We start from the raw sequence: 144,179 nt of genomic DNA, 5'->3' as shown, positions 1-144,179 counted from the left end.
TTTTTAATGGTTGCTAAGAATTCCTTTTTAAAAATAGATTGGCCCTTTCCAAGACCTCATCCTCCTGCGTCACTAAGGCCTTTGGAGCTTCATCTCAGATTAGACAAACCAACAAACAAGACCATTGCTAGTAGACAGAGTCACCCAGACACTGTGTTTATGCTGCTTCAGTCCACTTGGTGCTCTCCCTATTCTGGTCATTTGTCTCTGGGAATAGCCCTCTGACTCTCCTTCATCCTGCTAGTTTCTTGAAAGTAGAATTATCTTTTTTGGTAGGTTTCAGTCCTTTTTTGTTGATCATTGTTCAGCAGTTAGTTGTGATTTTGGTGTTTTTGTGGGAGGAGGTGAGCTCAGATCCTTCTACCCCACCATCCTCGCCCCAAAGCCATGCTGCTAGTTTCTAAATAAGAATATTCCCTTTGGCATGACTTGCTGTTCCCACTCTATGCTTAGTCTAATAGAATGCATGAACATTGCCGCCATCACACTTAGGCTAAGAAGTCTCAAATTTACATCTCCAGTCCTAACTTTTCACCTAAATTCTAGCCCTATATTTCTAGGTACCTAGAGAATGCCCCCATCCTGAATATCTTACAATTCTTTCTTTTGCTGTCTCTCAAATTATCTGTGTGTGTCTCTCTCTAGTTCCCTCTCAGTGTCTCTCACGGTGTCTCTCTCTGGGATCTGCAGGTGTGAGTCTTGCATGATTACTCTGTTCCTCACACCCTACCTTGAATCCATCAGCAGGTCTTCCATCAAAATGTATCCACCGACAGGTTATCAATATGTCTCAACTCCTCTCCTGCTAGCACCCTAATCTAGACCAAAATCTCTTCCCTGGAGCCCTTCAGTAGCTTCCAAACTGATGTCTCACCTCCACTTTTACTCCTTAATAATACATCCGCCATAGAGCAGCCAGAGCAATCTTTTTTCCCCAGTTTTATTTAGATGTAATTGACATGTAACATCATTAAGTAAATGTGTACAGCATATTGATCTGGTACACTAATGTACTGCAACACAAGTGATTTTAAAAATCAGGTCCTATTACTTTCTTGTTTAATATTCTTCGGTGGTGCCCCATCGCTATCAGAATAAAATCCAACCTTCTCACCATTACTTAAAGCCTCTATATTATCTGACCTCTGCCTCCCTTCCCCAAACCAATGTCTTACCTTGCCTCTCTCATTTCCAGCTTTCAAATATGCAAAACTAGTTCCCACCTCAGGGCCTTTGCACTTGCTGTTCCCTCTGCCAGGAATGCCTTCCCCAAATGCTCCCTTCCCTAGCTCATTTCCACCATTCATGTCTCGGATTTCCCCTGACTTCTCGAAGTAATGTGGTTACCACCCTCCCCTATGAGTCCCATTCACTCTCTCTCCCATTTCCTAGTTTTATTTTCTTCGTGTTATTTATAAATTGTTATTCGGAATTATTTGCTTACATGTTTGCAGTCTGTTGCTCTCCAGTAGAATGTAAGCTCCATGAGGACAGGGTCCTTGTCTTATTCCCCACTGGAGCCTAGAGCTTAGAACAGTGTCTTCAAAGTGAGAGCTCAAAATATATCTGTAGAATGAATGAATGTATTTGAAACTCAACCCCCCACCCATGCCAATAAGTCATCATCCTATTTTTTCCATCCAATTCCAAACGATTTTGTTTCTCAAATTCCATTTTTTTCAATTCCCTAAATCAATATTTTGGAGTCATCTTTATTTTCCTCCCTCTTTGTGTACCCTGTATCCAATACAACCCTCAAAGCAAGTCCTTTTGGTCTTTCCTTCCTGTGATTTTTCAGATTCCTTCTTCCCTTCCCTAGTCATGGCCCACATCATGGATCTATTTTTCCTTCTTTAGTCTTTCTATATTTTCCTAACGTTCTGGAGGGCAATGCCAGACTGATGTTGCTAAACACTTGTTTTCAAATATTATGCCCAAATCGGGTACATTCCTTTCGGGAATTGGAGGCAAGTACAAAAATACTGCTCTGTATAACTGAGGCTAAGTAGAAGCATCAAGAAGTGAATGTGATTGGCTATTGGAGTAAGGTATGTGTGAGGTATTATGTATGTATTTTGCTGTTGATACCGGTATCCTTGAATTTCATCCAGAAACCATCAATTTAAATTTAAAATAGCAGAAGCTTTGTCCTTGGTAATCTGGTGGTATTTAAGTTTGAAATAAGAATTGCATACATCCATACCAAGTCTTTAAAGAAGAAATTTAGAGAATGAAATCTGGTTTCTTGGTCTAGCAGTTTCCAGAGGGCTCATTACTTCGATTCTAATGGCCAGTTCCACTGATTGAGATGAAATATTCTTAGACTTGGAGAATGATAACACACTAGGTATTTTCAGTTTGCTGAAAATGTCCTTTTGACAGTGCAGAATTTCCTTTTTACTGATTCTTTGTGCACCACATGAACTGCCATTTGGTCTCCTGTTGACCCTTCCCACCACGAGGACCTGCTGCCCCTATGTGTATGGTTCCAAGTTTTGATACAGATTTCCCAAGAAAAATGAATTGGCATTATCACTTATAAATCACACTCTCACAAAGTTGGTTTGTGTGAAGTGAACTCCCAAATTAGTTCATACTTTATCACTTGGATACAGTGATGAATTTGAGATGTTGGATGTTCGATCTGTATTTGGTCCAGATACTACCTGAGATGTTCCTTTGGCTGCCCACAATGACCCAGACTCCCCAGTGCTCACATCCTGGTGTAGTTGCCTCCCTCACTGCCTCTGATCTTGGCCATGCGTCTAACGTTGGCCAATGGAACATCAACAAATGAAACACGAGTCGAGGCTTGCTTGGCACTTACAATTTGAAACTTGCCCTCTCGGGACATTGATTTTTAGAATCCAGCTTCTACTCTGTTCAGAAGGCCAAGGAGCTATATGGAGAGGTCCACGTCGCAAAGAACTGAGAACCCTGATGTAACCCCAGCTGAACTCCCAGCCATCAGCTGGCAACAATCTCAGCTCTGTAAGCAAGGCCATTTGGAACTTCCTACCATCCCAGTGTCCTAGACCCAACACAGAATTTTCCCACCTCAAAATACCTGTGGCATTTATACCCTAATTTCAGTTGCATATACTCCTTGACCTACAAATAACAATAGTAGACATCATAGCAAACATTTATGCAGCATTTGTTATGCACCAAGCATACAGATGACTGGTTTACTATTGTGTGGTCTCAATGCTGTGGTATTCTTTCCCCCAATCACTGGTTTAAACCATAATTTGTCAAATCTCCTTTTCCTATCCTGTGACAAATTCTTGGCTAGAGTAGTTCATTCAACAAATGCTTACTGAGTTCCCACTGTATGTTAAACACTGGTGATATAGCAGTGAACAAAACAAGCAAAAGTCCTTGCTCTCATGGAGCCTACCTTTTAGTGGAAAATATAGGTAATAAACAAATTAAGTATCAGATTAGTTAGGTGGTTTACATATAATGCAAACAATTTTAAACAAGGTTATATTGTATGGCCTCTGTATGTTGGCTGCTTCTCTGCTCCATGTCTCCTTCAAGGTCAAGGAGACATCCCTCCCTGGGACATGCTGGTCTGTGGCAGAGGGAAAAGAGAGCTGCCTCTTAAAGCTTCTCCTCAGCAGTACCATGCATCAGTGCCTCTCACGTTTTATCAACACATGAACAATCCTGACGGCAAATAATTGGGAACATAGTCTTCCACAACTAGCAAAATATGTTAGATGTACACAAGGGCTGAGTTGAAAAATAAAGAGTAAAATGGGGAGGAGAGTGCTGGGGACCCGGAAAAGGAAATACATTTTAATAGCATGGTCAAGGGTGAACTTGTTCAGAAGGTGACATTTGAGCAAAGGTTTGAAGGGGGTAAGTGGGTGAGGTTTGGACTATCTGGGTAAAGAGAGTTTTGAGAAAAAGGAAAGCAAGTGCAAAGGCCCTGAGGCAGGAGCATGTGTGGTAACTTGAAGAACAGAAAACAGGCCAGTTGTGTCTTTGTGGGAAAATTACAGGAAATAAGATCAGAGAGAAAATGGGGCTGGGATGGGTACAGATCGTGTATGACTGTATCGGTGAGTGTAAAGACTTCAGTTTTGATTCTGAATGAGAAGGGCAACCACTGGAGGGTTTTGAACAGGAGAGTGTCGTGAACCGAATTGCATTTCAGTAGCATCTTTCTGTCTGCCACATTAGAAATAGGCTGTAGTGGGGCAAGATTGGAAGCCAGGCTACAAGTGCGGAGGCTTTTTGCAATAATCCAGGCAAAAAAGAATGGTAGCTTGTACCAGAATGTGTGGTGTACCGGGGTGGTGGTGAGAAGTGGTTGAATTAAGGACATATTTTAAAGGTAAAACTAACAGCCTCCTTTGATGGTTTGATTGGGGTGTAGAGAGAAAGAAAGGGAATTAAGGGTAACTTTTAAGAGTCCTTAACTTTCAGCTCACTTAGTTATTAAATCAATCCAGCCTGAAGCTTCAATTTCAAATTCAATGTCAATATCACCTCCCTCTCTTCCGCACCCTCACTAGGCTAGTACCGATTTGAAGTGAGACTCGGACTTCTCAGATTGGGGGGTAGGGAAAGTATTTGGAATGATGCTCCAATGTGCAGAGCAAGGATGGAGGAGAGAGAAAGGGATGGAGTTGGAAAGTTGTGCATTCCCCTCTTGGCTGATGGTCACTCCTTTCCTGGCTACACTAACCCACTGATATGCTCATTTCAGTGGGTTCCCACATGCTGCTCTCTCAAGGGTGTACATGGATGAGTCCTTTAGACTGTACTGAGGAGCTCCCTTCGGTGCAGTTACCTGGTGTGTGAAGTACTAGTCCCTGGTGGTGCCGCTCTAGCCGGGCCACCCGGAGACAGCTCCAGCACAACTACATCCCCTGGTGCCTCCGGCAAGTGGACATGATGGCTGCCCCAGCACCTCGTCACCGCTGTTCCAAGCGTCCCCCTCCTTGATATCCCCATAGCCTCTGTCTGAGGAGGTGCCTCATTTTGCCAGCGCCCACCATCTCAGTAGTGTTTCTCTTGGTGCCTCACTCATTTGGTTTCAGGGAGGGGAGACCCCTTCCCATCTACTCCCAAACTTGGTGTGAGGAGAGGCTGCTATTTCACCATGAATGTTCCACTCCCACAGGGATGGACAACCAGAGAGAAACCTCTCTGCTCCTCTTCTTTCCCTTCTCATTTTCTTTTTTTTTAAATTGAGGTATAATTTTTTAAAAATAAATTTATTTATTTTTTTTGGCTGTGTTGGGTCTTCGTTGCTGTGCGCGGGCTTTCTCTAGTCGCGGTGAGTGCGGGCTTCATTGTGGTGCATTGGCTTCTCACAGTGGTGGCTTCTCTTGTTGCGGAGCACGGGCTCTAGGCACACGGGCTTCAGTAGTTGTGGCTCATGGGCTCCAGAGCGCAGGCTCAGTAGTTGTGGTGCACAGGCTTAGTTGCTCTGTGGCATGTAGGATCTTCCCAGACCAGGGCTCGAACCTGTGTCCCCTGCATTGGCAGGAGGATTCTTAACCACTGTGCCACCAGGGAAGTGCCGAGGTATAAATGACATGTGACATTATATTAGTTTCAGGTATACACATAATGATTCGGTATTTGTATATATTGCAAAATGATCACCACAATAAGTCTAGTTAACGTCGGTTACCATACATAGATAACATTTTTTTTCTTGTGATGAGAACTTTCAAGATCTACGAGTGTTAATACTTTCAAATATGCAATATAATATTATTAACTGTAGTCACCATGCTGTAAATACAACCCCAAGACTTATGTATTTTATAACTGGAAGTTTGTACCTTTAAAAAATTTTTTTAAATTGAAGAATAGTTGATTTACAATGTTACATTAATTTCTGCTGTACAGCAAAGTGATTCAGTTATTTATATATATATATATATATATATATATATACACACATTATTTTTTATATATTCTTTCCCATTATGGTTTATCATAGGATATTGAATGTAGTTCCCTGTGCTACACAGTAGGACCTTGTTTATCCATCCAGTAGATAAAAGCTCACATCTGCTAACCCCAAACTCCCACTCCACCCCTCCCCCGACCCCCTCCCCCTTGGCAACCACCAGTCTGTGCTCTATATCCTTGATTCTGTTTCTGTTTTGTAGATAGGTTCATTTGTGTCATATTTTAGATTCCACATATAAGTGATATCATATAGTATTAGGCTTTCCTTTCTGACTGACTTCACTTAGTGTGATAATCTCTAATTGCATCCCTGTTTCTGCAAATGGCATTATTTTGTTCTTTTTTATGGCTGAGTGGTATTCCGTTGTATATGTGTACCACATCTTCTTTATCCGTTCATCGGTCAATGGACATTTAGGTTGTTTCCATATCTTGGCTATTGTGAATAGTGCTGCTGTGAACATAGAGGTGCATGTATCTTTTTGAATTACAGTTTTGTCTAGATATATGCCCAGGAGTGGGACTGCTGGATCATATGGGAATTATATATTTAGTTTTCTGAGGAACCTCCATACTGTTCTCCATAGTGGCTGCACCTATTTACATTCCCACCAACAGTGTAAGAGGGTTCCCTTTTCTCCACATTTATTATTTGTAGACTTTTTAATGGTGGCCATTCTGACTGGTGCGAGGTGGTATCTCATTTTAGTTTTCATTTGCCTTTCTCGAATAATTAGTGATGATGAGTATCTTTGCTTGTGCCTATTGGCCATTTGTATGTCTTCTTTGGAGAAATGTCTATTCATGTGTTCTGCCCATTTTTCGATTGGGTTGTTTGTTTTTTTTGTTGAGTTGTATGAGCTGTTTGTATAGTTTGGAAATTAACCCCTTGTTGGTCACATCGTTTGCAAATATTTTCTTCCATTCTCTACGTTGTCTTTTCGTTTTGGGAAGTTTGTACCTTTTGACCTCCTTCACCTAGTTTGCCCGCCTCCCAACACCTGCCTGTGGCAACCACCAAGCTGTGTGCTGTATCTATGAGCTTGGATTTTTTTTTTAAATTCACATGTAAGTGAGATCATAAGGTATTTGTCTTTCTCTGCTTGATTTATTTCAGCATAATGCCCTCAAGTTCCATCCACATTGTTATAATGGCAAAATTTTATTCTTTTTTATGGCTGAATAATTTTCCATTGTATATGTATACCACATTTTCATTATTCATCAATGGACACTGAGTGGTCTCCATATCTTGGCTATTGTAAATGCTAACATGTGAACATGGGAGTACATATATCTTTTCAGTTAGTGCTTTCATTTTCTTTGGATAAATACCAGAAGGGGAATTCCTGGATCATACAGTAGTTCTATTTTTAATTTTTTGAGGAAACTCCATACCATTTTCCATAGTGGCTGCACCAATTTACATTCCTACCAACAGTAAACAAGGATTGCCTTTTCTCTACGTCCTCACCTACACTTGTTATTGCTTGTCTTTTTGATAATAAGCATTTTAACAGGTGTGAGGTAATGATTAGTGATCTTGAGCAATTTTTCATGTACCTGTTGGCCATCTGTATGTCCTCTTTGTAAAAATGTCTATTCAGATCTTCTGCCCCTTTTTAAAAAAAATCAGATTTTTTTTTGCTGTTGTGTTATATGAGTTCTTTATATTAATATATTTTGGATATTAACTCCTTACCAGATATATGATTTGAAAATGTTTTCTCCTGTTCAGTAGGTTGCTTTTTCATCCTGTTGATGGTTTCCTTATCTGTACAGAAGCTTTTAGTTTGATGTAGTCCCACTTGCTTTTTTTGTTGTTGTTGTTGCCTTTGCTTTTGATGTCAAACCCAAAAAAGTCATCGCCAGAACGGATGTCAAGGAGCTTACTGCCTATGTTTCCTTCTAGGAGTTTTATGGTTTCAGGTTTTATGTGCAAGTCTTTAATCCATGTTTTTTTGTTTTTGTTTTTTTTATTAAAGTTTTTTTTTTAATGAATTAATTTATTTATTTTTGGCTGTGTTGGGTTTTTGCCTCTGCGCGAGGGCCCTCCCCAGTTGCGGCAAGCGGGGGCCACTCTCCATCGCGATGCGCGGGCCTCCCACTATCGCGGCCTCTCTTGTTGCGGAGCACAGGCTCCAGACGCGCAGGCCCAGCAGTTGTGGCCCACGGGCCCAGCCGCTCCACGGCATGTGGGATCCTCCCAGACCAGGGCCCGAACCCGTGTCCCCTGCATTGGCAGGCAGACTCTTAACCACTGTGCCACCAGGGAAGCCCAATCCATGTTTTTAAAATAAATAAATTTATTTTTTGGCTGTGTTGGGTCTTTGTTGCTGTGTGCAGACTTTCTCTAGTTGCAGTGAGTGGGGGCTACTCTTCGTTGCAGTGCGTGGGCTTCTCATTGCAGTGGCTTCTCTTGTTGTGGAGCACGGGTTCTAGGCGCATGGGCTTCAGTAGTTGTGGCACATGGGCTCAGTACTTGTGGCTTGCAGGCTCTAGAGCACAGGCTCAGTAGTTGTGGCGCACGGGCTTAGTCGCTCTGCGGCATGTGGGATCTTCCCGGACCAGGGCTTGAACTGGTGTCCCCTGCATTGACAGGTGGATTCTTAACCACTGTGCCACTGGGGAAGTCTCTTTAATCCATTTTGAGTTAATGTTTGTGTATGGTGTAGCATAGTAGTCCAGTTTCATTCTTTTGCATGTGGCTGTCCAGATTTCCCAACACCATTTATTGAAGGGACTGTTCTTTCCCCGTTATATATTCTTGGCCTCTTTGCCATAATTAGTTGATCATATATATTTGGATTTATATCTGGGCTCTCAATTCTGTTCCATTGATCTATGTGTCTTTTTTTATGCAAATTCCATACTGTTTTGATTATATAGCTTTGTAATATAATTGGAAATCAGGAAGCATGAAGTCTCCAGCTTTGTTTTTTCTCAAGATTGCTTTGGCTATTTGGGGTCTTTTGTGGTTCCATATACATTTGAGGATTGTTTCTTCTATTTCTGTGAAAACTTCCATTGGAATTTTGATAGGAATTGCATGGAGTGTAGAGTGCGTTGCGTAGCATAAAGTGTTTAATGCTATTAATTCTTATAATTTGTGAGCCCAGAACATCTTTCCATTTATTTGTGTCTTGAATTTTTCTTTTTAAAAAAAAATTGTTTATTTATTTATTTTTGGCTGTGTTGGGTCTTCATTGCTGCACAGGGGTTTTCTCTAGTTGTGGTGAGCAGGGGCTACTCTCCGTTGCAGTGCGCGGGCCTCTCACCGCAGTGGCCTCTTGTGTTGTGGAGCACGGACTCTAGGCATGCAGGCTCAGTAGTTGTGGCTTGTCGGCTCTAGAGTGCAGGATTAGTAGTTGTGGTGCATGGGCTTAGCTGCTCCATGGCATATGGGATCTTCCCGGACCAGGGCTTGAACCCATGTCCCCTACATTGGCAGGCGGGTTCTTAACCACTGCACCACCAGGAAGTCCCTTTGAATTTCTTTCATCAGTGTCTTAAAGTTTTCAGTGTACGGGTCTTTCACCTCCTTGGTTAAATTTGTTCCTGGGTATTTTCTTATTTCTGATGTGATTGTAAATGGGAATGTTTTCTTAATTTCTCTTTCTATAGTTTGTTAATAGCATATAGAAATGCAACATATTTTTGTATATTGATTTTTGTATCCTGCAACTGAATTTGTTTATTAGTTCTATCTGGGTTTTGGTGGAGTCTTTGGGCTTTTTCTATATAATATCATCTGCAAACAGTGACAGTTTTACTACTTCCTTTATAATTTGGCTGCCTTTTATTTCTTTTTCTTGCATAATTGCTCTAACTAGAACTTCCAACACTATGTTAAAGGAAAGTGGTGACAGTAGACATCCTTGTCTTGTTACTGATCTTAGAGGAAAAACGTGTAGTTCTCACTTGTTGAGTATGATGTTAGTTGAGGGCTTGTCATATATGGCCTTTATTATGTTGAGATACATTTCCTCTATACCTATTTTGTTGAGATTTTCCATCATAAAAAGATGTTGAATTTTGTCAGATGCTTTTCCTGCATCTAGTGAAATGATCGCACGATTTTTACGCTTCATTTTGCTAATGTTTTATATCATATTGATTTCGAGGATGTTGACCCATTTTTGCATCCCTGGAATAAATCCCACTTGACTATGGTGTGTGATCCCTTTAATTATTATTGAATTCTGTTTGCTACTATTTTGTTGAGCATTTTGGCATCTGTGTTCATCAAAGATACTGGCCTGTCATTTTCTTTTTTTGTGATGTCCTTGTCTGGTTTTGGTATCAGAGTAATGCTGGCTTCTTAAAATGAATTTGGAGTGTTCCCTCCTCTACTGTTTCTTGGAAGAGTGTGAGAAGGATTTATATCAATTCTTCTTTGAATATTTGGTAGAATTCAACAGTGAAGCCATCTGATCTTGGACTTTTGCTTTTGGGGAGATTTTTATTACTGATTTAATCTCCTTACTAGTAATCAATCTGTTCAGATTTTCTGTTTCTTCCAGATTCAGTCTTGTATGTTTCTAGGAATGTATCCATTTCTTCTAAGTTGTGCAATTTGTTGGCATAAAATTGATCATATTAGTCTCTTATGATCTTTTTTATTTCTGTGGTATGAGTTGTAACATCTCCCCTTTCATATCTGATTTTGAGTCGTCTTCTCTTTTTTTACTTGGTGAGTCTAGCTGAAGGTTTGTCATATTTGTGTATTTTTTCAAAGAACCAGATCTTAGTTTCATTGATATATTTTATTGTCTTTTTAGTCTTTATTTCATTTATTTCTACTCTGATCTTTATTTCCTTCCTTCTACTAATTTTTGGCTTTGTTTGTTCTTCTTTTTCTAGTTCCTTGAGGTGTAAAGTTAGGTTGTTTATTTGAGATTTTCCTTCTTTCTTGATATATGCATTTATTGCTATGAACTTCCCTTTTAGAACTGCTTTTGGTGCACCTCATAGGTTTTGGTATGTGGTAATTCTGTTTTCATGATCTCAAAGCATTTTCTAGTTACCCTTTTGATTTTTCTTTGACCCATTCGTTTTTCAGTAGCCTGTTGTTTAATACTCACATATTTGTGAATTTTCTGGTTTTCTTCTTGTAATTGATTTCTAGTTTCATACCATTGTGGTAGGAAACAATGCTTGATACGATTTCAATCTACTTAAATTTATCAACTTGTTTTGTGTCTTAATATATGATCTATCCTGCTTTATGTTTCATGTGCCCTTGAGAAGAATGTTTACTCTGTTGTTTTTGGATGGAATATTAAGTCCATCTGGCATAATGAGTCATGTAAGACCAATGATTCCTTATTGATTTTATGTCTGGATGATCTGTCTCTTGATGTAAGTGGCTTATAAAGTCCCCCACTATTATTGTATTGCTGTTTATTTCTCCCTTTAGGTCTGTTAATATTTGCTGTATATAGTTAGGTGCTCCTAGGTTGGTGCATACATACTTAAAAGTGTTATATCCTCTTGCTGTGTGACCCCTTTATCATTATGGAATGGCCTTCTTTGTCTCATTTAAGAGTCCCTGTTATAGGATAGAAAGCCCAGAGATAAACCCACGCACATATGGTCACCTTATCTTTGATAAGGGAGGCAAGAATATACAGTGGAGAAAAGACAGCCTCTTCAATAAGTGGTGCTGGGAAAACTGGACAGCTACGTGTAAAAGAATGAAATTAGAACACTCCCTAACACCATACACAAAAATAAACTCAAAATGGATTAAAGACCTAAATGTAAGGCCAGACGCTATCAAACTCTTAGAGGAAAACATAGGCAGAACACTCTATGACATAAATCACAGCAAGATCCTTTTTGACCCACCTCCTAGAGAGATGGAAATAAAAACAAAAATAAACAAATGGGACCTAATGAAACTTAAAAGCTTTTGCACAGCAAAGGAAACCATAAACAAGACTAAAAGACAGCCCTCAGAATGGGAGAAAATATTTGCAAACGAAGCAACTGACAAAGGATTAATCTCCAAAATATACAAGTAGCTCATGCAACTCAATATCAGAAAAACAAACAACCCAATCCAAAAATGGGCAGAAGACCTAAATAGACATTTCTCCAAAGAAGATATACAGATTGCCAACAAACACATGAAAGGATGCTCAACATCACTAATCATTAGAGAAATGCAAATCAAAACTACAATGAGGTATCACCGCACACCAGTCAGAATGGCCATCATCAAAAAATCTACAAACAATAAATGCTGGAGAGGGTGTGGAGAAAAGGGAACCCTCTTGCACTGTTGGTGGGAATGTAAATTTCCCACCAACAAAGTCAAAATAGATTGGACTCAAAGTCTTATGAGTCCCTGCTCTGCCACTTACTGTGGTAGGACCTTGAGGTTGAACCTCTGGGTTTTGCTTTCCCATCTGTGCAGTGGGGATAGAACATGACATCTACCAAGTACTGTCTACCTTTTGGGACAGCCCCTCCTGCCTACTGTTTGAAAGTTTCCCCATCTTGGATGGGGCTGTCTGGTTTTGACTCCTAAATACCCCGTCCCAGTTATGACACGTTTACCTTTTAAGAATATTGACCTGGGATGTTTGCATTTGGCCTTCTCCCACCTCCCTTTCTGCCAGCTGTCACCCACTTTCCACAGCCTGCACCTAGACATCTAGGCCCCAGGCCTCTACTCCTCAGTACAAGTATCTACACCCAAGTCCCTGGTGCTTCTGTTCCAGAATTATTATATACCGCCTCTATGGCCAAACCAAAGCTACTATTCCCTCAAGGTTTGGCTCTGTATTAGGAGACAGAGCCCTTTCCACCTAAAGCCGTCTTTCTTAGCCCAGGGCCTGAGGTGTTTACCTAATCTTATAACCGACTCTATTTCAAATTTCATCCATCAAGATTCATTTGGGTTACCCAGTATCCTCATTTATTGGAGTATGGGATCTGCAGATAATGTGTTACTTTAGTCCATATTCATCTCGTATCCTAGTTGTACTAGGTATTACATTTACTGAGGACAAGTGGAGGAAAGTTTTAGAACACCAGCAGTTTAAGAGAAAAATAAGATCATGACATTTCACTTCCTCAAATGAGTGAAGATTGTAATGGATTGCAAATAGGTATTATATTGAATAACAATTCAACATACCACTCTGAAGTCTCAACTGTGTTCCATAAACTGTTACTAGAATTACAGATATGAATAAGATCTGGTTGCTGCCTCTGAAAAGCTGAAAACTTATTGCAGTGATTATTAACATTGTAAGTGGGGTCTCAAGCCCACTTCTGCTGAAAACTGTTGCCCCATCCCACAAAACGTTGAATTGTTTGAAAGCTTGAACATTTTAAATGTAGTTATATTTTTCTATTGCCCATTGATTTGTGTACCGTCTCCTTTATAAAGTTAGTATTTTTGGTTGATCAGGATCCTGACTTATTTGCTGGCAAGTGAGGAAGCTGATAATCAGTAATAACGATTAGAATACCCACCACTGGGAATTCCCTGGCGGTCCAGTGGTTAGGACTCGGCGCTTTCACTGCTGGGGCCCAGGTTGAATCCCTGGTCAGGGAGCTAAGATCCTGTAAGTCGCTGGGCATGGCCGGAAAAAAAAAAAAAAAAAAAAGAATACTCACTATTTATTTACTTTGCACCAGAAAATTTATGCATAATATTTAGTATTCTTACAACCCACTTCTCGGGTGAAGAAAACAATATAGAAACCAAGGAACTGATTCAAGGATTCGTAGTGAGTGGTAGGACGTGTGTCAGGGGTCTACCCTGCCTTCAGAAACATCCATTATGTCATCTTCTGGCTCCAGCTTCTTGCAAGGAAATAATCTGTGTTTCAGTTAGAATTTTGGAATTTTGCCATGGGAAAAAAATGGTACTCACTTTCTAGGATTTGTAAAAGTAAGTAGATAAGAAGTGTGACAGAAAACAAATAAGACCACATAAGAAATGTAGTAAATAAAGAGAAACTTTTTTTTTCCAGAGCAATGTGATTTTGACATGGCGTATTTCCCCTATTAAATTTTAACAAGATTATATGTGTATTTATAGACAAAATGTTTTAATTTAACTCTACATGACAGCTGGAAATTGCTCACATTTGCTTTTTTGCTCAAAATATTTGTTTAGAATTAGTCAATTGATTTAATATGTAACATCAGTTAGTGTGAACAAGAAAAATAGTGCAGTCGACAGGGAAGAAAATATTATTGTATAATGTGACCATTGTGTTGATAGAATGAGTTAGTGTTCTTCAGTAGAGACGTTTCGTGTTAACTCTGATGTGGAATATAGTGAAAAAAATTATACTGTCAATCTTATACTCAGATAAAAAAACCTTTGTAGCATAACAGGTTTTTTTAATTCATGCTTAGAAAATTAAGTCACATACCTTGATATGATAAATACTATGTTACATTACAGTGAGTCATGTAATGTATTTTCTTCTTATAGTTACAAATTCTGGGCTGGTATAGACTTGGTTGTGTGGTGCAAGTGTCTTCCAGGTACATAAAGCAATTCCGTCATCTTCATAAGGAAGCAGTGGGCAGAAAAGAACAAACGTTAATTTGATCATCTAGTATGATCAAAAGCTAGATATAAAGCTAGAAGGCTTTATATTTAAGATCTTATTTAGTATGTACAGTAATGCTTCCTAAGGTCTTGTGAATGAAAATGAGTATCATTTTCATCTCCATTTTACATATAAAATGCATTTAAAATATTTAAGTAAATTGTCCAAATCCATGCTGGGAGCAAATATTCAAAGTAAGACCGGGTTCCTCTTGTGTCTCACTGTACTGAGTGTGCAAAATTATCCCTATTTGCAGGTGTAGGTGACCTTGACTGTTCTCTGGGCTTAGTGCCACTGTGGTTCGCTGGCATTCAGGAGCAGGGTCACCAGAGATGGTTAAGCCTGCCTTGTGTCTCAACCCTGCCATGTTCTGATTGTGTGATTATGGGCAGTAAGTTCGTCTCTAAACCTCAGGAACTGAACCTATACAACCGGGAAACTTATACCATAGGGTTGTTGAAAGGTCACAGCTGATTCAGAGACACTGTAAAAAATGGTTCCTGTAATTATAACTTAAAGACATTGAGAAAATGATACTAGACACATGGTAAGAACTAATGAAAACTTTACCCACAGTGTGACTAATTTTTTCTAATTGCCCTCTTTTTGTTTTTTTCCTGATTATTATCAGTAATCTTTATTCTGGGGACTTAAGCAAGTGAAAATGTTTTCAGTCAACTATTATTGAGTGTACCTCACTTTGCGAGGTAGGTATAATTATTCCCATTTTATAGCAGAGGAATTAGGATTCAAAACATTAAGTGGACTGGAGAGAGTCGATAAATGCTTGATCAATGAATAAATAAGTAAAGTAAGGGACAGAGCCAGGATTTAAAACCAGATTTTATAAGCTTAAGTCCAGTGTTCTTTTTGCCTTATTGTTTGTCTTCCTGGAAAGGATTGGGTGAGCCTAAGCCATCAATGGTATCCTGTGCTATTTATTCAACAATTAATGCTTGATTTTGAAAGAAGAGAATTACGTTGGTTTCATTAGCCTTTATTTAATGATAGATAAAGGATGTGTGTACCTTTTGCTTAGCCTATAATTTATAGGCTATCCTTAAAATTATTCCCCTATCCTTCAAATTATTTTTAGATATAACTGACATAACATTGGATTAGTTTTAGGGATACAAAATAATGATTCCATATATGTGTATATTGCAAAGTGATTACCACAATAAGTTAACATTAATCACCATGCATAGTTATAAATTTTGTTGTTCTTGTGATAAATTTTACCTCTTAGCAACTTTCCAATATTACAATACAGTATTATTAACTATAGTCATCATCCGGTATGTTACCTCATCAGGACTTACTTATCTATTAATGAGAAGTTTGTACCTTTTGACCCCATTCACCCATTTCACCCACTCCCCACCTCTGGCAACCACCAATCTGTTCTCTATATCTATGAGGTTTTTTCCCCTCCAGATTCTGCTTATAAGTAAGATCATACAGTATATGTCTTTCTCGGTGTCACTTATTTCACTTAGCGTAATGTCCTCTAAGTTCATGCATATTATTGCAGATGGCAAGATTTCCTTCTTTTTTATGGCGGAATAATATTCTTTTATGTAATACCACATTTAAACAATTCATTTATCTGTCAGTGGACACTTAGGTTGTTTCCCTGTCTTGGCTTTTGTAAGTAATGGCGCAGTAACATGGGAATGCAGAGACCTTTTTGAGAGAGAGATGAAATTTCCTTCGAATACATACCCAGAAGAATTACTGGATCATAAGGTAGTTCTATTTTTAGTATTTTGTGGAACCTCCATACTGTTTTCCATAGTGGCTGTATCAATTTACATTCCCACCAACAGTGCCCAAGGGTTTCCTTTTGTCCATATCATCTGCAACATTTGCTGTTCGTTGTATTTTGATAATAGCCATTCTAACAGGTGTGAGGTGATACCTCACTGTGGTTTTGATTTACATTTCCCTGATGATTAGTGATGTTGACCACCTTTTCATGTACCTGATGGTATTTGTATGTCTCTTGCAAAAATGTTTATTCAGATCCTCTGCCCATATTTTTTTTTTTTTTTTTTTTTGGGCTGTGTTGGGTCTTCGTTTCTGTGCGAGGGCTTTCTCTAGTTGCGGCAAGTGGGGGCCACTCTTCATCGCGGTGCGCGGGCCTCTCACTGTCGTGGCCTCTCTTGTTGGGGGCACAGGCTCCAGACGCGCAGGCTCAGTAATTGTGGCTCATGGGCCCAGTTGCTCCGCGGCATGTGGGATCCTCCCAGACCAGGGCTCGAACCTGTGTCCCCTGCATGGGCAGGCAGACTCTCAACCACTGCGCCACCAGGGAAACCTCTCTGCCCATGTTTTAATCAGACTTTATTTTAGGTGCATGAGATCTTTATATATATATATAGGTTGAACCCTTATCAGATATACAATTTGCAAATATTTTCTCTCATTGCCTTTTTGTTTTGTTGATGGTTTCCTTTTCTGTACAGAAGCTTTTTAGTTTGATGTAGTCCCACCTTGTTTATTTTAGGTTTTGTTGCCCTTGCTTTTGCTGTCAAATCCAAAATATCATCACCAAGACTGATGTCAAGGAGCTTACCACCTATTTTCTTCTAGGAGTTTTACGGTTTCAGGTCTTACGTACAAGTCTTTAATCCATTTTTTAAAAATATTTATTTATTTATGGCTGTGTTGGGTCTTCGTTTCTGTGCGAAGGCTTTCTCTAGTTGTGGCAAGCGGGGGCCACTCTTCATCGCGGTGCACGGGCCTCTCACTATCGTGGCCTCTCTTGTTGCGGAGCACAGGCTCCAGACGCGCAGGCTCAGTAATTGTGGCTCACAGGCCCAGTTGCTCCGCGGCATGTGGGATCTTCCCAGACCAGGGCTCAAACCCCTGTCCCCTGCATTGGCAGGCAGACTCTCAACCACTGCACCACCAGGGAAGCCCTTTAATCCATTTTTGAGTTAATTTTTGTTTCTGGTGTAAGGTAGTGGTCCAGTTTCATTCTTTTGCATGTGAACTGTCCAGTGTTCCCAGAACCTTTTACTGACAAGACTGTCCTTTCCCCACTGTATATTCTTGGCCTCTTTGTTGTAATTAACTGACCATAGATTGTATAGATTTGTTTCTGAGCTCTCTATTCTGTTCCATTGATCTGAGTATCTGTTTGTAAGCAAATACCATATTGTTTTGATTACTATAGCTTTGTAATATAATCGGAAACCAGGAAGCATGAAGCCTCCAGCTTTGTTAAGATTGCTTTGGCTATTTGGGGTCTTTTATGTTTCCATATACATTTGAGGATTGTTTCTTCTATTTCTGTGAAAACTTCCATTGGAATTTTGTTAGGAATTACATGAAGTGTAGATTGCTTTGTGTAGTATGAAATGTTTAATGCTATTAATTGTTACAATTTGTGAGCCTAGAACATCTTTCCATTAATTTGTGTCTTCAATGTCTGTCATCAATGTCTAAAGTTTTCAGTGTACAAGTCTTTCACCTCCTTGGTTAAATTTGTTCCTGGGTATTTTATTATTTCTGATGTGATTGTAAATGGGATTGTTTTCTTAATTTCTCTTTCTGTAGTTTATTAGTATATAAAAATGCAACAGATTTTTGCATATCGATTTTGTATCCTGCAACTCTACTGAACTTATAAGTTCTATCCATTTTTTGGTGGAGTCTTTAGGGTTTTCTATATATATCATCTGCAAATAGTGACAATTTTACTACTTCCTTTACAGTTTGGATGCCATTTATTTATTTATTGCCTAATTGCTCTGGCTAGGACTTCCATTGCCATGTTGAATCAAAGTGGCAAGAGTGGGTATTCTTGTCTTGTTCCTGATCTTAGAGGAAAAGCTATTAATTTTTTTTTTAACCAATGAGTATGATATTAGCTGTGGGCTTGTCATGTATGGTCTTTATTATATTGAGGCATGTTGTTCCCTCTATACCCAGTCTGTTGAGAGTTTTTTTTTTTTACCATAAATGTATGTTGAATTTTGTCATTTGCTTTTTCTGCCTCTATTGATTTTTGATTATTGTTTCAATCTCCCTGCTAGTAATGAGCCTGTTCAGATTTTCTCTTTCTTCATGATTCAGTCTTGATAGGGTGTATCTTTCTAGGAATTTCCATTTCTTCTAGGTTGTCCAATTTCTTGGCATACAATTGTTCATAGCAACCTCTTATGATTCTTTGTATTTCTCGGTACAGTTGTGTCTCCTTTTTCATTTCTGATTTTTTTTTTTTTAGTCATCAATTTTATACACATCAGTGTATACACGTCAATCCCAATCACCCAATTCATCACCACCACCCCCCCCCCCCCCCGCTGCTTTCCCCCCCTGGTGTCCATACATTTGTTTTCTATATCTGTGTCTCAACTTCTACCCTGCAAACCGGTTCATCTGTACCATTTTTCTAGGTTCCACATATATGCGTTAATATATGATATTTGTTTTTCTCTTTCTGACTTACTTCACTCTGTATGACAGTCTCTAGATCCATCCACGTCTCAACAAATGATCCAATTTCGTTCCTTTTTATGCCTGAGTAATATTCCATTGTATATATGTACCACATCTTCTTTATCCATTCATATGTCGATGGGCATTTAGGTTGTTTCCATGACCTGGCTATTGTAAATAGTGCTGCAATGAACATTGGGGTGCATGTGTCTTTTTGAATTGTGGTTTTCTCTGGGTATATGCCCAGTAGTGGGATTGCTGGATCATATGGTAATTCTATTTTTAGTTTTTTAAGGAACCTCCATACTGTTCTCCATAGTGGCTGTATCAGTTTACATTCCCACCAACAGTGCAAGAGGGTTCCCTTTTCTCCACATCCTCTCCAGCATTTGTTGTTTGTAGGTTTTCTGATGAAGCCCATTCTAACTGGTGTGAGGTGATACTTCATTGTAGTTTTGATTTGCATTTCTCTAATGATTAGTGATGTTGAGCAGCTTTTCATGTGCCTCTTGGCCATCTGTATGTCTTCTTTGGAGAAATGTCTATTTAGGTCTTCTGCCCATTTTTGGATTGGGTTGTTTGTTCTTTTAATATTGAGCTTCATGAGCTGTTTATATATTTTGGAGATTAATCCTTTGTCCATTGATTTCGTTTGCAAATATTTTCTCCCATTCTGAGGGTTCTCTTTTTGTCTTGTTTATGGTTTCCTTTGCTGTGCAAAAGCTTTGAAGTTTCACTAGGTCCCATTTGTTTATTTTTGCTTTTATTTCCATTACTCTAGGAGGTGAATCAAAAAAGATCTTGCTGTGATTTATCTCAAAGAGTGTTCTTCCTATGTTTTCCTCTAAGAGTTTTATAATGTCAGGTCTTACATTTAGGTCTCTAATCCATTTTGAGTTTATTTTTGTGTATGGAGTTAGGGAGTGTTCTAATTTCATTCTTTTACATGTAGCTGTCCAGTTTTCCCAGCACCACTTATTGAAGAGACTGTCTTTTCTCCATTGTATATCCTTGCCTCCTTTGTCATAGATTAGTTGACCATAGGTGCATGGGTTTACCTCTGGGCTTTCTATCTTGTTCCATTGATCTATGTTTCTGTTTTTGTGCCACTACCATATTGTCTTGATTACTGTAGCTTTGTAGTATAGTCTGAAGTCAGGGAGTCTGATTCCTCCAGCTCCATTTTTTTCCCTCAAGACTGCTTTGGCTATTCAGGGTCTTTTGTGTCTCCATACAAATTTTAAGATTTTTTATTCTAGTTCTGTAAAAAATGCCATTGGTAATTTGATAGGGATTGCATTGAATCTGTAGATTCCTTTGGGTAGTATAGTCACTTTCACAATATTGATTCTTCCAATCCAAGAACATGGTATATCTCTCCATCTGTTGGTATCATCTTTAATTTCTTTCATCAGTGTCTTATAGTTTTCTATATACAGGTCTTTTGTCTCCCTAGGTAGGTTTATTCCTAGGTATTTTATTCTTTTAGTTGCAGTGGTAAATGGGAGTGTTTCCTTAATTTCTCTTTCAGATTTTTCATCATTAGTGTATAGGAAAGCAAGAGATTTCTGTGCATTAATTTTGTATCCTGCAACTTTACCAAATTCATTGATTAGCTCTAGTAGTTTTCTGGCAGCATCTTTAGGATTCTCTATGTATAGTATCATGTCATCTGCAAACAGTGACAGTTTTACTTCTTCTTTTCCAATTTGTATTCCTTTTATTTCTTATTCTTCTCTGATTGCTGTGGCTAGGACTTCCAAAACTATGCTGAATAATAGTGGGGAGAGTGGACATCCTTGTCTTGTTCCTGATCTTAGAGGAAATGCTTTCAGTTTTTCACCATTGAGAATGATGTTTGCTGTGGGTTTGTCATATATGGCCTTTATTATGTTGAGGTAGGTTCCCTCTATGCCCACCTTCTGGAGAGTTTTTATCATAAATGGGTGTTGAATTTTGTCAAAAGCTTTTTCTGCATCTATTGAGATGATCATATGATTTTTATTCTTCAATTTGTTAATATGGTGTATCACATTTGTGTATATTGAAGAATCCTTGCATCCCTGGGATAAATCCCACTTGATCATGGTGTATGATTCTTTTAATGTGTTGTTGGATTCTGTTTGCTAGTATTTTGTTGAGGATTTTTGCATCTATATTCATCAGTGATATTGGTCGGTAATTTTCTTTTTTTGTAGTATCTTTGTCTGGTTTTGGTATCAAGGTGATGATGGTGGCCTCATAGAATGAGTTTGGGAGTGTTCCTTCCTCTGCAATTTTTTGGAAGAGTTTGAGAAGGATGGGTGTTAGCTCTTCTCTAAATGTTTGATAGAATTCACCTGTGAAGCCATCTGGTCCTGAACTTTCGTTTGTTGGAAGATTTTAATCACAGTTTCAATTTCATTACTTGTGATTGGTCTGTTCATATTTTCTGTTTCTTCCTGGTTCAGTCTTGGAAGGTTATACCTTTCTACGAATTTGTCCATTTCTTCCAGGTTGTCCATTTTATTGGCATAGAGTTGCTTATAGTAGTCTCTTAGGATGCTTTGTATTTCTGCGGTGTCTGTTGTCTCCTTTTTCATTTCTAATTTTATTGATTTGAGTCCTCTCCCTCTTTTTTCTTGATCAGTCTGGCTAATGGTTTATCAATTTTGTTTATCTTCTCAAAGAACCAGCTTTTAGTTTTATTTATCTTTGCTATTGTTTTCTTTGTTTCTATTTCATTTATTTCCGCTCTGATCTTTATGATGTATTTCCTTCTGCTAACTTTGGGTTTTGTTTGTTCTTCTTTCTCTAGGTCCTGTAGGTGTAAGGTTAGATTATTTATTTGAGATTTTTCTTGTTTCTTGAGGTAGGCTTGTATAGCTATAAACTTCCCTCTTAGAACTGCTTTTGCTGCATCCCATAGGTTTTGGATTGTAGTGTTTTCTTTTGTCTTTTGTCTCTAGGTACTTTTTGATTTCCTCTTTGATTCTTCAGTGATCTCTTGGTTGTTTAATAACATAGTGTTTAGCCTCCACGTGTTTGTGTTTTTTACGTTTTTTCCCCCTGTAATTCATTTCTAATCTCATAGTGTTGTGGTCAGAAAAGGTGCTTGATACTATTTCAATTTTCTTAAATTTACTGAGGCTTGATTTGTGACCCAAGATGTGATCTATCCTGGAGAATGTTCCATGCGCACTTGAGGAGAAAGTGTAATCTACTATTGTTGGATGGAACGTCCTATAAATATCAATTAAATCTATCTGGTCTATTGTGTCATTTAAAGCTTCTGTTTCCTTATTTATTTTCATTTTGGATGATCTGTCCATTGGTGTAAGTGAGGTGTTAGTCTCCCACTATAATTGTGTTACTGTCGATTTCCTCTTTTACAGCTGTTAGCAGTTGCCTTATGTATTGAGATGCTGCTATGTTGGGTGCATATATAATTGTTATATCTTCTTCTTGGATTGATCCCTTGATCATTATGTAGTGTCTTTCCTTGTCTCTTGTAACATTCTTTATTTTAAAGTCTATTTTATCTGAGATGAGGATTGCTACTCCAGCTTTCTTTTTATTTCCGTTTGCATGGAATATCTTTTTCCATTCCCTCATTTTCAGGCTGTATGTGTCCCTAGATCTAAAGTGGGTCTCTTGTAGACAGCATATATATGGGTCTTGTTTTTGTGTGCATTCAGCAAGCCTGTGTCTTTTGGTTGGAGCGTTTAATCCATTCACGTTTAAGGTATTTATTGATATGTATGTTCCTATGATCATTTTCTTAATTGTTTTGGGTTTGTTTTTGTAGGTCCTTTTCTTCTCTTGTGTTTCCCACTTAGAGAAGTTCCTTTAGCATTTGTTGTAGAGCTGGTTTGGTGGTGCTGAATTCTCTTAACTTTTGCTTGTCTGTAAAGCTTTTGATTTCTCCATCGAATCTGTATGAGATCCTTGCCGGGTAGAGTAACCTTGGTTGTAGGTTCTTCCCTTTCATCACTTTAAGTATATCATGCCACTCCCTTCTGGCTTGTAGAGTTTCTGCTGAGAAATCAGCTGTTAACCTTATGGGAGTTCCCTTGTATGTTATTTGTCGTTTCTCCTTTGCTGCTTTCAATAATTTTTCTTTGTCTTTAATTTTTGCTGATTTGATTACTATGTGTCTTGGCATGTTTCTCCTTGGGTTTATCCTGTATGGGACTCGCTGCACTTCCTGGACTTGGGTGGCTATTTCCTTTCCCATGTTAGGGAAGTTTTCAACTGTAATCTCTTCAAATATTTTCTCTGGTCCTTTCTCTCTCTCTTTTCCTTCTGGGACCCCTATAATGCGAATGTTGTTGCATTTAATGTTGTCCCAGAGGTCTCTTAGGCTGTCTTCATTTCTTTTCATTCTTTTTTCTTTATTCTGTTCCGCGGCAGTGAATTCCACCATTCTGTCTTCCAGGGCACTTATCCGTTCTTCTGCCTCAGTTATTCTGCTATTGATTCCTTCTAGTGTAGTTTTCATTTCAGTTATTGTATTGTTCATCTCTGTTTGTTTGTTCTTTAATTCTTCTAGGTCTTTGATAAACATTTCTTGCATCTTCTCAATCTTTGCCTCCATTCTTTTTCCGAGGTCCTGGATCATCTTCACTATCATTATTCTGAATTCTTTTTCTGGAAGGTTGCCTATCTCCACTTCATTTAGTTGTTTTTCTGGGGTTTTATCTTGTTCCTTCATCTGGCACATAGCCCTCTGCCTTTTCATCTTGTCTATCTTTCTGTGAATGTGGTTTTTTGTTCCACAGGCTGCAGGACTGTAGGTCTTCTTGCTTCTGCTCTCATTTCTGATGTTTGAGTTCTCTTTTTCTTGGTGAGTCTAGCCAAATGTTGTCAATTTTGTGTATCCTCAAAAACTAGCTTAGTTTCAATGATCTTTTAATTGTCTTTTTAGTCTACTTTATTTCTGCTTGATCTGTTATTTCCTTCCTTCCACAAACTTGGGATTCATTTGTTTTTTTTGTCTTTGAGGTGTAAAGTCAGGTCGTTTATTTGAGATCTTTCTTGTTTCTTTACATAGGCATTTAGCAGTATGAACTTCCCTCTTAGAACTGCTTCTGGTGTCCCATAAGTTTTTGTGTGTTGTATTTCCATTTTCACTTGTCTTAATTTTTTATTTCTCTTTTGTATTCTTCTTTGACCCATTGGTTGTTCAGTAGCATGCTGTTTAATATCCACATATTTGTGAATTTTCCAGTTTTCTTCTTGTAACTGATTTCTAGTTTCATAGCACTGTGGTCAGAAACAATGTTCGATATGATTTCAGTCTTATTAAATTTGTTAAGACTTGTTTTGGGGCCTAACATCATATATCCTGGAAAATGTTTCATGTTAGCTTGAGAAAAATGTGTATCCTGTTGCTTTTGGATGGAATGTTCTGTATATGTTAAGTCCATCTGGTCTAACATGCAGTTTAAGTCCAATGTTTCCTTTTTGATTTTATGTCTGGATGTTGTATCCATTTATGAAAGTGGATTATTAAAGTCCCCTATTGTTGTTATACTGATGTCTACTTCTCCCTTTAGGGCTGTTAATATTTGCTTTATATATTTAGGTGCTCCTATGCTGTGTGTAATTTACACATTATATCCTCTTGTTGGATTATCATTTTATAATTACCTCTTGTCTCTTATTACAGTCTTTGTCTGGAAGTCAGTTTTACCTGATCAACATTTAGTTACCCCAGGCTTTTTTTTGTTTTCCATTTGTGCAGAATATCATTTTACATCCCTTCACTTTTCAGTGTGTCCTTACAACTGAAGGGAGTCTGTTGCAGGCAGCATGTAGATGGGTCTTGTTTTTTGTTTGTTTTTAAACCTATTCAGCCATGATATGTATTCTGATTGGAGAACTTAGTCCATTTACATTTTAGGTAATTATTGATAGGTATGTACTTACTGCCATTTTGTTAATTGTTTTCTGGCTGTTTTGTAATTCGTTTTTTTTTCTTCTCTTGATCTCTTCATTTGTGTTTTGATGATCTTCTGTAGTGATATGCCTAGATTCCTTTATCTTTTGTGTATCTATCTATTACAGGTTTTTGCTTTGTTGTTACCATGAGGTTTAAATTTATAACAGTCTCTTTTACGGTAGTAACAACTTAAGTTTGAATGTACTCTAACTCCAGTCTTTTTAATATCTGGAGAATTTAAAGAAATGTTTCCCTTTTCTTTTTTGGTGTTAATAATTTATTTCTCATTTTGTTCTTGATCAGTTTTGTTAGGTGTTTTTATCCTTTATTATTAGTGTCCCCCCCCCCCCCCCGCCCAAGAACTAACTTCTGGTGTTACTGACGTTTTTTGTATTACATATCTGCTTTCTGTTTCATGGGTTTCTCGTTTTATCTTTTATTCTTACAATTCAGTGGTTTTTAGTTTATTCTGTTGTGTAACCATCACCACTATCTATTCTAGAACATTCTTATCACCCCAAAAGAAACCCCTATACATTGGCAGTCATTTCCCAATTCTGTTCCTCCACTCTGTCCCCATCCTATGCTCTTGTGACTGCTAACCCCTTTTCTGTCTCTATGGTTTGCCTATTCTGGACATTTCACATAAATGGAATCATAATGTGGTCTTTTGCAACAGGCTTCTTTCTCTTAGCGTGTGTTCCAAGTTCATCCATGTGGTTGTACATATCAGTAATTCTTAATTTTCAAATAATTTTTCATTGTATGTATATACTACATTTATTTATCCACCCATTGGTTAATGGACATTTAGGTCGTTTCCATTTTTGGCTAGGATGAATAACACCACTATAAATATTTAAAGAAAAAATTTTGTGTGTATATATGTTTTGCTTCTCTTGGGTGTATACCTAGGAGTGGAAATGCTGGGTCATATGCTCACCCTTGATTTAACTTTCTGAAGAACTGCACTACTGTTTTTCTAAAGTGACTTCACTATTTTATATCCCCACCAATTTAAGATTTCCATTTCCCCCACATCTTTGCCAACACTCGTTACTATCTAGCTTTCTGATTTTAGACATCCTAGGGTAGGTAAAGTGGTATCTCATAGCTTTTATTTTAATTTCCCTAATGACTAATTTTGTTAAGCATGTTTTTGTGTTTACTGGCCATTTGTATATCATCTTTGGAGATATCTCTCTTCAAATCCTTTGCCCATTTAAAAATATTTTTAATTTATGTGTTGTATAAGATTTCTTTATATATTCTGGATACAAATTCCTTATGAGGTATGGTTTTCAAGTATTTTCTCCCATTCTGTGGGTTGTCATCTCACCTTCTTGACGGTGTCCTTTGATACACAAAGGTTTTAATTTTGATGAAGTTCAATTTATCTTTGCTGCTGCTGTTGTGTTTTTTGTATTCTAAGAAACCATCATCTAACCCATTGTGATGAGGATTGTTTTTTCTTTTATAATTAGATCTCTGATCATTTTAAGTTAACTTTTACACATGGTGTGTAAAGTCCAAATTTGTTGTTTTGCATGTCAGTATCTCTTTTTATCTCATTATTTACTTTACTTTCAGTTTCTTGTTTTTGAGATGAAAGCTTAGCTTTCTAATTTCCAAACTTTCTATTTTTCTACTGTATTTATACATTTCCCTTTGAGCACTGCTTACTTACATTCCACAATTTTTACTATGTACTATTTTCATTATCATTCAGTAAAAAATATGTTCTAATTCCCACTGCAATTCCACTTTGACCCTTGGGTTATTCAGAAGTGTGCTGCTTAATTTCTAGACTCCTGGGGATTTTCCAAGTTTGTTTTATGGTCCAGCATATAGTCTGTTTTGGTAAGTGTCCCACTTGGACGTGAAGAGAAAATGTATCTGCATTGTTTGTTTGATGTCGTGTGTGAGTTAGATCAAGCTAAGGCCCCAGTCATGCCAGTCATGTGAGTTAAGAAACCTACAGTTTCCCAGCTGGGCCTCCAGATTGAGAGGCAGATAAGCCATGCCCACTGTATTCTGTTCAAACTCCTGAGCCACAGGCTTTGTAAAATGATTATGTTGTGGAATTTTGGGATGGTTTGTTATGAAGCAACTCTAAGGAGAAATGACTATATTGTAGGCTCAATGTTTGAGAAGAATCTATGCTTTTTCATAATCCTTATGGAATTTAGGACCAGAGTTAGGGATTAATTCTAGTATAATGTGTTTTACAGCCATTTGGTAATAGGCAAGATGTACCAAAAATACATTTTACAGCTGTAATTGTAGTAGCTAGTATCGCACTCCTGAACACAGTGCTAACAAAAGTTGTTATATATAAAATTTTGTGCTTTTTTCCTATGCTAAAATCTAATCATTGTAATTGTTAATGTCTATAAAAATATAAATTAAAACCCCCAAGAGACTTATAGAGGAAATACATATTCAACTATACTGTTGAAGGTAAAGTTCAGTTCTGAAATTCATAAGAGGATATCTTGTTGGCTTCTCAGGTGAAGGAAAGAAAGTATTTTCTGGCTATTCACATTTCAAATTGCTGGGCAACAAACCTATCAATCAATCAATCAACATATAGTAAATCTCTCTCAGCAATGAACAGGATGGGGCTTCTGCAACTTTGTCCGCTGATGCAGACAGCTGCCCGTCAGGTTCTGGTGCTCCTGGCTGTCTGAGTTACAGAGGTCCTAGGTAAGCACAAGGTTTGGTCTCCCTTTTGAGGGGTCGTGTGCGTCCAGTAGGCGTCTGTTCTATGCTGTGCTCTCAGGGTTACTGGGCAGAATCATTTAAAAGTATTTGTTTATTTTGAGCCATGAATGTGAAAAATCAAGGATATGGTTGAAGGAAAAAAAGTGTTTATTTAGACCATCCACTAGGATCATAATAAATAATGCAATATACTAATGTAATAACAGATGTTCTCATGCATTTATCACATTTAAAATATACAAGAAAGCTGGCTTACAGGGCTGTTGGGACAAATTTGGAAAAGTGTATTTGGCAATACAGTGAAAGCTGACAGTCTTAAGACTATATCAGATTCTCTTTCCTCTATATGTCTGTGAATAAATGGTAATGTTCCCTTATAGCTTCTACTTTTTATAAACATGCCAGAGCTAAGCCAATTGTCAAAGATCCAGGTTGCCAATTTGTTATTTATCAATGTTTCTAATGGAAACCAGATTTTAGAAAATAACAAAGATAAACTCTTTTGCATTTCAGTGTGGAGGCTGATATATTGCATGCCAGAATCATTTAAATAAACTGTGCCTGAATGAAATAAAACCCCAAAGTAGTTTATAAATAGTAACTTTGATACTCAATATTAAAATGTTATAATATGATGTTTGATAAATGACCAAATTATCTGACTGCAACAGTGATAAACTTTGATTACAGCTTAGTTTTGCTAGTAAATTTCACAAAGAGTTTAAATAGGGTAACCTTTAACTTAAAGCTTTAAAACAAATAATTTAAACATATCTTAAACACTGAAAATGTGTTTTCAATTGTTATTTACAGTCAATCAATGATACCAGTGTATAGCTTAATTGAGCCAATTGCCAGTCTTTCATCCCTCTTTCAACATCTGCTATTACAATCTTCCTTATAAATACTTCGGCAAATCAGTTTAGTGAAGGAGACCGATCTGTGGTCCAGAGTAATTCAATGTATGGCCATTTGGTTTGGAGACAGCGTTTAATAGGAGTGTCATCTGTCTGTAGCATGGGATCTTCAAAACCCATAACAACTGCAGTTCCTTCCACATACATTACCTGTTGAACAAAATAAAGCCACCAAGGTCAATCAATCAATATTCTTAGCAAAGTCTTGTGAGGGATACAGAACTTTTCATAGGCTAGCAAACAGGGCACTGTGTACTGTTTCATATGGAACTTTATATCTAATTTTATTTTGATAGAAATTATAAGCTAGAATATCTGCTTCCTGATTAATGTGAAAATAAATCTGGAAACGAGATGGTGAAACAATTTTAACTACTAGCTGAATTTAGACTGTAAGAAAGATCATGATTTATAAGAAGTGTATGCAAATCCCAAGAACATACTATTTCTGATAAAAGAAAAATCATTCTTCCAATAATATATACCCCTTGAATAAATTTACAATTTTCTTTTCCTATTGCTTTAATATGGAGGCACTCAGCTATATATTCTGAGAAGGACTTTATTTTCTACTTTCAATTTAAATGTTGAATTTCCAGAGCTGCAAGCAAACTGGATGTTTGTCAATGAAATTTTCTATTACTGTATTAAATACTTCTGAAATGCTGTTCATGAATGTACTTTGTTCTGCATGAAATATCATGGAGGAAAAAAAATTAAAGGACATCAGGTCAGAAACAAAAATCTCTATATGTAATGGCAATGACTATTAAAAAGATAGATACACTGGCAGGTGGATATCAGAAAAGTTTTACTCTGATTTCTTTAAACAACTTTTAGAAGTCATCTGTGAAATAACATACTAACTAAAGCCCTAACTCATTATAAGCGCCCACTGTATACATTAAAGCATTCAGTCATGAATTTTGCTTTGTACCAAGAGAAATTCTAACTAACTGCGTAATTTAAAAGGAACAGATACAGATGACTGCCCTCTTCCAAAGTATGTGTAATGATTTTTACACTCAGTGGCTGATACACATGATTGATTGTAATTACATTCTTCCAAGATAAAAGCTATGAACTATTTGACCAAGGAGCCAAGAGAAACAACTTGATTAGCCTTAAGCTGGAGTCTCCTTAAATAACATTAAATATGGGAATATTTTCTATTACTAGGCCAGATAATTTGGTTTCATAAATCTCCTTTTTTAGGAGGCTCTAAAGACATACTTTAATGTGAAACGAATACTTTTACTTTTTTGCATCTTTACTTTGGTTGCTGTATTACTTTCTAGTTTTGATGGAATAAATTTACTATTAAAACTGTAAGTCATGCTTTTCAGCTCTCCAGAGCAAAACTTTTTTCTGAAAAATTGTCCACGAAGAACACCCCTTGCTCATGGTGTTAGAGCAGACCTGCTTGGGTGGAGTACCCCGACCTGCCTGTGTGGCCGCCCTGGCCTGTGCCCCCTGGTGGATCACATTCCCCTCCGCTTGGCCAGCCTTCTCCTGTTGTCTGTTTTTTAATAGTACCTTACTCTGTGGTCTACCAGATTTCTAGCTCCTGAGTAACTTTATGTTATACCTCTGCAACTTAACGGCATACATGCTTCGTGTTAAGAGTGCTCACGTACTACTGTCATGTTAGTAGTTCATCTTTGATTTCTGACCTCTTTGTTAGTATGTCAGACGCTTGTCATGAGCACGACTTGAAAACTTACTATATACAGGTAGCGTGGTCAAGCAGACCAAGGACACGATTGGGAATCAGGAACTCAGTTCCAATCCCTGCTCTGCCAATGACTTGCTGTGTGACCCTGGGTGAGTCACTTAATCTCCCTGTCTCAGAGGCCTCATCTGTAAAATACGGATAATATTTGACTGACCTACCTTGCAGGGATTGTGTAGGCAAGTAACTAAGTAGTGACTATAAAGTACCTTCTATTACAAGGCTACATAAAACTTCAAAATCTAGAGGAAGCACTCATTTACACATATTAGAACAGAGCATACAAGTTTGCTTATTGACAATTTATATCTTGCTATAGATATCAGTAAATCATTTTACTATGAAAAAAAAGATCTTCAAACCTAATGTAATAAAAGTTCTAATATATATTATGAAAATAAAAGTAAATTTTAGTCACAGGTTTAGATTTGCTCTAACTAAAATTATGCATCTAATATACATCATGATCTATTTTCTCTAGCCATCCTCGATTTAGATACATATGAAACCAGCATGGGTATTTCAAATTAAAAAGGCACGTTAGCCACCAAATGTAAAATAGCTAGTGGGAAGCAGCCGCACAGCACAGGGAGATCAGCTCTGTGCTTTGTGACCACCTAGAGGGGTGGGATAGGGAGGGAGACGCAAGAGGGAGGAGATATGGGGATAATATGTATACGTATAGCTGATTCACTTTGTTATACAGCAGCAACTAACACAACACTGTAAAGCAATTATACTCTAATAAAGACGTTAATCGTTTAAGGTATTAAAAACGGAACCACTTGCTTCAGGTCAATGGGGCCAGTTGCTGGCACTGGAAGAAGACACCCCTACCACAGTATTTCAAGAGACTGGAGGCCATTCATGAGGGAAGTAAAATAGGGGTTCAGCACCAACGGTCTCTATGGTACCTTCCAACTCAAAAGCCAGTGGGCGCTCCCCACTGTGAGGAGTGAGTCTGTAGAGGCTACCGGGGGCGGCCCCGCTCTCTGGAACACAGCACACTCAGTTACCACTTTCTCTCATCATTTGTTCAAGTCTTCCTTTACTCCCCTAGTACAGTTTTATAGTTTATTATTTATTTTATTTGTATAAATACTTGGTTTTTTTGTTTGGTTTCTGCTTTCTGAGATTTAAAAGTTATAGTAAAATAAAGGAATAACTTAAACTTCTGTATTCCCACAAAAAAAAAAGGCATGTTAGGCTTTAGCTATATCTACTGTGACTGTTACTGGCGTAAATGCAAACATAGGAGCTATATCTTAGGTGTAGACAAGGCTCATTAATCAAAGAGGGTGAATTGGCGAGACCAAAGTTTTGATTTAAAGCGGGTGAGTATATCTGGACGTGAAGCACTGATGTGCCTTTGTCTGTGGAGCAAAGCATAGAGGGTGAGCCGCGGGCTCTGAGGGGGACGCCCTCGGCTCCCGTCCCAGCTCCACTGTTTCCCGGCTGCCTGACCGCGGCAAGCTGCTTACCTCTCCCATGCGTCAGTTTCCTCCACTGTAAAAGGGGGATATACAGGCAATACTTACTTCATGGGATGGTGTTCAACTTCAGATAAAACAAAGTGCTTAAGACAATTCCAGGTAAATGCTCAATAAATGCTAGGTGTTATGGATATTAATTTAAATCCTTTAAAATATTTTTCTAAATCTCACTCTTACCCCTTCTCTCTCCATTTAAATGGATCAGTAACTTTCAGCACACTAAACTTGATTTAGTGATATCTACACTACAACACCCAAGGGTAACAACATGTATGTAGATGGAGTTATCCTGTCCCAGTGAAAGTACTGCCCCAAAATTCCAATGAAGATCTCACTGAGTCCAGGTCTAAAATATGCTCTGATAGTAAAGAGACGCCTAGAATAATCTCCTTCCTTAGGTAGCAAGTTTATGGGAATCAAACATTGTTATATACTCCTATATTTTATCAAGCCAGGTGAAGACAAATTACAACGTGCGTTATCATACCTTTTCATTGTAATTTGATTGCTTCAGTCCATTGTAGTGGTAGACAGTAAAAGACTCTGGACCACTGGAACCCTGTTATAAACAAAGAACAATTAAAACTTTAAATCTTTATATCAGGCAATTTCTAATTAGCAACTGAAAGTAAAATGGAAGTTTCTTAATTCCACATCCTTTGATTACGGAATCATCTGACAAAGCAAGATACTTAGACTTATGCAGTTAACTACCATAAAACCTAAAAGCTGAAATTTGCTTCTGGGGAAGAGACTGGAAATTGGGGGAGTGCTGATTTTTATTATAAGCTCTTCTACAGTTTATATTTTTAAATACGTGCATGTATTACTGTAATTTTTTAAAAAAAGACACGGTTCTAAAATGCAAAAACATTTCCTAAAATGTATCTCTGCTTTTTTTCTGCTTATAAATAATTTGTTCCTCTCAATACAGAAAAGCAGTGATACCACTTTCACTCAGATTACAAACATATGCACCAATACTTCCAATTTGGTCCATAGTATCAAATTGGGTGTTTCCATCCCCACAAATATCTTCTGAATATTGTAAACTTTAACTGTGAAAAGGAAACATAGTGCTTAGAGACTTAAACAACATTCAACAGAGAAAGGAAACTGAATAAATCATTATACTAACTTCCAGAGAAAGTGATCATGTCATTCCCACTGTTCTAACTTTGGTTCTCAGTTCGCTAAAGCTCACGTTCACCTCTCTGAACGTAGCCTTGAAGGCCGTTAACGGTCGGGCCCCTGCAGGTGCCTGACTCCCCAGTGATCGATTCCCTTTAGTGCCTACGGCTGAGTCTCCCCGTGCCCATCCCCCTTAAGGATCTTCCTGGTCATATCTGATTGTGACAAAAGTTGGGCCAGTGTCCCTCCTTGGAATTTTTTCCAGTTGGAACCAAAAGAAGAAGCTCCTTTCCAACGAGCAGGGAGGAGACTCCTTCCAGCCCCAGAGGCTCCCGGCACCACCTTCCAGGCGCTGCTTCCTCTGTCCTTCCGTTGCTCTGAGCTACCCCTCCCAATTCCTATCTTTCCGGCCCACGTCAGGCAGTTAAGGCTGGGATTTGCAACCAAGAGTCCTAAACTACAGGACCTAACCTACCCTTCCAGTCTTATCTCCAACCTCTCACCTTCCCGAATTCTGCTTGAGACAAGCATATTTCTCATCTTCCCATGAAGAGACCTTTGGTTGTTGGCTCTTTGCACATTTGTGATTTTTTTAAACTCTTTTCTCATTTTTCAAGATCTGCGGTAAATCTTACTTTGTAAAGTTTGCCTTAAATACACTATTTGGGTTCCTTATTACTCTGGGATCTTTCTAACTATTGTCTCAATTAACTTGTGAATCATATACTACTTTGCATTATCTCTTCAGTTGTTATTTTGAAAGACTGTTTACATTTTTAACTGTTTTCAACTTTTCATGTCTAAAATCTAAGCTCATAATTTTTTGTATCCCCTTCAAATGCTTTACAAAACAGAAAAATCTAGAATTTATTCAATCATCTTAATTGTACACATGAGTCAGTGCAATTAGTCACTTAGATAATTTGGCTGTTGATTTTCAGAGTTAGTTAATATACTTTAACTTACAAAATAAATATTTTACTATAACTGAATACAATTTACATCTCCAGTTCTAGTAACTAACAACTGATATAAAATAAATAGCAACAAAAGGTAGTGTAAAACGGTGGTTAAAGTACTTTGTCTCTTTGCTTAGATACCCTACACTGGATCCTGAACTGGCCTCATGCTAGCAGTATGATGTTAAGCCATTTTCTTAAGTTCTCTAATCCTCCGTTTCCTCACTGACAAAATGGGGGGAAAATAACACCTAATGTATAAGGCGCACGGTGCCCGGGTGCAGAGAACATGCTTAATAAGCGGTAGCTGCTCCTGCGAGCCTTCCCATAAACCATGCTGGTATCTGATGAAATGATCACAGTACACCTGGCTAAATCATTTGGGTGAGTGGTAAAACCCTGCACTCAGATAGGAAGACAAGCCAGGTGCAGGCTGTAGAATTAGCCAATGACACAGACATAACTTGAGCATACTGGGACGGGTATAGATCCTTTTAAGTCAGCTCCCGTCACAGCCAGTGGAAGGCACGTCCCAGCATGAAGCGGCACAGCTCCACTCCAGTAAAAGGCTTTCCTTTTACTCAACTAAAATCCTCCTCGAACTTAGGGGCACTGGTAGCAGTTCGCACTACATACAGGCTCCTTTACCTTCTTTGCTAGTGTTTAGAAAGTTCTAAAAAGATACATACCAATCTATTAACAGCAGTTACCCGAGAGAAGGAAAACAGGGGTGGGAGTGGTTTAAGAGAATCCTTCTCTTTTTACTCCACAAACTTCTGAATTTGAATCTTCCTTTAGAAAAATAATATCAATGTGTCTATATTGGTGTATATACTCTCTTCCACCACCCCTCTTCCCCAATCAAAGTTTTGCGTTGCTATATTGGAACACACAACTCTTCTATCCTCTCTGTTGGGAAAGTATTTGCATGATAATAGTGCTTTATTAGTCTAATATCTGCATGTTAGAACATTTTTAACTAGTAGGAAAAAATGCTGAAACAATCATAATATGATCCTCCCAACAGAACAAAACAATATATTTCTTCAGCTATGTTACCTGATCAGGAAAAAATTCTTGAAGAAATGGACCCAATAATATGATTCCTAATCCTTCTGGATCTAATTTATTCTTCATGAGATTTATACTATGGGGAGAGAAAAAAGAAAAACAGTGGATACCAATGGGAAAAAAAGCTTATTTTTCTCCTTTCATGATTAAATTACTAGTACTGTAACACATCTGACTGCCAAAAATCCTGACAGCTGTTCTTTTTAGACCCTTAATGACAAATACACAGGATGACATCTAATTTGCCAAAACTTGGTTATTTTTAAACCAGAGTAATCTGTTACTATTTAGAATTTAAATTATGATGATGACTTTGGAATATTGTTCCTTATTAGGTAAAGTAACTTAAAAACCCAGGCTTGTAAAAACAGGCTTATAACCTCCCAAAGGCACATTCTCTTTGCTTCATAGCTATGCCTGAATTTAACTATCAAAAGAGCCATTTAACTTAAAATAAACTTTTTTTTTTTTTAAGCCCAAAGAGGAAAGGAAACAGCATCAAAAGCAGTGGTACATCAGATAATCAAAAACATCTAAAAAGCTTACTATCAAGAACCAAATGAGGCGGAGGCATAAAATTCTTAGACAGTGTAAACTGAAGGTTAAAAAAGGTAAGATATCTTAATTCTCAAAGAGCTGAAGTATAGGTGTAGCCAAGGTTGCTGAAAGGTATTATGTGTGACTAGAAAGAAGGTGGAGAAAAGTGGACTGCAGTTTGAAGAGAGTTTTAAAACTGAAAATGGTCTTTTCAGAAAATTTTCATTCTCCATGTTATCTTTCAAACTATAAATGTCAGGTTAAATACAACTTATTGAGCCTTGAATAACATGGGTTTGAACTGCACAGGTCCACGTATACATGGATTTTTTTTTTCAATAAATACATACATGTACCATAAATAAAATCTCTTCCTTATGATTTTCCTAATAACATTTTCTTTTCTTTAGCTTACTTTAAGAATACAGTAATAGAATATATATAACATACCAAATATATGTTATAGACTGTTTATGCTACTGGTAAGGTTTCCAGTCAACAGTAGGCTATTAGTAGTTGAGTTTTGGGGAAGTCAGAAGTTACACACGGTTCTTCACCTGCCAGGGGTCAGTGCCCCTAACCCCTGTGTTGTTCAAGGGTCAACTGTGCAACATGCAAAGGATATGACACTTTAATGGGTCTGAGTAATGCCAGGAGGTTATGACATGCAACAGAGGAAGGCAAGGTCATATTATATTTAATATAATTTATTAATCCTTGATAAGGCCCTGTTAGTTTATGGGCCATCACATATTATAAATGTGACTAGACCAAAGGACCGAATAAATAACTCAGTGCAATCTTTCAGCTACTTCTAGAAAAACAATTTGACTCTACTGTGCTAACTTTAAAATTCAGGGTATGTTATGTATTCTGATGAAACAAGGAAAATTAAGTAGATGACATATAGGCATCTACGTAAGAATCTGAAACAAAAAACCAACTTTGCCTTTTTCCTCCTTCCCATCTTAAGAATTGTTAGTAACCAAAATGACCTCAGTTCAATTCCCTTTTGCATATTAGAACAATGTAAACAAGGTCTCCACTTGGTAATCAGTTGAGAAGAAATATGGTAGTTACTATTATACCATTTATTGGACTAGTTCAACTGTCTCTGAATTTCTCCTCTTTAAGTTGGAATCAACAATTATGTCTACTAAGTAAGGGTAACATCACAGTGCTAGGTACTGACATTGAGACATACTAATTCAGATGTGATTAGTTTGCAAATGTTTATATATATGTATTTCTTACTTTCGAAGAAAACACACCCTAACTATTTATTTAAAAACAGAACAGGATCAAGTTCTAAAAACTGTGTACCAATATGTTTTATGCTGCTTTTGCTGAATCCTTTCCTTAAATGTTTGTAAGCTAAAGTTTGTTCATTGTCAGATACATTTTCAGAAGGGGGAAATAACAAAACAAACAACAACTGTGCAGAAAAAGGAAAAGTTAGTGTAGATCAAACGTGATTTTTAAATCACCTATATTTGATCAATCTATTATATATTTGATTACCATATTTGATTAAAAGATCTATCCACTTAACCAGAGAGATATTTTCCCATGGATAATAAAGATCCCAAATTTATGCAAGAAGTTATAGATGTAATAATGTACATTAACGAAGACAACGACTGATATTAATGTTAGGCAATACTGAAAATTATATTCTGTAACATACTGGGGCCACTTACAAAGGTTTCAGATCATTTAGAATGTTTAAGACTGAATGTCAGAGGCCTGCTGGTTATTTAAGCAGGATGACTAGCGATACAGACATTCTACAATAACTGTCACTACTTTAGCTGAAGGTACTAAAGACATGCACAAAATTTCAAAATATGGGAAAAGTTTCAGTGAGAAAAAACATATTTATATTTTTAGGACCCTTTTTTTAAAAACTAGACCATAAGTGCAGAGTGGGAAAGGAAGCTCATTTTAGGTAAGTCAAGTCTCTGCTATAATACTGATTGGTCTGACTGCTTCCTAAATCGTTGCTTAATATAAAGTGCTATGCTTCATATATACATAAACGCTTAGATTTTTTAAAAAAGAGGCAACAATGTGTGTATAATGTTTTACACTTAACAGAATCAGAGTTGGTTAAATAATACTTCGTTTGTAGCTTACTATTCAGGATCTGAAACAAGGTCCAATGCTTTCATCACATCTTCTAGAAGTGAATCAGGTATGAATCCATTATCTGGAAAAGAATTACAGAAACAATTTGGATTAAGTTCAAGAAATGCTATTATTGCTGCTCAGACAGACTCCAGCGAAGAATCACATAAGAGGGATACAAAGAATTAAGACACAGCATATTAAGTTTATTTTGGGCACAATATTATTATTAGGTACTCTCTTAGTTTTCTTGGGCACATAGGCAAAGATTTATTTTCAAGGTTAGTTTTCTAATACAAAAATGAACCACATGACTTCTCCCTGAGAACTCCAAGGAAACCTGAAAGCCAAATTACTTCTTAAACAGGCTTACAAATTTAAATGATACAAGTTTTTTTCTACTTAAGTTTTTAACAGTTGTTATCCAATTAAAATAAACCTTTACCAGTAAATTCTTTTTGTCGCAATGTTATTTTAGCTTCTTGCAAGAATGTTCATGATCCATTGTTATTTAGATCTCTGACAATATACGATCAAGAAAAGATATCTCTTGACTTAAATCAACAGACCTGATTTAAATAAAAGCCATAGATTTAATAGGGAAAAAAATTCAAAGTTGGAATGCAGAGTAGAATCAAATGTTGATGCAGAGTAGTTTATGGAAAATATTCCTTTTCTTGGGCTCGATGAGGAAATAGCATTGGTAAATGGCCCAAACTCAGATGATGCAATAGAACGTGACACACACAAAAAGCTTGTAGGGCAGTTTGAAATCACAGTACTTATAAACAAGCGACTTGTTGATTCCCTTAAATGTACAATGCCTGACTTCCTCTACCCATTTATTCTTTCCTGAAGACTGTCTCAGCTTTAAATCAACTTCCAACACAATAACCTTTTCAGGGATTAGGATAATTAAAGAAAAAAGAAAAAAAATCTTGTCCTGGAGGAGAAGATGTCCAAAAGCCCTGCTTCTATAATCAAACTATAAAGTGTAGTTGCTCTTTCTGCACATAGTGTGTCCTCTACCAAAAAGGAAATAAAGAAGTTATGATTTTTTTTAAAAGTCTTTTCTTAAACCTCATAAGCACATGCTTACCCATGTGAAGACAGATTGGCCTTGACTAAAAGGCTAAGAATCATTTAGGATAATTAAAAATTATCCTAAATATAATTTTAGAAAGTGAACATTTAGAATAATTCCAGTTTGTCAAGTTACCAATAATTGAAGGTATAGAGAATAAAAAAACTTGTTTGAAGGCACCTGTGAAAAATATTCAAGCTTTGTAAGCCTAAGTTTGATAAGTTTGAAAGGTAGAAAATTACTCATTTTGCTTAGTTAGGTCACAGCTAAAAGCTTAGCATTTCCAAATGTAAAACAGACTTTATCTGGCTACTGGTAGCCAGGAACAGTTATCTGGATAGGTTTCTATGTTTATGGGCTATCACGTGTATCCACTTGACAGAAGCAGTGTGTATTACAATATTCTTCTGAAGCACTGAATGGCAGGCAGCCTTATCTCTTCTTACTGTAACCCGAGACGCAGCTCCCATCCCCAGAAAGGGCTAATGGGCTGTATACAGACACAAACAACAACTAGGAAAACAACACAATGACCTCCTTAACTCAAACGTGATTAACCTCAAGCTTAAACATTCCAACACATTTTTAAGGGGTCTAAGAGATTAAACACGGACATTCTGGAGTACAGCAATGACTACACCAAGCCAGTGACTCTAGTTTTTGTACATACAGTATTTTATACCTGGAGACTGCAGAATCATTTTTTTCAATACCTCAAAGACTTTTAATACACCCAAGATTAGAAGAGGAGATTTGGAATTACTTACCTTTTTAAAACACTGATTTTGAAATTACGTTATTCTTTAATAATCATACCTGTCAAGACAAATTCTTTAGAAAAAGCAGCCTTAAGTCTAAGCAGATCGAAACTCAACGCCATCTAGTATTTAGTCAGCTGGTTCCTCAGAGAATATGGAAACAGAGACACAATGATAAGAAGACCTCAATACCAAGAGCAGAGGAAATCTGAGCATACAATTTGTTGACTGCTCAAGCCGACCTAAGAAGCACCACAGGAAAAAGTAGAACTTGAATGCATCGGTAATTTAACCACATGAATATAAAATGGACTTGTACAGGCTTTCAAGCTCAGAAGAATGGGGAGGATGGGCGGGGAGGACAAGGGGGCATTGCCCGCGGCTGTGACGGAACGCAGCTACGGTGTCAATATTCACATACAGTTAAATTGTGTTTAAGACGTTTGAAAAGGAGGACAAAAGCTGTTTGTTTATAAATTTAAAAAAGAGGGGTTTTTTTGTTTCTTTAGAACCCAGTAAACAGATGGCAAGAAGCGCCCAGCTCCTAGAGCTCGGGAAGAGGAACTCTGTGCAGAGCAGCGCTGGGTAGGGGCGCAACGGTGAAGTGAGTTAGCAGTTTGCTGGGTAGGGGGACCAGTTCAGAATGGTGGAGAAGTCGAGCTGGCCTCGAAGGAGAAGGAAGGCCCCATCATGATTCCCGTTTGGAAAGACGGGGGGAGCTTGGCAGGCCTCCTAGCAGAGGCGCCAGCTGAAGGGAGAGCTGCAGGAGAGAGCAGGTGTCAGGAGGCCACAGCGGGACAAGAAAGAGCGTGAGAGGAGATGGGGACCCAGCACTGGGGACCGTAACGGTTTCAAACCCCTGCAGGTGAGAAAGAGTACAGTTCCTTAGGAACAGAGGAGACAATCAAGATCAAGTTGAGGAGAATTTAAATGCTGTTGGTTTTAGTAAAAAATTAACAAATTATTTTATTTTTACTCAATGTTGTATCATACTTTACCTAGCTATTATTACTGACGCTGATAATAACACATCCCTACAATTTAATAGAACTCTTAGTGAAAAAAAGTATGTGGCTTTAGCCCGGAGGCAAGGTTAGGACATTTTCGTAGTTGCGCTCGCCCTGGTGTCGCCTCTGGCCCCGTGAACGGAGGCCACGGGCAGCAGGAATGCCGTGACCCGGGCCGAGCGCGGTGCTTGACACAAGTAGCTGCTCAATAACATTTGTTACAATTATTCAAGCTAATCCTAACTTCAGATTTAAACAAACTGCTCTGTTCAGGCGCCATGGTCCAACCAAAAACAGCTTTGTGAATTGTACCTATGAAGTTTACAAAGAAATGAGTAGCTGCTTTATGGCCTGTCCTACAGAACCACTTCAATTATGTGATGGGAAAGTTGCAAAACAAACCAAACATGGTGCACAGGATACAAAAAAACTATGGCTGGGGCAGCAGGAAACAGTGAAGAGAATGGTACAGCAAGGTGAATGGCAGTGACGGAAGGGACGCAAAGGTAGAGAGAAGACGACGTGATTTAAAAGGAAGAGAAAAGACAGAATTAAACAAAAGGCAACTTCTAGATAATGTCTAAGGATGGGTGTATACTAAACTATCTACAACAAGTAAAATTAGTCTTAAAGATTAAAAAAATGTACCACACTGAAATCATTCAGACAAAAGATGCTGTCAATATATTTTAGCAACCTAAAAAGAATACAAGGGCTCTTTAAAATCAAAATATATATTCCTTGTCCAAACAGGGTTGATGAAGTCTACAACGGGGCAGAATGAAGAAAGAGAATAAGAGGAAGAGAGAGAGAAGAAAACAAAACAAACCTCATTACGGGTGATGCTAAAAATTTCAAATACCATCTGTGTAGAATTCAGTTCTTTGGAGATTACTGAATAAGCTCTATGCTACACAGTTTTGGATTTTTTTCTTTTTTAAACAACAGTATGGTCAACTTATTGAGTACCTGAATAATGATGTAAAGTAGATACAAAGGCCATCTTACAGCTGAGGAAACTGAGGTTAAGGAACTTGCCCAACATCACACAGCTGAGTTTACAGAGGTGGGATTTAAATCCAGGTTGTCTGATACCCACTGGAATGCTTTTAGCATTTTAGAAAGCCATTTTCTGATACCTGGAGGCACTCCAAAGTTCCTCTCTTGTCCAGTATCTTTGATCACATTGATCAATTTACCTCTGTCCCTACTCTTTCATTGTTATTTTTAAAAATTACTATAAAACATGTATCTGAATACAAACCAAATATCCAAACTTTCCCCCACAAAAGAGATGTAAAAAACAAAATGAAACAAAACAAAACATAAAAACAACACCACCCCCCAACCCAAATCCCCAGGAGACAAAACTATGGACCTTCTCTCAAGCCCATACGTAACACTTTATAGAGGACCAGTACTTGATTCTCTTTAGGATCTGAGCACACACACTAGTGTTCATTTCCATTCCTGAATTTGGGATTCTTCATTAAAGGGACCACGTAATTAGAGATGGTATGTCAAGGTCCTGCTTGAAATTAAAACTCTGCAGGTATTACAAAGGAGAAACTAACAGCTAAGAATATGTTTTTGAACTTATTTTATATGTATGCTTGGCATCAAAACAATTATTGAGCTCCTTAGATCCTAAAGACGCTGAAGTAGAGACTAGCTGCTCAGTGGGAACGACAGTCAATATCATACCCGTATTCCAATAAATTAAAAATAGTTAAAAGTAGACAAAGAGGTTAAAACACAGCTCTTTATGACCTCAGCCTTTTAAAAAGGTACTGGTAGTGGAGAGAGGGGAAAGACTGCTTGACGTTCTGGAAGAACACCCCAAACCGGGTCTCAGTTCTCATAACTAGGCGCGCAGCTCTGAAGAAGTGACCTAAACCCTCACGAGGTCGGTGTTGCTTAAGAACAAAATGGTGCTGGTCATCCCTGCTTATCTCCTAGGTTTATGCTAAGGTTTTAATGAGACCATGCAGGTAAACTGCTTTATAAACTGTGATGTTTCATGCAAAGGCCAGCCATCATGATTATTACTAATTTTAGACAGGTCGTCAGTTACTAATGGTCTTTTGAAACATAAACCTGATTTGTAAGTCACCTGTTTAGAACACTGAAAATACAGTCTCACGGAGGCAATGCTATAAATGGTGATTAGCCTGCAAGTGCATTTAATTCATAATACGCCTACAGCAGGTGCTAACACTGCCGATTACAGGTCTACCTACCTGATAGGCACATGCAGACACCAGGAGTGGGAGTGAGGGTGAGGTGGGGAGAGTGAGACAGATACAAAAGTACTCACGGGTACCAGAACTTGAATTCTCTTTTCTTTAGCTTCCCTCTAGGTCAGTTTTTCTACAAATATTCTAAAGAGGGTGACAAAGGGCAACTGTCACCACACCAGCCTCTGCTAAACGGAAACCGGAACTACCCAGAAACTTGTAAGTACTGTTAATATAGTAAGTGTTCTGAGAAAGCCAGATCTGTTCAGATCTTGAAATAGAAGTGTGCTATGTTGGGGGAAGGGGGGATCAAATCAGTAAATTAGCTGATTAGTTTGTGACTAAAAATGAAGAATTTTCTATTTTTAATCTTTCAGCTTCCTAGAGTGGACTGTCTATAGCTAAACCATAAACAGTGATATTCAAATGAGAAAGTGGAGTTTATTTTCTCCGTAAGTCATAGACAGAAAGAGATAGCTTTTCTAAGATGACCGAACAAGTTTTGTTTGCTTCTTAACAATTCAGATTATAGTCCTGCTAAGTTGTCACACATAAAACTATACAGATGAAAACTAATTTATTTAATCAATAATTTTCTCTCTCTAGTAAAAACACAGCAAATTCATTTTCATATGTATTTCTCAGGACTCAATTCTGAAAAATTGCCACTGATCATAAATTATGTTTTAATATTGCCAATAAGATATTCTAATTTTCCTTGTAATTTAGTAGACAAAATGGAGCCTGCTACCTCATCAATGATTTAAAAAAATTGAAATTGCAAAAAGCAAACAAATCTACTACTTGTGACTATAAGATACTAACGCTTAGTTTTAAGTATCTTTGTATTCCTGACGGAGTTGTTTCAAACTGGCCTTCTAGATAACATCGGGCTCTTCAAGTCCACGTCTCCTATGGCTGTGAACACTCCTTCTTGCTCTGAAGGCATTTCTCTATGCTGCCTTTGTTCCTTCACTGTTATTATCTCCTAAGATATTCTGATACCCTCCTTGTACATTTCCTTTCTCAAGAAACTCATTCGCATCCAATTTCGATTTCAGTTCTAAAATTCTCACTAAAGAAACGAATGCAGAGGGATCCAAAAAGGCAGATTACAGAAAAGCCATACGTTTGGTTTGAGAATGGTCTGTAGTGGTTACACTGGGGTAAGAGTACGCTTGATATCTTGGACAATCATTTCAAATCAAAATTAAGCAGCACTATAAAGACCTGACTGGAAACTCTGGAAAGATACCCAGTTTATCCATGTCATCTTACATACTTCATCCTATAATGTATTCCACTCTAGAAGGAATCCTCCTCTCATACAGTAACTATTATCAATATGGGTAGAAACATGTCACCTAATATATCTTGAAACAGAGCAGACATTTACATGTGTATGTGTATACCACTTCACGACCACTCTCCACTGGGATATGAGGTATAGAAAAGGCAAACATCTAGAAGCGGGGTGAGAGATGGCAGGGGAAAAAAACCAAATACTTTAAATAAATCCTTAAGAGGCGGGTATGCCACAGGAAATCACCTGACTCATTTTCTGAAATATATTTCTTTAAAATATAAATCCAAGCCTTGACCGTTAATTTCCTTGATTATTCCAAAAACCACTTGCCTCTAAGCATCACTTCTCTTTAGTAAATGCTACCTAATTATTTTTCTTGTGTCCTGTCTTTCCATTCAAGTCAAACACTTTGCTGGCTATTCCTTGTATGTAAATTTCTATCTCCTACCTCGTGTTCATGGGTATCATTTTCTCTTCTTTGTGCTTCCATTTGCAACGTGATCGTACCTCCTCAGGTCTTCATGATAGCTCTCTAGCTAATCTCAGTTCACTTTGATCACATTTCTTTTAATCTTATATTATTTATATCAATCTTATTTTCATTTTAACTTGCTACAGTTTCCAAAAACTGTACTTGATTAAGTTTGATCCTAACTCAAAATATATTAAAAGCATTTAGGAATAGAAATGATTTATTTCCTATCTTTTCCACCAGAGGATTCATATTGGTAAGAGAATGACTGTATTTGTCACCCTCCATGACATAGTTCAATGTGCTGCATATCCCAATGATTCCAGCTGAAGTTGTTAACTTACTATAAGACGAATTTCATTCAGTGGTGGGAAAATATAAAGAAGTAAATTACTTTTACTTCTAAAGACTTAGAATGAAATGTTATTGGAATGAAATGTTATTGGAAGTTTAAAAGATTATTAATTCCAAGAAGAAAGCAACATTTATTTTTCTTAAGGTAGGGAAAAGGCACAGTGGTAGAAGCTAACTGAAGGTTAACTCACCAATACCAGCACCAATTAACTTGAGGTGTAGAGAGGGAGGAACTCACATTTATAAAGCACCTACTATGTGTTAAGGACTGGGCAGGTGCTTTCTACAATGCTATTCATTTAATCTTCATAAGGACTCTCAAGAAACAGGTGGTTATTATCATCTGATATATAAGAAAACAGATTTATAGACTGAAAAGTAACTAAAATTATATGGTTACTAAGATTCCGAGAATTTGTATGACTGAAATTTTCAGAGATGGAAAGAGTAGATCTCCAAGAGTTAAAAATTTCAAGACAGAAGAAAGTGTATTTATAAAGATAACTGAGTCCATTCAGGAGTTGATAAGGATTAACCCAACAACGTAGGTTCCTTCATGGTAATTTACAGTGGAACGTAAGGCATGGCTCGGTTTTAAAGTTATACTGGAAAAGTCAGTGAGCTAGCTATCATAGTTTAGTCATAACCATTATTGAAGTACATAAATGCAAAGACGATTAAAATAACCTAGCTAACAATGACAGAGTTGACATTACAGTGACATATATGTGAACTTTTAAGACAACCTTTGTTAGTGCAGTAGAGAAGCTAAGCTCAGGCTCAAAAGAGAATCCTAAAAATGATTTTTCTTATCCTCCTTCTGTATTTTCTTCTGGCACAATCAATTATACAGAAATATTCTGGGGAGTGACGTCAGCAAGATGGAGGGCTAGGAGACCCCAACTCATGTCTCCCACACAAGAAACCAACAAAAACAATAAACAAACAGCACAAACTGAAGAAAACAGCCCAGGGAAAGTACTGGGCTAGAAAGAAGCAGCAAAAAACCCTGTGGAGCTCCAAAATAAATCAAGGATAACTGCACAGGACAGTACAGAAGTGTACTACCTGAGTCAAGCCATTACGCAGTCAAGAGCAGCCTGGCACCAGGAGGGATGGCCTCAGCGGAAGTTCACCACACGGGGAAACGGAGAACCCCTGCAGGCCTCTCCACTGGGGACACGTGCAGCCTTTGCTGCAGTGGTCTCCTACCAACATCGCTCCCAGCTGACGGAGCTGCCCACGGTGCTCCCCAGCCCCTGCACCTACTCCCAGAGGCTAGAGCTGTTGCTGCAGGAGACCCGCCCTCAGGGACCCCAGTCTCTGCTGCACCCTGCTCTCTGGAATGAGGTGCGCCTCAGCACCTCGCCATATACAGGACTGGAGCTCTGGGCCTCATCCATGGTTTCAGGGTAGTAGCTTTGTCCCACCATTACCAGCACAGTGTCTGCTGCCCTGGGCCCCGCCTACTGGATACCAGGTTATAGCTCTGACCCATCATCCTCAAGGATGCTCCATCACGGAGCCCTGCCCACCCCCTATCCCAGGCTGAGGCTCTGACACATCACTGCTAAGACCAGGCTGCAATGCCCTGAGCCCTGCTCCTGATGCTCGGCTTTAACACATCAGCATTGCAGTTGTGCTGCTGCTACTGCCTTGTGACTGCCGCAGGGGGCCAAAAGTGAGACTCTGACCCACCATGCCCAGTCTATGCTGCTACTGCAGCCTGGGCCCAAGCCACCACCACAGCTTGTCATCCCAGGGCCTGTGCCGCTGTCGCACACCCCCACACCAGCGAGCCACTATGGGGAGCCCCTGAAACTCAGGTCCCAGGTCCACGGAAGAGCTGTACGTATGTATACCGCAGACATCAGTGCCACATCTGCAGCAAGTGCACCTGTACCTCAGGACTACTGTGGTAGCTCTGTATGCACCAGATCCTAGGACCCTGGCTCTGATACTATACTGCTCCACAAAGGACCCCGAATGAATAGCCAAAATGATCTTGAGAAAAAAAGAACAACGCTGGAGGTAGCACACCTCCTGATTTCAAACTATATTACCAAACTATAGTAATCAAAACAGTATGGTATTGACCTAAGAACAGTCACACAGATCAAAGGAACAGAACAGAGAGCCCAGAGATAAACGTACACTTAAATGGTCAATTAATTTACAACACAGGAGCCATGATATACAATGGAGAAAGGTCAGTCTCTTCAATAAGTGGTACTGGGCAAACTGGACCATTATCTTACACCACACACAAAATTTGATCTATTTTGAGTTAAGACTTGAATGTAAGACCAGAAACATTAAAATTCTTAATATGTAGCAAACATAGGTGGTAAGCTCCATGACATCACTCTTGGCAATGATTTTTTGGATTTAACACCAAAAGTGGGGGAGTAGGTGAAATGAGTGAAAGGTGTCAGAGGTACAAGCTTTCAGTTATAAAATAAGTGAGTCATGGGGATGTAAGGTACAGCATGGTGACTATAGTTAATAATACTCTATTGCTTATTTGAAAGTCTCTAAGAGAACAAATCTTAAAAGTTCTCATCACACACAAAAAATTTGTAATTAGGTATGGTGATCAATGTTAATAGGCCTATTGAGGTGATCATTTTGCAATACATAAAAATATCAAATCATTATGTTGTGCACATGAAAGTAATATAATATTAAACATCACTTACACCTTAAAAAAATAAAAATCCTGTAGTGGTGGTGTGTAAATCACTTTGAACTCTACCATACAGGCTAAGAGACAAGGGTTAAAAATAACTATATCTACAATATTATGTTAATGGATACACAATATAAAGAGATGTATACTGGGAATAAATTATGGAGGTCACGTAAATGCATTGAACTTTCTTATGTAATTGAAGTTAAGTTGTTGTTAGCTTAAAATAGTTATAAGACTAAGATGTGTTACAAAAGCCTCATGATAACCAAAGAGCAAAAACCTATAACAGACAGACAAACCATAAAGAGAAGAGAATCAAAGCATACTACTATAAAAAAAATCAAGTCACAAAGAAACCAAAAGAAGAAGAAACTACAGAACCACAAAACAATTAATTAATTAACAAAGTGGCAATAGTAAGTCCTTACCTATCAACATTTACTCTAAATGTAAATGGTTTTATTTCTCCAGTCAAAAGACACAGAGTGGCTGAATGGATAAAAGAACAAAACCCAACTATATGTGAGTCTATAAAGACTCACTTAAGCTTAAAGGACATGGACAGGCTGAAAGTGATGAGACGAAAAAGATACTGCATACAAATGGAAAACAAAAGAGAACTGGGGTAGCCATCCTATGTCAGACAAAATATCTTCTAATCAAAAACTGTAACAAGAGACAAAGAAGGTCATTATGTAATGATAAAGGGATGAATATATCAGGAGGATATAACAACTATAAACATATATGCACCATATATTGTAGCTCCTAAATGTATTAAATGATTATTAACAAATCTGAAGGGAGAACAGAGAGCAATGAAATAAAGTAGGGGACTTCAATACCCCACTTTCAACAACAGTTTGATCATGCAGACAGAAAATCAGTAAGGAAATAATGGATGTGAATTACACTTTAGACTGCATGTACCTAACAGACATATACAGAACACTCCATATACCAGCAGCAGAATATGCATTTCTTCTCAAGTGTACATAAAAGATTCTCCAGGATAGATCACATGATAAGGCATAAAACATGTCTTAGCAAATTTAAAAGGACTGAAATCACACCAAGTATTTTTTCCTACCACAATGACAGGAAACGAGAAATAAACAACAGGAAGAAAATGCAATATATGCAGATTAAACAACATGCTCCTGAACAACCAATGGGTCAAAGAAGAAATCAAAAGGGAAATCAAGAAATATCTTGAAACAAATGAAAATGGAAGTACAATGTATCAAAACCTAGGGATGCTGCAAAAGCAGTTTTAAGAAGTTTATACTGATAAATGCCTACATTAAGAAACAAAAAAGACCTCAAATAAACAACCTCACGTTACACCTTAAGGAACTAAAAAAAGAAAAATTACAACAGAGATATATGAAACAGAAAACAGAAATATAGAAAAAAGCAATAAAACTAACAGCTGATTTTGACAAGATAAACAAAACAGAGAGAATTAAAGAGGAGACATTATAACTGTTACCACAGAAACACAAAGAGTCAGAAGAGACTGCTATGAACAATAACACACCAACAAATTGGACAACTGAGAAGAAACTGATTAATTTCTAGAAACATAAAACCTACTACAACTGACTCATGAGGACAAAGAAAATCTTAATAGAGCAGTAACAAAAAAGGAGACTGACAGTGTAATCCAAAACCTTCCAACAAAGAAAAGTCCAGGAACAGATGGTTTCACTGGTGAATCTACGAAACAACTAAAGAGGAATTAATGCCAATCCTTCTAAAAATCATCCAAAAAATTAAAGATGAGGGGATACGTCCAAATTCACTTTGAGACCAGCATTACTCTGATACCAAAGCCAAATATGGACACTACAAGAAAAGAAAACTACAGATCATAATCCCTGATGAATACAGATACAAAATATTAGCAAACTGAATTCAACAGCAGATTAAAAGGACCATACACTATGAGCAAGTGGGATTTATTCCAGGGATGCAAGGATGGTTCAACATATGCAAATCAACAGATCTGATATACCACATTTATAAAAGAAAAAAATTGTATGATCATGTCAATATGCAGAAAAGACAGGGAACAGACAGGATTGCCCACTTTTGCCATTTCTATTCAGCATATTATTGGAAGTCCTAGCCATAGCAATTCGGCACAAAAAAGAAATAAAAGGCATTCATATTGGAAAGGTAAAAGTAAAATGATCTCTGTCTGTGGATAACTTGGTCTTATATATAAACCCTAAAGACTCCACTAAAAGCCTGTTAGAAAAAATGATTTCAGTAAATTTGGAGGATACAAAATCAACATATTGTTATCAGTTGCATTTCTATACACCAACAAGAACTATCTGAAGTGAAATTTAAAAAGCAATTGCATTTACAATAGCATCAAAAACAATGAAACGCTCAGGCACACGTTTAACCAAAGAGGTATATGACACTGAAAACTGTAAGACACCGATGAAAGAGATTGAAGAAAACACAAATAAATGGAAGGATACACTGTGCTCATGGATTATATCAAGAATTAATAGTGTTAAAATGTCCATACTACCCCAAGTGATCTACACAGTCAATGCAATCCTTACCAATATTCCAATGACATTTTTCACAGAAATAGAAAAAACTATTCTAAACTTTATTTGGAACCGCAAAAGATACTGCACCACCAAAGCCATCTTGAGAAAGACGAACAAAGCCAGAGGCATCATGTTGCCTGATTTCAAGCTATATTGCAAAGCTCTAACAATCAAAAGAATATGCTACTGGCATAAAAACAAGCACATAGCCCAGTGTAACAGAATAGTAAGCCCTGACATAAATTCATGAATATATGGTCAGCTAATTTTTGATCAGAGTGCCACGAACATTACAATTGGGAAAGGATAGTCTCTTCAATAAATGGAGTTGGGAAAAATGGATATCCACATGCAAAAGAATGAAACTGGACCCCTATCTTACAGTATTCACAAAAAACAATTTGAAATGGATCAAAGACTTAAATGTAAGACTTGAAACTGTAAAGCTACTAAAAGAAAATGTAGGGACAAAGGTCCTTGCCATTGGTCTTGGCAGTGATTTCTTGGATAAGACAGCAAAAGAACAGGCAGCAAAACTAAAATAAACAAGTGGGACTGCATTAAACTAAAGAGCTTCTGCACAGCAAAGGAAATAATAAAATTGAAAAAGCAACCTATAGAGTGGAAGAAAATATTTGCAAGCCATATATCTGATAAAAGGTTAATACACAAAATATATAAAGCAAAATATATAAAGACCTCAAGAGCAAAAACACAAATAATTTAATTAAAAAGTTAGCAAAGGACCTGAATAGACATTTTTCTAAAGAAGACATACAAATGGCCAATAGGTATATGAAAAAATGTTCAATATCACAAATCATCAGGAAAATGCAAATCAAAATCACAATGAGGTATCACCTCACACCTGTTAGGAAGACCTTTATCAAAAAGACAAGAGACTGGACTTTCCTGGTGGTCCAGTGGTTAGGACTACACGCTCCCAATGCCGGGGGCACGGGTTTGATCCCCGGTCAGGGAAGATCCCACATGCCACACGGCATGGCCAAAAAAAAAAAAAAAAAAAAAAAAAAAAAGACCAGATTAAATGTTGGTGAGTTTGTGGAGAAAGGGGAAACCTTATGCACTGTTGGTGAAAATATAAAACGGTATCTCTAGTAAAGAAAACAGTACAGAGATTCTTCAAACAATTAAAAACAGAACTACCATATGATTCAGCAATTCCACTCCTGGGTATATATCTGAAGGTAGTGAAATCAGTAGTTCAAAGAGATATCTGCACAACCACAATCACTGCAATATTGTTCACAACAGCCAAGCTATGGAAACAGCCTAAGTGTTTGTCAATGGATAAAGATTACAGTGTGTATGCTGGTGTACACACACAATGGGATATTATTTAGCCACGACAAAGAGGGAAATCCTACCTTTTGTGACAACATGGATAAACCTTGAGGACATTATGCTAAGTGAAGTAAATCAGACATAGAAAGACAAATACTGTATGATATCACTTATATGTGGAATCTAGAAAAGCTGAATTTGTAAAAACAGAGTAGAGTGGTGGTTACCAGGGGCTTGAGGTAGGTTAATTGGGGAGATGTTGTTTAAAGGTAGAAACTTGCAACTAGTAGATAAATAAGTTCTGGAGAACTAATGAACAGCAATGGTGATTATAGTCAACAATACTGTATTATAAACTTCAAAATTGTTAACAGACCAGATCTTAACTGTTTTCACCACAAAAAAGAAGTAATTATGTGATGTGATAGAGGTGTTATACCTAATGCTAAAATAGTAATCATTTTGCAATATATAAATATATCAAAGCAACATGTTGTGTACCTTAAACTTACAGAATGTTATATGTCAATTATATCTCAATTATTAAAAAAAGAAATATTCTGAAACATTCATTTGAATAAATAAATACAACATGACTTAAGCTCTTTGAAAAGTTATTCAAGAGGTGGTATTTTTCCCTGTTTAACACCATCAGAGGTCAAGATTCAAGTAATCATAACTTTAGTACGACAAGAAACACAAAACCCTTATACCATGTGAGAATATGATGATCACTGAATTTTCCTATTTTTTTTGGTTCCCATTTTCACCATTTCCTATTTAAAATTTTCAAGAAATGCAAGCTACATTTCTTTCAATAATCCCATAACTCTTTAAAAATAAAACTCAGGAAAGTATCAATATATTTCAAACATATGAAGATATAAAACACAGAGTCAATGTTAATAAAAAATAAAATCTTTTACCTTCTGGATCGTAAGTTTGAAAAACTCTTCTGGCTTGTTCTGAAGGAGCCTCAGGGGCAACTAAAGCCATATCCTGAAAACACAAAAAAGCATGCTATCAACGAGCTACAATATCATGGCATTGAAAATAATGACTGATAGTTTTGCTTTATATTACTGTCCAAGTAAAAAATCTAACTGGAAGCATACTCTAGTTTTCAAATATTTAAAAGTTAAATCCAGAGATATGACAGCAAACAATTACATAGGAATGCACTTGAAATTTACTACTTTAGGAAGTATGTTACATCAATAGCTAGGCACAGATCAATAATCAAGTTCTGCATGTTCAGAATTTTAACTTTTATTAAAGGAAATATCCAAAAGGCGATTTCTTTTTCCCATAAAAGTAACTCTCTATCATGACTAGTTTCTTTACAAAGTAAGCAATATTACAATTTACCAAAAATAAGCACAAAATTCACTGTTATCTTGGACTCTTCACAAACCTTTACTCTACATATATTAACTATTATGAAACTCTACACTTGACTGACATGAAACTAGAATCTAGGTTCTAACTGTTTTCCTCTATTCATAAATCTGGTCCAAGCATCTGCCTGTAATTGTGTTCATTCAGACACACCTCATCAGAGAACAAGTTTCCAAGCATCCCTTTTTACCATCTTGAATCCTTTTTAAGAAGTGGGTATAAAGGGAACGTATCTCAACATGATAAAAGCTATTTATGACAAATCCACAGCCAACATAATAATGGTGAAAAGCTGAAAGCCTTCCCGCATATAAATTAATGAACTTAGAACACTCCCTCAACACCACACACAAAAATAAACTCAAAATGGCTTAAAGACTTTAATATAAGACATGACACTATAAAACTCCTAGAAGAGAACATAGGCAAAACATTCTGACATAAACCATAGCAATGTTTTCTTAGGTCAGTCTCCCAAGGCAATAGAAATAAAAGCAAAAATAAACAAATGGGACCTAATCAAACTTAGAAGCTTTTGCACAGCAAAGGAAACCATAAAGAAAACAAAAAGACAACCTACAGAATGGGAAAAAATATTTGCAAATGATGCAACTGACAAGGGCTCAATTTCCAAAATATACAAACAGCTCATACAACTCAGTAACAAAAAAACAAACCACCCATTCAGAAAATGGGCAGAAGACCTAAATAGACATTTCTCCAAAGAAGACATACAGATGGCCAACAGGCACATGGAAACCTGCTCATGGCTAATTATCAGAGAAATGGATTCAGAACTACAATGAGGTACCACCTTACACTGGTCAGAATGGCCACATCATTAAAAACTCTACAAATAATAAATGCTGGAGAGGGTGTGGAGAAAAGGGAACCCTCCTGCACTGTTGGTGGGAGTGTAGGTGCAGCCACTATGGAGAACAGTGTGGAGGTTCCTTAAAAAACTAAAAATAGAGCTACCATATGATCCAGCAATCCCACTCCTGGGCATGGATCTGGGGAAACCCATGGTTTGAAAGGATACATGCACCCCAATGTTCATAGCAGCACTGTTTACAATAGCCAAGACATGGAAGAAACCTAAATGCCCATTCACAGATGAATGGATATATATATATATACACACACACACATATACACACAATGGAATACTAATTAGCCATAAAAAAAGAATGAAATAATGCCGTTCGTAGTAACCGGGATGCACCTAGAGATTATCATACTACATTAAGCCAGAAAGAGAAAGTCAAATACTGTATGATATCACTTACATGTGCAATCTAAAATATGATACAAACGAACTTATTTCAAAACAGAAACAGACTCACAGACACAGAAAACAAACTTATGGTTACCAAAGGGGAAAGGGGGTGCGGGAGGGATAAATTCGGAGTTTCGGATTAGCTGATACAAACAACTATATATAAAATAGATAAACAACGTGGTCTTCTGTATAGCATGGAGAACTATATTCAATATCCTGTAATAAACCATAATGGAAAAGAATATGAAAAAGAGTATATATATTTGTATAACTGAATCACTTTACTATACACCAGAAACTAACTCAACATTGTAAATCAACTATACTTCAATAAAAAATAAAAAAGAAGTTGTGGGGTATAAAAGTTAAAAAGTATTTAAATTGCTGTTTCTCTGTGGAAATACATTTTTGTAAGAAATGTACTAATTAACTTTTGTCCTAATCATCCCACCCTTACCTCAAAGATGAAGGAATAAACTCTAACAGTCAATTAGAGTAGTTCCTTTTTAAAACTTAATTAATTAATTAATTAATTTTTGGCTGCGTTGGTTGGGTCTTCGTTGCTGCATGTGGGCTTTCTCTAGCTGTGGTGAGCGGGGGGCTACTCTTCACTGTGGTGCGCGGGCTTCTCTTGTTGCAGAGCATGGGCTCTAGGTGCGTGGGATTCAGTAGTTGTGGCACACGGGCTCGGTAGTTGTGGCTCGCGGGCTCTAGAGCACAGGCTCAGTAGTTGTGGCGCACAGGCTTAGTTGCTCTGCGGCATGTGGGATCTTCCCGGACCAGGGCTTGAACCCGTGTCCCCTGCGTTGGCAGGCAGATTCTTAACCACTGCGCCACCAGGGAAGCCCCTAGAGTAGTTCTTACTGGGCCATGCCTGAACACCTCAATAGTATATTTGGTTCATATAGGAGTAGAAATCAAATGGGTATGGGAATCAAAACAACAGAATATATACAAGCTCCTACACAGTTTTAATGTGTTAAAATAAATGATAAAATACTTTTTAAAATCTGTTATTTTATGGGCTTCCCTGGTGGCACAGTGGTTGAGAATCTGCCTGCCAATGCAGGGGACCCGGGTTCGAGCCCTGGTCTGGGAAGATCCCACATGCCACGGAGCAACTGGGCCTGTGAGCCACAACTACCGAGCCTGTGCGTCTGGAGCCTGTGCTCCGCAACAAGAGAGGCCACGACAGTGAGAGGCCCGCGCACCGCGATGAAGAGTGGCCCCCATGCACCGCAACTAGAGAAAGCCCTCGCGCAGAAACGAAGACCCAACATGGCCAAAAATAAATAAATTAATTAAAAAAAAAATAGAACCATCTTTAAAAAAAAAAATCTGTTATTTTATAACAGTAAAATTTGGTAATGTACAATTATTTCCCTTTTACCATCCCGTGTTAGCAACTTTTAGGGTCTCCTTTTCGTGCATTTTCAATGTTATTTTGTAGCTAATACACATGTCAAGGGACATGCTTTCATCTGGTTCAACCTTCAATGCCTTTCTGATTTTATGATCCAGTCCTTAATTGCTGGACCCTTGGATTGTGTCTAACCTTTTGCCATAACCAATGCTGCACCAAATAAACTTGAACATGTAATTTCATACATGAACAGCAGTATCGGCAGGACATAGTTCCAGAGTAGGATTGCTGGGCCAAAGAAAGAAGGCATTTAAAATTCTCGTAGAATACTGCCAGATTCTTGGGTTAAATTTGTTCATTTAACCTATTTTTAACAATATTTCTTAAAGCGCTTTTCTTTGTCCAATACGTCCCCCAGGACAGTCTTAGCTCTATAATTACCTTTATACCAAGGCTAGGATTGCAGCATCAGCTCTCAGATTTAGGGAGCAATTACTAGCACAGGGCTATCGTTATTATTACTCCTTAGCTTCTTTTACCACTCCCAAACCTGAACTGCAAACATTTCTACATGTATTCCAGAATAAGCTTTAGCCCCATGAACTATTTCCAACTCTCCCTTCTTTCTTCAATTCTTCCCTTTAGAATGGCTGTTGGAATTTGTGGATGAGTACTGTCACTGAAATTCTCATGGAGGAGAAGGTATACAGCTGTAAATGAGATTTTACGCAAGGGGGAACACTTGGAGACACAAGATGAAGATATAGTCATTCTTCCTATTCACCATCTGTTGCATTTCAACCTTTATTACTAGTAAGTGATGAGGCACAGTTTGAAATGAGTTTTACAACACTACTTCAAAATTTCTAAATATTAAGTAAAAGTATGATCTAAATAGAAGGAAAGGGAATATTGTTTTTCTTGGTCAAAATAAAACAAACACTCTTTTGGGGGAAGAGGTGGCAGAGAATATAAATGAAGCATCATTTTAATCTTCCTACAAAGTGAAGTTTTGGGAAATTACTACCATTTATAAAGTTGGGGGAACAAGGAAGATTCCATTTTTAGCCAGAGAAAAAGGTCCGCATCAAATTCTCTGGCATTAAAGATTTCAGAAAATGCAGGCGTGCAAAAAAAAAAAAAAAAAAAAAAATTAACGTGAACTACCTGATGCCTCATCTCTAAGTTCCAAGTGCTACAAATAAAAAATATACTATGCTTATGTAGAAAAAAATTAAACTTAATAAAATGTTCACTGCTTATCATCTGCCTCTGGTTATGAACATATAAAAAAATTAGGCTTCAGAGAATGTGTTCTTAGCTCTTGTTTGAATAGGCCTGGCCTGATATAGAAAGATCAGATGAAGCCTAGGGAAAACTCCTGGCATACTCTGGTTTAACAGGTGTTCATTTAGAGTAAGGGTTGCCAGATGTTTTCTGTAATGGGCCAAAAAGTAAATATTTTTGGCTTTGCAGGCCATAACATAGCATGATAATACAATGCATAGGCAGCAAGATGGTACGATATATAAACAAATGCACATGGCTGTGTTCCAATAAATTACAAAATAGGTGGTAGGGCTTGATTTGGCCTATGGGCCATAGTTTGCTGACCCATGATTTAGAGAATATATTTTTTCCCCAAATGCTCTAACACTTAGTAAACATGCCTTCTTTTGACACATCTGCAGATATAATGATATCTTAATCACCTTACTAGGTTTTACAAAGATGATATTTTAGGTCTCATCTGAGAGAGGAAAGAGGGTAGGAAGTTCTAGCTGGCAGGAACAGAATCATGAGAGGCAGAAAGATGTGAATTAGCATAGCACAAGGGGAACTGAAAGAGCTGAAGAGGACTGAGAACTGAGAGGCAAGGAGTAGTCAGGCAGGGAAATCAGCTTTGATGGGAGAATGAACTGGCTCCGAACGTGCAGAGTCTGGAGGTGATGCACACGTCTTTCTGGATACCTAGAAAGACGACTGACGTTGCAGTCCACACAACACTGGCCATCTAAGCTTGGTAGGCTTGGATTAGTATAAATGCAAAGTGAGGGACCTCCCTGACCCTACATTCCCCCAAATCCTACCTCCTTTCCTACTATTTTAAACAAGGTTTGACTGTGAAAAATAGTGAAAATATTCAATTTTTAATACCCAAGTTTTATCAAGCTTCACAGAGAAGTTCTTACTGTTCATTAAGTAACTGTTCTACTTCCACGAATAGGCTTTACATTCATGACTTGAATGTTCATGTTTAGCCTTTCATATCAAGATAAGCATGCAAACATAGTATAGTGAAGATGGTCTGGGGAGAAATGATTATTTCAGCTGGTACTGTACCTGATCCCAATTTCTGCTTCCATCTTAATCTCCCAGCACAACGAGTATGGTTCAGCCATACTGAACCAATTACTGTTCTCCAAATATAGCACGAAGTTTCCCATCCCACATCTCTTGCCTTTTTGCTTACTCTTTTCCCAAGACTAGAATACATTCTTCATTTCATCTAAGTCTAATACACATCATGTCCTTTAATTCAAGTATCATCCCTCTGCACACCCCTCCCCTCTTTCAGCTCTGTTTCACACTAGAATAATAATTTGTTTGTTTTCCTAAGGGACAGAAGTAGCTAAAAGCTCGGGAGACAGAATCCTTGCTTTAGCCAGTAGGTGTTATTTTTCTCTGGCCCCAGAGTATAAAATGTAGATGAAAACGGAACGTATTTTACAGGGTTGCACTGAGAATTGAATGACAAATGCATGTAAGATGCTTATCATAGTGCCTGATACGTAGCAAACACTCAGTAGAATTACCTAGTAAACTATTATAATGTATTATTATTATTATTATTTTTGGCCGCACGGCGTGGCATTCGGGATCTTAGTTCCCCGACCAGGGATTGAACCCGTGCCCCCTGCAGTGGAAGCGCGGAGTCTTAACCACTGGACCGCCAGGGAAGTCCCTATAATGTATTATTAATCCTTGCATTTCAACAGTACTTAGCACCATGCCCAGTGTTTGCTCTACTAGGTACTGGGGGAAAGCAGATAAATCAGGTAGTACCCCTGATCACAAGAAGGTAGAAAGTTTAAAGAAATTACAGGAGCATAAGGGAGTAAGAGAATCAGCAATCACATCACAAAAGATGTCAAGCAAGGCTGGACCACGAATGCTGAGCAGGATTTTGACCGCAATCTGGGCAGATGATAACGTACACAGCAGCACAGGAAAACAAACAGAATCATACACTTGTTAATACTTACTATCGTACATTAAGTATATGCTATAAGGCCTTTTCTGCTACCCACTCCATTTGCTACAATTATTTTCATCAATTCTAGACGGCCAGGTAGAGATGTGGACTCCTCAATGCTGATTCTAATGAAAACTCATGGACTTGACTCATAACAGAACGCCTTTAGGCCTTTATATCAGCGATACTTTATCTTGTCTGGACAATTATTTGGGTTCTACTGTAACAAAAAGTTATAAGAAACAAATTCAAATGGAAAGAGGGACTAACTTCAGTAAGCTGGGTGACATCACTGACACGACTGAGATAACTAAGAGAAAAAAATTCATAAAAACCAATACAGAAACATGACAAGTTATGATTTAAACTATAAAAATTAATACTTTAGCTCTTAAATCCATTTCCTTTCTGTAGCAGATAAGGCATGAAATTTAAACAAATGCACAAACTCTACAATTTACTTCGGATAAATGGCTGGGATGACTAAACCGCGTTAATACACAGGAAAACCCTAGTATTTTACAGAACGCCCAGCTGTGACTCTAATGATACTCCAACTCCCAAGACTTCTACCCAGTAATTAAAGATACAAAGGAGTGAATTTTCTTTATAATAAATAAGATCTATAAAGCATCATTTTACTTCGTTTCCTTAAAACTGTGTGGATACATGTAGAGGAATGCATTAATGGTAAAGTTGAGCTGTCCAACTTTTGAACACCCTAAAAAAGGGCTCTATCGTGTAACTGCAGTCGTCTTGCTAATGTTACGCCGAGGAGTGACACACAAAGGAGCTTGCTCTGTAGACAGAATCCCGTCTAGATTCCCAGGAGCAGATACCGCTGTAAAAGCAGTCTGCTCGTGCAGGAACAGTGAAAAGTTTTGTTTCTCCTTTGCATTGAATTCAGTTTCTCTATATACTGTGCCTTTAAACAGAAGTGTGTTTTCATATGTTCTTATCTAAAAGGAAAACTGCTTTGTCATAGGAAAGGTCAAAGGTGACACTCTGTATACACATGCAAAGAGTCCTTTTATAACCATAAAAGAGAACAAAAAGGAATGTAAAACTCATCTTCCCAACTTCAAAAGAAAGTCTGAAACGGATTACCAAGGAAATCAGTCACTGATCTTCTGAAGACGGAATGAGATGTTACAGGTAGGTTCCGACTACCTTTATGTTGGGTCAGCAGCTGTCCTCCCAGAGATTCAAGTGCACAAAACCAAAAACGACAAATTTATTTGTCTAACATTTTATATATATAATTCCAATAATATTAAAGTATCATATTTTCAAATTTAAAGGCCTCGTCTTGAATTTGCATTGAAAATTAATTCCATAATTAGTTCCAATTCAAGGGGAAAATATGAAAGTGACCCAAGTAATTTAATCTTAGGCCCCAAATATAAAAAAGGAAGTCAATGAGGCAAAGGAAAAAATGATGATTAGAGAGAAGAAAAACATAACAGGACAAATGTCCAAATGTTCTATCAGGTAATATTTGAGCATTTAAAGTGTATTAACATGTCTCAGTATGAAAAGGCCTGGCTTCTAAAAGGAGAAAAGATTTAATATATTATAAAACAAATGTTACACCATCTTGTTTTAACAATAAAGTTCTAAATTCCTTAAGCATCAACTATTCAAAATCATTTCTTTTACCTGTGCAGGAGATCTGCAAGTTTTCAACTAACTCATGAAGAGTACCATGGTATACCTGCATACCCTGCCCATGCACACAGGGCTCGCTCCCTCACAAGGTACAGATCCAAAGGTTTTATTCTGCCATAGTTCAGAAGGCCTGCTTGGAACACTCTCTATCCTACTTAATAGAAATTGTTTCCTTCTTTGAAGAAGTCCATTTATGTACACTGTACTACAATTCACCTCACCGACATCCTTTCCCCCCAACAAAGGTCGTTTTATTGTAAAACCATAAATACAACACTGAGATGAAATCATTTAAGCAACTGATCCTCCCTAACCATTACAAGGATGTCTTTTTGCCTTGGCATCAACCAACTGGGAAATAATGTTGCAAGAATTCGGAGGCTAGGGGGTGCTGAATTGTGGGCAGGGGCTTTTGGCGATTTAAGGAACCAAGTGGAACCTTCCTCTTCTCCCTGGGAATGTCCCACTTTTGGACAAGAACAGACAGGTAAAAAGAACAACATTTAAACAGCTCAGTTTTAGATTTTATTACTTTGTAAAAATGTTTTTTTTTTTCTGTTCCTTCCCTCCATTTGTAAAAATCTTTTTTTTTTTTTTTTTTTTTCCTGTTCCTTCCCTCCATTTGACATCAGTAAAAGTTTTAAACACCACAAAACTGATTTGGCTGTAAATGGCAAACGGTACCAAAACGAAATGAAACCAAAAATCCAAAGGACAAACAGAAAAAAAGCCTAAATAAACCCTCAAGTTTGGTCTTGGGGGTTTACATATCACAAGAACCGTCAACTCAACCCCCATGCAACGTGACTCCTTGGATAACTGCTGGGTCCACACCAATGACACAGGAGACCAGAAACAACGTCTTTTGTTAATTAACACAGCAAGGGTGACACTAGGTAACTTTTTTTCTTAAATACAGTACACTGTACACAGGTCCCAAGAAAACCCTGCATAAGCCCCTTGTGGAGACTTGAGCCAAAGCACTGGCTGTTTATAAAAATATTGTGTTGCTACAAAAGTATAAATTAATGCTACTGGTATTAAGAAATATTAAACACATAAAACTTATAACGATTAAGAAAAATATTTATTAGTACCTGTAGAAAACTCTGGCCTAAAAAAGATTTTTTTGTGTGTGTTTTGTTTTTTTGTAAATTTTTTTTTTGCATTTTTTTAAGATGACTTGAGTTTCTTGCACTCAGAGAGACACAGTCAGCTGTGCCTACGGCATTGCCTAGAACGTCTTAACTGCTGAGAAAGGCTGGGGGTGCACACGCATGGGTACTGAGTGGGGCCCGGGAGGGAGGGGCACCAAGGCTTTCCCAAGATTCACCTGATGTGAAAGAATCACTGGTGCGAAGTCACGGGGAAAAGAAAACGGCAGGATCATCACAGAACAACTGAGAATAATTTATGCTTTTTAAAAAATATCTCTGCTTCAGGTGGTTGCACAAAATGATTTCCTGATGCTTGGCATCTGAATGGCCCTGGACACACTGCCCGGCGGGGCTGGGAGCCTCCAGCCCCATGCCAGTCCACGAGCTCGCTCACCGCTTTGGAACCCGGCCCCCCGGCTGGGTGGGAGGGAAGGGTCCCAGGTAGGGACCGGCTGGCACCTGGGCTGTTGGAGGAACCCCCCTTCCAGCTGGCCTCAGCCAACCTGGACTTCAGGAAGCGCCACAGGGATCCCAGGCCCCTGAGGTTGCGGACCAGGCCGGGCTGTGCCTCTTTCAGGAACTTTGGTTCGAAGAGTCAAGGTGCCCGGTGGGACGCGTGGGTGGGGAGGACCCCCATGGGTCCTGATGCTGACACCCAACAGCAAACTTAGCAAATCCTTCTCTGTACAGGAGCTGAACCTTTAAAGCATCGCCCGTGGTGGTGGAGGGGCATGAATATAACACACGGCAACCCGCTGCCCTTCACCCTCATCAAAGCGGCAGCAGGTGCCCCTTCGCACAGAAACCACAGCGTCCCTCCAGGGGATGGCGGGGCTCCACTGACCACGATCCTCAAACGCAAATGAGAGGGAGAGAAACAACAACAACAAAATCCTCCAGAGACCCTGAAAAGGGGGAACTCGGAGGGAAACAAGAGGGAACACACTGCATCACTGGTGCACCGGAACTGGCCTAGCGAACACTAGCCACAGTGAAGAGGGGGCAGGCCCTTCCCAGTTCTCCCACTGGCCCGGCTGGATACCGGGGGCTGAGGCGGGGCTGGCGGCGCCGAGACAGGAGCCCCCCAGCCACTGTCTCCAGCGGACAGCCTGAGCCTTACTTAGCCTCCTGGTTTCATCTAAACCAGCAGCCTTTCTAGAGGCCCTCCCTCACGTACGTCCCAGGGACAGAGGCGCTGCCGCTGTGCCCAAGGCAAGGGCAGAGCTATGAACTTGCGCGGCTCAGTGGGCAGGAGGAGACCGCCGGCCGAGCTTCGGGTGCCTCCTCTTCCCGCCTCTGCAGGCACATCCATCGTCACGGCAACACCCAAGTACGGTCCCCTTCTGGGCCATGGCTCACAGGACCTCCCTTCTCCTTCTGCAGCCCAGGTTCATTCCAAACCTTTCTTGTGAACCTGTGCCCCCAAGAGTGCATGCTGCATCCCTGACGGCTCTTCAGGTGCCCACTTTCCAAGGGGTCTAGTCCAAGTCCAGGCGCAAGCCTAGGGGACCCCTGAAGGCAGAGGGTCTGCTTCACAGTGGAAAACACGCCTTGCAGAGTTTTTCTCTGGTGCTTCTCGAAAGTGCAGGAGAGAAAGGAGCAAACTGAAGGAGAAGACGCTTGCCAGCCTAGAGAGCTGGTGTCAAAAAAGTCCTTCCCAGAAATCTGGAGATGCAGAACGTCTCTACTGTGTCATCGGACTGTCCTCTCTTCACCAGGAAACCTTCTATTGCGGGTTTTGTGAAACCCCTGCTGCTTGATGACTGAGTTCCTAAAAGGTCCCTGCAGTTAGATTCTGTGCTTTTGCCCCTCAATATTAAGTAGAAAACTCCTATTTACATAGGATAGCAAGCTACATTTTTTTCAACCACATTCTCTAAAATACATCAGAATACAATATCATATTTTTTGCTTCACACAGATGTTAAGATTAAAAAGATGACCATGTCTACATTGGATAGAAAAGTTGATTTATAAAACATGGCAGAGTTCAATTTAAAAATTTAAAGATTACATAGAGAAGATGGTCATAAATTATCTGAAGTTTTACAACCTGTTCATAAAGGTTATTAAATTTATTTTCAACATTGACATTCAAATAAAACAATTGTGAAGTCTCTCCCAGTCCTACAAAATGTGTTCAGTGATTCTCTATGGGTCAAGAAGACGGTTCCAATGATATAAAAATAAGTTCTGGGCCATTGGACATCTCAAATATCAAGTGATTTTATTAAGTAAACAGATTGGCACTGAAATTTAAAATGACAAACTTATACCTCTTTTTAAAAAATTGTAATTACTTAGACTCCTAAAGATAAACTGTTCATCTCAAAAAGAAAAACCAAAACAGTTATTTCACTGAATAGAAACAATTTTCTTACCCATCCTCAAACCATGAAGGCAAATTTTAAATATGATGGCGTATATAATGTGACAATGTTTACTTACAAATACTCATCAAAATTGTTTTTATTCACTAATCTGGAAAAAGAATCTGTGTATGTTATATGTATTTAAGTTGATCAGGCAGAAGAATAAAAGCAAGTTATTCTGTTTTTGTCTCCATATACGATACTGCATGCATTAACTGTTATTTCTTGATTTATAAGCTTAGGGATCTATTGAATAATTTTTTTTAAACAACTTTATGGGAGTATAATTGCTTTACAATGGTATGTTAATTTCTGCTTTATAACAAAGTGAAACAGCTATACATATACATATATCCCCATATCTCCTCTCTCTTCCGTCTCCCTCCCACCCTCCCTATTCCATCCCTCTAGGTGGTCACACACCGAGCTGATCTCCCTGTGCTATGCGGCTGCTTCCCACTAGCTCTCTATTTTACATTTGGTAGTGTATATATGTCCATGCCACTCTCTCACTTCGTCCCAGCTTACCCTTCCCCCTCCCCATGTCAAGTCCATTCTCTATGACTGTGTCTTTATTCCTGTCCTGGCCCTAGGTTCATCAGAACCATTTTTTTTTTTTAGATTCCATATATATGTGTTAGCACACGGTATTTGTTTTTCTCTTTCTGACTTACTTCACTCTGTATGACAGACTCTAGGTCCATCCACCTCACTACAAATAACTCAATTGCGTTTCTTTTTATAGCTGAGTAATATTCCATTGTATATATGAGCCACATCTTCTTTATCCATTCATTTGTTGATGGACACTTAGATTGCTTCCATGTCCTGGCTATTGTAAATAGAGCTGCAATGAACATTGTGGTACATGACTCTTTTTGAATTATGGTTTTCTCAGGGTATATGCCCATTAGTGGGATTGTTGGGTCATATGGTAGTTCTATTTTTAGTTTTTTAAGGAACCTCCATACTGTTCTCCATAGTGGCTGTATCAATTTCCATTCCCAACAACAGTGCAAGAGGGTTCCCTTTTCCCCACACCCTTTCCAGCATTTATTGTTTGTAGATTTTTTGATGATGGCCACTCTGACTGGTGTGAGTTGATACCTCACTGTAGTTTTGATTTGCATTTCTCTAATGATTAGTGATGTTGAGCATCCTTTCACGTGTTTGTTGGCAATCTGTATATCTTCTTTGGAGAAACGTCTGTTTAGGTCTTCTGCCCATTTTTGGATTGGATTGTTTGTTTTTTTGATATTCAGCTGCATGAACTGCTTGTAAATTTTGGAGATTAATCCTTTGTCAGTTGCTTCATTTGCAAATATTTTCTCCCATTCTGAGGGTTCTCTTCTGTCTTGTTTATGGTTTCCTTTGCTGTGCAAAAGCTTTTAAGTTTCATTAGGTCGCATTTGTTTATTTTTATTTCCATTTCTCTAGGAGGTGGGTCAAAAAGGATCTTGCTGTGATTTCTGTCATAGAGTGTTCTGCCTATGTTTTCCTCTAAGAGTTTTATAGTGTCTGGCCTTACATTTAGCTCTTTAATCTCTTTTGAGTTTATTTTTGTGTCTGGTGTTAGGGAGTGTACTAATTTCATTCTTTTACATGTAGCTGTCCAGTATTCCCAGCACCACTGATTGAAGAGGATGTCTTTTCTCCACTGTATATTCTTGCCTCCTTTATCAAAAATAAGGTGACCATAGGTGCATGGGTTTATCTCTGGACTTTCTATCCATTGACGTATATTTCTGTTTTTGTGCTAGTACCATACTGTCTTGATTACTGTAGCTCTGTAGTACAGTCTGAAGTCTGGGAACCTGATTCCTCCAGCTCCATTTTTCTTTCTCAAGATTGCTTTGGCTATTCGGGGTCTTTTGTGTTTCCATACAAATTGTGAAACTTATTGTTCTAGTTCTGTGAAAAATGCCATTGGTAGTTTGATAGGGATTGGACTGAATCTGTAGATTGCTTTGGGTAGTATAGTCATTTTCACAATGTTGATTCTTCCAATCCAAGAACGTGGTATATCTCTCCATCTGTTAGTATCATTTTTAATTTCTTTCATCAGTGTCTTATAGTTTTCTGCATACAGGTCTTTTGTCTCCTTAGGTAGGTTTATTCCTAGGTATTTTATTCTTTTTGTTGCAGTGGTAAATGGGAGTGTTTCCTTAATTTCTCTTTCAGATTTTTCATCATTAGTGTATAGGAATGCAAGAGACTTCTGTGCATTAATTTTGTATCCTGCTACTTTACCAAATTCATTGATTAGCTCTAGTAGTTTTCTGGTAGCATCTTTAGGATTCTCTATGTATAGTATCATGTCATCTGCAAACAGTGACAGTTTTACTTCTTCTTTTCTGATTTGGATTCCTTTTATTTCTTTTTCTTCTCTGACTGCCATGGCTAAAACTTCCAAAACTATGTTGAATAATAGTGGTGAGGGTGGGCAACCTTGTCTTGTTCCTTATCTTAGAGGAAATGGTTTCAGTTTTTCACCATTGAGAACGATGTTGGCTGTGGGTTTGTCACATATGGCCTTTATTATGTCAAGGTAAGTTCCCTCTATGCCTACTTTCTGGAGAGTTTTTTTTTTATCATAAATGGCTGCTGAATTTTGTCAAAAGCTTTTTCTGCATTTATTGAGATGATCATATGGTTTTTCTCCTTCAATTTGTTAATATGGTGTATCACATTGATTGATTTGCGTATATTGAAGAATCCTTGCATTCCTGGGATAAACCCCACTTGATCATGGTGTATGATTGTTTGGATTAATGTGCTGTTGGATTCTGTTTGCTAGTATTTTGTGGAGGATTTTTGCATCTATGTTCATCAGTGATATTGGCCTGTAGTTTTCTTTCTTTGTGACATCTTTGTCTGGTTTCACTATCAGGGTGATGGTGGCCTTGTAGAATGAGTTTGGGAGTGTTCCTCCCTCTGCTATATATTTTGGAAGAGTTGGAGAAGGACAGGTGTTAGCTCTTCTCTAAATGTCTGATAGAATTCGCCTGTGAAGCCCTCTGGTCCTGGGCTTTTGTTTGTTGGAAAACTTTTAATCACAGTCTCAATTTCAGTGCTTGTGATTGCTCTGTTTATATTTTCTATTTCTTCCTGGTTCAGTCTCAGAAGGTTGTGCTTTTCTAAGAAATTGTCCATTTCTCCCAGGTTGTCCATTTTATTGGCATATAGTTGCCTGTGTAATCTTTCATGATCCTTTGTATTTCTTCATTGTCAGTTGTTACTTCTCCTTTTTCATTTCTAATTCTGTTGATTTGAGTCTTCTCCATTTTTTTCCTGATGAGTCTGGCTAACGGCTTATCAATTTTTTTAATCTTCTCAATGAAACAGCTGTTAGTTTTATTGATTTTTGCTATTGTTTCCTTCATTTATTTCTGATCTGATCTTTATGATTTCTTTCCTTCTGTTAATTTTGGGGGTTCCTTGTTTTTCTTTCTCTAAATACTTTAGGTGAAAGGTTAGGTTATTTGAGATTTCCTTGTTTCTTGAGGTAGGATTGTATTGCTATAAACTTCCCTCTTAGAACTGCTTTTGCTGCATCCCATAGGTTTTGGGTGGTTGTGTTTTCATTGTCATTTGTCTCTAGGTATTTTTTGATTTCTTCAGTGATCTCTTGGTTATTTAGTAGCGTATGGTTTAGCGGCCATGTGTTTGTATTTTTTACAGTTTTTTTCTTCTAATTGATAGCTAGTCTCACAGCATTGTGGTCGGAAAAGATACTTGATACGATTTCAATATTCTTAAATTTACCAAGGCTTGATTTGTGACCCAAATATGATCTATCCTGGAGAATGTTCCATGAGCACTTGAGAAGAAAGTGTATTCTGCTGTTTTTGGATGGAATGTCCTATAAATATCAACGAAGTCCATCTTATTTAATGTATCATTTAAAGCTTGTGTTTCCTTATTTATTTTCATTTTGGATGATCTGTCCATTGGTGAAAGTGGGGTGTTAAAGTCCCCTACTATGATTGTACTACTGTCAATTTCCCCTTTTATGGCTGTTAGCATTAGCCTTATGTATTGAGGTGCTCCTATGTTGGGTGCATAAATATTTGTAATTGTTATATCTTCTTCTTGGATTGATCCCTTGATCATTATGTAATATCCTTCTCTGTCTCTTGTAATAGTCTTTACTTTAAAGTCTATTTTGTCCGATAAGAGAATTGCTACTCCAGCTTTCTTCTGATTTCCATTTGCATGGAATATCTTTTTCCATCCCCTCACTTTCAGTCTGTATGTGTCCGTAGGTCTGAAGTGGGTCTCTTGTAGACAGCAGATCTACAGGTCTTGTTTTTGTATCCATTCAGCCAGTCTATGTCTTTTGGTTGGAGCATTTAATCCATTTACATTTAAGGTAGTTATTGATATATATGTTCCTATTACCATTTTCTTAATTGTTTTGTGTTTGTTATTGTAGGTCTTTTCGTTCTCTTGTGGTTTCCTGCCTAGAGAAGTTCCTTTAGCATTTGTTGTAAAGCTGGTTTGGTGGTGCTGAATTCTCTTAGCTTTTGCTTGTCTGTAAAGGTTTTAATTTCTCCTTCGAATCTGAATGAGATCCTTGCTGCATACAGTAATCTTGGTTGTAGGTTTTTCCCTTTCATCACTTTAAATATGTCTTGCCACTCCCTTCTGGCTTGCAGAGTTTCTGCTGAAAGATTAGCTGTTAACCTTATATGGATTCCCTTGTATGTTATTTGTTGTTTTTCCCTTGCTGCTTTTAATATTTTTTCTTTATATTTAATTTTTGATAGTTTGATTAATATATGTCTTGGCGTATTTCTCCTTGGATTTATCCTGTGTGGGACTCTCTGCACTTCCTGGCCTTGATTGACTATTTCCTTCCCCATATTGGGGAAGTTTTCAACTATAATCTCTTCAAATATTTTCTCAGTCCCTTTATTTTTCTCTTCTCTTCTTCTGGGATCCCTATAATTTGAATGTTGGTGCGTTTAATGTTGTCCCAGAGGTCTCTGAGACTGTCCCCAATTCTTTTCATTCTTTTTTCTTTATTCTGCTCTGTGGTATTATTTCCACTATTTTATCTTACAGGTCACTTATCTGTTCTTCTGCCTCAGTTATTCTGCTATTGATTCCTTCTAGAGAACTTTTAATTTCATTTATTGTGTTGTTCATCATTGTTTGTTTGCTCTTTAGTTCTTCTAGGTCCTTGTTAAACGTTTCTCGTATGTTCTCCATTCTATTTCCTCATATGTTCTCCATTCTATTTCCAAGATTTTGGATCATCTTTACTATCATTACTCTGAATTCTTTTTCAGGTAGACTGCTTATTTCCTCTTCATTTGTTTGGTCCGGTGGGTTTTTACCTTGCTCCTTCATCTGCTGTGTGTTTCTCTACCTTCTCATTTTGCTTAACTTACTGTGTTTAGGGTCTCCTTTTCGCAGGTTCGTAGTTCCCATTGTTTTTGGTGTCTGCCCCCAGTGGGTAAGGGTGGTTCAGTGGGTTGTGTAGGCTTCCTGGTGGAGGGTACTGGTGCCCGTGTTCTGGTGGATGAGGCTGGATCTTGTCTTTCTGGTGGGCAGGACTACATCCAGTGGTGTGTTTTGAGGTGTCTGTGAACTTAGTATGATTTTAGGCAGCCTCTGTGCTAATGGGTGGGGTTGTGTTCCTGTCTTGCTAATTGTTTGGCATAGGGTGCCCAGCACTGTAGCCTGCTGGTCGTTGAATGGAGCTGGGTCTTAGCGTTGAGATGGAGATCTCTGGGAGAGCTTTTGCCGTTTGATATTACGTGGAGCCGGGAGGTCACTGGTGGACCAATGTCCTGAACTCGGCTCTCCCACCTCAGAGCCACAGGCCTGACACCCGGCCGGAGCATGTAGACCCTGTCAGCCACACGGCAGGGATCAGCTCCACGGACCGTGGGGGCCTTCAGGGGCACCCAGGCACCAGGGGTGGACCATCCTCCCACAGCAGCCTCCAGGAGGGCCCATGTCAGACCACCAGGATCTACTGAATTCTTGTGACCGAAGACAACTTGGCACACTCAAGTCCCCTTTTCCCCCTTTATCAAGTACCAACATGCTTATATCACAATGTGAAATAAATCTTCAGTGTTTTCTGCTAATTTATTTCTTTAACAGCAATCTATAGAGCACGAGCACTGTGCCTGACACTGTTCTTGGTGTTAGGAAACAGAAACAAAACAGACCAAAATCCTGCTGCCATAAAGCTTACTAGTGAGACAGGTAATACATAAAACAAATAAGTAAGACATATAGTATGTGCCTAGTAACCAGGATTTATTAAAATCTTACATTTCAATAAAAAGACAAACAACCCAATTCAAAAATAGACAAGGGACCTGAATAGACAATTCTCCAAAGAAGATATACAAATGGCCAAAAAGACATAAAAAGATGATCAACATCATCAGTCATGAGGAAAATGTAAATCAAACCACAATGACCACTTAGCTGCAACTAAGAGTCCACATGCCGCAACTAAGAAGTCTACATGCTGCAAATAAGAGCCTGCAGGCCGCAACCAACACTCAGTGCAGCCAAAATAAATAAATATGTAAATATTTTTTTAAAAAATCTATTTTTGAGGGAATTCCCTGGTGGTGCAGTGGTTGGAACTCCGCACTTTCACTGCCAATGGTGTGGGCTCAATCCTTGGACAGGGAACCAAAATCCTGCAAGCTGCGTGGTGCAGCATGGCCCCCCCAACCCCGCCAAAAAATCTATTTTCGAGAATGAGTGCGAGAGAGAATGCTAATGAAAAGGGGGAAAGGATGGGGTTGAGCTTTTAGAAAAGGTGGCCAGAGAAGGCCTCACTAAGGAGGTGACACTTGAATGCTGACCTGGAGGTAGGAAGGAACCCTTTACACAGACGTCTGATGCAAGATCCTAAAGGGAAGAGCAGGGGCAGAGGGCTTGCCTCACTTCTGAGGCAGAGGAAAGGCCACCGTGGCCAAGCAAGACAGGAGGGGAGAGTAGTAGGAAATGGGATTAGAGGGCAACAGGGAATCTGATTAGCGGAGGAAGGGCCTAGGGCGTCATTCTAAGGACTTTGGCTTTTACTTTTAGTGAAAAGGGAGCCAATGACGTGAAGTGACTTACATTTTAATGGGCTCATTTTAGTCCTGAATTGAGAAGCTACTACAGACCCATGAAGGGCAACAGCATGGTCTAGTCATCAGTTAGGAAGCTACAGCAATGATGGAGGAAAGAGAATTCTCCAATTTGCCTTTCAATTCTTTCAGTAAGTTTTCAGTTTCTCTTTCGTCCTTCAAATGTTCTGTCCTCACGGCCTCCATAGTTTCATGGATATAATAACTTCTCTTATGGTTTTTGGTTTTCTTAAGTTTTGTTTTGATGCCTTCACTGTCTCTAATCTTTTCAGTTGCTTTTTCCTTATTTGCTCTTATTTCTGTTTTTCTTTTTCTTTTTTTTGGCCAAGCCACTTGGTTTGTGGGATCTTACAGTCCCCAACCAGGGACTGAACCTATGCCCCCTGCAGTAAGATCGCGGGGTTCTAACCACTGGACCACCAGGGAAGTCCCTGATTTCTGTTTTTCACATTAGCATTCCTCAAATGTCTGATGATCCTTGGTGGTCTGCTAGTATGTGGAAAAACTAAAAAGCACTGTCTGTGTGGGCAGGACTTGGAAACCTCACTGTGGGATTATTTGGTTGGGCCATTTCATTGCAGTATCTTGACCTGGTCAATTTGGCCAAAGAAAAATAAATTGCTTTAATCATGAGTGGGTACATTCAACAAGTGCAAAGCTGCTGAGATCTAATCATTAAAAACACACATCTCATGAGGCTTCTCACCCATCATCTACCCTAGCCAATCTATCACCAAGTCCTGTTAGCTTAACTGAGGTATAAATCTCTCAAATTTATATACGGTTGATCCTTGAACAATGCAGGGGTTAGGGGCGCTGACCCTCAGTACCATCGAAAACTCACATTTAACTTATAATCAGTCCTATGTATCCATGGTTCCTCTGTATCTGTGGTTCCGCATCCATGGATTCAACCACCTGGGGATCCAACCAACTGGGAATTGTGTAGGATTTACTATGGAAAAATAATCCGTGTGTAAGTGGACCCGCTCAGTTCAAACCTGGTGTTGTTCAAGGGTCAGTTGTACTTCTATCCATCTCTATCATCATTCCCCTGGACCAGACTACACCCTTTGCTCACCAGGAAGACTACTGGAGTCTTGTTCACCTACTCCTAGGATATCCTTCAGTGCGTGTCTTCCACAATTGGCCAGAGTGATCTTTACAAAATGCATTTTTAGTCCTGTTCCCTTTCTTCATATCTCCCCCCCAAACTACTCCCACCGATTTTTAAAGTCTAGTGGCAGTCCTTACTCTTAGAAGAGAGTCACACAGGCTGCCTACCTTTGCAGCCTCCTCCTGCCCCCGGCCCCGCCCCCAGTTCTCAGCGCTCCCGCTCTTCTCTCAGTTGTTCACACCACAGTCCTTTCTTCTACGGCTGTTTGCTTGCTCCAACTGTTTCTTTAGGTGGGAATGCTCTTTTTTCCCTCCCCCTGTAGTTTCATCTTACTGATGCCTCAGGGCTCATTTTCAACATCAATTCCTCAAGGAGACGTTCCTAATCTTCCTTAAAGCTTTACAGACCTGTGTTTTGTTAGCATCCATCACAGCTGTAATTTTATAAGTGTGACTCTTTGATTAATGCCTCCCCCATTAAAATGCACACTTCCATAAAAACAGGTGCCTAATCCTTTCCCTTACCATGTATTCACAGCACCCTGCATAATGCCAGGCGCGTATTATACGCCCTGTAAATATCTGACAAGTGGGTATATCATGAAGGAAGAGAACTGCAGCTATTACCACCTCCAGTGTGTAAGTCACATGAAGACGATTGCTTTTCAAAGGCATCTTACAATGCCAAATTACAGACTGCCTTGAAAACTGTGACCTTAAAACATGCTTTTTTACTTCATCATAATCAGTACAAAGAAATCAGCACACAAAATACATTTCCAGACAAACAAACACACCAGTTTTATAGAAAAAGATATAAACATTCACATTAAGGTCTGGGGCAGGTGGGGGGCCGGGAACAAAACTCTGTTGTTCATTTCAGGCCAAGAACATAAAGTGAACCTACCTACCAGAAACAAAGAAACCAAAAATCAAACAGAATAACAAAAACAAAGCCATAGCCAAAATTACTTGTGCAAATACATAAATATCCAAGAAAGAGTGACCAAATAATGGATCTTTTTGTAACATAAAGAAAAGCAAAATTTACAGTATTTTCTATATGGTAAAAACTATATAAATACTGCTTCATTTAAAAAAATTTAAAATTGGACCTAGTAAATGCTATCAAGTATCATCAATGTTATTTACCATTTACATGTTCTTCCAGCTTTAGAATACTTTATTTCAAAGGGAAAAATTCTTTACCTGTAACTCTATAAAGATAACATGTTCAAGCAATCCAAATTCAATTGTGCTAAAATTCACGGAAAAGGAAGTACCCGTGCTTTTAAGAAGCTTCAGAGTGAGTCATGAGGAAATATTTTTAGAAGATATAAATGTCACTGGAACCCAACTATAGGAAATTCGTGCAAAGGCTTTATTCATTAAACTAATGAGTTCTCTACACTATGTGCCAGTCTATATACCAGATGGAGAAAACACAAAGGTAAGTATCAAAACAATCAGTACAAAATTTAAGAGTTCTAAAAGAGAGATAAGGTATTTGAATTACCTGGTTTTTATGATTTATAACAGTAGAAGAACCTGAAATCTTAACGTAAGCTTTTCTATAATCACTTTATGTGTGTGTGCACTTTCCTATCAGGATTACTAGTAGCTTCAAGGATGCAAATACATGAAGACAGATTTAAAAACCTTGACTGACGTCCACGGTGTACGCTGAGTGTGTTTTGTCAGGTCCACAACTGGTGTGGCAGGGTTTTTAAAGTTTTTCTATGTACTTCATGGCTCAATTCCACTTTTCAATGCAGTGGCTGAGGCCTACGGATAAGAAGATGAATGAGGAACCAAGATGGCGGAGTAGAAGGACGTGCTGTCACTCCCTCTTGCGAGAGCACCAGAATCACAACTGACTGCTGGACCATCATTGACAGGAAGACCCTGGACTTCACCAAGGAGGATACCCCACGTCCAAGGACAGAGGAGAAGCCACAGTGAGACGGTAGGAGGGGCGCAAGCAGAGTAAAATCAAACCCCGTAACTGCTGGGTGGGTGACTCACAGACTGGCGAACACTTATACCACAGAAGTCCACCCACTGGAGTAAAGGTTCTGAGCCCCACGTCAGGCTTCCCAACCTGGGGGTCAGGCAACGGGAGGAGGAATTCCTAGAGAATCAGACTTTGAAGCCTAGTGGGAATTGGATTGCAGGACTTTGATGGGACTGGGGGAAACAGAGACCCCACTCTTGGAGGGCACACACAAAGTAATGTGTGCATCAGGACCCAGGGGAAGGAGCAGTGAGCCTGGGGGAGACTGAACCAGACCTACCTGCTGGTGTTGGGGGGTCTCCTGCAGAGGCGAGTGGTGGCTCTGTTTCACCGTGGGGATAAGGACACTGGCAGCAGAGGTTCTGGGAGGTTCTCCTTGGCGTGAGCCCTCCCAGAGTCTGCCATTAACCCCACCAAAGAGCACGGGTAGGCTCCAGTGTTGGGTTGCCTCAGGCAAAACAGCCAACAGGGAGGGAACCCAGCCCCACCCATCAACAGTCAAGTGGATTAAGGTTTTACTGAGCTCTGACCGTCACAGCAACAGGGAGGGAACCCAGCCCCACCCATCAACAGTCAAGTGGATTAAGGTTTTACTGAGCTCTGACCGCCACAGCAACAGTCAGCTCTACCCACCACCAGAGCCTCCCATCAAGCCTCTTAGATAGCCTCAACCACCAGAGGGCAGACAACAGAAGCAAGAAAAACTATAATCCTGCAGCCTGTGGACCAAAAACCACAGTTACAGAAAGATAGAGAAGATGAAAAGGCAGAGGGCTATGTACCAGATGAAGGAACAAGAAAAAACCCCAGAAAAACAACTAAATGAAGTGGAGATAGGCAACCTTCCAGAAAATGAATTCAGAATAATGATAGTGAAGATGATCCAGGACCTTGGAATAAGAATGGAGGCAAAGATTGAGAAGATGCAAGAAATGATTAACAAAGACCTAGAAGAATTAAAGAACAAACAAACAGAGATGACCAATACAATAACTGAAATGAAAACTACACTAGAAGGAATCAATAGCAGAATAACTGAGGCAGAAGAACGGATAAGTGACCTGGAAGACAGAATGATGGAATTCACTGCTGCGGAACAGACTAAAGAAAAAAGAATGAAAAGAAATGAAGACAGCCTAAGAGACCTCTGGGACAACATTAAACGCAACAACATTCGCATTATAGGGGTCCCAGAAGGAGAAGAGAGAGAGAAAGGACCAGAGAAAATATTTGAAGAGATTATAGTCGAAAACTTCCCTAACATGGGAAAGGAAATAGCCACCCAAGTCCAGGAAGCGCAGAGAGTCCCATACAGGATAAACCCAAGGAGAAACACGCCGAGACACATAGTAATCAAAGTGGCAAAAATTAAAGACAAAGAAAAATTATTGAAAGCAGCAAGGGAAAAACGACAAATAACATACAAGGGAACTCCCATAAGGTTAACAGCTGATTTCTCAGCAGAAACTCTGCAAGCCAGAAGGGAGTGGCATGATATACTTAAAGTGATGAAAGGGAAGAACCTACAACCAAGATTACTCTACCCGGCAAGGATCTCATTTAGATTTGATGGAGAAATCAAAAGCTTTACAGACAAGCAAAAGCTAAGAGAATTCAGCACCACCAAACCAGCTCTACAACAAATGCTAAAGGAACTTCTCTAAGTGGGAAACACAAGAGAAGAAAAGGACCTACAAAAACAAACCCAAAACAATTAAGAAAATGGTCATAGGAACATACATATCGATAATTACCTTAAACGTGAATGGATTAAATGCCCCAACCAAAAGACATAGACTGGCTGAATGGATACAAAAACAAGACCCATATATATGCTGTCTACAAGAGACCCACTTTAGACCTAGGGACACATACAGACTGAAAGTGATGGGATGGAAAAAGATATTCCATGCAAATGGAAATCAAAAGAAAGCTGGAGTAGCTATACTCATATCAGATAAAATAGACTTTAAATTAAAGAATGTTACAAGAGACAAGGAAGGACACTACATAATGATCCAGGGATCAATCCAAGAAGAAGATATAACAATTATAAATATATATGCACCCAACATAGGAGCACCTCAATACATAAGGCAACTGCTAACAGCTATAAAAGAGGAAATCGACAGTAACACAATAATAGTGGGGGACTTTAACACCTCACTTACACCAATGGACAGATCATCCAAAATGAAAATAAATAAGGAAACAGAAGCTTTAAATGACACAATAGACCAGATAGATTTAATTGATATATATCGGACATTCCATCCAAAAACAGCAGATTACACGTTCTTCTCAAGTGCGCACGGAACATTCTCCAAGATAGATCACATCTTGGGTCACAAATCAAGCCTCAGTAAATTTAAGAAAATTGAAATCATATCAAGCATCTTTTCTGACCACAACGCTATGAGATTAGAAATGAATTACAGGGAAAAAAACGTAAAAAGGACAAACACATGGAGGCTAAACAATACGTTACTAAATAACCAAGAGATCACTGAAGAAATCAAAGAGGAAATCAAAAAATACCTAGAGACAAATGACAATGAAAACACGACGACCCAAAACCTATGGGATGCAGCAAAAGCAGTTCTAAGAGGGAAGTTTATAGCTATACAAGCCTACCTAAAGAAACAAGAAAAAGCTCAAGTAAACAATCTAACCTTACACTTAAAGAAACTAGAGAAAGAAGAACAAACAAAACCCAAAGTTAGCAGAAGGAAAGAAATCATAAAGATCAGAGCAGAAATAAATGAAATAGAAACAAAGAAAACAATAGCAAAGATCAATAAAACTAAAAGTTGGTTCTTTGAGAAGATAAACAAAATTGATAAGCCATTAGCCAGACTCATCAAGAAAAAGAGGGAGAGGACTCAAATCAATAAAATCAGAAATGAAAAAGGAGAAGTTACAACAGACACTGCAGAAATACAAAGCATCCTAAGAGACTACTACAAGCAACTTTATGCCAATAAAATGGACAACCTGGAAGAAATGGACAAATTCTTAGAAAGGTATAACCTTCCAAGACTGAACCAGGAAGAAATAGAAAATATGAACAGACCAATCACAAGTAATGAAATTGAAACTGTGATTAAAAATCTTCCAACAAACAAAAGTCCAGGACCAGATGGCTTCACAGGTGAATTCTATCAAACATTTAGAGAAGAGCTAACACCCATCCTTCTCAAACTCTTCCAAAAAATTGCAGAGGAAGGAACACTCCCAAACTCATTCTATGAGGCCACCATCACCCTGATACCAAAACCAGACAAAGACACTACAGAAAAAGAAAATTACAGACCAATATCACTGATGAATATAGATGCAAAAATCCTCAACAAAATACTAGCAAACAGAATCCAACAACACATTAAAAGGATCATACACCACGATCAAGTGGGATTTATCCCAGGGATGCAAGGATTCTTCAATATACGCAAATCAATCAATGTGATACACCATATTAACAAATTGAAGAATAAAAACCATATGATCATCTCAATAGATGCAGAAAAAGCTTTTGACAAAATTCAACACCCATTTCTGATAAAAACTCTCCAGAAAGTGGGCATAGAGGGAACCTACCTCAACATAATAAAGGCCATATATGACAAACCCACAGCAAACATCATTCTCAATGGTGAAAAACTGAAAGCATTTCCTCTAAGATCAGGAACGAGACAAGGATGTCCACTCTCACCACTATTATTCAACATAGTTTTGGAAGTCCTAGCCACGGCAATCAGAGAAGAAAAAGAAATAAAAGGAATACAAATTGGAAAAGAAGAAGTAAAACTGTCACTGTTTGCGGATGACACGATACTATACATAGAGAATCCTAAAACTGCCACCAGAAAACTGCTAGAGCTAATTAATGAATATGGTAAAGTTGCAGGATACAAAATTAATGCACAGAAATCTCTTGCATTCCTATACACTAATGATGAAAAATCTGAAAGAGAAATTATGGAAACACTCCCATTTACCATTGCAACAAAAAGAATAAAATACCTAGGAATAAACCTACCTAGGGAGACAAAAGACCTGTATGCAGAAAACTATAAGACACTGATGAAAGAAATTAAAGATGATACCAACAGATGGAGAGATATACCATGTTCTTGGATTGGAAGAATCAACATTGTGAAAATGAGTATACTACCCAAAGCAATCTACAGATTCAATGCAATCCCTATCAAATTACCAATGGCATTTTTTACAGAGCTAGAACAAATCATCTTAAAATTTGTATGGAGACACAAAAGACCCCGAATAGCCAAAGCAGTCTTGAGGCAAAAAAATGGAGCTGGAGGAATCAAGACTCCCTGACTTCAGACTATACTACAAAGCTACAGTAATCAAGACAATATGGTACTGGCACAAAAACAGAAACATAGATCAATGGAACAAGATAGAAAGCCCAGAGATTAACCCACGCACCTATGGTCAACTAATCTACGACAAAGGAGGCAAAGATATACAATGGAGAAAAGACAGTCTCTTCAATAAGTGGTGCTGGGAAAACTGGACAGCTACATGTAAAAGAATGAAATTAGAATACTCCCTAACACCATACACAAAAATAAACTCAAAATGGATTAGAGACCTAAATATAAGACTGGACACTATAAAACTCTTAGAGGAAAACATAGGAAGAACACTCTTTGACATCAATCACAGCAAGATCTTTTTTGATCCACCTCCTAGAGTAATGGAAATAAAAACAAAAATAAACAAATGGGACCTAATCAAACTTAGAAGCTTTTGCACAGCAAAGGAAACCATAAACAAGACGAAAAGACAACCCTCAGAATGGGAGAAAATATTTGCAAATGAATCAACGGACAAAGGATTAATCTCCAAAATATATAAACAGCTCATTCAGCTCAATATCAAAGAAACAAACACCCCAATCCAAAAATGGGCAGAAGACCTAAATAGACATTTCTCCAAAGAAGACATACAGATGGCCACGAAGCACATGAAAAGATGCTCAACATCACTAATTATTAGAGAAATGCAAATCAAAACTACAATGAGGTATCACCTCACTCCTGTTAGAATGGGCATCATCAGAAAATCTACAAACAACAAATGCTGGAGAGGGTGTGGTGAAAAGGGAACCCTCTTGCACTGTTGGTGGGGATGTAAATTGATACAGCCACTATGGAGAACAATATGGAGGTTCCTTAAAAAACTAAAAATAGAATTACCATATGACCCAGCAATCCCACTACTGGGCATATACCCAGAGAAAACCGTAATTCAAAAAGACACATGCACCCGAATGTTCAGTGCAGCACTATTTACAATAGCCAGGTCATGGAAGCAACCTAAATGCCCATCAACAGATGAATGGATAAAGAAGTTGTGGTACATATATACAATGGAATATTACTCAGCCATAAAAAGGAACGAAATTGAGTCATTTGTTGAGACGTGGATGGATCTAGAGACTGTCATACAGAGTGAAGTAAGTCAGAAAGAGAAAAACAAATATCGTATATTAATGTATGTATGCGGAACCTAGAAAAATGGTACAGATGAGCCAGTTTGCAGGGCAGAAGTTGAGACACAGATGTAGAGAATGGACATATGGACACCAAGGGGGGAAAACTGCGGTGGGGTGGGGATGGTGGTGTGCTGAATTGGGCGATTGGGATTGACATGTATACACTGATGTGTATAAAACTGATGCCTAATAAGAACCTGCAGTATAAAAAAACAAACAACTAATACTAAACTTTCATTGGGTTATTTGTATGGAAACATGTTAATATAAATGTTTCAGACATTACATGAAATTTCTAAAAATCTTATATTTGTATTTGTATGGAAATATGTATGGAAATATGTTAATATAAATGTTTCAGACATTACAAAAAAAAATAAATAAATAAATAAATAAATAAGTCCTCCAGATTAGTTAAAAAAAAAAAAAAAAAAAAAAAAAAGAAGATGAATGAGAGAGTCCCTGCCCCACACAAGGCTCACTGCTGACCACGAGCCACACAAAGAAAGGCGCGGGAAGTAGCAACGGTGCATCATGTGATAAATGCAACAGCACAATGGACCCACTGCTATGGGAACAACAAAGAATACCAGGACAGGTAGGTAAGGAGTGTCTACTCCATAGAAAGGCGGGTATCATTCACTTCCATGACTCTCTCAACATACCTAACATTTCGATGTTTGAAAACAAAATGTCTGCATATCTACATAGCGCAAGTGACACTGTTCCTTCTATTAACCTCCCGTGAAACCTCTTCTGCTGTTTTGACAACAAAATCATTTCTTAAATATCAATCATAAAATTTAAGGTTTAAAATATTTTTATCTTACTATCTTTTATATTTGACACATATAGTTTGATAGAATTTATTAGTTTTTCTAATGTTAAAGAATAGGGTTGGTGATAAAAATAATAATTGGCTTGAAAATACATTTCTGTATGTGAATTGGAACTGATTTCCTTTTCTGGAAATTTATAACACTTGACACTAAAATGAGTCAAATGATGAAATCCTCAGGCAGGAATTAGTTGTTTAGGTTCTGTAGTTTACATTTGCTTTTAACTTCTTCCTCTCTACTTCAGGAGGAAAATATATAGCAAAAGCTGTCAGACGAAATGTAACCAATCAGTACGGTCTGTACTCTTACAGTTGTATTTTATAGCTTTCCCTGTTTAAGGAAAGGTAAGTATGTATCTTTCACTAAATCCACTAGCTGGACGTTTGCCAGCACAATAAAAGTGAATACAGTAATAAATAATGAAATAGATCCACAAAACTTAGCACTGTCAGTTCAGTCTTTGGTACAATTTATACAATTCATACTTCTTACAGACACAAATAAAGTACTCCAACAAGTACAAGCTGAAAAAGCACGTTGAGTAATCAGGAAAGTGCAACAGAATTAAGAAACGTCAAAAATATAATTATATATTTTCTTCCTTTAGTCCAACATCTAGCAACTCTACGTAGGCATACCAGAAATGTTTAGTAAATGCAGAATAATGAAAACGGCAATGATGATGGTGACAACAGCTAAGATTTACTGGGCATTTAACTTGTACTAGGTACTGCTAATTGTTTAATATTTAAGCCTGACAACAGTCCTAAGAGCAAGGCACTATTATTAATCCCTATTTTAAAGACATGGGGGAAGAGGCTGCCCCATGTTAGGAAGTGGCATGGCTGGGATTCTAACTTCAAGGTTCTTAACCACTCGACTGTGGAAAAAGAAATATTATAAAGGCTGGGATTTAGCAACAGTTTTGTTGCAAGAATTTTATAACAAACATATGCAAATGTATTTAATCTATTTCAATACTGTAATATTGTATATACTAAAACTGTAGGAAATATTCCATCCTGAAAGAGCAACTGACTTCTATACCACTGAACTATTAATAGATTTTCAAATGCTTTTTCCTAGATGTTATAACTAAAACTATTTTATGTCACGTAAGTTAGATTTTTATCCTCTCTACAAAAGAGTAACCCAAAACATTTAATTTCAATTATTTTCACCATAACACAAGTGATTTCTGAAAAAAATCAAAAGCCAAAGTTCTAAAGTTGGAAAAGATAAAGAAATTATAACTAAATCATGACTGATTTTACTGAAATGATTCCAAAACCAAAGCAGTACAACAGTATGTCCTTTAGTATTAATTTTTTAGATTTTGAAACAATCCACTTCACAGTGGGAATACACTGAAGTCTGTACAAAGATCCAAACTAAACATGGACTTATATTACTTGTTTGCCTGATGTCATACTTACCAAAAAAAAAAAAAAATCCTGCTATAAGCATACCTTGGCAAAAAATACGGTGAGGTGAGTTTCACTGCCAACAATCCAAATAGGGAATTTTGGAGATTTCAAGTAAGAACCAACCTAGAACAAATGTAGCAAAATAAATAAACAAATGAAAATTTTATACTGCCTGTTAAATATCTGCCAACGAATATTTGAAGCATAACTGAAGTGTCTAATTCATATTTAACGGGAATAATGGATTGTGCCAGAATGCCTTACCCATAATGGTCAAATGCTAAGTGTAAAAATGCATGTTATAAAGACTGTCAGGGCTAAGTTTGTACTGCACCTTTCCACTAGAAGAATAATAACAGATTTAACACAGCTAAAAAGAATTAGTTTAGCTCTAACAATCATTTTCAGGTTTCACTAAAGATCCTAGATAAAATGACCACTTCTAGAATTTCAGCTTGGTATCTCAAACCCTAAAACTATAAACTTGACAACAATTACTTTATCAGGAAAATAATTATAAATTAACAAGTGAGTAGATATATGAATAAATAAGGGGAAAAACCTTAAGAACATTCTGTCTCCAAAGAACCTGGGGCAACACAGTAATCTCTCTAAAGCAAAACACACACTCCCAAACATTTAAGAATATAAAAGAATCCTGTCATTTGATTCTTCATGGTAGGAAGTAAATTCAAAGTTTTACAGTATTAAGTCTCTTTAAAATACGTAAGAAGTTATACTTTATAGCCTGCCTTCGAGGTTATATATTTAATATAAAAATGACAGTACCCAAAATTTGAGAGTATCATTTTTTTGTGCGTGACAGACGGAAAAAAAGCTTAAAATTCAACAGACTTATGAAACCTGACCATGTTCACATTAACCATCCACACTCTTAGATGGACAAAGACTGACTGAAAAACAACTAACCTTACCAATCACATTTGCTGACTTTTCTTTTCTCACACAGACTCCCTAGAACGGGAAAATTCCAAGTGGCTGCCCGCAGCGGTCAGGGCCAACTCTTCGCCCCTAAGCAGCCAAAAGCCCTGCTCTGGTGCCCGGCTTTCAACCACCCTTTGGACCTGCCTGCTATCATGAGGAGGGAAGTGGGAAAGAGGCAGGTGCTCTTTTGTATTCGGGATCGTAAAGCTAGTATCTCTGACCTGCGATGGAGGGATGAGCGCTGTGCTAACGGCAGTGGTGACCCAGCAGAGGAGGAAGGACGGTTTGCGGACAACAGAAAAGCGTTAGCAGCAAAAGGACAAAGACACAGGAGAAGCTCTGGGCACAGTTCAGAGGGAAGGGATTTTAGAGGTGTTCAGTGCAAGGCCTTCCACTTTACATAAGGAAGCTGCGAACTCCGCAGGACCTGTGCTTGGCCTCAATTCAGACAGCTAACTAGTACAGAGCTGGGGTTAAAGCTCAGGTTGTATAACTCCTCATGTGGCAGCTTTCTATTACATCACGCTGCCTCTTGTGGTGAAAAGTTTAGGTGCTGTTTAACTTCTCTTTTCGAAAAAGTGTGTGTGTATATATATGTGTGTGAGTTTAAGGTAGAAGTAAAACATGAGGATAAAATTACAAACAGTGGGATCGAAGGGTAAATGAGTGCTGAGCTCACGAAGTGTTTGTAATAAGGAAAATAAATAAAAGGCAGCATAAATGGAGCAACCACTTTGGAAAACAGCTTGACAGTTCCTCCAAAAGCTACGTACATAATTACCATATGACCAAGTAATTTCATTCCTGGGTATACACTCAAGACAAATAAAAACATGCTCACAAAAGACTTACACATTAATGTTCATAGCAGTATTATGCATAATAGCCAAAAATCAGAAACAAGCCAAATGTCCATCAACTGATAAATAGAAAAATGAAACTGATATAAACTGATATATCATACAATAGAATATTATTTGGTCATACAAAGGAATGAAGTACTCATACATGTTAAAACATGAATGAACACTGAGAACATTATGCTAAGTGAAAGAAGCCAGACACTAAAGGCCACATACTGTAGAATTCCATTTAAATGAAATGTCCAAAACAGGCAAAACTGCAGAGACAGAAAGTTGCCAGGGGCTGGGGAGGAAGGAGGAGGTGACAGCTAAAGGGTTTAGAGCAGCGGTCCCCAACCTGTCTGGCACCAGGGAGCGGTTACGTGGAAGCCAGTTTTTCCATGGACCGGGGCTGCAGGGCAGTGGTGGGGGGCGGGTGGCTCAGGCGGTGATGCGAGCGATGGGGGGCAGCGGGGAGCCGCAGATGAAGCCTCGCTCGCTCGTCCACCCGCCGCTTACTTCCTGCCGTGCGGCCTGGGGGTTGGGGACCCCTGGTTTACAGGATCTTTTTGGAGCGAGTAAAACATACTGAAATTAGATAGTGGTCATGATGGCACAGCCCTATGAATGTACGAAAAACCACTCAATAACACACTTTAAAATGGTGAATTTTATGCATGAGTTATATATGAGTTTTTTAAAAGGTGCACAGCCAAAAGCGCTCAGTCACCTTTTATCTCGCGCGCGCACGCATACAGGGGCAGGAGAGGGAAAGAGAGAGAGAGAGAACTAGAGAGCCAGTGAGAGAGACTGTTTCATTTGTCTTAATGAACAGATATGATCAAAATGATATGAAAATGTTAATTTCAATTCTAAAGGCCAATTTGCTACACTATCAAAGAATAGGGAGATGTTCAGATTCACACAACTAATTACAAACACAATTATTCCCTTAACGCCATTTCTCTAAATGATGATAAGTGAACGTATATATATTTTCAGAAGGATATCTACAGTTATATACAGATGAGCACCAGAGTGTAAGAGAGAGTGTTTTTTTGTTTCTGTTTTGTTTCTTTAATGCTGTCTTAACTCAGCTTTGAGGCCCTGACTGGGGGCTGGTCAATTCCCTTAAAGAAGACAGCTCGTAAGTCCAAACCCCAGCCACCTCCCAACATGTCTCCCCGCCCCAGGCCACTCTGCGTGGCCCTAATCGCTCTGGAGCCAGGCCCCAGACAAGGGACAACTCCCGAGCCCAGAGCTCACCCAGACCATTCAAACCAGCCAGGTCACAGGGAGCCCAGGCGACCCAGCTCACTCCATCCCGATTTCCACACGTAAGCTGCTCCCTAGGGCTGCAGCTGTTGCCTTGTCCCCAGGTATAATTCTCTTCTTGGCCCTGCCTGGTAGCATTCTCTTGTTTGGAGCTGTAGGTCACAGAATTCTGCCTTTCATCTATCTGAGTATCAGCGTGCTGTATCCCACCATTAAAAATACCTTTAAACCTAGAAAACACCATAGTTACTCCTAGAACCCTACAGCAGTAACACTAGGTTGGCACTAGAGCAATAATACTGGAGTAACAGGAGAATATACAGCAGCTAATGACTTCCCACTAAGACCTTGGGGATAAAACAGACATTCCTCTGTTCTAACAGTTACAGAAAAGCAAATGCACATATTTTGAAAATTACAATTCTGGTGAAATTGTCTGCTCATTCATTCAACAAATATTGACTGAGCATCTAATATGTACCCAGAAAGACAATGTGCCTGCCTTCAAAGAGTTTATATGCCATTAGGGACAACAGAAAAACAAATTCAAGATTAGAAAAAGATAACTAAATCAATAAAAAAGATCACTGCAAAGTAATTATTCTTATGAAATAATGTGAAAAAGAGTCACTGAGGGAATGGTCCAGGAAAGGGTCTTCGAGGCACAGTCTGAAGTAGAGTCTGAAGGAGAGAGTGAGCCATCCATTTAAGAGCTGGAGTATTCCAGGCAGATATGAAGGAAGTACGAAGGCTCATCAGGCAGGAAAGGGCCTGGCGTGTATGAAAAACTGACAGGAGACCAGCAATGGAGAGAGTGCAACGCAACTCCGCAAGGACAGACAGAATCCAGACCATCAGGGCCTTAAGGCCACAGGGTGAAGATTTCAAAATATACCATCTTCACACCCTATCTGCCTGCAAATCACACACCACACACTTTTTAGAAAACAGCTTCACTGATGTATCTTTGACATACAAAAATTGTATGTATTTAAGGTGCACAACTTGATACTTTGATATATGTATACACCGTAAAAAGATCACCATAATCAAGCTAAGTAACAAATCCATCGTCTCTATGTGGTTACCATTTTTTAATGTGCACACACACTTTTAGGAATATGAACGTCTGTGGGTGTGTTGGGGAGGAGGAGACGCAGTTTGATTCTCTGGTCGCTAGGCTGCCTCAGAATAGCTTTTACTTGTGTAATTAAAGTCACTGAAAATATGAGTTGCTACTGTTTGACTGTGCAATTACTACTAATGAATAAGGGCAGGATGACACCTATTTGATTATCATATCCGTGTCACCCCTGTCCAAGTGTTGTCATGAAAGAGGAATGCTGCCTGGTAAAAAAGAAAGGGAGGGGAGGAAGGAAGAAAGGAAAAAAGAAAGAAAGGCACTGTTATTGTTACTAAAAATAATCACCACCAGAACCACTGCTATGGAACCACCATTCTAAAATGGAAAAGAATATGAGATCTACTTCTTTCTTTCCCCAAAATCAGCACATCTTATTAAGCGCAAATCATTAACGATTTAAACTCCATTTAAAACTATTTGGAATATCCAATAGTTATTTCAGTTTGTGCAGGAAAGCTATGAAATATATATCAAAAAACGAGAGTTTCATGGCAGTTCCTAATTCTAGCACATGTGTTAGAGTTTAATGCCGTGAAATGCTTGGATTTTGTTTTTTAGTGCGAAATCAGTTTTCAGATGAAAAAGACAAGTTAGAATTTCAGGCATTTAGCAAATTCTCTTTCTTTGCCTGATAAAGTATTATCAGTTGTTTCAGCTAAGCATACTGTTAGTGAGGAACAAACACGGCATTCCTTCCACTCAGTTTACCCAAAACTATATTTATATTCGATGATGGATATCTGTTTTTATAAATTATTTCATGCTGGGTTCTGCCCCCGACCCTCAAAAAGGAACAAGCCTCAAAAAATAAGGAGACTCAGCATGATCAGCCAGTTTAACTCCATCCTTGATAAGCCTGTCAGTTCAGGAAGGGAGGTCAGAAAAGAACTGAGAGTACACACTGTCAGTAGTAAGCTAAAATATGTTGTCATGGGAGAAAAATGCTCTCTGCAACAGTGGACATGTGAATAAAAACCATTCAAAGTACCTTAAAAATCAACTTACCTTACAGTATCTCAACGCTTCCATTAGTGTTAAGAATCCTACAGCTGCTTGTTCATGTATACCAAGAAGTTCTGCAACAAAAAAGTTAGCATTGCATTAGCATATAAATCTGAGAAGCACTTCAATGTAAATATATATGTACACATATATATATATTCTACACCAGAACTTTTTCTTTTACTCAAAACTTTAAAGCCCAGCATATATTTATTAAGAGTTCACATCAAGTCATCATGACAGTACTACTCATTATAAAATACCATTAAATTAGGTAGTGGGTAATGTGATCCTTCAGATGCACATTAAATATATTTATAAAACTTTATATTCAATGTTAACTTTTGATGGACATTTGATACCATTCCTCTCTTCTATAAACAAACACAAGCAGCATGCTTAAGACTGGGGAAATAAAGATGAACAGAACACAGTACTGCTTTAAAAAGGCTAAGAGCTTATCAAAGGAGACAGATGAAAAACCCTGTGCTCTCTGTTTATATGAACACACACATCTTACAGTAGTATTAAAGCATCTGCTTACTGTGTTAGGGAAGGTGTACACAAGTGGTAACATCTGAGTTGAATCTTGTAGCATATGTAGGAATTTCCAGGCCAAGAAGAGGATAAGAAGAAAATTCAAAGCAGAAGAAATGGCAAAGAAGTATGATAAATCAATGTATCTTCCTTGAAAGGAAGGAATGTATCTTCCTTGAAACCTTCCTTAAAGGTTTCTAGCCTGGGGAACCTGATAAATGGTGATTAACTAAGAGAAAGAATTAAGAAGAAGTAGGTTCTAAAGTGGCGTGAAGAGAGAACATGAGTTTGGTTTTAGACAAGCTAGGATTGAGGCGCCATTAGGACTTCTAGCTAGAGAACCACTATAATAGTAATTTGGGTCCACACATATTTCTAAAAAGCATGTTTTTTTCCGGTTAAAAATTATGTCCACTGTAAACACAATGTATATATAACTCTACATCCTTTTTACCATCTGGTTATATATCATCCATTTTCCTATTAGGATATTATGCTTTTCTTATCAATTAATGTAATAATATCAACTTATTTGCTTTTGTTGTAAATATTTTACTGTGTATCCTGAAGTACAACATCCAGATGGTGTAAACCAAGAACTTGTTGTTTAAGCTTTAAGATTTGTAAATTCAAAATTAATAGAAGGCACGTATATATATAGTTTGTATTTTTTCACAAACTTCTTACAGGCAGAGAAGACACAGCAATAGTTCCCAAATTTTGGGTACGATCCTTAGGGATGCCTAAGTCCCTTTTAGAGACTACATGAAACCGAAATGATTTACATGAGAAGACGTTAATTGTCTTTTTCACTCTTACTCTCTTGTGAGTGTATAGTGGGGTTTTCCAGAGGCTAACTGATACGTTATTTCCCAACAGACTGAATCTATAAACAGATATGAGAATCCAGCTGTCTGCTAATAAAACTAGACATTAAAGGGACTGGCAAAATTTTAAAACAATGTCACTCTTCTTACTAAATTTTTTTCTTATTTGGGAAGATAGTTTAATTAAAAATATTTATATTTAAAGTAATTTTAAAATGAATACATCTTTTAAAATTTCTGTCTTAATTTTTAACAAAAAACTCAATGATTATTATTTTCTTATAAACCAAATAAGCGAAAGCTTTTTGGGATCCTCACTATATTTAATAGTGTAAAGGTCATGAGACCAAAAAATCTGAGAATCATTGAATTATAGCATTCAAAGGAAAAAGAGGAAGTGAGGGTGAGCAGCCCAAATAGGCAGAGATGGTACTCCACAGCCTTTCAAATTGTTTCCTCCTCTTCCTTCCGAAATGTAAGCAGCACTAAATATTTTCAAGTTCAAAGAATACATGTTAAGAAACATTTTCACACTTTAATTTCTAAAATCAGTTACCACCACCTAGTGTTACAACTTGATACTACATCATCTATTTCCTTAGAATTGTAAACAAATGTCTAGACTAGTATATTTATAATAATATCATGCTACTAAATATAGCAAATTAGCTGTTCATAATTCTTGAATAATGAATTGTTTAGATTAGGTCAGTAATCACATGTTTAGGTATGTTGTTTGAATGGTAGCATTTTTAAAATGTGTTAACTCCTATTTCCTTGAACAGGACATGTACTTATAACTTTTATCTTCTTTTGATGGCTAAAGTGCATCATTAAGAATATTTATTATCGTACAAAGTTGTAATTATAGTGAGGATATACTATCCTCATATTAAAACTTACAGAATTTAGTTATAAGAGAATTAATACGTGTCAAAGAAGTCCGCTTACATTTGCAGAAAATTCTAATAATCATGTCATTACATTTCAGAATTTTCTAACTTCGTTTTCTTAGCCTAGCGTTTAAGACTAATCCTGGTGAGTGTCTATCAACCCTGCTGTTCAGTCAGTGGCACTGTACCTAAATGCAGAGTTTCATATTCCTGAGTTTGCTTTTTTATACCCTTCTCCTCCACTCCCAACTACCACTTCTCACTACTGTCAGGGTGTCTACAGAGGTCCTTCTTGGGCCTTTCAAACTTGACGCTGACTTGGAAAGCAGACAACTTCACTACATTTATTTAACAAACACGCTCTGGGTGCCAAGCACGGAAAAGAACAATGCTAAGCACCGTGTAGGGCACAAAGGTACCACTGGGAATATGAAGACGAAGAGCAAAGAGCCTCTCTGCAAACCAGGTATCTGATGAGGGGTTGATATCCACAATATGTAAGGAACTCCTACAACTCAGCTGCAAAAGACCAAATCACCCAGAAAACAAAACAAGACGCCAAAACAAAAAAATCTGGGCAAAGGACTTAGACATTTCCCTAAAGAATACACAAAATGGCCACGGTATATGGAAAGATGCTGAACATCACCGATCGTCAGAGAGGTGCAAACTGAAACCACAATGTTAGGCTAAGCATTCTCAAGAACACAAAAGATAAACGCTGGGGAGGGTGAGTAGAATCTGAATCCTTGTACACTGTTGGTGCGGATCTAAAACGGAAAACAGGATGGAGGGTCCTCAAAAAATTAAAAATAGAACCACCGTATGATCCAACAGTTCCACTTCGGTGTATTTAGTCCAAAAGAATGAAATCAGGATCTCAAAGAGATATCTGCATTCCCATGCTCACTGCAGCGCTGTTCACAATAGCTGAGAAACCGAAACAACCTAAATGTCTAGCAACAAATAAATGGATAAAGAAACTGTGCAATATCCATACAATGGAATATTATTCAGGCTTACAAAAGAAGGAAATCTTATTATATGTGCACATGTATGAACCTCGAGGACCTTATGCTAAGTGACATATGCCAGTCACAGGAGGAGAAATACTGCATGATTCCACTTAGATGAGGTTTCTAAAATAGTCAAACTCATAGAAGCCAAGAGTACAATGGTGGTTGCCAGGAGCTGGGAGGAGGAGGAGACAGGGAGCTGCTATTCCACAGACAGAAAGTTTCAGTTATGTAAGATGAATAAGTTGTAAAGATCTGCTGCACAATCTTGTACCTATAGTTAATACCATACTTAAAAATTCGTTACAGGATAGATCTCATGTTAAATGTTCTTGCTACAGTTAAAAAAATTCAACCCCTCCCCCCCCCACCAAAAAAACCAAAGTAGAATGTGGTACGTGCCATGAAGGCAAAGTGCTCAGAGGCAGGACGGACGACCTGCAGCTGTGGGAATGAGGAAGTGCCCCGGGGAAGGGAGGGCCCACGAAGGGCAAGCTGAAGGACCGGACAAGCACAGATTCGAGGGATACAGGTCTTCAGGCACAGGGAGGGGCATGAACAAAGAAATGAAAGCAAGCAGCATGATTCTGTTCAAGCACAGGTTCATGATGGCTGAAAAATTAAGCTGGGGTGAGATTATGTAGGGTCCTTGAGTAAGTAAGGTAAAGAATCTATAGTTAAAAATATGGAAAAAAAAAAAAAAAAAGGACTTTAAGGACGTTAGAATACCTCAAATAAAAAACAATAAAATACAGAAAAAGGCTTGGTTTTCTCACTTATAGGTAAAGGTACATGCAATTTGAGCCATAAACTTTGTGAAATCTATTTTTAAAGTGAGGAGCTTTTTAAAACCCCCTTATTAGCTGTCTGTCATATTCCTGAGAAGTCAGGTTGCTACAGAGTTGGCAGCTAGCCAGGGTTGCCAGATCTAGCAAATAAAAACACAAGATGTCCAGTTAAATATAAATTTCAGATACGAAATATAATTTTTCAGTATAAGTATATTCCAAATACTGAATGGGACATACTTACACTAAAAATGATTATTTGAAATTCAAATTTAAATGGGAGTACTGCATTTTGTCTGGCAACTTAGTTCCAGCTAACTTAATATATTTTTACAACTAATAGAATTTGGAGAAAAGGAGCACTTGTGATCTTTCCTCACATAAATTCTGATAAACCAAATACGTTTCGAATTTGTATAGCACCTGGCCACTAATTGCAATTCACATTAATTACTTAAAAATATGAAAATTTTAGGGCTTCCCTGGTGGCGCAGTGGTAGAGAATCTGCCTGCCAATGCAGGGGACACGGGTTCGAGCCCTGGTCTGGGAAGATCCCACATGCCGCGGAGCAACTAGGCCCGTGAGCCACAATTACTGAGCCTGCGCGTCTGGAGCCTGTGCTCCGCAACAAGAGAGGCCGCGATAATGAAAGGCCCGCGCACCACAATGAAGAGTGGCCCCCACTTGCCGCAACTAGAGAAAGCCCTCGCACAGAAACGAAGACCCAACACAGCCATAAATAAATAAATAAATAAATAAACCCAAAGTTTAAAAAAAAAAAAATGAAAATTTCAAAATGATCTTAATCTTTAGAGTTTAGATTCTCTTACTGTCTATGTATCATGAGTCTATCAGCTTTCAATTAACTATGCCTGGAAGGACTGCCATAGTGATTTCTATCAAAAGAAAAAAGAAACAAAGAATGTGGGTTTCTGATTTATAAGACCTGACTCTATTTCAATCCCATAAAATGAAGAAAACATTAAAATAAAAATAATCATCAAATAAACATATGAAAGCAATAAATGTACAATACATAAAAAAAAGAGAGGGTATGCAAATGCTGAGGGATTTGTTTAAGAAAGAAAGGAGGCCATGGGAAGACTGATCTATGGGAAAATAAAATCAAAGAAAACCTCAGCTCAAAATACAGCCAACAGTAAAAATGAAGATATCTGGCAGGTTAATAGGGGCCAGACCACAAAAGGATTTTAAGACCTTGCTAAGAAGTTTGGATTTTCTTTTAAGTGCATGGGGAAGCCAGCTATTGAATGGTTTTAAGTGAGAGAATATCATGATCTGATTTAGTGTTTAAAATACCAGGCTAGTTACTGTGAAGGACTAAGGCGTGGGCAAGAATGAATTCAGTGATTAGTTCTATTGCAGTTTTATTTGTACTCCATGGCAGAAGCAAAAGCTAGTTTTAACAACTGAGGTAGAATAATGTACATGAATTCAAGAACTATATGATCAACAATATATACTTTCATTTAAAGATATAAAAAACTATCTAGATGGGAAGACCTAATATTATAAAGATGTCAGTTCTCTAAAATAATATACAAATTTACTGTAACCTCAAGCAAAATGTTTAGAGATTTCTTAAAACTAGAAATTAAAAAGCTGGAAAAGCATTTAATTGGAATAGATAGTATGGAAAGGACCATGATAAATTTGAAAAAGTACAATATTAGGGAACGTGCTAATAAATATCAAAGTGTATTACATAACTATGTAATGGTGTAGTTTTGGCAGAAGAACTCACAAATAGATTAGTGGAATAGAAGACTCCAAAAAATGACTCATACCTATGGGAAAATCTGTTATTTGATAAAGCAGGTGTTTCATATCTGTGGAGAATTGACTGGAATTAGGCTATTAGGAAATTCTTTGGGAAAAAGTAAAAAGGTAGATCCCTACTTCATACCACTCATAAATAAATAATCAGATGGATTAATGAGCTAAACACTTAAAAAAAAAAGTCTACAAAAGCATTTGAAGAAAATACTAGAGTATTAGTTTTAATCTTGGGTAGGAGAAACATAAAACAGATACAAGGAAAAACTTTAAAAACAAAAGCCATAACAGAAGAGATCAAATGATTTAATCTCATAAAAATGAAAAGCTTTGGTATATAAAAGATACCAGTGGCAAAGTTAAAGAAGACAGAAAAGGCTGAGAGAAAATATTTGCAACACAGATTTAACACACAAAGAACAAAGAATTTATAAAGCATCCCTAGAAATTGTAAATAAAAGAAAATAAATAACCTCTCCCCTGAAAATGCCAAAAGATAGAAAGAGACAATTCCCAGAAGAAGAAACACTGCAAGTTGAGAAACATATGAAAAGATGATCAAGTGCAGCCTCACTAGGAATCAGAGAAACGTGAATCAAAATAGGCTACCAGGTGTCAATAAACTGATGGACAAAATATTAAAGAGGGAGAGCTCTGAGTGTTGGCCAGTATGCAGAAAAACAGGGAACTCTCCTACATGCTGGAAGCATAAGTTTATACTTCTCTAGTTGGTAAAGCAAATTTTAGAAGGTAATTTGGCATTATCTATCAAAGTTTAACAGGTGTTCCTTAAAAGGTTAAGTAAACACAGAATTATCATATGACCCAGGATTTTCACTCCTGGGAAGAGGCTAAAGAAAAATAAAAACATATTCTCACAAACATTTGTACATAAATGTTCCTAACCACATTACTCATCACAACCAAGTGGAAACAAGTCAAATGTCCATCAACTGATGAACGAAAAAAGAAAATGTGGTATAAACCATACAATGAAATATTGTTCAATAAAATTGAGTGCTGGTACATGCTAAAACATGGATGAACCTTGAAAACATTATGCTAAGTGAAATAAGCTGGTACAGAAGACCAGATATTAAAGACATGAGTCTGTTACCAGAAATGTCCAGAACAGGCAAACCTACAGAGACAGGAAGTAGATTAATGGCTGCTAAGGGTTTTGGGGAAGTGACTGCTAATGGGTTCAAGGCTTATTGCGGAGATAATACAAACGAACGTTCTAAAATTGATGTGGTGATGGCTGTGCAACACTTAAGAACACACTAAAACCAGTGGCTTGCACATTTTAAATGGGAGACGTGTAAGGTATAAGGTATGTGAATTACATCTCAATAATCCATTTAGTTAAAAACAAAAAACAAAAAAAACCCCAGAAACCTAAATTTTTTTAACATACGTTCTGCTTTTAGGAATCTATCCTACAGGAATACTTGAATTTGAACAGAGAGATATATACAAAAATGTTCACTGCAGAATTGTTTGTAACAGCCAAAAATGGTAGTACCATCTAAACATTCATTAAAAATAAACTAGGGGCAAAAGACAAACTGGGGAAAAAATATTTACTATGTATATGACAGATCAAGCATTGATATCCTTTATAAATAAAGGTGAGAAAACTGCCCATTTATCTTTCATTGAAACTTCTTGGCCTTTCCTGGATAAACACGTAATGTCCATTTTCTTTCCCACCGCCAGATCGATGATTATTGCTAGGAAAAAGCCTAATTATAAGCTTTACTGGTTAGATCCACTCTAAATAATTCTATGTAACCTCATCTCAGCTCTTAATTCTGATTGCACATTTAAAAACTTCTTTCATAATCCATCTTTATATTCCTTCTTAAAGCAGTTGATTCAAACTCTTTCTCTCCTTTATATGCCTCTTTCTCTGTCCACTCATTCTCAGCAACTTCAAACTCTCAAGAGTTCTCCCAATTCAAATCTTGCATATTTCAAAATGCCTTTTTCTTTCCTCAACACATTCTTTCTTCCCGTTTTAGAAGAACTGTGCATCTTTCCAAGGTCACTGTTACTCTTGACTCCATTTACTATCTCTTCTATTAAAAGCAGTTCCCTTCCTAACAAACAATTTAGGTGACTTCCATCCCTTAAAACAATACCTGTGTATACCCATCTCTTGGCCTTATTTTGACCAGGCAATGAACTCCTGTTTCCATCCTTTCACCAGCAAAGTTTCCTTGCTTACACTGCTAAAATACTGACTCCTTATGATATGGCTTCTATCTCAACTGCTCTTTTAAAGGAAAGAGCTAAATTGCTTTTTTTTTTTTTTTAAACATCTTTATTGAAGTATAATTGCCTTAAAATGGTGTGTTAGCTTCTGCTTTATAACAAAGTTAATCAGTTATACATATACAATATGTTCCCATATCTCTTCCCTCTTGCATCTCCCTCCCTCCCACCCTCCCCATCCCACCCCTCTAGGTGGTCACAAAGCACCGAGCTGATCTCCCTGTGCTATGCGGCTGCTTCCCACTAGCTATCTATTTTACATTTGGTAGTGTATATATGTCCATGCCACTCTCTCACCCTGTCACATCTCACCCCACCCCCTCCCCATATCCTCAAGTCCATTCTCTAGTAGGTCTGTGTCTTTATTCCCGTCTTGCCACTAGGTTCTTCATGGCTTTTTTTTCCCTTAGATTCCGTATATATGTGTTAGCATAATGTATTTGTTTTTCTCTTTCTGACTTACTTCACTCTGTATGACAGACTCTAACTCCATCCACCTCGTTACAAATACCTCCATTTCATTTCTTTTTATGGCTGAGTAATATTCCATTGTATATATGTGCCACATCTTCTTTATCCATTCATCTGTCGATGGACATTTAGGTTGCTTCCATGTCCTGGCTATTGTAAATAGAGCTGCAATGAACATTTTGGTACATGACTCTTTTTGAACTATGGTTTTCTCAGGGTATATGCCCAGTAGTGGGATTGCTGGATCGTATGGTAGTTCTATTTGTAGTTTTTTAAGGAACCTCCATACTGTTCTCCATAGTGGCTGTATCAATTTACATTCCCACCAACAGTGCAAGAGAGTTCCCTTTCCTCCACACCCTCTCCAGCATTTATTGTTTCTAGATTTTTTGATGATGGCCATTCTGACCGGTGTGAGATGATATCTCATTGTAGTTTTGATTTGCATTTCTCTAATGATTAATGATGTTGAGCATTCTTTCATGTGTCTGTAGGCCATCTGTATATCTTCTTTGGAGAAATGTCTATTTAGGTCTTCTGCCCATTTTTGGATTGGGTTGTTCGTTTTTTCGTTATTGAGCTGCATGAGCTGCTTGTAAATCTTGGAGATTAATCCTTTGTCAGTTGCTTCATTTGCAAATATTTTCTCCCATTCTGATGGTTGTCTTTTGGTCTTGTTTATGGTTTCCTTTGCTGTGCAAAAGCTTTTAAGTTTCATTAGGTCCCATTTGTTTATTTGTGTTCTTATTTCCATTTCTCTGGGAGCTGGGTCAAAAAGAATCTTGCTGTGATGTATGTCATAGAGTGTTCTGCCTATGTTTTCCTCTAAGAGTTTGATAGTGTCTGGTCTTACACTTAGGTCTTTAATCCATTTTGAGTTTATTTTTGTGCATGGTGTCAGGGAGTGTTCTAATTTCATACTTTTACATGTATCTGTCCAATTTTCCCAGCACCACTTATTGAAGAGGCTGTCTTTTCTCCACTGTATATGCTTGCCTCTTTTATCAAAGATAAGGTGACCATATGTGTGTGGGTTTATCTCTGGACTTTCTATCCTGTTCCATTGATCAATATTTCTGTTTTTGTGCCAGTACCAAACTGTCTTGATTACTGTAGCTTTGTAATATAGTCTGAAGTCAGGGAGCCTGATTCCCCCAGCTCCATTTTTCGTTCTCAAGATTGCTTTGGCTATTCGGGGTCTTTTGTGTTTCCATACAAATTGTGAAATTTTTTGTTCTAGTTCTGTGAAAAATGCCAGTGGTAGTTTGATAGGGATTGCATTGAATCTGTAGATTGCTTTGGGTAGTAGAGTCATTTTCACAATGTTGATTCTTCCAATCCAGGAACATGGTATATCTTTCCATCTATTTGTATCATCTTTAATTTCTTTCATCAGTGTCTTATAATTTTCTGCATACAGGTCTTTTGTCTCCTTAGGTAGGTTTATTCCTAGATATTTTATTCTTTTTGTTGCAATGGTAAACGGGAGTGTTTTCTTAATTTCACTTTCAGATTTTTCGTCATTAGTGTATAGAAATGCAAGAGATTTCTGTGCATTAATTTTGTATCCTGCTACTTTACCAAATTCATTGATTAGCTCTAGGAGTTTTCTGGTAGCATCTATATTGCTCTTTTAATTGCTAAATTCATAGCCTACTCCTAGCCCTCATTCACCTTGATTGAGATACAGCACAGCTCATTCACTAACTCTGTATCATGGACAAAAATCTTTGGATTAAATTCTCAATCTCAGCTTCTCTCTATAAATGAGGCAAATAACTACCTCTCAGGGCTACTCTGAAACTTAATAAAATAAACTTCGTCCACATCATCCTACATATTTATTTTCACACTGAAGACTCTGTTACGTATAGTGTAAGAGGCTGTATATCATGATGATTAAGTATGCTGGTTGCGGGAACCAGACTACTGTGGTTGAAATCCCAGCTCTGCTGTTTACTAAACCGTATGGATGAAGCAAGATACTCAATTTGGTGCCTTACTTGCCTTTATTCTATGACCTTCATAGAGTAGTTATAAGAACGAAGTGAGAAAACGGGGAAAAAAAAAAAAAAAAGACAGTCATTAAATACTAAGAACAGAGCTTGGCATTGTTAAAATACTGTTTGTCACTGCTGCATAATGGGCATTCTTAACAGTCGTTAAGACAGTTGTAACTGCTCTTGAAAGAAAATGAAATACTTGAGGAAAAGGATTGTTTTCTGTCACCAAAACATACACAGTGACTTAAAGCTGACTTCCCATGATGTTTCTTTCACGTGTTCATTTATTCATAAACTTTATTTGAAAACCTATTGGTTATTTGTACCTTACCCTCATCTGTCTAGTTCATAGCTGAATTCTACAAATTCTACTTTCCTGTAGGCTCTTTCACAGAGGAAGAGTGGTCCAGGAGGAGAATGTGCTACGGGGGACTGAGCGCAGGCCTTGGCTGTGGTCAAAAGCTGTGTATGCCTGCCGTTGGACACTGGGCAAATTACTAAATTATGTGAGCCTCAGTTTTCTTACCGGTATATATTGAGGTTGAGAAGATACATATCCAAAACATACTGCTTAGCACAAAGTACCCAAATCCTAGTGGCTCTGTTTCTCTTCCTTTGCCGTGCCTATTGCATCTCGTTACCTCCCAGCTGTCTTGACTATGTGCTATAGCTTTCGACTTGTCATCCCATCCCATTCCAATGCATTCTACAAGCTGACAGATTAGTGTTCTTATCTTGTGTCTTACGTTATTGCTCTGTTTAAATGCCTTCAATGACTGTCTTCCCAATGTTTGCCAGCTAATGTTTAAACTTCTTCCAATCAAGATCCTCTGGGTTCTTACCCAGCCCTACGTTTATGATCTTCCCCCCCACTGTCTCCTTCACAGAAGCCAATGCTCTTGTCTCTTCAAAACTGGCTGCACATTAAAACCATCTAGGGGTAATTTTAAAATGATCCATGTCCAGACCCCACTACCTAGGAATTCTAATTTGTTTATTTACTCTCAGCTGGGGCCTGAGCACTGACTTACTCTTAGGCACCCTGAGTGATAACGCAGAGTCAGGATTAAGATACACTGCTCTAATCAGACTCATCTGTCTCCCTGTCCCTGTAGACACAACCTATATTTTTCCCTCTCTCTCATTCCACGTGGCCCCATTAAAAGGGTAACTCTTACTTTATGGCTCTCCACCTATCCCAAAGGTTTTCTCCTTCCCCTGAATTCTGTAACACTTTATTTCAACATGCTTCATTTTACCTCACATTATAGTTATTTGTGTGCATGTTCTTGTTTTCCTCTTTTGAGGGAAAGCCAAGTTCTTCCCATGGGCCAGTTGAGGCATTTTAGAAATTTAATCTTAGTCTTTACAATCTAACAACCCTTTGAGGAAGATATTACCTCCCTACTAGCCAAGAGAAGTAAAGCAGCTTGCCTAAAGATTTATAAAACTAGTAACTCTTTAATTATAATTTTTCTTTGTATATTACATATATCACAACCTCCTCCCATGTTGTCAGAAAAATATCCAATAAATGCTGAATGAATGTATGGATTTTTATTTTAAGTTTGGTGACTGAAAACAGATTCAACCTTAAGTCAACATTCCTAACGATTAAGGGAAAATGCAAGAAATATACCCTGCCTATTTTCTTTTCCAAGATAATTATTTCAAAGTCATTGCTTAGTTTTGAGATTTAAACTATACTTTTAAAAAAATCCACAGCAAGACAACAGCTTTGAAAGCTAATATTTCAAGAAACAGAAAAGGATGAATTAGTACACATCAAGAAGCTAAACTGGAATAATTGATCAATATCCTGTAAAGGAAGTACACAGCATGAAGAAGAGCCTATGGCAGACTTGAGAGACTGACATGCCTTTAACCAGCAGGATTAAATACTTTCAGCTATCAATCAGAATGAGGGCTCAAGAATAGGATGGGCTCAATTACCAAAAAAAAAAAAAAAAATAGAGCAAGATAACCTGGCTACTTTTTTTTTTTTTTGGCCACATTGTGTGGCTTGTGGGATCTTAGTTCCTGGACCAGGGATTGAACCTGGGCTCTCAGCAGTGAGAACACAGAGTCCGAACCACTGGACCGCCAGGGAATTCCCCTGGCTACTTTTTTTGTCAGTGAATTTTACTGCTTATATTTTGACCTTTACCAGAAATCACCTAAATTAGGTTCTCATTCTAACCTCATCACTCAGATAATTTTGCATATATTATCTAATGTAGGAAGGAAGGGTAGCTCTTAAATTTCTTAAACAGTAAAATTAAGGGTTGGATTGTGTTAAGGTGCTTTTTAATTTTGAAATTCATTAATTTTTACTGATTTTTTTCCCCTTAATATTCTTTCATGTTTCTGTTAATTAACTTTGTGTCTTTCTAAAATTTGAGAGAACTTCAAATTTAAGATCAAGATTCACTCATTTAAATGGGAGCAAAAAGCAGTAACTATTATTTTCTCAATCATAATCTTTGCTTCTGTCATTTGGTGACAGTTTTATCTAATTATAGAAGAAAAAATAAATTTCCCTGTGAACCATAGGAGCCATGATGCTTTCTGTCTGTACCACATACTTCAAGAGGAGGTACACGGCAGTTATTCAGCAGAAATGAAAGCAGGCTGACTGAGTAAGAACAAACCAAAGGGAATCTCTTTGGGGCTGTGCATCAGCCCTGCCTACTGGATGGCCTGGCCAAAGGGGTTTCATGCCAACATCCCTGGCAACAACATGAAGCTACAGGCAAGAAATGACAAAGGCCAGAAATGGAGGCGATGGTGGTTTAAAATGCTCAGATAACCTTAAATGTGCCCCACATTTTAAAGGAAATTACGAACATTAAAAGTAATACAGGAAAAAAACCACTAGCCTCTTAAAGCAAATATTTCAAATCACAATACTTGTAATTCTCAATTTCAAGCAAAATGCAATAGTGTACCATACTCACAGATACCACTGGATAAATATGTACTAACTTTACGTATATTAAGAGGACTATTTATTACCTTTTCTAAAGAAGTTAGTCCTACAATCCTAGTTTTATACTAGAGAAAACTAAAGGCTTGAGAAGTAACTTGACTCAAGTCATACACTTGGGATTTGAACCAAAGTTTGTCTGCCTCCAAAGTCTACGCTCTTCACGTTACAGCACCTTGAAAACTGTAAGGGATTCTCCTATAACAAAGCATTTATCTTAACCTCTAAGTAACGCAGAGCCACTAAACAGATTAATTAACCATCAACTGTATTCTAGTGAAATATTAATCATAAACAAGATAAACACAATGAAGAACATACTTACTCATTCCTGAGCATTCTCTATCACCGTCCCATACGTTAGAAACTGCGTGTCCCGTTAGAAGGAGGTTAATTAAACTTTGGCTATTAATAAAAATTAAAAAGTAATTAAAATACGAATACACTAATTTTCAAAACAAATGATTCCTAAGGTAAGGCATAAAATAATGACTTTTTACATTCAATTATATTGTTTAGAAAACCAAGTTAGAGAGAAACCTTATAGTTCTCATTTTATGTACTTTGCTGAACAACCAACCACCTTGCTAAATGTGTCACTTGCTGTATCACCGCAATAGTATCTATTGTTCTACATGTGCATAATAAACTTAACAACTTTATCCAAGACATCGTATTTAAATGGATGAAAAACAATGATACTTAGACTAACACTTCACTAAATATTTATAATCGTCTTAAAAAATACATATGTAATTGTAAAATTTGTGTTTGATGGAAGATACGTGAATTTTAACCTCTGAGGCAGAAAGATCTAAAGAAAAGGACTTATGTTTTAGAGTGAGTTAACAATCGATCACTGTGTTATTAATTTTACTAGAAATAGCTATAAAGAGCTTGAGAGGGAGGGTATTCTCAGAGAAAAATAAATAAAAAATTTTTTTCACCCAAGCAAGAAAGCATTTACAAATAAGGGTATACTTATTTCTAAGTCGAAATGAGTAAATTTCATCTATTAGAAAATTTCATGAACAGAATATCAAGCAGAATTTGTTAAAATATCCCCAGTGTCATCTTAAAACAAAATATTTCCTATAATAAATCCAATGCACACATAAACCTAAAGTGGAAATTAACACTTCATACCTAAAGCAAACACTGCATAAAGCATAAGACTGCTCAAGTTCATAGACTTTATGCTGTTAGCACTGACAGACAAAATTATTTGACCCAGTAGTGTTTTATCTTAGGTCAAGTCCCTAAAAACAAAAGTCCCTATGAGGAAATAATAGATTTTAGTTAATTACCTGCCATGTCCATACACAGGATCTATCAAAGGTTCACTTGAATCTTCAATTTCATTTTTTATGTTTTCAATGCCCTAAAGAAACCAAGAATTCATTGGCTTATTTTAAAAACTAAAAATGAAAATTATGGCAGTTTAAAAACTGATCAATTTATACTATAAATTAATAAAACACAATTACTTAATTAACTTTTCTCCCAAAGAATTACCCAGATCTGAAATGGGGGGTGCATTTGAGATGATAATGGTGAGTAGTAGTCAGTCAAGAATCTTTTATTTTCTTCCATGGGCTCTACATAAGAACACAGGTAACAGATCCAATGTTGGTATGTGGGTTAAAGGGGTAGAGAGAGAAAAAGAATGTTTAAGCTTCAAGAGGAGGGAGAAGAAAATTATTGTATCCGAAAGTTAATACTCACTTAACTTCAGGTGAAACTGTATTCAAACCTAATATTCCTGCTAAGGCGTCTGATGTATTTTCTTAGATCACTAAAAAAACTTATTGGTACTAAATACATACACACATGAATGCTGATAAAGATATGAATTTAAATACACAAAAGGTATATCTGGTACATAAGAAAACGGAAGGTTTGCTTCTGATTGTGTGTTCTTACATATTGGTAATTCAAACGTGCACTGACAAAATAAAATGTAGACTGGGGGCAGGAAGATTCCTATTTTCCTGAAAGCCAATTTTCAGATATTTTTAATCCCCCAAAAGAGCATCCAAATCCCTGAAGTCTAGATACTGGATAAGTACAAGAAGAACTAGGCATTTTAACTCCATCAATTCCAAAATGACAAAGATAAACTGCCATTCATTGTGCTATTCGCCTAACTTTAACCATTGGTTCTATCTGATAACAGGCCATTTCTAAGAATTAAAGAGATGATAATCAATAATCAAAATAGTAATGATTGTGTAAATATTATAGAAGGATACAAACAAGTGTGAGATCTTGCACTGGCCTTCTTTGTAAACAACTATACAAAACAGACTATGATACAGCCATGATGAATAATATGAACAAATGACATAATCACTGGGGAGAGAGGGCTCATCATTTTAAAGACCAGCTCAAGGAAGAACAACTAGACATGATGGTTTTATTGGCTGTAAAGGACAAGAGACAGAGGAGGTATCAAAATTTTTGAGCATAAAAAACTGGGAGAATACTGAACGGTCACGACGAACTCACAAGAAACCAGTCATCTTAGATACCTCCATCACTGCCATTCCCCACTGCTAACGAACTACCAAGTACTCTAAGTTCTTTCTCTTAAATATTCTCCTAAATGTGTTAAAAATGTCTACGTTTAAAACATGCTTCTAAACATGCTCCTTTTCTTTTCCATGGTCACTGCTCTGGCTTAGGTTCACCTATTTCAGTAACTACTTTTCCATTTTTTCCTGACTCTAGTCTTGTACCCCACACACCAACCCCCTCCAGTACAACTCTGATACCAATTTAAAGAATCTTTTATCAACCAAAAGATCTCGTTACCCCATTGTTCACAATTTTTGTTTTGTTCTAAGTTTGGCCACATGAAAGGAAATCTTAAGTATTTCTGCACAGTATACAAGGATCTTCATATTCTGAGTCTTTTCTACGTAAATGCCCAGTCTCATCTTCCACAATTGCCTTTCTGGTATATTATGCTACACTAATACTGAACTACTTAGAGTTTCCCAAATGTGTGTTATATCCCCAATTATAAAGGCATAATCGTATGCCTTTATACTTGCAGTTCCCACAGCTTGGAATATCCTCCCACAGCTATTCCATCCAAAAAACTTCTCCTCATCCATCAAATGATCCCTACAATATAAGGTCTGCCCTTGACTTCACCAAATGAACTTTGGCATTCCTTCTCCTATTTCCCACCATGCTTTGTGCATGCAACAAACAACTAAACACCAAAACACACTGCCATGATGGAAGTAACTATTAATGTGTCCACTTTTTTTTGTTTGTTTACAACACTGAAGAGGAATGATTTTAAAAAACTGTATCCCATATTATAAGTTTAGTTCCTAGCACAGCGTCAATGCCCAATAAACATTTGTCAAATGAATGAAGTCTGATTTCAGATACGGCAAATCTAGCAGGATAACTGAGACTTAACAGGCTGCTAGAGATGTGAGGTTGGCACTTGGGGAAAAGGGTAGGACTGGAAGTGTACATGTTGGAATTAACCACATAAAGGTAAGCTGAGAGAATAAAAGAGGTAAACAACAGGAAAAGATGGAAATGAAGCTATAAGCAAAAATGTAATTACGAGGCATTACACAAAGAGAACTAGTGATGTATCAGGTAAGTTAAGAAGGGAGTGGGGTTTAGAAAGAGCTTCCAGAAGGGGTTAAGGGGTCAAGTGCCAGACACTGCTAATATCAAAGAAAATAAAATTCCACAGAACTGACTGTTCTTCATAATTAGAACATTACTGATAATCTCTGCAGTCCAGAAGATCATGGGTGAAAGCTGGAAAGTGGTTAAGTAACAGATAAGTGAAGAAAGAGAAGTCAATTCTTCATTATCAGCATAAGAGATTTTAATTCTGAGATTTAGAAACAACATGAAGAATAAAATTTCTCTTCGCCTCAGGAAAAATACTAAATTCAAACTAATAAAAAACAGAAGAAGTATCTTCTTGAACAAACCTTTGTCAGTAACACAGAATACAGAAAAAGCAATACTCCAAATTTGCTTCCCCACACTGAATACTGGTCGAAGACAGCATCTTTTAATTCTGATAAACTTCTGAATGATCTTTTTCTGGGGAGGGGGAAAAGAATTAAGTATTAACACCATGATGAGACTGACTACATTCATAAATAGGAAAAATTTTTAATTGTCTTCTACATTAAAATGCATACATACAAACAGGAGATTTTTGTAAGTGTATCAAATTTTAAAATACAAATTTAGCCATTAAAGGCAAAAGCTACTGCTGACAACTGTCCCTATCTATAATAGATACCATTAAAGTAGAATGCCTACGTAGTAGGGACCTCTTCATCTCTCAGGTGAACTATCTGGCATCAACAACTTCTTCAATGATCATACAGTTATTTAAGGAATGAGGTGGCCCTCTTCTAGGATATGGTTAAGAACAAAGAAAACTTGACTTTCTAAAGCCTGAAGGTTATTTAACAAATATCTGAACACCAAAGATAAGGTGTACATTTGTGGCTTCTTTTAACATAATGTTATATTTCAAATCAAATGCCACCCGTAATTCTATCGATATAGCTATCCTTACCTTTTATTTAATAACAAAAAATTTAAATACTCTGATGAAAATATGGCACTTTTAATGAAAATTATAGAAAGCATATTTTGGCAAACAATAAATAATAATGCAAATATTTATCACGCTAGAAATCTTTATATTCACTCAGACAGAAACATTAAGCTAAAATGATTTTTTCATTATAATGATGAAAAAGCTTTTAATGTTATGAAAGGGTATATTTCCATAGTTAATTTGGGAATCAGAATATTTTAAGTGCACATTTACAAATTATTCTTTTTTTGAAATCTGAAAACGAATTAATCTTCAAGCATACAAATCTAACTACCTTTCCACAGTATGAACAGACTTAAAATGGCAATGTGTCCACAAGGTAAGTATTTTAAATGTTCCAATGTTACTTACTGAATTAATGCATGAAATCGCTCAAAGCCAAGCTCTTCGACAGCCAAGGCAGCTATACATAAAAGACACTTTTCAGCACTACACATGGCAAATAAATGACACAAGATACACACAGCAGGCTGTAAATACTTTCAAGCAGTTAGAAGTTTCCCTCTTTCCTTACTCCCTTAAAATTCTCAGTTTATTTTCAACTTTACTGTAACATAAATTTATATTTCAACATCTTAGTTACCATAATTATAACTAAAATGGATTTAATACTGAGACTGGAGAAGGGTGATTAATTAATAAACATTTCTTTTTTAATTCAGTTGTGCCGAAATCATTAAAATATGAGAAATTATTGACAATCACAGTGCTTCACACATAGTTGTAATGTGTCCTGCACTTTAAATAATCTTTCAATTCATAGTGCCAAGTAAAATCCTCATAGCTAACCTTCCTCCTACATAATATAAAATCTTTAGGCTTGATGCTTAATTATTAAACAGATATATATAAAAAGGCAGAGCACTTTGAAAGTACACAGGTTCAACGACAGCTTTAAGTTTGTTTCCGCGTTTATTTGTATAACTGTTGGGAAGTTTTCAGTAACGTATTTCGATTACGTTTATTAATACAGTACAATTATAAATGTTTAAGAAATCAAAGGTAAAGGTTACTGAACACTTTTCTAAGTGCCAGGCCCCTTTCTAAGTGCTCTACGGGCCTTAACCTCATTTAATCCTCAAACAACACTATTATCCCATTTTACAGAGGAGGATCCTGAAGCCCAGAGAAGAATCCTCCCAAGAGCACAAAGCAACAAACAGCAGAGCTGAGACCCGAACCCAGATAGTCGCGGCTCCCCAACGATGAAGTCTTTAAAGATATCCTACACGGATCAAAATGCCTACTCTCGTTTATCACAATGAACAATTTCATATATAATTTATAAAGTAAATCTTAGTACTTTCAAATATTAATTCTCACTAGAGAACTGAATTGATTCGTTATGAAATCAAAATTAAAATTTTGATTTACAATGTAAAATGTCACATTATTCTACCTTTCCAAAGTCCAGTTTTAATTTTCAAACATTTCAAATTACTGTTTTAAATCTTTAAAAGTCCAAAAGGATTAATTTAAATAATCTTTTGATTTGTGTGTGGGAAACAAACTGAAATTGAACCTGAATATTCACTACTGCAAACAAGTGTGCATTACCAAAAGCCAAAACTACACACCACACAAGCCAATGAAATTAACATTTGTACAGAATGTAATACTGACAAGGAGGAAAACAGTTCATGTTTAAAATTTCAGGATAAAATAAAAATTCTACCTAATCTTTTCCAAACTGTAATTGTTCTGCAGTGCCTGATTATCTAAATCATTTTACTGGGTATATACTATTAAAGTTGACATCAAGATAGTAATTTAGAGAAAAGAGGCAAGCAAAATAAAAAGCTTAGCAGGCAGAATGGTGGAAAGATATAACGTGAAGAAAAGAACATAGCTGGGAATAAAGGAAGGAACAGGTAAAACAGATTGTTATATGGAATAAAAATTTTAATATAAGTTCATTTCATTGTCAACATCTAAGGTGAATCTTCAAATTTTCAGTTACCAAAACTTTTCAAATTTATACCACATTAAAAACGAATATAAAATATAGTTTCATTTCATGTCCATTTTTAAAATGAGACAAAGTAAATTGGAAAATTACTAAACTATGTTTTTTGGAGGGGAATTCAATATATATGCCCACCTAAATTAATTACTGAAGTGCCAAAGTTAATGAATCATGAGGCCATTTAACCTAAAGCGATTTAACCTATCAACATAGAAATGTACAGCACATCCCAGGGAGCACACAGTATACTAAGATACTAATGAAAAATGTTACAAGAAAAGATCTTACATGTTAATACGTAGACCAGTTTTAAGCGCATATTCTTTAAAACAACTTCTAACTAGTTCAACTATTCCTATTAAAATTTTAGTATCTTAAACAACACTATTAACCATGCTTACATGCAACCCAGTAAAACCTGTGAAGTGTTTTAAAACCAGTGCCAATGACACATTTTTTGACTATCAACCTTGTGAATACTTTCCACTTGTTTTCTTCAACTGTCATTATCAACTCTAAAAATATATTAAATTCTCTTTGAAAGGCCTGAAAAAGAAATGCCATTCAACTGTTTACATTTTAAAAATTATTCCTTGCAAATGCACTATTAGTAGAATCTGCCACTGTAACTGCAAAGGTGAGACAGAGAAGGCGCTGACATCACAGAGATGGTTCAGCTCAAGGAGGCAATATGCCTCACAGACAATCCCACCGGGAAAGCCAGGCGTGCATCTCAAGCAACTGAAATCTACTTTCTAGAAACTGGGTGTCTAGTTTCTCTAAAAACAAGTTCCGCAGAGATGATAGTTAATGGATTGCACCACAGGTAGATTAAGTCACTTATTCAATATAAGCACCTGGAACTACCAATTATCAAAAGCAACCTACTGGCAAGTTAATTCCTGCAAAGAAAACCAGAAAAGCAACTCTTTTCATCTAGTTTCTGTACCATCAGAAGTCTCCATTTTACTAGCTCATTCTGGCAGTTTTTAGGTCAACTATGTAAGAATTTTCAAATACTAAAGACCATAGAATTCTTGTGAATGAGAACAGCTGTTATTTAATTTATCTTAGAGAGAAATCTTCAAAGTATGAAAAACTTAAATGAATGCAAAATTAATACTCATAATTAAAACTATCTTAAAATAATTCATCCATAGTAACCATGTCCACAAAGTTCAGGAGGAAAAGAAACATGTAGTGAAGAAAAATGTCCCCTTCTTTACTTTAGGAAACAACTAAAGATATTTAAGACATTTTCTAATGTTAAAAAAAAAAACAACTCCTTTTTCCCCAATACCACAGAAAACATTAAGGTATTTGAAATGAAAGAATATAGAAACATGTTATTTAAGCTTTCTAAATGAGAGTTCCAAAGCTCAAAAGAGATTGTCATCAAGCAGAAATTAACTAGAACTTTTACCTAAGTTTATTTTTAGAGATGCATTTCCTGTTTTTTCCAAAAATGAAAGAAAAAATAAAAAATGTAATATCCTCTAGTTAATTACAATAATCAAAAGGGAAATGAAAAATACTAACAAAGCTCATGAATTAAGCTTAGGCTGAAAAAGAGACCTTATAAAATGTTTAAAGCTTTTTTCCTTTAAAATTTTCAACAGTTTTATTTAAACACACATACAAGACATTACTTCAGGAAATCAAAGTGTATCTTACAAGAATGGTCCACTTGGCAGCTGGACTGCGCAGGACCCCCAGGGAGACCAGCAGCCTCCTCCGCCGTCTTTCCTCTTAGCCATGAAGCCAAGCAGTACGGTCCAGAGTCGCTACAACAAGCACTTTCTAAAATAGCACATAAGGTGTGACAGAGGAGTTCCTTCCGCTCTCCCTCTAAAAATAACCACAAGGTAAGTTATAATGGTCATCAGTAGGGAAGAAAATCCTGTCATAAATAACAATATTAAGAATGCATTAATTTAATGATGAAAATCAAGCATTTTTAGTGGGGGAAAAATCCGTAAACCACTGATCTTAAACTACAGTTCAGAAAAGCAATGTGCTTGAGGGTTAAAATGTCACCTCTGTTAAATATTTCCATTAATGAGAAAAAGAATCCTGGAAAATGCAGAATTAAACATCAGAAGAAAGAATATGCTACGTGGAATAACCTGATACTGATCGCCCCTTTCTTAGGCTGCAAACGGAGCCTTTCAGCCATGAGGATTCCTCTGTTGTAGAACCAGGCCAGCGTATGGGCCTGCTGAGACCTCTGATTTTCCCCATTTCTGAATTAGTCTAACGTCTTTAATCTCCCAGTCCCACAGGGGTAAGGATAATAAGATAACACACCGTCAGCACATACAATACCACCATCCCTTACATTAGCAGAGGCCACAGCGATTATGCTGCATGATACAGAAACCACCGATACTGGATTGCAGTGATTTGAGCATTAGACGTTTATAGAAAATAGCACAAATGCGCAATTTCTTCCTGAACCTTAGCCACCCTCCCCCTTTCAATCAGTATTAATCTCCAGAAGTAGTACCATTTTCTGAAACTTTCAAACAAAGGGGATAAGATGTATACACATCTTATGTAAAATTTTATGCCGGAACAAGCTTTCTTTCTCTCCTAATTAAAAGTTCTTTAAAGGCAGGAACTGTGCCATTCACCCTCTAGCCACCACAGTGTTTACGACATTTACGACAATCCTACATAAATTTTTTTATCCATATGAATATATTTCTGTGCAAGGAATATTATAAATTTTATTAATAAAATGCCCATGTTAATAATAGTATTTTTTGAATAGTTTCTTCTCTCCTCAAATTTATTTTGCATTTCGGCTACTAATTAATTAAAAATACATGACAGTGACACTTTTAACTCAAGTTCACAACCACTAGTAGAGTCTACATGCATGGTTTGGAATGGAAGCTGTTTTGCCCTGATATACAAAACCACAATTATATCCTACCTTCTTTCAGCAGTTACTGTGAGTTCACATAAAACTGTGCAAGTGAAGGAAGTATCTTTGTAAACTGTCAAGCAGGATGCAAATGTTTGTTATTATCAGGTAGCACATACAGTTCTCTGACTTAATCATATTGCAGAAGCCATGAAAGCTTCATTTGCGATTTAATTCAGAATTACTTGAGGTATTATCTGAATTGTGTAAGGCGTTATACTAAAAGATGCAGGAATACAAAGGTAATTCTGACTTTTTGCTCAAAGCTAAATAAGACAAAACAAACATAAATGACTATCCTTATAGTATGCTATCATTTAACAGTTCAGGGAAATGCCCCAAAGGATTTTTCCCTTAGTGTAATATCCTGTCTTATACCTCTTGGGAAAGACAAATTTGGAAATATACATTTTAAAATTTGGAGTCATCCATGAAACTTTCTGAAACATTTAAAAAGTAAATCTCAGGAAAAAGTAACCCATTGATAGTTTACTTTTTAAGACAGATAATTTCAACTAAATTACTGCCAATGAATACTGCAGGGATCATCTATAAAATAGAAGATGGAGTAGAAGTTGATAAAAGACAGCTATCATACCTTGGCAATCCCTCCAAGAAGACTTCTCAGAAGAAAACAGGAGCTTCTTCAAAAGAAATGCCTTTATACAATTAAAGCAATAATTATTAGAATGCATTATAAACATACCTTATATCATTCTTTTCTTTTAAAATGGAAAAAAAAAACTAATTTGTACCTCCTTTCTGATCTTTTGAATAGTGCTATAAAAATTTCAAATGGCTTCCCTTCATGTTCAACAGTAACTGAGCATAATTACTTACTCAGAATATACCACTATAAGCTTGATTCTAGATCCATACAATTCTTCCTCCTTTATAATACATATTTTCTGTCACAGAGAAAAACTGACTCAAAATAATAACCACACAACTAGAAAATTAAAGAAATTTACTGCTCCATTCACAGAGTGAAGGCCCTTTAGACCAGGAAAAATCTATATTTCTCTTTGATTCCTTAGGGGAAAAGAAATCTAAATACAAAAGTGGTTCTGCTCTACTAGCTCTGATTTATGACACAAGATGACCACGGTGTGGGTCATCACTTTATTATAAGGAGCTCCTAACTTGCTGGTTTAACTCATAAAGCTTTAAGATTCCAAAGAAAAAACAAACTCATTTCTAACATTTCCTTAAGTGAGCCAACTATGTTACATTGGTGATTTGATAGGTAACAGTTCAGTGTGTAACAGTGTTTCCTTCTCAAAGTGTAGCTCAAGGGCTATTTGCATCCTAGTCACCTGACTTGTTTATTTAAAAGGCAGATTCTGACACTCCACCTATTTTATCTCTAGGGGGCAGATTCAAGAAAAAAGAGGTTACTATGGTGATTCTTACTCACAGGTGTTTGAAAACAGTAGTATTCAGATAAGAGGACTGCTTATAGTCAGACAGACCTAGATTTGAATCCTGATTTCATTACTTTACTAATTTAAAATAATAATAGCACAAACATTAAAAGGTTGTAGTGAGGATTATATGAGATAAACTATTAATACACTTAGCACAGTACCTGGTACCTAATAAGCAATCAATTCAAAGTATTTTAACAAAAAAAATAAGTAACATTCTATAATATTCACAATGAAATAAAATCTACAAATACTACCACCAAGTGCTTCTGATTCCCCCCCACCCCCAATAACAAAAACCATAAAATATAACTACACCTCAAAACTTTGGAATGGTGAGGTGGGACAAGCATTATTTCACCACTAATAGAACCACCATTAGCATTTTGATATACTTCCTTCCAGTCTTCCTTTCATACCTGTTTTAAATTTTAAGTGAGAAGCATAATGGGTACGTGATTGTTTTCCACTTTTCTGTTTTCCCACACAATTCATAACTTTAACTCTTAATCTCTAAATGTCTATTCAAGCTATTAAAATTTATTTAAACGTTAGTCCATGTTTAAACTACATTACTGTGCATTAGGTTGTTTGCAATTTTTTATACTATAAAATATATAATATATATATAAATATATGTTTTATATATATATATAAATACATATAAAATATATCTGGACTTGCTCTAAAAAAAGCTTCTTCTTGAATACAACCTTTTCCATATTAAGGATTATTTCTTTAGGAAAGATCCACAGAAGTACAATTATTCTCATCAAAGAATCTGCATTATCATGGTTCCAATTATAACGTAAAATTCCTTCCCTAGGTCAAAGTACCAATTTGTACTACATAGAGATATCTGAGTATGCCAGCATCACCCTACCCTTATATGCACTGGCAATTATTTTATATCTAAAGATCAGAAAGAGTAAGCAATAGAATCTAGTTAAAGTTTTAATTGTACTTTCTTGGATTCCTAGTGAGGTGGGACATCTCGATTCTTTGGTTGTCCAGCATCATACCACCTGTCATGATTGCATACACTTGCCCGTTTCACCTCTGAGGTTTTAGTGTTTTTCTAACCAGTTTGTAGGAGTTCTCTGTATAAGAAAGACACTGATTTATTGCTAATATTACCTCACATTTTTTCTGAGCCTGGAACTCATCTTTTTATCTTAGTTGGTAATGCATTATTTTCAGCTTTCTGTGCTTAAGTATTATATCAAGAATAAACTTGGTATATGCTATGAGATGACCTAAATTCAGTTTTTCCCCTCAAATTATCAACCAGTCATATCAGTGCCACTTACTAAACATTTTATTCCACCACTGATTTATATTCCTTCTTATCATGGTATGTGATTAATTCTTGGTAAATTATTATATGTAATGTGGTCTACTACTGTATTATCTATCTGGTTCCATAATATGCCTATTCTTCTAGCAAAAGTGTTATGTTCTAGTTTATATAGTTTAAAAAAGTTTTAATATCTGGACTCGCACATTTCCCTTCATTACTCTTAGTCATTTAGTTTTGACTTTTATATTGAAATATTAATATAAACAAAATTCTTCTATGATTGAAAACATTTATATGACTATGAAGCTAAATTACTACCTCAAAGATACATCACGGTTTTGAACACTACAATTATCCCTTGTTACATAGCAACCCCACTTGTAAAAATAACTACCATTTTGGAAATATACTAAATTTTATAAACATGAAACTGCTGTGGTTTACTTTGATTTAACTATATTCAAAGACTTGCAATAAAGGCCCTAAGGGTTTTATTATGGTCCAAGAGGGTCTATGTTAATATAATCTAACATGCATATGAACAGGACAAGTAATCTTCAAATTCAGGTAAGATTCCTACTAGCAACCAAAATCTGTCTCAATTACTCGACATAACAGCCTCATAACTAATTTATAGTTAAATTTTATTCTTTATACTCTGTAATCCCCAGGCAAAGCTCAAACATTCAAGTTTTTCTTAAATTTTTTTTGTAAATCTACTAATGAAAAAAATGTATGAACTTTATTCTTCAAAGAAATAAAATAATTACCTACAAAGGGTATATTTTAGAATGAACCATAAAGGAAAAATTTTTTTCTCCTTCAGAAAATACATTTTAAATTTAATAATGTAAGTGTATGGAGTATAAGGTTTGAGAGACAAATTTACTTTGCAGCTAACAGTTCAGGAATGCATTCTTTATGCCCAATGAATAATAAATACCACATTAAATATGTATTTTCAAAATGTGCTGATTAAAACAAACAATAAATTCAAGCTTCTTTTATAATGGTTCTGAAGTTATTCTCCTGTTTAGACATTGTAAATATTACAGCAAACTGAAAATTCAATTCTCCGTTTTAATAATGTAATGGTTTATAGCAAATCAGCCTTTGAATTTCAAACAATGCAACACATAAAGATTCAAAATCAAAATCAAATGCATACACTGAGATTCACTCTACCTTTTGCTCAAAGAAAAAAATCTTTTTTTATTTTGGGGATTCTGTTTGAAATTGGTTGCTACTAATTTTATTTTAAAGGCCAAAGCTAGAGCCTAAAACAGTATATATTGTCAACTTATTTTAAAATTTGATAAAGTTTTAGGCCATGAAAATATTAACAATCTTCAACTTTTTAGAAAAATCGTTTTTAAAGATAGAACAAATGTAAATAGTACCACTGCTACGGTGTCACTATCTGTGGCATAAAATGTTATTACTCAATAGATTACTGTATAAGAAAGATGTCATGATCATTAACTCCAAATTTTCTGAAAGTCAGAGAACATCTACTATGTTTTCTTGAAAATAACGACAGCCAAATGGCTACTGCTGTGTAACCTACTCATGTTCTGAAATCATTTTTATTTTGGATATTTAAAGCAATTTACATGAACAAAAGTTAAGAGGTAACTGATCATGCCTCATGATTACAGAGTACAGGTATTAGAAAACAGAAAGTAAAGCATGAAACGTTTGAACACGTCCCTCTAAGGAGTTGGTAAAGTAGTCTATGTTACCTGAACGGGTGCAATAACAGCACAGGGGCCACCTTCAAACTGTTCTAATGCAGATCCCTCTGATTCACTAAACACAAACCCTAAAAATGAAAGCAAGTAGCAAAGATTAAAAATGTAATTCAAGTAGTAGCTAAAAGAATTTTTAATGTACTTTGCTTTGAGAAAGATCACTTATCACAACAGCAAAATATCCTCAAGTCAGTCAAGTGCAGTGGTTCTTAACTTTTTGGAGGATAAAGGAACCCTTTGAAAAAAGATATGGAACCTAGGTTCCCTGCCAAATGCACATAAACACACACACACACACACAATTTTGCGTCCAGGGACCCCTCTAAGTGGACCCGAGAGATAAAGTGTGGCCTTCAGTAAAAGGACACTAAATCTGATTTTGAAATAATTTACTGAAAGGAAGACTAGACAGTCTACCTACTGAATTTAAACAGATATTTTAGGACACTTTTCAGAGAGTATCTTTTTCAGTTTCAATCTTTGAGTCACATTCTCTAAGCTAACAATTAAAGAACATCATACACAGTGAATGTGGCCATATTGGTTCTATCTTAATTTAAACACTACCCAGCTAGCACTGACGGAGAGTATCTAGTACAAGTTCCCGCAGAGAGCACTGGCACACTGCAGAGAGCGTGGGGCCGGAAGTCAGGAGAAGTGAGTTACTATCTGTATAACCTTCAGGAAATCATTTCACCTCCCTAGGCCTCAGTGCACTTAGCTTTAAAATGATCACTTCCAATTCCAACATGCTAGGAATATGTGAAATTTCACTAATGGTCATAATTCTGTCATTTATTTAACAAACATTTAATGACCCTGAGATACTACACCAAGCATCTACGATATATAAATGACGTGAACGACAAAGTCCCTAGTCTGGAGAAGCCAACAGTCCAGGTGAAGACAGACATATGAACAAATAATTACTAAAATGAAGGGATAAATGAATGTTATAACAGAAATACGAAGTGTTGCGGATACAGAAAGTAGTGACTTGGTCTGAGTCAAGTCATACCAGCTAACTTTAAGGCTGACCTTGAACAGAAATTTATCAGAGAGGCAAGGGTGGGAGAATGACTCTCAGGTGAAGAAAATACCTTTATTAAAGGAAAGAGATTTCGTAAGAGCAGGACAAGTCTATGGATCAGAGGGAATGTTAAAGCAGCCGAAGGGCAGTATGGAGGCGGACGGGAGAGATGGGAAAGGGGAGGAGGGAGAGCTGACAGGATGTTAATACTGGGAAGAGCCACACCATGACAAGTACTAATTAAAGCAGTAATACAATCATACCGGTATTTTTTTCTTTTTTAAAGGACCAGAATGGGGAAGAGGCCGTTTCAACAGACCTATACAGTGCCAAACTAATAAAAGAAACTTAAGTGTGGAGGGAAGACACTATATCCAAACAGTATTTCTAAGGTAAAAATTAATATTTGATGAATATGTGCAAGTGGGGAAAGGCTTGGGACATAAGAAATTAGAACTGACTGAAGTTTCTAGCTTGAGACACTAGATAGCAGGACAGATAAGAAACAGTATGGAACTTCCCATTCCATCCCACCTCCTCTCTCTTTACCCTTCAATCTCTCTTTCAAACAGTATTTAAACGTATCTCACATATTTAAAAACAAAAAAAAAAATTCTCTTCAAGATTCTACCAAAAGGTCCTTGGTATTTACCCAAAGGAGTTGAAAACTTATGTCCACACACAAAAACCTGCACACATTGTTTACTGCACCTTTACTCCTAATTGCCAAAACTTGCAAGCAGCCAAGATGTCCTTCAGTAGGTGAATGGATAAATAGTACATATTATTCAGCATTTAAAAAACATTAGCTTGCGAGTTGTGAAAAGATATGGAGGAACCTTAATTACATATTACTAAGTGAAAGAAACCAATCTGAAAAGGCTACATACCATATGATTCCAACCATATGACAGTCTGAAAAAGGCAAAACTATGCAGACAGTAAAAAGATCGGTGGCCGCCAAGAGGAGGGGAGTGGGCGAAGGGTTGAACAGACAAGGCACAGAGGATTTTTAGGGCAGTGAAAATACTCCTTGTAATGATGGATACATTCCATTACACATTTGTCTTGACCCATAGGATGTGCCACACCAAGAATGAAAACTGTGGACTTTGGGTGATAATGATGAGTCCACGCAGGTTCAAAACTGTAACCAACGTACCACTCTGGTGGGGGACACTGACAGTGGGGTGGGGGGCTGTGCACGTTGAGGGAGCAGGAGGTATGTGGGAAATCTCTGTATCTTGCCCACAGTTTTGCTGTGAACCTAAGATTGTTCTAAAAAGTAAAGTCTTAATTTAAAAAATCATTTGACCATAAAAACAACAACAACAACCTTCCACCCAAAACTCCAAACACCACTCTCTCAAAGCCCACCTAATTGTCTACATGCACTGTCTCAATTTCCTTACCTCCTAATTTACCCAACCCACAATAACTTGGTTTTCAACCTGTGACTGCACCAAACTCATTCTCACCAAATTCATCAATGACCAGACAGGCTATTTCTCAAGTCTTTCTTATTTCAGATGAATCTCCCAGAGAATCATCTGAAATGCTGACCACTGGCTTCTGAAAATCTTTTGGCCCTTGGCTCTAGTAGTCCATCTTGTTCCAAATTTTCCTTTTCTGTTTCTTCTCAGTATCAGTGGTGATCAACTCCTTCTAAATGCTAATGTTCCTCAGATCTTGGCTTTAGAATCTTTTTTCTTTGCATTCTACATGTTCTCCCTGTGTAACTCATCTACTCCCAAGGTTTCCATTATGGGTGATAATCAGGTAAATCCCAAATACAGCTCAGATGAGAACTCCAGGCACAGACAAAATCCAAATTCCTCAACATGGTCTTGCATGGTCCGGCTTCTGCCTATATCTCCTCCCTCATCCTTTGCCACTCTCCTTCTTTAGTCTCTAGGCATGCTGAACTTCTTTCAGGCCCTCAAACATCCATTTTCTGTCTGGTTTCTTACACTTTGAACACGTTGTTCCCTCCGCATGAAACACTTGCTAACACTTTCTCTGAAACAATCCGATTTATCTTTAAGGCTTCACCTTAAGGTAAGGTCCTCTTGGTTCAAGGTCCCAAAACATATCTCTACCCCATTTCTAGTCCACCTTCAGGTTCAAACCACCATCATCTTTCACTTAGAACACTGTTAAAAGAGTTTCCAACCAGGTCCCCCCATTCTGCCCACATTCCCACTCCCACCACACCCCTTATTTATTCACCATAGTTACCAGAGAAATATTTTAGAAATGGACATCAGGGTTTGTCACAGCCTGCAATGGCTTCTCATTGCAATTACAATAAAACTCAAACTCCTTTTCATGGCCTAAGAGACACTGTATGATCTATCAACCCCACCTTCCCTCAGTTCACTCTTACCTCCATCATCTACAGTGATCTTAGGCCCTCAGAACATCCCAAGGTCTTTACCTGGGGCCTTGATGCTTGCTGTTCCCTCTGCATGAAATGCTCTTTTTCCTTCTCTTGTCATATAGCTGAATCCTTCTCATCCTTAAAGACCCAGTTTAGGTATTAACTCCTCAGAGAGATATTCCCTGATAGGCCTATCTAAGTAGATCTTTCCTTCCATCCCTCAGCACAACCCGTACTTATCATCATCTGTAATTATATGATTGTTCACTTGTTTGTCTTGCCTAACAGGTATCTTGCCTGCTCTATTAACTACTGTTTTCCTAGTATGTTATATAGTTAATACTCAATAAATGCTTGCTGAAGTTTTGGGAGTGAAGATAATGGGGGTGTTTGCTTCTAAATTCAGTCTCTAATATGTGAAACAACAATTTGGTTGGGGAAACATGGGTCTGGAGCCCAGGGCAGGGTTTAGGATTAGAGATAGCAAGTTGAATCACCCTAAACATGGCAGTTAAAGTGAATGAGAACATGTAGAACAAAGATAATGAAACCGGTTAACATTAAAAAAAAAAAAAAAAAAGGGGCTTCCCTGGTGGCGCAGTGGTTGAGAATCTGCCTGCTAATGCAGGGGACACGGGTTTGCGCCCTGGTCTGGGAAGATCCCACATGCCGCGGAGCAACTAGACCCGTGAGCCACAACTACTGAACCTGCGCGTCTGGAGCCTGTGCTCCGCAACAAGAGAGGCCACGATAGTGAGAGGCCCGCGCACTGCGATGAAGAGTGGCCCCCGCTTGCCGCAACTAGAGAAAGCCCTAGCACAGAAACGAAGACCCAACATAGCAATCAAGCAATCAAGCAATCAATAAATTAAAAAAAACTTTAAAAAAAAAAAAAAAAAAAAAGTAGCAGACGCTGAGTCAGCAAAGGAGATTGACAAAGACTTGAAAGGTAAGAGAAAAAACACACTGAGGTCCTAGAAAGGAAAAATCAGCAGTCACCTGTTACAAATGTTGAGTGGAATAAAAACATAAATGAAAATACTGGATTAAGCATGTCACTGGGAATACTAAAAAAAGAAATTTAGAATGCTGGGAAGAGCAGCCAAATTTTAAAGGGTTGAGGCGTGATTCAGAATACAAGGAGAAAGAGAAAATGCAAACTATTTGTTAAACAAGTGAAGGGGAAAAGGATGATGGCTTGAAGGGTAGTTGGATAAGGAATTATTATTTTACAGAGGGAAGGGCATGAGTTTAAAAGAAGGAAAAGAGTGATTAAATGGGAAAGAGAGAGTTTAAGGACTCCCAAGTCCTGAAAGAACTGAGACAGTGCGGTGTGGTGGTGGTGGTGGTGGACGGAATAAAGATAGGTTCTCAAGGTGTGGCCTACAGACCCCGGGAAGTTCCAGAGACCCTTTAGGGGACCTGCTAGAGGTGAAAATCATTTTTATTATAATACTAACATATTTGCCCTTTTCACTGTGTTGATATTCACAGCGATAGTACAAAATGAATAGCAGGTTACGTTACTGGTGCCTTAACACACATTAAGTGACATTAAGCTGACCAGCAGTCACTGTACTAGGAAACACCACAATATGCTCTCAAACACACAAAAAAGCCAATTTAACTTTAAAAAGCCCTTACTAATGCTAATCTTATTAAATCTTGACTTTGAATACAATGTACTTTAAAAAAATAGTCTGTGTGACAAAATGGAAACTACCCATAAAGCACCTCTGCTACATACCTTGTGCAATGATAGATTCTCAAAGCACATGTGTAATTTTTTGAACTGTGAGCTGAACTAACAGCTTTTCTGTGGAATGCTGTTTTTACTTTGAAGAGCTACTAACAAATTATGATTATTTAGACTTTTTCTCAGAAGTGAATGAAGTGAGCCTGATACTTCAAGAAAAATAACTTGACAGTATTTCTGCCAGTGATAAAATCTCAAGCTTTCAAATAACTAAACTTCTGGAAAACTCAAGTCCAGCACTGTAGCTTGACAGCTTCTCAACACTCAGAGATTTTTCTGACAAGATCAGAAATAATAAATGTGACTTTTGATATTGTAATAACAATATGTGTTAACATTTAGAAGATCTGCATAAACCAGCAGACCGATAACTTCCAAATGACCAATGCACACTGTTACAAATTAATGCATGGGTAAAAGATCCAGTCAAAGTACAAGACAAACCAATGGATTTCAATTTAACAGAGGACGAAAAGTTCATTGATGTAGCTTCATATTCTGTATTTCATGTAACCGCTAAGAAACTACCAATTGTTGAGTTTTGGTGTAGTATCAAAGAAGAATATCCACAATTATCTGAAAAGGCTATTACAAGACTCCTACATTACCAACTGCATACCTGTGAGACGCTGGATTTTCCGCAGATACTTCAACCGAAACAACATATTGTAACAGACGGAATGGAGAAGCAAGTGGGAGAGTCCACCTGTCTTCCTATGAGTTAGACACTGAAGAGATTTTTTTAAATGTAAAATAATGCCACAGGCCTCATTAATTTTCTTTTATTTTTCACACTGAAGCCTGTAATAGTTTTTAAGAGTGTAACAGGACCCTGAGTTTAACAAACTTGAGAAAAAGGAAATCTTAGCAGGCTTCCAAGTTAGACATTCAGGCAAAGAGGAAGGGAAGAGATGCTGTTGATTGCGAGTGGGGGGCATGAGGGCATAGAAAATTGAGGAGAATGCTAATTCCAAAACACATAAGAAAAGCAGACAGGATAAAGAACTAAGAGAAATACTGGGGACTCGGCTAAGGTTTAATTACTACATGTGCATTGACGCTGACCACAATTTTCCCCAGCAACACACACCACCACCTTGGGAAGAACAGAATAGAGGAGAAGAAAAATGCAGGATAAGAAATAGGTATGGTGGATGGGGCAAATTTAATAAGGACAAATGAGAACTGAGGGTGCTGGTTATCGCATCAAGACAACCAAATCTGAGAGCCAATCTAGAAACAAGAGGTGAAGGCAAGGGGCCTCTGCTCTTTGTCTACCTCTTCCCCTACTGGGAAGAAAGGGTTACTGGTGTTGGGCCTAAGTGCAGAGGTGAAACTAGGCTCTTTCAAACTTTCAGCAGGTCTCAGTAATGGATTCTTGCCTTCCTTAAAATGACTAATAATGTAACTCAATTTTCAAGATCCATGGGTGGGGCTTTTAGATGGAAACGCATTCTGATAAACTGCTTTTGTACTTTAGAGATAAAAACCCCAGGGAGAGAATTCTAGGCAGATCTGCTTTATGCCAAGTTCCGTTTAATTACAGTATATATGCTTGAGTGTGTTATTTGATAATGAACAAAGGCTCTTAGAGCTTAAAAATGAAATAAAATTAGACAAATGGAAATTAACTATTCTATCCTAAAACAGGATTATGCTAAGTAGGCACCCCCTTTTATAATAAGGTTTCACTTGAGTTTGAATTTTTTAGGATATAGAGTTATTTTTCTTGTCAAGTGTTCTCATATTCATCTTATTTCCTAGTTTTAAGAGGAATTAACTTATCACAAAATGGCTGATTTACTAATTAGATCTGAAATAGGCCATCTAAAGCATCTGATCCTAAATATACGATTTTGTATCACATTCCACAGCACTACAGACATAGAAGTCTTTCTCAGTTCTACAGCTCATAACTAATTTAAACCTGAGCCATGAACCTCTTTGCAATTTCCCAGTCTTTTATTTTCATATGACTGACTGACATTATTCAAACCAGTTTGACAACTACTGCCTCTATAGTTCTAGCCTTCCATGTTAACAAAAGGCCACAGAAAGACTTCGTTTGTCATTATAAGTCAGATAATACTGGTCGAGTGGAATCTGAACTGAGCCTTAGTTTCCTCACCTACAAAAAGGAGGGTAACTATTGACACATTTATCCTTTGCTGTCTCTTGGGGTTGCTGTAAGGATTAAGTAAGATTTTCAAAACCTGTAAAGCCTAATACAGACGTAAGGTATTATGATAGATGGGTTGAGCTGAAAAACACATTATGTACTCAAAAGTACCAAGAAATTAACTTTGTCACATAAGCTTCCAAATTGTGAGTTTAAAAAAATTGGTTTTTAGGTGACATATTATGTAGGTAGGTGGGAGAAAGTAAAACCTATATTTGAAATAAAAGGCTTCCATCAACAACAAAAATCTCTGAAATGATATGATCCACAATATTAATTTACCTTCACTTTGGAAGACAAATTAATGATACTGGCGTATCATTTTAGTACTTTGGTAAAATGTTAAATCACGTTATAATAGACATCATACTTTTGGACTTCAATCCAAACACTTTAACTCCTGCATACATTTTATGCTTACATTTTAACTGATCCCTCACTTTTCCAAAGTTACTTAGAATCTTTTTTTTTCATATTACATAACAAAAATTGTCCTATACCGTAAAGTCCAAAACTCTAATTTCAATCCACTACAGTTCCCTCCCCATCTCTACCCCAAAACACCACTGAACTGCTATAAACTGCCAAATTGGGTTTCTCTTCTAGCTAATCTTGAGGTGAAACAACGAAGTAACTTAAAACTTGAAGGAGGGGGGCCAAGAAAAGGAAAAAATGGGTTCTCAGAGTTTATAATGTAGATCAGGGTTGGCCTGCTTTTTAAATGCAGTTTTGGAACACAGCCATGCCCTTATTATCCAGCGCTGCTTTTGCTGCAATGGCAGAGATGAGACAGAGACAATAGAGGTACTGGCCCTTTAAAGAAAACATTTGCCAAACACTGGCTAGACAATCAGTAATGAAAAGAAAACAAATTCTCAATAAGTCAAAATGTTTGCCTTTACAATAAGATTAACACTTACTTTTGTTAGATCTAGATGACTCTTGTTTTGCTTCTGCTGGATGAGGTCAACGTGACCACCTCCTACTCTCCTGGCCTAAGCCATGGTCTTTTACCCTCGGACTACTGCAACTGTCTCTCATTTGGTCTTGCTGTCTCACTCAATACACTACTGTCTATCCTCAAACTTAGCAGTCAGATCAGCCCTTTAAAAACTTGTCCTGTCGTGTCTCTCCTCTGCTCCAAACCTTCCAATGACCTCTCATCTCATTTAGAATAAAAACCAAAGTCCTTACAATGGCCTATAAAATCTTAGTGATTTGGGCCATATTATTTCTTACATCATCTTTATCACTGACCCGTTCCCTCATTCCCTCTCCAGCCAAACTAACCTCCTTCCCGTTCCTTGAACAAAAAGCCAGACGTATTCTGCATTAAGTCATTAAATCTTTTACAATGGCCATCCTCACTGCCTGGAACACTCTTCAGATACCTGCATGACTAACTCAGTTACTTCAACAGTCTGCTCAAATCTCACCTTAAAATGAGGCCTGTCCAGGCTACTTCACCCTATAATTCCTTATTTCTCTACCTTCTAGTATATATGCTTAACTTATGCTATATTATATTTATCATTTGTCTTCCCTCCCACCCTATCAAGTCTAGGTCTGGAACACTGGTCAGTTTGTGGGAGAAGGGAAAGAAGGATAAATGTGCTTACAAATAAGGAGGTAGAAAATATACGCTTTTCTTTAAAAAGTATTATAGGCAATTGAGCAGGAGGGAAGCAGGCAGGAGTAGGGAGTAAATTTCCAAGTTAAAAAACAAAACAACTTCAAAGCTTTAAATAATGTGACTTATTGCCTTTAAAATAAAAACTGTTAAAAAAAAACAAACAAAAAAAACCCCAAACCAAAACCCTATTTCTTTTTCTTAAGAAAAAGTATTTGCAGAAGAGAATTATCTAAAACTGCCAAATGAATTTTAAACGAACAAAAAAATACTATGTGCCACTCCTGCACTTACTGCTTTAACATATTATCTAAAACTGCCATATCAATTAAAAGAGAGAGGGAAAAAAAAAAAACAAAACCCAACTGCTGCAGCTGTTTAACATATCAAAGGAATTTAACATGACCAATCAATACAGTTTCATAAATGGAATATCCCTGGACATAGTTCTATGTTCTCTTTACCCCAAACACCTCACACCGATAACTTGCTTCCAAAAGACTAATGAGATTACAGCTGTCAATTCAAAGCACAGATATAGATGATGAAATAAAGCCAAAGCTGATGTCACATTACGAATGCAGTAAGGCAAGCGCAGCAAGCAGTGTCCTGTGCCCGTTCCCACAATCCCAAGTCACTGCCACAGCAATCGTCAGCCATGGTCTCTGCCTCCTCTAAGAACGGATAAATGAATACAAAGTTAACACAGCAAGACCGATGACAACATCCCTCTGAGTCAGAGGTGACAACTTAAAAGCACATATTTGGTTGCCTTAAAAATCATGATCAGTTTAAGATCTTGAAGAATTACGTAGCCGCAATATAACCACACTCTCTATAGAGCAATAAGTAAATAAATAATCCTTTATTTTGAAAAGATATTGATTGAACAAATCTTGTAAAGGAACTTCTGTATGACTACAAGGTGGCAGAGCATTCTAATATGTCATTACGAAGTTCTCTTTTAGTGATTATCCATCAAATTAACAACAACTTCTTGCAATTGTCAGGGCATGGCCAGACAGCGATCTTCGGCTTGGTTTACAATTAAAACACTTTTTAAATCAAGCTACCCTTTTCTGAGCGTTTACTCCACGTCAGATATTGTGCTAAGTGCCTAAACGAATTCACCTGCCTTTAATCCTCACAACAACCCTGTAAGATTGGCACTACTATTATCTGCACTCTACAGAGAAGGAAACTGAGGCTTAAATAAGCTAAAAACCTTGAACCTAGAACCCAAGTATGCCTATTCCAAAGCCTGTTCTTAACCATCATTAGAACTGCCTCTCTGAATTCTCCTTGCCTCTGCATCACAGTACTAAAATAAATGAGGCTGAATATCACCTTATCCTGTGTTGTATTACTAATTAATTAACAGGAAGTAAAACTTTTCTCAATCCTTCACAGTCTTGTGTACTTTAGGGCTGGCTGTTCACTATTAGGATAAATAAGACAAACTGGAAAATAAATTTTAAAATCTGCAAATGTGGATGTCCAACATTTCAGAAAATACTAGTTAAGCGACATAATTAAATCTGTAAAAAAAAAAAAAAAAAAAAAAAAGCCAAACTAATTACATGCCTGGTTGAGCAACACAAAGGAAAACAACAAAGACACAGCTGAATTAGGAGATGGGAGAGTTGGAATTCGTTCCCAGTTCTATCAATTTGTGCAACTTTGGCCTGGTCATTTAACCCTTCACAACTCATTTTTCTCATCTTCAGAACAAGAGTAATGGACTAAATAACCTACCTGACTGTAATATATTACGATTCTAATTTTACCAGCTCTTACAAGTATCTGGCAGGAAGGAAGGGATTACTTAAAACCCTGAATTTTTGTTACTAAATACGCATTACGAAGTAAGGACTTAGATTTACTATGCTAAATTTCCCCCAAACTCTCTGAGAATCGGTATTTTCTAAATAAATATTTTAATAACAAAATGTTTTAGTAACAGTACTAAAGAGCTGTTATTTGTGTGCTTGTGATGTTTTACCTACAGCCATCAACCACCCTCCTGACTCCAAACACTACGCTCTTAACCTCAACCTCACCATTGTCCCTTTTAAGTCACCTGAAGTAATGTGCCCGTTGTGTTTTAATATTAAAACTTACGAGTTAGGGATGATGGCTAATAAATATCAATAGGTGGTATTTTCTCATTTCACAATTACTCGTAGTATTAACAAAACTTCTTATATAACTCAGAAGCCTGTCTGGGTAATTAGATCGGCACAGGAAGTCCTATGGGCCGTATTCCTTCGAACTGGAACAGATCCTACACCACCTCAAAACCGGGGACGCTTCGGGTCAAGGGATCAAACGCTCTGCAGCCGCAACATTCCATTTCTGCACCGAGTACCACGCCTAACCCCGCCTTACTGAAATACAAGCAACACAATCGCTTTCTGGAATTAACCACTGCGACTTTCACGTGGACTTCCCTCTCTCCAAAATGAGACCAAACGACCAGACTCGCTAGGGGGTAAAGATCCAGGCGGCCGGAGCCCTGCTGGAGGAACGGACGCCGGGGCACAGGGCACACCTTCCGTGTCACCCGCTGCGGCCCGGCAGCCGCCCCCTCCTCCTCTCCAGCCCAAAGGCAGCCCAGGGAGTGGCAGGGGCGCCTCGGGTCTTTGGCGGCCCGCTCGCACCGTTCCCCTACTCAGCCTCTAACCCTCAGGGCAGGCAGGGCTTTTCTAGGAAGTCCCGTTTCTGAGCTGAGCAGGGGAACCGGGGCGGAGTGCGGGCCACGCGAGCCGGCTGGCGCGAGAGGCGTCACGGCTCGACTCTCGCGGGGCCAAAGGGAGCGGCGGCCGGAAGCCAGAGTCCAGCCAGGGTACCTTGCGTCCAGCGGCAGAAGATGGTGTCAGAGAGACCGGGGCTGCTCTTGGCGCCCCACACCAGCTCCATCAGCTCTTTAGTCAGTTCGGACATGATGGGGTACCGGCGAGCGGGTCTTGGCTTTCCGGACTCCTGCCCCGGCACATGGGGAAGGGGCGGCTTCGGAGACCGGCGTGGCGGGACGGCAGCGGCAAACGAGCTGGGAGGCTAGACGGGAGGAAGGCAACAGGAGAGAGACCTACTTGCAGGGACCGCGCCTGTCAAGCCCGCTCGGAGCGGCAGCGAGGAGTTTCCCGCACCGGAAGTACTGGGGCCACTTCCGGCTTCTCTTTCACTACCGCCCCCAAGGCCGGAGGGGCAGGCGGCGCCTCCCCGGAAGCGGAAGTGGGGGGGGGGGGTGGGAAGAGCCCGGGGCGGCTTGGCGAGCACCTGGCGGTTTCTGAGCTCAGTCCCAGGGCTCGGTGGTGCGGTGGCGTCTTTTGTGTTGGGAGGAGCATCGCGTCCCGTGGGCGTTGGCATATTTCTACCCCTGGAATACCTCCTTCCAGTCCGCACTGCTTTGGGCTTAGCTGGGGTGTCTGAGGCCCAAGCCCTAGGGCCCAGAAACGTGGCCTATACCTTAAAATGTGTAATATTAATTCTGCCAAACCAGAGCTTTGAGACGATGGTTGAATCCTCATGAGGAAACATCCATGTCTGTGTCGAGGAGCCGCCGATAAATTGAAGGCTGTCAGTCTCTTGATCAGTCATATAAAGTCAAACCAACTATTAACAGAACCGAAAAATGTCGCGTAATGGGCACTGGAAATGTCTCTCCCAGGTGTCTAACGCAGAATTACAAAGCTACTTAGAGGAAAACAGATTCAAGGCGGCCTGTTTGTAAATGGTAGAGCAATTTCATCTACAGTTTTCTAGACTGTAGGGTGTGTGGGCTAAAGACCAGGTTATAAATCATTGACAAGCATTCAGTTAAATTTAGTTTGGGTGAAAACTTCTATCTGTGCTGCTTCAAAAGAAGGGAATTTATTCTGGCTGACCTTTGAATTTACAACGAAAAGGCAAACTCTGATGGGTTTCTTTCAGGTAGCAAATAAGAGGGTTTGCTAATTTATACTTTATTTCCGACTTAAGCAACCTTTGCTGTAGTTAAAAGGAACTGTTCAAAGTGCCTGAACCATATCCATAGCCTTCCTACTAATTGTTATTCCCTTCGGAATATCCTTTAGCTTACTAGTTTTTCAAACCAAATCTTACCCATTCTTCAGGACGTAGTGTAAGTGGCACTTTGTAGTAAAGCTTTCTCCAGTTATTACAACGTAAAGGAAAAATTGTAGCTTCTGAAATTTCATAGTACCTTATCTATAACTTGCTTATATTTGCAAAGAATTATTTACTCCTCTCATGCGGTATACGTTTATGGAAGCCAAGGACCTGTCTTATTCATAGTACCTAATACAGAGCCTTGAATATACCTGGGTCTCAGTAGCTGTTAGATGACAGAATGAAACTTGTCTTTATTGGAACTTAAGAATTCACTATCTTTTAGTAAGTGAGGGAACCAGGGGAAGTACCATTGACTGGTCCAATTAAATATCTAATATTTGCATGGGTGATTTACAATTTGCATAATTATTTCACTTCCTGAAAGACAGAGAAGGGTCAATGTTCATAGATCCTGTAAGTGGCAGAACTCTAAGTTCAGAGCTGTTTGCCACATTTGGTTTCCTTCCATTAATATACAGATAGTAGTTATAGATTTGATTAACTGTCCATAGATAGAAAGAAAAAGCTATACTTTCAAAATGTGTTTTTGAAAATGAATTCTTTCTTGATCTGTGATTTTTCTTAGTTTCCAGCTGTGGGGAAGCTGGCAGAATCTTGGGTAGACATTGATACATATGTTCTTTCCACCTTTAGATTATAGTCTTTATTTGCAGTGTTCTACATTTTTTAATTAGCAGGACATATTTTTAAGTAGGAATATTTGATTAATGTTAAATTATTTATGTTCCTTAATTATTCATTACTTACTACATTTAAATCGTGAACTTAAATTAGAGTAAAAATGCAAATTGATTGTCATTTAAAATGTTCTTATTCAGTAATTACATAGGAAAATAAAAATTGCAAACAGTCAAGTTTGTTGCATATATTTCTGGTACAGGACAATAAAGCCTTTTTCTTTTTTATAATGACTTGGAAATTATGTAAATTTCCTTCGGAGTATTTATCTTACTCCATACTTTAGCATACTATTATTTTTTTTCCTTAGGACCATCAATGGTTTTGATTAAATTGATGTGTCTCATTAAGATGCACATAGGTTGCATAAAAGATCTTTAATCCTAAAAGAGAGTTTTAAAATATCAGAAACTTCCTGTTCACACATTAAGTTTTATTTGTGGTATTTCTCTTTCTTTCAAATTCAAGTCAGGGCACTTCCATAAAACTGGGCTTAGATTTCCATAATAATTAATTCTCTTTAGCCATCTTTACTACTTCACAGAAGCAGTATTAATTACTCATTATCAAACACTAACTCTGTGCTTAATTATCTTCTTGTCTTTCCCCAAATTTCCCTGTCAACTAAAAGCAAAACAGCTTCATTACCAGTTTCTTAGCAAGTATCATGAAAAGAACAATTCTCTAACTAGAAGCCCTCGACTCCTAATTTAGTGTATTTGCACTACCACTTATTTAGGAGAAATCAATCTTTCAAAAAACCTACCCTACAATAAGATTAATAAGTTCTAGGCAGGTTAATAAGACAATCCCCTACTCATTTATTAATAAAACTATTTAATTTATATGCCCTATGTCTTCCAATAACAGTGTAAATCTATCAAGCAAATGAAACTCTTTCCTTTGCATGACCCTAACCTCATCTCAGCAGGATAATTTTCCTATCAAGCATACCAAGTTCCTTTTAAACCCACCATTGTCATACTCAAGTATAACACAGTGTATCATTTCCCAAAGCATTTCCTACGAACATTAATACCTGGTGGAAAAGGGGTTCTATCATTAAATGTGGGGCTAAATAAAGTTAAACAAGAGATGGGATTATATTCAGGGTTAAAAGACACATTTGAATCATTTTGTTCACTGACCTTCTCACAGTTTATGTTCTGCAGAATACTGTTTGGGAATCACTGATATAATGGAATAGACTTTTGATAGGAATTAGAAAACTGAATGTTAGTTTTTATTTGGGTACTGTGACCTTGGATGAGTCACTTAACTCGCTATACTGTGCTTTCTTCATCTATAGAGAGGACTAACTTTGATCATCTCTTAATATCCCATTTACTTTAGATCCTGCTCAACTTCTATGATTTAAAAAATTGGCTGTTTAGAAGTTTAAATATATGGAAGGAGTGAGAAGGAAAAGAATGTTGAGCAAGCATAAAGAGTAAACAAATAATTTAACATTATTCTTCACTAACACAGAATAAAAGAGGTTAGTCATTTGCCACTGATCACTTACTTGTGCTAACATTTTAACTAAGATCAAATCCAAACTTGCATATTAATCCAGAACTAGCTATATTAGATGAGTACATAATATACGCACACTTGGCTGTGTCATAGGTGCTTCAAACTCAGTATGTGCCAAATCAAACATCTTTCCCCATAAAACCTGCTCCCCTTTCAATGTTTCGTAATCAGTGAATGGTGCCATTATCCATAAAAAAGCACATTTTTAAAAACATCTTTATTGGAGTATAATTGTTTTACAATGTTGTGTTAGTTTCTGCTATATAACAAAGTGAATCAGCTATACATATACATATATCCCCATATCCCCTCCCTCTTGCATCTCCCTCCCTCCCACCCTCCCTTATCCCACCCCTCTAGGTGGTCACAAAGCACCGAGCTGATCTCCCCGTGCGACGCAGCAAAAGCACATTTTTTAATGGCACCAATAAATAACTTCTTTGAGCCTCAGTTGCCACATACATAAAATAAGCTTATTAATAAGAATTACATCGTACAATGATTATGGAATTTAACAGAGTACGTTGTATGTAAAAGAAATATGCACAATGAAAAACCCTATTCTTATATTAGCTATATTAATGGTTTGAACAAGGAAGCGTAGGAGGAAAGGTGGAAGATGAACTATTCCTGCATTTGAGCTGGAGAAGGCATCAGAGAAGTTTGAACTGGATAGAATTTTGACTAGAGAAGAAAGGGAGGATGTACATTTAGGCATGAAATAACCCATTGTGGCAGGAGCCTGGTATTTGTGTCACTAGAGAGAGATGAGTGAAGAATGTCAGGTTAAGGAGGGTGCCATAGACTGAATTGTGTCTCTTCTGAATTCATATGTTGAAGCTCTCACCTCAATGGGACTGAATTTGGAGATAGTGCCTTTAAAGAGGTAATTAAGGTTAAATGAGGTCATAAAAATGGGGCCCTAATCCAAAAAAGAAGAGGAAGAGACACCAGGTCTCTCCCTCTCTCTACTTCTCTCTCTCTCTCTGTCTGTCTCCATATATACACAGACAAAAGGCCATGTGAGGGCACAGTAAAAAGGCAGCATTCTCTAAGCCAGGAAGAGAGGCTTTACCATTAACCAATGCTGACAGCACCTTGGTCTTGTACTTGCAGCTTCCAGAACTCAAGAGAACATTAATTTCTATTGTTTAGACCACTCAATTTCTGGCATTTTGTTAGGGCAGTCTGAATAGAATAATATCGAGAGCCAGAATCTTAAGAATATTGAATACTATCTTACACAGTTATAGAAGCAAATATTGATTGAGCACAAATTGCCAGTTACTGTACTAAGCTCCTTACATGTATTATAGTACAAAACCCTCAAAACTCAGTGAAGTACTACAATGATCTCCTAGAAGGATAAGGACTTTGCCCTGAATCATGCAGTAAATGGAAAAACCAGGATGCAAACCTAGGTTTTTCTGACCTGGAATCTGTGCTGAAACAAGGTTCAGAACACAGGTGATTTGATTCCAGGGTCTATGGCCTTGGTCCTTAACAAACAAACTTTATTCTAAATATAACAGGAGCTAGTTAAGATTTTTTAATAGGGGAGTGATAACATCATCTTTCAATTTTATAATGCTACCTGGAAGAATGCAGTGAGATGAGAAAGCCTGGAAACATCTAAACCAGTTAGGAAGGAAGTTATTGGAATAAATGCAATCATGAAGAGATGCTTAGCACTTGACTAGAGAAGTCCATGGAGATTTCAACGAGGGGCAAATTCTGTGGACATTTTAGAAGCACAACAGATAAAACTTGGTGATCTACTAAGAAAAGACGGTGCTATTAAAAAGTTAATAAAACACAACTCTGCGTCAATACAAAATTAGCATTTCTGTTGACCAGAAACATACTAGAAACACGAATGGGGATTAAAGCTGTAGGTTCCAGGTGTGGGAGTAGGACTAGATGAACAAGAGTTTGACTTCTGAAGGCTGAAGTTGACTGAAGCCAGTACATGAGAACTGGAGTTGTTCCAGGTCCACCTTTAAGGACTCATGATTACACTGAGTTGTTCCTCTTCCACTTTTAAGGACTCATGATTACACTGAGCCCATCCAGCTACTCTGGGATAATCTCTTTATTTTAAGGTCAGCTAATCAGCAATCTTAATTTTATCTGAAGCCTGATTCCCCAATTACATAGGTTATATTCCCAAATTGCAGGGATTAGGACATGAGCATCTTTGGAGGGGTGCACCCCTCTGCCTATCGCAGGGCATGGGAGATAATGACTGATCAGTGTCTTGGAAGCAATGAGATGAAGATATTCATTAGGCAATTAAAATCTGGGGTCATTCACCCAATAACTATATATATATATATATATATATATATATATATATATATATATATATATATAGTCAAGCAGTTTAAAAAAATGGACAAATATCCTTGCCCTCATTGAATTTACACTCTAATGTGAATGACATGGAGAAAAACATATTGAATTTACACTCTAATGTGAATGACATGGAGAAAAACATATAAATGAAGTATACAGTGTGTTACATTAAATTCTCTGGGAAAAAATAAAGCAGAGAAAGAAGAATAGAGTGGTGGGTGAGGAGTAGGGGACTGCAATATTAAATAGCGCCCATCCCTGACTCACAATAAAGTGGTGTGTAAGCAGAGACGTGTAAGCATGAGCCAAGATGTGTGATGAAGGAGTATTTCAGGCAGAGGAAATAGCAAGTGCGAAGAAAAATCGAGAATTTGCCAGGACAGTTGGCAAAGCTGCAAGGAGAATCCTGAAGTTGGGGACAAGTGAGGAACTGGCCTTTGTTCTGTGCTGCCAATTTCCTACTTGGGTGCATTGCGGGTCCACCCAGCTTTTTTCTTCCCCACAGATATATTATCTTGGGAACCACAAGGGCTGTAAGATTATATGGAGGAAGGGGCAGAGTTGCTTTAACTGTAGCCTGACCTTGCAGCAAGGTATCTTCTTGCTCTAGGCTCCACTCAAAACTTCTGTTTCACATGATGAATGAGACTGAACACTATACTCAAGTATGGAATGTATTGCTTCTGAAGCATAAAGCAAGCTACGCAGCATTGTTCCTTCTCAGTGGCAGGAGGTGCAAGGTACAATAACTTGTCCTTTATTTTGGAGGGATGTCTTGAAATGCCCAGACAGTGGAACCCATTAAGATTTCACCAATTTGGTAGGCCCTTGAATCTTTGTAGAGTTTATCTCTTACCCTCTTCAGGCATCCAGAGTACTTGCCACTTCTTAGTTAACAGGTCCAGTTAACAAGGTGTCCTGTGCAGTAGCCAGCCTCCAAGGATGTCCCCAGTGGTTCTCTCCTCCTGCTACTCCTGCATTTGTGTATTCCCTTTTCACAATGAATAGAGCTATCGTTCCCAAGTCAAGGTCATGAAAGTTTCTTCCTTACTTTCTTAGGGGATGCGAGCTGCCATGTTATAAAGACACTCAAGTAGCCCTAAGGAGAGATCCATGTGATGAGGAGCTGGGGTTTTCTGTCTATAGCTAGCACCCACTCACCAGTCATGTGTGTGAGCCTAGGTGAAAGTGGGACCTCTACCACCAGGCAGGACATCAGATGACTGCCGTCCTGACCAACACCTTGACTGTAAACTCATCAGAGACCTTGAGCCACAACCTCTGAGCTAAGTTGCTCCCAAATTCCTGACCAACAGAAACTATGTGAGATAATAAATATTTATTGTCATTTTAAGTCACTAAGCTTTGGGGCCCTTTGTTACGCAGCAATAGATAATGCAGCATCGATATACTGTATCCATGTGCTGTTCTGTGCAATTTCTAGATAGTCCCAATCTCTTGGGGTATACAGTAACAGAGAGCAGCAAAATAAATACAAATTTGGGGGCAGACGGTGCATATGTACTGTTGTCCATCCTGTGTGAACGAGAACTCTCTCCGATCCTCCTTCCAGATAGGTAATGACAAGACACATTCATCACGTCAATAGCCATATTCCATGTACCCAAAGTCGTTTTAATCAACTGTGGTAAAGATACCACAGCCTGTGCGGCAGCTGCAATCAGGGCCACTCTTTAGCTAAGTTTGTAGTAATCTGCTGACATCCACCTTTATCCATCCAGTTTCGGGAGGGGCCAGACTGGTGAATTAAATGGAGAACATGCTGGCCACCATTACCCCAGCATCCTTTAAGTCTTCTAGTGTGGCACTAATCTTTGACATTCCCCTCAGGATGCCATGTTGTACTTGATGTTCTGTCTCAGCTGGAGGAGCAGTCCCAGGGGCTTCCACTTGACCTTTCCTACTTCCTACTCTTATTCTTTGAATAGAAATCCAAATATGAAAAGTCTGATGAATGTCAAGTATATCTGGGGTGGCCAGCCTCCAAGAGGGCTCCCAGTGACCCTTATCTCCTGCTGTTCATGTCCTGTGTAGTCCCTTCCAAGAAGTGACCAATAAGATTGCACAAGTGACACTGTGTGATTTCTGCAGCTAAGTCATAAAGGGGACTGCAGTTTCCGCGTTTGTTCGTTAGGATCCCCCCCTCAGGGAGAAGCCAGCTGTTGTGTCATAAGCATGTGGATAGTCCAGTGGAAAGGCTCACATACAGAAGAACTAAAACGTTCCCCCAGCAGCCAAACACCTCGACAGCCATGTGAGTGGGTCACCTTGACACGGGTGCCCCAGTCCCACTCCTGCCCTTAGATCACTGCAGCCCCAGCTGACATCTGACTGAACCTCATGAGAACCGCTCAGCCAGAACTGCCCAGCCAAGCTGCACCCAAATTCCTGCCTAAAGAAGCTAGGACGTGATACATGTTTATTTTTATTCTAAATCACGAAATTTGAAGGTAATTGGTTATGTGGCAATAGATAATTAGTACAGGTTTTGATACTGGGAGTGTGGTGCTACTCTAAAAATCTAAAAAATCTAGGAACTGCTTTGAGTCTAGGCAGTGGGTAAAAGCAGAAGGCCTTTTTTATTTATTTTTTTCACATCTTTATTGGAGTATAAATGCTTTACAACGTTGTGTTAGTTTCTGCTGTACAACAGTGTGTATCAACTCAATGTATACATATATCCCCATATCTCCTCCTGCTTGTGTCTCCCTCCCACCCTCCCTATCCCACCCCTCTAGGGGTCACAAAGCACCGAGCTGATCTCCCTGTGCTATGCGGCTGCTTCCCACTAGCCATCCATCTTACATTTGGTAGTGTGTATACGTCAATGCTACTCTCACTTCATCCCAGCTTCCCCTTCCCCCCCCATGCCCTCAATTCCGTTCTCTACGTCTGCGTCTTTTTTCCTGCCTTGCCACTAGGTTCATCAGTACCGCTTTTTAAAATTCCATATATATGCGTTAGCATACAGTATTTGTTTTTCTCTTTCTGACTTACTTCACTCTGTATGACAGATTCTAGGTCCATCTACCTCACTACAAATAACTCAATTTCATTCCTTTTTATGGCTGAGTAATATTCCATTGTATATATGTGCCACATAGAAGGTCTTTAAAAGGAATGTTAGTGAAAGCCTAAATGGCAGCAAAGAGACTATTAATGGAAGCCTGGTGGTTCCAAGGAGACCAACAGTGAGGAAAGTGAGAAAAGGAAAGTGAGAAAAATATTGAAAACTACAGAGGAAGGGATCCCTGTGTAACATGCTATCTCCTGCAGTAATGTGGAAAGTAGAAAATTTCCTTAGTGAACCAGGTGATCTAGCTTAGAAGACTTCCAGGCACAGTGTTGAATGTGCCAGCTGGCTTCTTCTTGTCACCTGTAGTAAAATGCAAGAGGAGAGCAATACGCTCCGGAAATAACTGTTAAGCATAAAAGAACTAGGCCTTGCTGGTTTGGAGAATCCCTAGACTTTCCATATGACAAATGATGTAAAAGTTAAGAAATGGCTTCCAGGTGAAGATTAAATACAGGGAAATGTAAAAAAAACATGATCTAAAGATGAAAAGAAGAATGTGACTGTAAAAACCTTAGAAAAATCAAGCAAGCAAAAGACCCTGTAAAGATTTTAAGGGTGTGTGTCTCATGGATCTTCTACTTTAAACAGAAGGGCTTCTAAGAATCTAAAGTATGTTATACTTCAGCAGCCTCACTGGGAAGTCCAATTAGAAAAAGGCTTATCTCAAAGAGAGCCATAGTGTGGCTATTTTCCAATAGATTAAATTCTGATAAGATTCACAGGAGACCCACAAAGTTTAAAAAATAATCATACTTATAGAAACAGCACCAGTTTGGACAGAAAGGATTAGAGACAATAAAAATAAAACTTGGACTTTGAACCCTTAAATTTATATAGGAAGAAGGCTGAGAAAATTACCTAGCTGTAAACATGAGATACCTTTCACGGTAAAAGGAAGGGTGACTAAAAAAACCAAGAGCTCAGAGAGCAGACCCAAAACTACAGTGAATCATCCCCAGGACTTAAGTCCTAAATCGAGGAACTATCAACACATGTCCCATTGTGTCCTTCTATATTTCAGAAATGTTAGGGACCCATAACTCCTGTACACCTCCTCTTTTACCAGTTTTGGATGGAAGATACTATTGTGATTATCCTATCCTGCCCCACCATTGTGATGGGTGTATGGACCAGGCAACTTGTCTCAGCTCTCAAGTCTTCAGAAACTACAGGCAAGGAAGCTCATACCCACCTAATTTAGATAAGGTTCATGGAGTTCAAGCTGATGCTATAATGGTATGAGACTCTTAGGGCCTTTAGGCAGGGAATAAATAGATGTTACATGTAGGAGAGACATTATTAGAGGACAAAGGTTGGTCTGTGGGACCTCCAAGATGGCAACCAATGATCCCTGCCCTTGAGTAGTCCCCTCCTACACTGAATGGGGCTGAACTGTGTGACCCACACAATATTGTGGAAGTAACGATACGTGATTTCTAAAACTCAGTCATGAAAGGTATTGCAGTTCTGCCTGATCTCTTAGAGATTCCACTTTGTGGGAAGCCAACTGCCATAATGTGAGGATACTCAAGCTGTCTGTGAACAGGCACACGTATTGAGAAACTGAGGCTAGATACGTCCTTCCCAAATCTCTGAATCCCACTTCTTTATGATCAGGACCCTGACTTGGACATGGAGAAGTTGGCCTTCTCCGAAGTTCTGCTACTCTCACAAATAAATTGTATATCTGGCCTTCAGGTTTGTTTGTTCCCTCATTGCAGAAAATGAGTTTTTGGTTTTTTTTTAAAATGCTGCCTAGGAGAATTTTTGAGTCGCATACTTTGTCTTAGATTGCTGATTAATGAACATGAGCCTACATGTCCTTCAGTGTCTCATTGGTATTTACAAAGTGTTCAGTCTTTGCAATCCCGTGTGTGTCAGTCATTCGACACTGGTTGCCCCAGGAGCTCCAGTTCGGTCAAGGGTAACTTTTTGTAGAAAGGGGCAACTGTAAACTTTAACTGACGATAATTTCCAGTAGCTGGGGAATGACTACACTGACTGGTTCAATGAAAGGAATCTGGGTAGAGACTAATAGCATCCATTACAGGTACCAAAAACAAAAAAGCCTTTGGCAACATCATACTTAGTGGAGGAACTAGAACATTTTCCCTTTTAGACTGGCAACAAATTATGGATGCCTACTATCATGACTTTTATTCAACACAAAAAGGACGTCCTAGTCAGCAAGGCAAGAAAAAGAAATGAAAGGATTGATAAAGTGGAAAAAAAACCATCATTATTCATAGCCTGCCTCATGTTTTATTCTATAGATAGCGCTTTTTCTGGAGTTCTATAGCACAGTTTGCCTTTAATGCTCAAGACCTTTCTTTCCCACTGTTACTAGTGATTTCTTCTAGGGCTTGTCTGAGTCCCTCACAGAATTTACTGAATCCCCTTTGGGCAGGTTGAGACTGTAATAAATGAATATGGAATTGAGCTGCTTAATTTTTTGCCAGTCTAATATCTAATTCTTCATCTATATTCTGGAAGAAGAATGGCAATTTCTGTTGGGTAAAGCTCAGAAACTGGATAGAACGGGACAGCCAGAAAAGAACGTGCTACTGGTTTTAAACGATGTCAGCAGTGGTAAAACTGGATAGGAAAATTGGTTCCCTGAGTTGAAGCTGCTTTGAATTTTATCCTGGACTGTCTCCGCAGCTTTTCTGGATATCTTCAGTGGGAGCTGTCCAAGTCTGCTTGACTCAGAGTTGACATTGGAATGCTGTGTACAAAACCAGAGGAGGAAAAGGTGTATGATCATCACCTCTCTGGTTCATTTAGCGTCAGGATGACTAGCAGGGCTTCTGCTCAGGCAGAATGCCACACTCGCTGAAGGATGAATGACGTCTGCTCCTGAATCTTTTGGTGCTACACGTTCTGCAACATTGGGAGGCAGCCATAGGTGAGACTGGAGTCTAGACAGACAGAGGTCTGGTTCACATTAACCCCTTCTAAAGCAAACAGTAGTAGAGCCCCAAGGCTGCTTCTATTTTCTTTGGTTTTCACTTGTGAAACTTGTTATTATAAAAAAGATTTTAAACATACAAAAAAACAAAAAAACAAAAACAAAAAGAGAAGAGGATTATAAATATCTCTGCCCTAGATTTAACAATGAAGTCATTTGTTTCATCTATTTTTGGTAAATTTTTGAATATAAATTACAGACATCGTAACAAGATACCTGTAATTATTTCAGTATGCATCTCTAAATTTAAGATAGTTTTCTACATAATCATAACAGCATGATCACTTCTAACAAAATTAATAATAGTTCCCTAAAATAATATTATTTCACATTACTCAGATGTCTCCATTAGTTCATACAATGCTCTTTAAAGCTAGTTGCTTCAGACCATGGTTCAATCAATGACAATATGTGGCGTTTCTCTAAAGAATATGTTAGTATACAACATTCCTCTTCTCTCTCCTTTTTCCATGACATTAATTTTTTGAAGAGACTGGATCAATTTTACTTTAGAATATCTGATTTTTTAAAATGTGTATGATTGTTTCCTTGTGGGGATTATTTGACTTGTACCTTACTATACATTTTGGTATTTCCTGTAAATTGAAAGTTTAGGGGTAAATATTTTATTTGGTTAATTTGAATAAATTAATTCGATGGCAAAACACTTCTTTGTAAGAACACTTTAAGAATAAAGCTATGTATTTCTCATTGTATCACATCAAAGGGCTGGGTGTCTAATTATTGTTGTTAAAGTTGATCACTTGAGGAAGGTGTCACCAGTGGGTAATCTGTAGGCTCTACTTTAGCTCTGTGTCCATTCAATTTTCTGTCAACCTTTTATCTAATGGTTAAGCATCCATTGAAAATCCTTGCCTGAGTCAATTAATTCATTAGGAGTTGCAAAATGATCATGTTCTGGTTTTTTGTTGTTCTTTTTCCTAACTTCTTGAGTTGAATGGTTAGTTCATTATTTTTCAATCTTTTTAATGTAGCATTTAGTGCTACAAAATTACTATCTAAGAATTATACAAGTTTTGATATATAGCATGTTCATAATTATCATTCAGTTCAAATATTTAATGATTCCCATGATTTTTCTTTCTTAACTCATTGGTTATTTCCAAGTAAATTTTAAATCTTCAAATATTTCTTAGAGGAATCTATTTATTATTAATTTCTGGTTTAATTATATTCTGTTCAGCAGACACACATTTTTGTGATCCTGATACTCTGGTATTTGGTGAGACTTGCTTTCAGGCTTAGTTCATGGTGAATTTTTATAAAAGTTTTGTGCATGATTGAGAAGAATATCTGCTCTCTGATTTTTTGGTACAAGCTTCTGTGTATTACTAGTAAATTAAAATGTCAGTTCATTGTTTTATCCATCCACAGCCTTAAAACTTAAAAAAAATCTAGTTCATTAGTCATCTGGGGAGGAGAATGTTAGATCTCCCCCATGGTTAGTACAGATTTGCCAGTATTTTTTCTTGTGCCAAGCATTGCTTTATATATATATTCCTATATTATATATTAGGTGTTTACACATTTGGAATTGTTATATCTATCTGGAAAATTATCCTTTTTTCTGTAAGTAATAAACTGAATAAGTAGTGGTGGTGTCCAATACTTAGTTTTCCCATGTTTAAGTCATCTATAAATTATGTTTCTCTTTTTTATACTTAAGGTTTATTTTTGTTTACCATCCCTTCTTTTAGGATTTAACTTCTTACTTCCTAAGGCATATCTTTTCTGAATTCTGCTAATGAGAAGCTTTTTGTGGTCACTATATATTTGTTTGTAAAAATGTCTTATTCTTCAGTGATAGTTTCGTTAGGTACAAAATACAAGTTCAGGTTCTTCCTTGCTATATGACTTTGAGAATACTACTTTACCTCGATGTTCCTCAATTTTCTTATCAGTGAACTGAAAGTTTAAAATTGTACCTACATTATGGGCTTATGAGGCTTAAATTATGTCAGTTAAATGGGTTAACATTTGTAAGGTCCTAAAGAGTGCTGGCTCACGGTAAGTGCCATGTAAATGTTTGTTAAATAAAAATAAAATGTATGAATAAGGTGGGAGTTGTTTTCTCTTACTCCTTAAAGATAACATTCTACAGTTGTCTGTAGTTTATTGTTACTTTTGAGAAGTCTTTAGTTTATCCAATGGTCATTTATTTTTAGGAAATCTGTCTTGTCTCTCTGTTTGCATTTGAGAACATGTCTTTATCTTTGGTTTTCTATTGTGTTATCTCGGTATGGTTCACTTCTATTTATCCTACTTGGTGTTTGTTGTACATTTTCAAATTGGAAAATCAGGACTTTCATCAATTTGGAAAAGGTTTCAGCCATTTAATTTTTAATATTTTCTCTCAGCCATTATTTATTTATTTATTTAAAAATTTATTTATTTTTGGCTGTGTTGGGTCTTTGTTGCTGCGTGCGGGCTTTCTCTAGTTGCGACTACTCTTCGTTGCGGTGCACGGGCTTCCTATTGAGGTGGCTTCTCTTGTTGTGGAGCAAGGGCTGTAGGCGTGTGAGCTTCAGTAGTTGGGGCACGTGGGCTCAGTAGTTGTGGTGCACGGGCTTAGTTGCTCTGCGGCATGTGGGATAGGGATCGAACCCGTGTCCCCTGCATTGGCAGGCGGATTCTTACCCACTGTGCCACCAGGGAAGTCCCTCTCTCAGTCATTATTGTCTGTCTCTGGAAATCTGAAGAGGCATACGTTGGGTTTAGTCATTCCATCTTCTATGCCTCAACTTGTCTTCTGTATTTTCTCTACAAAATTATATATAATTTTGTGAAATAAAGTCTTCTATTTATTAATCTCTGCTTACCTCTGTCTTTCCTGCTTTTAGCCAACTTAATTGAATTTTAAATCAGTTATTTTATTTTTATTTATACAAATCAAAACCTTTGATTGTTTTCCAGATTTTCCAGAACTTTTATAATAGTATTTTCTGACTCACTTATGAGGAAATGTTTTCTTGTTAGTTTTATGATTTGGATTATGAGGACTTTTTTTTTGGCCACGCTGTGTGGCTTATGGTATCTCAGGTCCTTGACCAGGTATTGACCCAGGCCACAGCAGTGAAAGCCCAGAATCTTAACCACTAGGACACCAGGGAACTCCCAAGCTTATTTTCAATTAAGTTTTATTTGTGGGAACCTTGTATGGCTGTAATATCTAGATCGAATATTTGTCCCCCAAAGAAATTTTGAATTTGGAGTATTGTGCAGCCATAGACCAATTTTAAGATGCTTTCTGAGCTGAAATATTCCTGGACCACATAGAGAGTGGAAATAAGAACTTCATCCTATGTGAGGAAAACCCCTTATCACAAATTCTCAAATCTGACATTTTATTGATCCATCTAGATTCTGTGTCAAGACAGACAAGCTTACTTATTTGTTTTTTGAGTGTTGGGCATATTTTCTTTTTATTCTATGCTTTCACTAAAGGTACAGCCATTTGAAAGTCTCAGTTTCAATTAGTGACATCACACAAGTTCAAGTTACCGTCTTTTGACTTGATGCCTTAAAAACCCAAGAATTTTGTTTTTGTATCTTTATTGGAGTATAATTACTTTACAATGGTGTGTTAGTTTCTGCTGTACAACAAAGCGAATCAGCTATATATATACATATATCCCCGTATCCCCTCGCTCTTGAGCCTCCCTCCGACCCTCCCTATCCCACCCCTCTAGGTCATCACAAAGCATCGAACTGATTTCCCTGTGCTATGCAGCAGCTTTCCACTAGCCATCCATTTTACATTTGGTAGTGTATGTATGTCAATGCTACTCTCTCACTTCGTCCCTGCTTCCCCTTCCCCCCGTGTTTTCAAGTCCATTCTCTATGTCTGTGTCTTTATTCCTGCCCTGCCACTAGGTTTATCAGTACCGTTTTTTAAGATTCCATATATGTGCGTTAGCATACAGTATTTGTCTTTCTCTTTCTGACTTACTTCACTCTGTATGACAGACTCTAGGTCCATCCACCTCATTACAAATAACTCAGTTTCATTCTTTTATATGGCTGAGTAATATTCCACTGTATATATGTGCCACATCTTCTTTATCCATTCATCTGTCGATGGACACTTAGGTTGCTTCCATGTCCTGGCTATTGTAAATAGTGCTGTAATGAACATTGTGGTACATGACTCTTTCTGAATTATGAAAACCCAAGAAGTTTGAAAGCAAACCCCAACCCCCAACACACACATACCTTCCTCCAGGACAGCTGGGGAATATCCAACTCATTGGATTATTGGTCTTTTTTTGGAGCTCTTCTTTAGGTTTGGTCCATGGGGTTATCTCTTATTTTCTTGCAAGTACTAGTATGCTGCTGAGAGTATGTTCTATAAAGTTATTTTTAAACATTCTGTAGATTCCGAATGTTCAATCCAATGTCACTATGTGTTATATAAAAAATCAATCTTACAGTGTTTTTCCTCTAAAATTTGCTTTAAAATTTATATAAGGAAACTAATCTTGAGTTATTTGTAGTGACGTTGATGGACCTAGAGTCTGTCATACAGAGTGAAGTAAGTCAGAAAGAGAAAAACAAATACCATATGCTAACGCATATATATGGAATCTAAAAAAAAAAAAAATGGTACTGATGAACCTACTGGCAGGGCAGGAATAAAGATGTAGACATAGAGAATGGATTGAGGACATGGGATGGGGGAGGTGGAAGCTGGGGCGAAGTGAGAGTAGCAGCGACATATATACACTACCAAATGTAAAACAGTTAGCTAGTGTGAAACAGCAGCATAGCACAGGGAAATCAATTCGATATTTTCTGACAACCTAGAGAGGTGGGGTAGGGAGGGTGGGAGGGAGATGCAAAAGGGAGGGGATATGGGAATAGATGTATGCATATGGCTGATTTACTTTGTTGTACAACAGAAACTAACTCAGTATTGTGAAGCAATTATACTCCAATAAAGATCTATTAAAAAAATAGAAAACTAATCTTACATCACAACAAAGTAGGATTCATCCCAGGTTCACAAGGATGCTTCAACATATGCACATGAATCAATGTGATGCACCACATAAACAAAAGAAAAGATAAAAACCACATGATCATTTCAATAAATGCAGAAAAAGCATCTGACAAAATTGAACACCCATTCATGATTAAAAATTCTTACCAAAGTGGGTGTAGAGGGAACATATCTCAATATAATAAAAGCTACTTATGACAAACCCACATCCAATATAATACTCAATGGTGAAAAGCTGAAGACCTTCTCACTAAAATCTGGAACAAGATAAGGATGCCCACTCTCACCTCTTCTAGTCAACACAGTATTGCAAGTCCTAGCCACAGCAATCAGACAAGAAAAAGAAATAAATGGTATCCAAATTGGAAAGGAAGAAGTAACATTTTCATTATATGCAGATGATATGATACTATATATAGAAAGCCCTAAAGACTCCACACAAAAACTACTAGAACTGATGAATGATTTCAGCAAGTTAGCAGGATACAAGATTAGCATACAGAAATTGGTTGCATTTTTTTACACCAAAAATGAAATATCAGAAATGGAATGTAAAAAAAAAAAACCTTTTAAAATCACACCCCCAAAAATAAAATACTTAGGAATAAACCTGACCAAGGAGGTGAAAAACTTATACACTGAGAACTATAAAACATTAATAAAGGAAATGGAAGATGATTCAAAGAAATGGAAAGATATTCCATGCTCTTGCATTGTAAGAAT

At 37.7% G+C, this 144,179-nt stretch overlaps 1 protein-coding gene across 3 annotated transcripts; it reads right to left on the bottom strand.

Annotated features, from left to right (window-relative positions):
- Nucleotides 1-27,742: 27,742 nt before the first annotated feature.
- MINDY3 (MINDY lysine 48 deubiquitinase 3) lies at nucleotides 27,743-126,847 on the bottom strand. Of its 3 annotated transcripts, XR_009501058.1 has the most exons (16): nucleotides 126,518-126,847; nucleotides 114,685-114,764; nucleotides 110,814-110,874; nucleotides 108,961-109,134; nucleotides 105,672-105,723; nucleotides 104,674-104,788; nucleotides 102,010-102,083; nucleotides 101,028-101,107; nucleotides 87,110-87,180; nucleotides 81,941-82,021; nucleotides 52,300-52,372; nucleotides 37,595-37,667; nucleotides 34,910-34,997; nucleotides 32,248-32,319; nucleotides 30,260-30,395; nucleotides 28,600-28,685 (listed from the first exon to the last, which is right to left on the bottom strand). XR_009501058.1 is itself a non-coding variant. In XM_059915279.1 (15 exons), the coding sequence occupies exons 1-15, from the start codon at nucleotides 126,609-126,611 to the stop codon at nucleotides 28,536-28,538; spliced, it is 1,338 nt and encodes a 445-aa protein (XP_059771262.1). In that variant the 5' UTR covers nucleotides 126,612-126,847; the 3' UTR covers nucleotides 27,743-28,535. The 3 variants fall into 3 exon arrangements, 2 of the variants coding, with proteins under 2 accessions (XP_059771262.1, XP_059771263.1); XM_059915279.1 differs by lacking the exon at nucleotides 30,260-30,395 and having other exon boundaries at nucleotides 27,743-28,685; XM_059915280.1 differs by lacking the exons at nucleotides 30,260-30,395; nucleotides 105,672-105,723; nucleotides 110,814-110,874; nucleotides 114,685-114,764; nucleotides 126,518-126,847 and having other exon boundaries at nucleotides 27,743-28,685; nucleotides 108,961-109,128.
- Nucleotides 126,848-144,179: the final 17,332 nt, after the last annotated feature.

The sequence above is a fragment of the Balaenoptera ricei genome, chromosome 2, assembly GCF_028023285.1.
Source record: "Balaenoptera ricei isolate mBalRic1 chromosome 2, mBalRic1.hap2, whole genome shotgun sequence".
NCBI lineage: Eukaryota > Metazoa > Chordata > Mammalia > Artiodactyla > Balaenopteridae > Balaenoptera > Balaenoptera ricei.
Note: the sequence above shows the minus strand (reverse complement) of the source record. Positions and strands in the feature narration are given on the sequence as shown.

Excerpts from the sequence above, each read along its gene's own strand:
- MINDY3 (XM_059915279.1), bottom strand. The coding sequence starts at position 126,611 with ATGTCCGAACTGACTAAAGAGCTGATGGAGCTGGTGTGGGGCGCCAAG. Across the intron at positions 114,765-126,517 it reads CTTCTGCCGCTGGACGCAAG|GGTTTGTGTTTAGTGAATCA; the intron begins GTACCCTGGCTG and ends TTTCATTTTTAG. Across the intron at positions 105,724-108,960 it reads CTGCCAAGTGGACCATTCTT|CTGCCTTGGCTGTCGAAGAG; the intron begins GTAAGATACACT and ends TTTTATGTATAG.